The sequence below is a fragment of the Lathamus discolor genome, chromosome 5 (genome assembly GCF_037157495.1).
Source record: "Lathamus discolor isolate bLatDis1 chromosome 5, bLatDis1.hap1, whole genome shotgun sequence".
Taxonomy (NCBI): domain Eukaryota; kingdom Metazoa; phylum Chordata; class Aves; order Psittaciformes; family Psittacidae; genus Lathamus; species Lathamus discolor.
Genome location: NC_088888.1, coordinates 95,599,106 through 95,729,113, shown reverse-complemented (window position 1 = coordinate 95,729,113; position 130,008 = coordinate 95,599,106). Strand labels below are relative to the sequence as shown.

General features: G+C 39.7%; 1 protein-coding gene across 1 annotated transcript; it reads left to right on the top strand.

The window, feature by feature from the left end:
* The first annotated feature begins 33,179 nt into the window (after positions 1-33,179).
* On the top strand, positions 33,180-127,876 carry MBOAT2 (membrane bound O-acyltransferase domain containing 2). The gene is made up of 13 exons (XM_065681585.1): positions 33,180-33,385; positions 50,358-50,503; positions 54,228-54,305; positions 88,102-88,197; positions 91,900-91,955; positions 102,862-102,916; positions 103,735-103,918; positions 110,467-110,659; positions 112,987-113,090; positions 113,418-113,482; positions 117,870-118,002; positions 120,932-121,083; positions 121,645-127,876. The coding sequence occupies exons 1-13, from the start codon at positions 33,314-33,316 to the stop codon at positions 121,865-121,867; spliced, it is 1,557 nt and encodes a 518-aa protein (XP_065537657.1). The 5' UTR covers positions 33,180-33,313; the 3' UTR covers positions 121,868-127,876.
* Positions 127,877-130,008: the final 2,132 nt, after the last annotated feature.

Genomic DNA, 130,008 nt, shown 5'->3' with positions numbered 1-130,008 from the left:
CAAAACACCAAACCTCAAAATGAGGCTTTTCTGATCTCTGCAAAGGTTGAACACATCAGATACGTTCTTCATGAGTTATTCTGGTTTATTAGTTTCTCTGATCATCCGGTTTAAGGCAAAGTTAGGTTATATAAACTCTAAGTAGTCCTCCATCTAACATTTCTTCATTATGTATATTTTTCCTTTCAATTGTCAATCCTCATGTTTATGTCAGCCAGGTTACAGCTGAGTTTTGCTCATCAGCAGCTTCCAGTAGCAGAGAATAGTTAGTTACACTGCTTTGGTTTCTTGCTTTAATACTTCTTTTTTTTAATCTGAGCATTTGATCCCTTACTCATGCTGACAGTCAAGGCTGGTTTGAGTCATGCTCTTGTGAGAATCTTTCTTGAAGATTTGAGTATTACTGCAAGATCTGTCACAGTGTGAAACATAGCGTATCGTGTTCCTGTCTAGAAATGACTTCCCAGAAAGCTGTGACCCTGTTCCTGCATATACAAACACACATGAGGATTTTGGTACTTGAATAACCCCCTAACCCACTGTAAATATCTCAAGCATAAAGCTATCTATGTAAGCATATGTTTGTAAGTTGATGACTACTGCAGACACATGTACTAAGATGATTGTAATACAACTGAATGCATAATTTAATACAATCTGTCTTTGGTTTAATAAGGTGAAAACAAATAGATGAACAAGGTTATTTTATTCATGACCTCTTGAAAACTCTCTTCAGCATGTACAAATCAGTACATGGAGCACTTGGCCCAAGTATTTTATAGATGGGAAAGAGAAGTGAAGTACAAAAAACCAGGAGTGAAGTGCATCAGAACAATGAAACTGACAGGAACAGAGACAAAATTTTTCTTCCTTCCCCAAATACAAAAAATAGCCTGAACTGAATGGAAAAAACACAGATGCTTGTCACAATCTTATCCCAAGTCAAAGAATAGATTAAATACCTAGAATACGTAAAGTGATCAAGGAAACAGTAAATAATTGGTCTATGAATCCTACTTCTGTTATGTTGGTAGACAGATAGATAAAAATTATCTAAAAGAATAAAACTAATAACCTTCAAGACTTTAATAATTGCTGGGGCTACAGTTTCTCGATCTACTTTATGGAGAAATATAGTCAGAGGCTACATCTGGCTGTTAAGGACTGCAAATTGCAGAGCCATGCTTTTGACAGAGATCTATTTTGCCAGGTGGTAATCAGTGAAGTTGGAGGTTGGCTGGTTTGGACAATTTTTCTTTCAGTAGCAAGCTGTATGTATCAAGTCTTTGGGCTTAATATTTCTAAATAAATCACTGCATTTAAGCTTACAGGAACAATCAAGTGTGGTGAAATATTACTTATTTTTGAAACTTCAGGAATTGATTTTTTTAATTACTCTACTGAGGAAAATGAAAAACATTAATTCCAATACTGAATTTCACTTCCTTAGACTAAATAAATGTAGGTTTCTATGAAGTCATAAGAAAACAGAGATTTGAAATCCATTCTGGTTCATGTCCGTGAGTCTATGAACTGTTTCACCTTCTTCTGACCAAAGTCCAATCACTTACCTTCAGTTAGCTTGTGCCAAGAATGATACAAGCCAAGCATCACCATGTGATCACCAAGCATCACCAAGTGAAACAGAAAAAGAAGAAAGTGAGGAAAGGGGACTCTCTGCATGAGAAAATACAACACTGAGATTGTAGTGGCCTGAAAGTGCAAGTTTCAGTTGATGAAACCTCAGCCAGTGACCTGGAGCTCATCCTGATGAACTTCAGGCAGGGAAAACATGACTCCTCTATAGCTCTAAGCAGTGTTGCATGGCAGGGTGCTGATGTTTTGCTCTTAAGGAGCACCATCCTGGGCTTTCCTAAGCAGAGCATCCTGCTAGCAGAGGTGCTGACGGAGCTGAATAATGCTTCCTTCTTCCAGCTCCTCGCAGGCATCATCTCAGCTCTTGCAGGCAGCGGCCTTGTCGCCACCTGGCCGCACCTGGGCTCCCTTTAAGGCAATGCTACCTGATTTCCTTATTCACACAGCTTCCCACTGAAGTTTCACAGAGATATATCTGTCATCTGTCACAAGAGTTTCACTTACTGAGATGCATGAAGAGCAAAATCCAAGTGACGCTTCTGCTTTTGTGCACTTGCCCATTCTTTCTCTCTTGCCTGTGCAAGCACACGCCTTGAGCAGCTTTCTCAAACCCCTTCCCAAAGGTGACAAGCTATATCTCTATGAATCCAGAAATGCTACTGTGCACTGTTGACCTCTGTCCCAGCAGCATTATGATGAATACAGCAATTTGTTTCCTTGGCACAGTTTCTTTGTGATTCAGTAGATGAATTTAATCAATCAAACGAACAATTCACCCATCCCAAATGGGTAATAAAAAACCGTAAAAACTGATGTATTGAATCAGGACAGAGGTCCACCTAGTTCATTAGTTTTTCTGGGAAAGTGGCTGACACCAGATGCTTGGGAAGCAGTGGATGAACAAGGAAAGCATGTGGTCACTCTTTTCCAGTCCACTACCTATCCTTCAGTGACCTGCAACTAACTGACTTGCTGAGAGGCAAAATTTTTCTGTTCCAGAGCACTTGAAGTGTTTTTCTTCCATGAATCTAATTGCTTCCTGGACATGTATAAAATTTCACTATGTATAACATCCTCTGGAAGTGTTGCACAGATTTTTGCTCTGGAGGTTTGCTTGATTTCCATTTTTCCCCTTAACTTTATTAGCCTTGTTTTCTTAACGGTACCCTGGTGGTTTTGTTACTACTTTCTGACTAGTGAGTTGATAAATCAAAGTCAGGGTGTGGAATTTAAGGAGGGTAAAGAGGGTACTGAGGGATTTAACAAGCAAATAACTATTAGAAAAGGTGTAAACACCCACAATGCTGAAAAAAATATTTGTTCAGTAGTAAGAAGAGACGTGAAGGGAGGAAACTGAGGAGGACTCTGTTTTGACTGTGAAGGAAACTATTTTCCAGCGGTGAAATGTATTTCCATCTGAAGTATTTAGTAAGATATTGGTTATGTCTAAAAATGGACTGGACCAGAACCCTTAGGAAAAAGGGTAAGGATACTTTGTCATTGGCATTAGGTAGCTACTAGATGCTCGCTGTCTCTCTCTCTGAAGGGAGCTCCTTTACATTCTTCCATGGATTGGAACCAAAATGTATACCTCATATTTGTGTCACTGCTCTTTGTGCCTTGGTATCTGACGTAGTTTGGATTTTGCTCCATCAGTTTCAGATCAGGGTTATAAATGGTTCATACAATGTTTTTATCTAATCATCATTATACGTTAGAGGAGGAAGTTATAAATCCATTTATTTGCTCATCCATCCAGGATGTTTAGGAAACAGTAGGAGTACAATTCTCTGGTCAATAGCTGGAAACCATTAGCTCAATCTGCTCTGGATGCCTCTCGTCACAGGCGGGAAATTGTCCTTCCTTGTGTTGCCTGGTCCTTCTAGCACCTGGAAGTGCACATGGCAGTGGTATGGAAGTAATTTGTGCAGAGCTTCCTGTGTGGTAGGATTTTGCATCTCCTCCATCCTCTCCAAGAACAGAGAGATAAATGTGAGAGAAAATAGTCAGGCTTTGCATTTGTGTGGATTTACTGCTCATTGAAAAACAGCATTTCTGGAGCTCAGATGCCCAGGGTGAAAATCTAAGTAAGTTGGTAAAAATAAACAGGGCAGACAGAACTCAGTGTATTAGGTCTAATCCTGACGATAGCATGGCATGGCCTCATTTAAAACTGGGAACTGGCAGAGGTAGCAGATAAGGAGAGAGTGGTGACAGATGCCAGTTGGCACCAGATGAGGAAGCTTGGGGTTATAACCCACACTGTGAGTTAATAATGACTACAAAAGAGGACACACAAACCAAATTGTATGCACTGATGAAAAAGCTTCTTAAAAGTCAGTCCTGACAAATGAAAGCTGGGGTTTTGTGTGCTCCAGAGCAATGACCCTGCTGAATAGAATACGTGTGCCACTGTAGAGGTAATTGCCAAAAACCTTTTTCAAGGTTTCTTTAAACTTTCTCTTAAAAAAGTCACATAAAATAGAGCCAGAAAAAAAAATACAAAAAGGAAAACTGAACTTTCTGAATGACTGTGGCTTATGAGCGCAACTTTTCAAGCCTTCATTATGACAAAGAGTGGTAACCCAGAAAACTGGGTTGGATTCAGCAGCAGCAGACTGTCTTTTTTAAATTATTTAACCTCTAAGTGCATCACTTTATATTTGCTCTGAGAAGTGGTGTGCTTACAAAGAACTGACTGAGAGAAATTCAATGTCAACACACATCTGTTGCTTTGGGGATTTTTCCCTGGTTTATCAGAGTAAACAGGGACAAATTCAAAGTTTTCATTACTTTGCAGAGCATGTGGTGCCCTGGGGGCAGATTGCTTCGCTGCTGTTGCTGTGTCTGTCTCCCTCTGGAGTAAGTTGTCTGGTGGGCAGAACTCTAGCATGAAGTTTACTTGGGAGTAAATGCTTGAAAGTGAGATGTGGGGCACAGTTAGCATGTGGAACTAACTGCAAGAAGATATTAATGAAAGGAATACATTAGTAGGATTTTTATAGATATAAAATCATATATAAATCATTTAGGGTGAGATGCTGAGCAAATTGTTTCATTGTCTTATGATGGTTCAAAATGAGGATAATTATACTTACCCTATTGAGTAAACTAATTAGAAATCCAAACATAGAAAGCACAGTATGTTCCTAATGTGATTTTCCTCAGCTCAAGGAAGGGAGCATAGCAGAGAGATAACAGGAAAGGAAAGCAAAGGGAATGTCAGCTCTTGCTCTGGTGCCAGAGTGGCAAAAATGCTCTCATGGCATTTAGATGAGGAGTGCATCAGGCACCTTCAGAGCTCTCTTTCTCCTTCATCAGCATGGACTTTTATGTCAGTGGTTGTTTAGGTGTCAGTCAACTCAATAGGAATGGCGTCTTTTTCATTTTGCCCCCCCACCAGGGTAGGCTGAGAATCTTCATCTTCTTTCTTTATCTTCTGTGCTGGACAGTATATGCTGCTGTGAAGACACATTTTATCACTGACATCAGTTACAATATGGGAGGGGGATATTTGATATATATGATACCAGGAATAAGTCCAAGGACTCTGGGAAGAAAGCTGAAGATGACGTTCATGGTTTGTTCATTTTTTGAAAGGCCTTCAAAATACAATATGATATCAGTAAAGACTCTGTGTTAAATCAATCTATCTTTTGATACCTAGCTGCTTCCTACACTTGACACTGATCAGGTTTCCTACAGGAACAGCACCCTTCAGATACTGAATACAGCCCAGTAAGACCTCACAGTAGAGCTTTAATAGAAAAGCAGGGATCAAAGGAAAAACAAACCCTTTTGCAAAAACAGGCTTAAACACAATGCCCTCCATGTTACTCTGTTTCATTGCTGTACCCTGAAACAGAGTTAACAGTCTTTATTATTTCTCCATGCAGTCTGCAGCATACTCATCTCAAAAACTCTAAAAAGGAGAGTAGCTTCTCATAACCTCCTGATTTGGCTCTAACTGGCCTAATCATTAAATTCCTTTTCTAACATACTACATTTAGGTGAGAAACACTGAAGTTAAGGTCTTGGAAGGCATTACAATACAGCAGTGCTAGTAACCCCTATCAGTAGAGTGGTAAGTACCTGGCTTATGCAAATAAAATTCTTTTTATTAACATGGCAGAATTTCAGCTCTCCTCATAGTTTTAGTGAAATAAGTGATTTGGGCATTTCTGTATTGTATAACTGCATCTACACCCAAGTCCTTAGTCAGTACAAATTTATCTGCTGCTATTCGTATCATCACTTCGGTCTAGCAAAATTCTGACAGTGATATAGGGGTTGGCTCACGTAAACTGGGCTCCATCCCACCAGCTCCTAGCTGTTAATACCCTTTCTTTGCACCGCCTCTGCAGCCAAACCTCCATGAAAGGAGATTGTCTCCATGGCTGTTCACTCCTCAAAAGGACACCTTGAGGTCAGTTCCCTAATGATTCATGTTCTTTGTCAGAATACACAGAAAGGGGTCCTAACATTAAACCATAGCTTGAATAATTTTTCTGTTCCAGGATAAAAATCACCATGCGATGTGTTATGAGAAATAAATACAGTATCTGAGCAGATTTTTCCAAGTGGTGATAAATGTCCTCAGACTACTAAATGCAAGACTGACCTATTTTCTTTCTGTTATTTTCTTTTGTTTCAACAAGGTGGACAGGAGGTTTGTTTTCAGAGGTTTCTTGATAGCTGAAATACCTGGCTTTTTATTTTATGTTTTATTAAAGGCATGCAAAAATCCCTCTACAATGCACTGCCTGTCATGTTCAATCACTTAATTGAGTTACTGTGGTGAACTCATTAAGACTATAACAGTTTAAATCTATTATCCATAGCCAGGCCAACATTAGCAAAAAAATGTTAGTATCTTATGGAGCATATAGAGTCTGGGTGTTACCTTTCTGCTAGAGGGCAGAAATAGTACAGTGACCATGTAAATTAAAATGTTGGCTCCTTTCTACAGCCCAGAGTCAGTCTCCTCTCAGTGCCCATGTACATATGTCCTCGCTTAACTGTGGGAGCAGTGTCCAAACCCAAAAAGGCCCTAAGATCTGCTATCTTCCATGTTCATCACATCAGACTCTCTGCCCTGTGGATTGGGGATTCTGTCAATAAGCTGCAGCTGTTGTTTAGTAGTGAGAGCGGCTTTGTGATGACAAAAAGAATACTCAGCATTTGGGTGGACTTTACATACATTTAAGATCCTTCTTTAAATTAAGACAAATAGCAGCCCATATAGGTAGACATTCCAATTAATAAATCAGCTCTAACAAGTTAGTTAGATGACATATAATGTCTGGACAGCTTTTTGTGTTTCTTGTTTTACCACAAAACTTCTTGTGCTTAATATAAGGATTTTCACAGCTACAATAGTTATTTAATTAGTTTAGAGTCTCTTTGAATTAAGAGGGTATGAGTCCCAACTATAACAAAATACTTCCTGAATGTTTTGAGAAAGCGTAAAACAAATCTACAGTTTTCCATGTGGTACAGTAAGCTGCTGATTTTGTCTCTGTGCTGTTACATATTCTACTTTACTTGCTTCAGTTTGCGAGTATAATCATTTGAACTAAAAAAATCAAGTTGTTGTAACTGACAAGCCCATGCAGTTTTTCAAGCATGGAATCAGTGCCTTGGTTCTCTGGTACACACCAGCTGCTAGTCAACAGTTGTCCACTCATGTGAAGCACTGTAGAGAAAAAGAACCTACGTAACTGGAAATCATAGAATCATAGAATAGTTAGGGCTGGAAAGGACCTTAAGATCATCTAGTTCCAACCCCCCTGCCATGGGCAGGGACATCTCACACTAAATCATGTCACCTAAGGCTCTGTCCAGCCTGGCCTTGAACACCACCAGCAATGGAGCACTCACAACCTCCCTGGGCAACCCATTCCAGTGCCTCACCACCCTAACAGGAAAGAATTTCCTCCTTATATCCAATCTAAACTTCCCCTGTTTAAGTTTTAACCCATTACCCCTTGTCCTGTCACTACAGTCGCTAATGAAGAGTCCCTCCCCAGCATCCCTATAGGCCCCTTTCAGATACTGGAAGGCTTCTACGAGGTCTCGACACACCCTTCTCTTCTCCAGGCTGAACAGCCCCAACTTTCTCAGCCTGTCTTCATATGTGAGGTGCTCCAGCTCCCTGATCATCCTCGTGGCCCTTCTCTGGACTTGTTCCAACAGTTCCATGTGCTTTTTTCCATGTCCAGCGCACACTGCCAGCTCATGTTAATTTTCTCATCGACCAACACCCCCAAGTCCTTCTCTGCAGGCCTGTTCTGAATCTCTTCTCTGCCCAACCTGTAGCTGTGCCTGGGATTGCTCCGACCCAGGTGTAGGACCTTGCACTTGTTGAACTTCATAAGGTTGGCATCAGCCCACCTCACAAGCGTGTCAAGGTCCCTCTGGATGGCATCCCTTCCCTGCAGCGTATCAACCGGACCACACAGCTTGGTGTCATCGGCAAACTTGCTGAGGGCGCACTCAATCCCACTGTCCATGTCAGCGATGAAGATGTTAAACAAGACCGGTCCCAACACCGATCCCTGAGGGACACCACTCATTACCGGTCTCCAGCCGGACATTGAGCCATTGACCACAACTCTTTGTGTGCGGCCATCCAGCCAGTTCTTTATCCACCGAGTGGTCCACCTATCATATTGATGTCTCTCCAATTTAGAGACAAGTCTTATTTCAAAACCTAAAGATAAAATGCATTACATGGATGATTCGAATGTGATTGTAAAAGTATTTTAAAGATTAGATTACATTTAGCAGGGTCTCTGAGGCAAAGCAAACTTCTTTTTTTTTTTCAGTGGAGCTGCACAAGGGATGACTGACTGGTACCTTCTAGGCGGGACTGGGTCTGCCTTTATAAATAACTGTACTCAACACAGGGGAGAAACACCCCTCTGTGTTACATGCAAATGACACTGGTGCTAAATACAGTCTAACTATAAATAAGGGACAATTTTTTAACACTGAGAGCATTTAAAGGTTGCAGTTCCTTGCTTGTTTCCATCAACTTTGGCATCAAGACAGGTTATTTGTGCTCTGGTTACTCAAAAGCTAATGCTGGGCAGCCCTCTGGCACTTTATGCAGGAAGTCATACTACAATGACAAAATGGTTCTCTCTAGCCTTATGAACAAAGGTAAATGACAGATGTAGGGGTGCACAGAAAGAATGAGGCCAGCACTTCCTAGACATCCGAAACTAAGGGAACTGCTTTCCCTGTCTTCTCCCTGCAAAATGAAAGCCCAGTCTGAAGGATCTTCAGGTTCAATGCATTATGTATCAGGCACTGCTTATCACTGACCTTATCACTTCATTAAAAAAAAAAGGACAAGGAACCTATATACACAACATTTCTCTCCAAACATCAGTGTAAAGCTTTTACGGGCATAAAATACTGACTTGGCTAAATTTGAATAGATGTGGGGTAGAGAAAATACCCATCCTTATTACTCAGTTTGATGACTTCACTTCACTACAGAATTTAGGTTACTTAAGCAATTATATGTTAAACTAAATTTGTCTACAACATCTGAACACCCATGTTTTATTACTGTACCAGAAATAAAGAGCTTGTTTAATACATAATTCTAGAAGAGTTTTCACACAAACAGAAACACACAAACAAGTTTTCCTTATTTAGGAGACTAAGGTAGAAGCTTATTTACGTAGATGAATAGTTGCATTGAATTTGGAAAGATTCTTTATCTTGCATTTACCTAAACCCTAATCCTGCAAACACCCGGCGCTGCAGTGTTAAATGCCCACTGCCCAAGCTGCAGTTTGGCATTGCAGTATTGATAGCAAAGTTACAATATTAATCGCATTTATGTAACATCTGTTGCCTAAGTACCTCCAAGCACTTTACGAATGTTAACTAATGAGCAGCCTGCCCATGTTCTTTTTGAAGTCAGTGGCAGCATTCCAGTTGTTCTCAAAGAGAGCAGGCACAGGCTCTGAGCCTCTAAATAACGTAAAAGTAGGTTAAGGATCTCTGTGTTCACTGGAACAGGGAGGGATAATGGAGCTGAGGAACAGAACCCAAAAGGCTTTTCTTTAACTGTAGGACTGCCTTTCCCTGGAAGAAAAACTAATATAATTTACTGGTGAGACCACAAAATGAACCATAAAGAAGGAGCTGCTCACAAAGGCTTAAACTATTGTTGCCTTAGAATGTGACCTTTTTCTTATTCCAAAAACAACTGGAGACAAAGCTGGGTTTCCCAGGGTGTTCCTCTCTAGTGGGTGCAACTGCCCTACAAACAGCAGCTCCTTAGAAAGGGTTTGTTTTTTTTTTCCTCTCTGAGACTTTCTGTGTGAAGGTATGCAACATTTCTAGAAGTCTGGTTTCTTTGCCTCTAAGTGTTATGTGTCCATGACTGACATGTTTTCAAATCAATGCTCTTGGCTTATTGAGCCGTGGTAAGTAATCTTATGAGGAACAGAAGTCAAATATGTATTTGCACTTTCACTCTAAAGCACTTTCCTGGTAGCCACCCTCAGGACTGATTCCCATTTCAGTCAAATGCTCTGGCATCACATCTTCATTCAAATTCTCAGGGGCAGCCAGTGGTGCCTCTTTTGTATCATGTACCTCCATGCAGAGGTCCACATGGGGGCAAGAGGGTCACAGCTCTGTAGAAGCTGTAGGCTTAACTGTCCCCTGTGCAAAGATAAATAGCATTTAGTTAAATAGTTAAAGTGACTGGAACACAGCCATATAGAGGGTATTGTCAGAGAGAGTAAATGAAAGGAGAGGTTTTCATGGCCTATTTCAAAGTTGTTTCAAAATAAAAAAGCCCCAACAATGTATCCAAAAAGAAAGAACCAGAAAATAGCCTTCAATAATTTTCCTCTAGTGTGCCTATACTTCAGAAGATCGAAGTAATTTCTTGTGAATGGCGCCACCAGGGAGCCCACAGCCTGTTTCCAGGCAGCTGTCCATCAAACACCCATGGGACATAGGAAATGCACTGAAGGCACTGGGGGTCCCTGTGATGCCATGCGTGTCACACTGTGTGGTTCAGTGAGGAGAACTGTAGCAGTATGGATTAGATTATCTGAACTTTAGAGAAGACATCCACACAGAAACTTGTTCCTGGTCAGCAGTGCTGTGGAGGGAAGCAATGCTCCTCAATATGAAACACCATATGATGATTCATCTGCACAATGGGATTTAAATGGGCATTTTTTGTGGGTACAGATGGGCCCATCTTTCTGTCTTACCAGTCACATCACTCTTTCTTTTAATATAGTCTAAATGGCATCAGCCTTAGGATGTTAAAGTGTTACTTATCTCTGCAATATGAGATATGTGGAAATTTCTGGCCACATTTGCTGCCTGCCTCCCAGTTTGCATTCTGCTCACCATCCATCTTCATTGACTTTTCCCCCACACCAACGTGAGATTAGAACACCACGGGAAATTAAACACAGTGCACATAAATCATGTTTATTATTGCCTCAGATACAGAAAGATAACAAGAATCAGTAAGAAAGGCACGATGACTCACAGTTTTATTAGTATACTCAGTTTTTCATGAGCTGAGTCTTCATAAAGAAAATGGTTTAATTGGACCGCTGAGAGCTTGAAGAATTCATGTATTCCTGTTATTTATCTTCTGAAGCCTCAGTTTCTGATTTTCCATAGCACTTACAATCATGAGGGAAAGAACTTCTCTCAGAGAACCTTATAGATTTCTAAAAGCTAGAGAGGTTTTGTGAAGGCAGAATTCATCTCACCTGCAATACCTGAAGCAGAGAGGTGGTGCTCAGGTCTCTGAGCAGCCTGAACTGGTGAGGACGCAGACTGCCAAAGCAACAAACAGAACTGGTGATCCAGATGATGGAAGTGGTGTGCTTCCATCTTCTACCCTCACAAAGCATAAAACCCCCATCATTAATGGAACTGCAATTTCCCTCTGCCTAATTACAGATCAGTAGGTCTGAAGAACTTTATTTTGATCACTCCTCATGTTTATTGGTCTTTTATCACAGTCTTCCATGCCTTTATTCCTGTGAAAGATTCATTGTCTTATATAAATTTGTTGCTACTATTTTTCTGGAAAATGTTATTCAAATACATGTGCACATATCAGAATCTGAAGTCCATACAGTTATCCCTAATGAAGTCAGATACAAACATGTTGCCTTGCTTACAGCATAGTCCTTAACCATTGTTTTCTTCTGGCCACAAATGGGAGGATTTGTTTCCCTGGCTGCTTCATACCCTTTACCTCCTTTTGAGCTGTTCTTTTATTCACTTCCCAGAAATAATCCTTTGCTCTCCCCAGTGTTGTACAATAGCAGGCGTTTCTCCCTGGAACACTTAGTGATGCAAAGGCAAAGGCTAATCTCTAGCCTTGCTGTAAAAGACGTAATTTCTCTTTCAGCATTTCAGAAGGGCATCCCACAGACATTCAACAGTCCCTTAGGTTATGGCTAAACTCTTCTCATGGGCTAACAACTCTCATGAACTATGGAAGCAAAATCTCTCAAACTAAGAATAATCCACTAGCATTCCCAATAGCCTGAGGAGAAGATATTTTCTTCCTTGCTCATTTGGGCAAATGGGCCCATGTTTCCACACAACTTGTTACCAGGGATCTGTATATAGCATTCTCACTGGAGTACTGGGTCTGACTTCCAACAGAGCCCATCATGAGCTCCCTGCCCTGGATTTCCCAGTTCAGTGACATGCAAATGGTGCTGCAAACCTCTTCTGTACTGCCCTGGCAGTCCATGTATCCTGACTGAACTCCAGTGCTAACAGGAGCAGTCAGCAGTGACGGGTGTGAGCGCATGGGTCGTGCTGTCAGTGTGCCTTTCCACAGTGTTGGTCTGTCACTGCATTTCTCAACTTATTTCTGCAAAAATGGCTTATATCATGCAAACTTCCTGGTTGTCTCTTTCCTGCCTTATTCATTGCCTTTGCCCACTGACCACTGCAGGCTGGCTAACATTAAGAACTGATAATCAACAAGATAAAGATGCTCTAGGTATACTTTTTCCAGAAGTGACTCCTTCATTACCTTCCTCTGCTCCTTGTAGGAGCTTCAGGGACAGATATCTTTGTGGCCAGGGAACAAAATGAGGGCTCTTAATCCATAACTGATCACATTAACAAAGGCTAATGACTTTAAAAGCTGCCAAGTCAAACAAGTTTTGAAAAGAACATGTACTTTTCTTTGTACAAAACCAGCAGTCATTTCCTATCACCTGTATATGCCATGCTAGGACATAAAATCGTACAAAAAGAAAAAATAAAAAAAAATTATTATTTTCTGAATTTACAAATCAGTATTATGATTTGAATTCCTAATGGGGGTTCCCACTAGTTCTGCTGAAGAATCTAATTTTCATGACAACCAAGCTCATTAGCAATACAAAGAAGTAACATTCAAACATAGAATCACTCAGTAGCCAGTCTTAACTCACAGCTGGAGGCTTCCTTGTTCAATCCATGGTTTGTCCTTTTACCTGACATGAAAGGGGACTTATTATTATGCTGATCAAGAAAAAGGGACACTGGGAATGGGATGGCTCACAGCACTTATTCTGCACAATGCAGATGTCACTGGGAATGTAGAAGGCACCAAACCAGACATGAAAGGAACACACTGCCAGCTTCTGGAAAGCCTGCTGTCTGTGCTAAAACTGGTCCAAGCTATCAGGCAGTATTAGTCAACTGAAGCTGCAACGATGTCATTCAATGTCTATCTCAATAGGGCTTCTCAGCAGACATTTGATCGCAAACAATGACGATGATATCCCAGCAGTATGTAAGTTTAACACAAATTTATCTACAGAATGACTTTTGACTCAACATGAATGCTACAAGCTGCCAACTTCATGTGCTCATTAATGCTATTACATTGGACCTATTCCACAAACATAACCTTGTTTTCTAATAAGCTTTTCTTATTTTTCCACAACAAAGCTGAGTGACTGCAGCTAAAACCAATTTGTTACTAGATTAATTACTGATTTGCAGTGCATTCTATTCAGAACAATTTGTCATAACAGCCTAAGCAGGGGCCACCTAGCTGTGTGGTGCAAACGGTCAACCACACAACATGCACTCTTGCTTAATAAATACTAGAATAATGTCATTCTAATATTGGAGTTATCCTGGAAGGTGCCAATGGTGTAAAATATTAAAACATGTGAACTGCGTGAGGTGTGCATGGGAGTGTGTTAAGCTTAATACTTACCTGCCTTGTGGGATGGAGTCAATCACTGGCTGGACACAAGTTGTGATTCATGTCAGATAGCACTGGAAACCCTTGGCTTGTTTTTAAATCACATTTTATATTTGAATTTTAGCTCTACTTTGAATACAAAATCAATAAATGATTCCAAATGCAAGTGCCACTTTTTCTCCTAAAGAATAGCAGAGCTTAGCAGTAGATTCCCCTGGCTGGCCAACAGTCTTTGAAAACAGCTTAACATGGATTGAATGGCTGAAATGGCTTGAAATGTACAGCATTTATGTAATGCCAGCAGAGGAAGTGTACAGCTTTGTTAATTTGATCTCCATTCCTTTTGTTAACAATCTATAAACCTTGCCAATGAAACAGGAAAAAGTCCCATAATGCAGGGCAGGACAAGTGAATGCTGAATTCTGAGCTGTCCATCCAGTCCAGCATGCTGAGTGGCTACTTCAAAACAATGTAGAAACGTATGAATGGAAGAATCAAGGAAAACCTCTTCAACACACATAGCAAAGTGATAGCAAACGCAATTCGCTGTGGTAAAATGATTGCACTTAGGCCAAGTTACTTACACCAATAACTTTAGGGCACTGGCAATAAGAGAACAACACAAAGATGACTTAAAATGGCAGAACCAGCAAAAAATTACAGGTACTTTGTAAGGGCAGCTCCCAGTGCAGGACCATCACTGGGAATGGGACTTTAAAGTTAATTTTGATTTAAAGAAGCACATGAAGGGAAGTGGGCTCTTCAAATTAAAGCACACAGTGGGTATCAAGGTACCCAAGTTGATTTTTACTGACAGAACAACAAACTGGTGAGTTTCTGATAAAAATCCTCCAATGTGAGTTGTAAGGGCAAACAATGTAACAGTACTTAGAAATTGATTTGATTAATTTATAAAAGGAAATACATAAGATGTTTCCCAAATAAAGCCAGAGGCTGGCTTTGCTGAGGCAATACTTGCTGCTGCAACGTTCCTCATATGCTTTCTTCTTCAAGTTTCCCATCTCAAAGCAGATGCAGTTCTAACATGAACAGGTTGAGCCCAACCTGTTCAATGACACATTCAAAGTAACTTGTCCCTTTCTGTCATTTGACAGCCACAAAAAAGAAATAAAGTGGGGAAATAAATACCAGTTCAAGCTTTCTGGCTTATGTTTACAGTGTCCCGCCCTAGCAAACCCTTCTCAGCTGTACAATCCTTGCCCCTTGTCCTACATAGCCACTCCCCAGTTCTTTTAACCAGGTTTTGGTTACATAGTGAGTCAATGGGCTTAGTAACTCGTCATAAGCCATTACACACTTTTATTACAGACAAATATTACCAGATCTGTTTCATGCTGAGTACCCAAATCTAGAAAGACTGAGTCCATCAATATTTGTAAAGTGCTGTGTACTTGCTGAGTAAGAAGAACTGTACACATGCAACTAGTAGTAATTACTACTGCTTATCTTTAAATAAAAATTAGCATTGAGATCTGAACTCCTGGGTAGTCTTGTGTTCAATCTAGAGGTTTACATCAGAACACTAAAAAGAAGAGAAAAAATCATACCAAGGACGATGGTTTTATGCTAGTGTCAAAAGTACGTAATCAGATCATAAATTAAGAAATCTCAAGATTAAAATCCATGGGAAACAAGGGTGTAATCACATAGTGAAAGCACAAGGAAGAAGTTCTTTACTGTAAGGGTGGTGAGGCACTGGAACAGGTTGCCCAAAGGAGTGGCAAATGCTCCATCCCTGGCAGTCTTCAAGGCCAGGTTGGACAGAGCCTTGGGCGACATGATCTAGTGTGAGGCATCCTTGCCCATGGCAGGGGGTTGGAACTAGATGATCTTAAGGTCCTTTCCAACCCTAACTATTCTATGATCTATGTGCTGGGTGAATCAAGTTGAAGCAAGTACTTGGTTCCCCTCAGCCATCCATTTGCTAGTTGCCCTCTCAGCCATATCCTGGGAGAGGACCCAGACTGCTCCACCAACAGCCCACTCAGAATAGTGCCTCTCTTCCTGGGATACTGCAAGAGCCACACAAATAAAGAAAATGTGTGTTCAGTTTTGTTATGCTTAAAATCTTGCTTGCAGGCAAAAAAGAAGCATTCCTTACATATATAAGGAAAGGCAAGAATTTATTGTTAGTATAATGCAGTTCAATTCAGGAATCATCAACAGTCTAGATCTAATTATTACAGAAACCCAAAAAATAATAATGCAGGTAGGATATTTATATATGGAAAGTTACAGTAATAGTAGTCTTCCTTTCTTTCTTCTACTTAGGGTCATATATGTATGTTTGCTATCACACATTTACACCTTTGTCTTTCTTAATTGGTCTATAGGTCCAAGTAACATCCAGATTTATTATATATGGTCCCATTTAAATGTATTAGATACTATCTCTTTGTTATCTTTGTTACTCCTAAACCCATTTTTATCCAGCTCTAGGTCTTCAAGTTCTTTTAGCTGTTACAGAGTTGTTTACGGCTGTTGGGTCTCCAGTGCCAGCCTGTGCCCCACCACTTACCACCCACACCACCTGGTACATCTTTACCCCACATCCCATGTCTCCACTTCTCAACACCTCTGCCACTGTACCAGCCTTGCATTGCTCTACAGGACATCATTGTGTCAGAGTTATAAATGTTACTTTCTACCCAGAGCAACTGCTTGTTACTGTTGTCTATATTAAACTACTGGTCTACCACACAAAGATAAACACCTTAGATACAGACACCTGGTCAATGACAGAAATTGCTGTTACGGCTAATCCAAGTAAAATAAAGCTGCAGGCAAGTGAAGAACAGTGCAGGCAGAGCCTGAGGCCTTGCAGACTCAGGACAAAGATGATGGCTTGTTACTGGCCATGGTGAAGCTGTGCTGCAGTGCTGCATGGTCACAAATGTGCCTGACAGTGCTCCAGCAGCTCTGCAGGCACTGCCATGACAGGGTCTCCTCTAGCACACACTGGTAACTAGTTACCAATGTATGCTTGGGGGTGGGTTCTTGCTCCTGCTTCTATCCGGACCACCTGAGAAGCAGCCCTCCATGCTCCTATATTTGCTTTGTGGCATAACGGCAGCCTGATTCAGGGACTCACATTTCACTCCTACACCTGCTTCAGCTGCTGTTTCCTGGTCTTTTGCACCATGGCTGCAGAGGAACTACAAGCTGCTAGGATTTAAACTAGTCCATCCTCCACTCGGCATCCCCCAAATCTCCTGCTCTTCTGGCTTTCGTCAAACTTTCCCATTCTGCTGCTTTACTGGGGCAGTACTCTAGAACTCAGTGTTTGGCTTCCAGCCTCTCATCACTGTGGGCTGTCCCAGGCTGCCAGCCCAAGTCATACGTTCCTGACATAACAGCTGATGGGTAGGAAGAGTGCAGTCAAATCCCAGTCAGATCCCGGCAGGGACACAAAAGGCCTCATGAGCTCAGCTGATATATTAAGCACGTTGCAGCAATCCTGTCTTGTGGGAGGTGGCACATAGCAATCTGAGGAGAGCACCAGACTTATGATGCTAACTTCCTTAAAGGCAACAAGTCTGAGCCATGCCTGGACGTGCCCTGGCTTCCAAGTCTTTGCTATATAGAACCCAGTAAAGCACTTACATTGCCTTCAGCACTGAACTTTCTGCAATCCTATCTTTTTTCACAGGTCACTTTTTCAGAGGAGTAAAAAAGGAGGAGTAGAAGGGCATGCCATGAAGTTACCACAGCACAAACATGGCCAGTTGTCCCAACAGATGTGGAGCAACCTCCTTAACAAATGGTTCCCCCTGATGCTATAGAATTATCAGGGGACCCAGTGCGCTGGGAGAAATCCCACTGCTCCAAATGAGACCTCCAAAACAGCAAACACTGATTTTGATACTGTTTAAGGAAAACTTCTGTGCAACGGGGAGGAGATTTCTGGATAGAGGGCTACAGGGAGCCTTGCTGTTAGAAAGGGTTCTGTCCTTCTCACAGATTGACTAGGTTTGAACGACGGAAGAAAACACATAATGGGTTTATCTCTGATACTTGCATGAATGACTGCTAGCAGGAGGTGGGGTTTATATACATAAACCGAGGAATTGTATCACTTTGAATTGCCATAGTGGTTTGGGTTTTTTAAATTATGTAATAAAACATATCTCAGCAATCGCCACACAAAGGTTTTTGCATATTTTTAAATATGCAATTATGTGCATAAATATTCAAGTAGCAAAAAAAGGCAGGTCATGATTTCAGCACTTGCAGACAAATATGTGGCTGTCCCACCCCTGGCAGTGTTCAAGGCCAGTGATGCAGCTTTGAGCAGTGGAAGGTGCTCCTGCCCGTTGCAGAGGGTTGAAACTAGATAATGTCTAAGGTCCCTTCTAATCCAGACCACTGTCTGATTCGAGAAGTATGGTCAGCTCACATGTTGTATTACCTGGTTTGACTGCTGCCTCCAGCCAAGCATGGTACAGTAATCTGCAAAGGAAACAATGTAACCCAGTATTTTTCCCCTAAAAGATAGGGGATACTTGTTGCCTTGGATACTTGTTGGCCAGTTTCTTCACAGTGAGACATCTTTGATGGATCTGCCGTTTCAGAACCCATGAGAATGGCAGCTTTTCCCACACTGTCTCAGTGACCCAACCCAAAGTAATGTACCAGCACCAATGCTGCAGAACTGTTAAAGTCCATCATTTCCTTTACCTTCTTTCTCCTTGGTTAATTTATACTAATGATACTGTTTTCATGGAGGGTTGTCCCCTAAGTGAACACAGTTTGTATTGGGAAATTCTGCAACCTGTACTTCAGTAATAATAAACAATCATCATCATCACCATCATCATCTGCATAAGCACAATGCTTGTGAAGTAGTCTAAGGAAAAGTTTTAGCAAAGTTAAGCTGTGATTCAACTTTTCAATTGTGAGGCTGTGTTAGTGGGTGACATTTGTTAATGTAAAAAATCACCGGAGGTCTGTACCGCTGGTCTGGTTTGGGTGGAAGCCATCCCAGGCACTGCAGCAGCCAGTGCTTTTTGGCAAGGGTTTCTTGGAGCATTCACAGTTGTAGAGCTATATCGTGGGAGATTCTGGTGATAAACTGCATACCATTCACTTCTTCCTCTGCTGTGGCAGGTAAATGGTCCTTGAAAGGACAGTTGGGAAGGCTGGTTGACAGGTACATTCAAAAAGTAGCTACTTCAGATCAGGACCTTTCCAGACCCAGATACAAAGTAATAATTGACAATATTTAAGGGAGAAAGCATTTTAGGCAATGGATTTGGTCAATTAATAGTGCAGTTTGTATTTGAGCACTTGTAGTTAAGAATATTTCTCATTTTACTAACATTATGTGTTCATAAGGCTATTAAAAGACTTTGCCCAGCCTGAAGACAATGCTTAGGCCATGGTGCCCTTAGAGATTTCATGTTTTTCCCATTCACAATTTCTAAGGTATTTATATCACCAGTGGGTTGTCTGGGCTCTGAGAAAGTCAAACAGGCCCATGGCTGAGGCTCTAGTCATCTGTTTAGCCACATTAAGGCTGAGAGGTAAACCATTTTCAATTAGAAGTCAAGAAGCTTGTAAAAGTGCTTTAAACAAAGCAACAAATGAAAAACACCTTCTCACAATACGGTCTCTTGTCACCTTGACACATTTTAGCAGAAACCTCCGAGGACTGCTGAGCTCAAAGGCGAAATGACACAAAAGAAAATTAAACCTGCAAACTGCGATCCTGTAATGTAGAAGTAATTCAGTCCCACGCTGAAAATCCATGTCTTGTCTTGATAACCGAAGAAGAATTACTGAAGGGACTGGTTTTTGCCACAGCAGACACTGTAAATACAGGAGAATGAGCACAGGGTCACCATAGTGTGAGGCCAGGAGAAAATGCACCTTTATACCCAAATTAAGAGGAAAAAGTCATGGAACTTATTGCAGACATATGAGAATTGCAAACCTTGGCAGGGTTCTGGAAAGAGAAATACTATGGTGGAAGTAGACCAAAACCACTTTGAGCATTGGTTCAGTGATGAAGGTCCATAAACAAGCAGGAACAAGAAGAGCGTTTGCAAGTCCCAGTACTAGCACTTTTGCCAGGGCTCTGATAAACAGCTCCTACAGACATAGGGACACATGTTCTTGTTTCACAAGCTCCCCTGCAGGTTCAGAGGCAGGCATCCCAAACTCCTCTGAATCTTTGGTCTGTGGCTTCTCAGAGAATGAAAAAAGCAAAGACAAGGATTCAAGAGGTGCTTGTGTGACCTCACATAGTGGTCAGGCAGCCTCTTCAGTCCATACCAAACAAAGAAAAAGTGTAGGGGGAAAGAAAACCCTCAAGTGCAGAAAAAAAAATCACAACTCATGCTCCAGTCCTAACATTTCAGGAGTTGAATTCCGGTTTGTTTGCATGCATTCCCACAGAAAGTACCTTTTTCTTAGCAATCTGATGGGGCCTCTTAAATGGTTTCCTGTATACCTTGTGAATTTAGTAGGGTTTTCTGTTCAAACATGTCATATTGCTCCCCATAGTAATTAAATGCTTACCTAATGAAGTCCAAAAATTAATCCGTGACGAAACACAGCGGGCAGAACAGTCACCAGACACTAGAAGCTTAAGCAAATATAGATCATACGGCCTGCAAGAGATGAGGTTGTGTTGCAAGGTATTTTGCAACTTAATACTGTATATGGTTGCAGGCAATTACTTATGAAAGTACCTGTAACTATCAGGGAAGTAAACATGTTCAACATTAATTTCACTAGCCTCTCTTGGCCTAGGTCAACATTGCCTGCACGACTGCTTTATGACTGTGGAACTCTGCTGCCTTGAGCAACTAAGAATGAAATGTTCTGCATGTCCCATATTGTGTGAGGTTGCTTTCAGGCCATGTCAGGAGATGACAGGCTCAGTTCCCCCTAACTGTGACAGACAGCAGTAAGTGTAGCAGAAAGTTTTGGCTGTTCAAGGAGCCAAGTGCTCACTTGTTTCAGAACATGTTGAAGTGGAGCCTCCATCCATATGGGTGTTTATGAATGTTCCCCAACAAAACAATCCCCTAATCCTGCAGGACAAAGGAATACTACTTTTTGAGGTTAACTTGGATCTCTCAAATTGTGCATTGGACATTGTATTCTGTAACATCCTAAAAACTAGCTAATATTTTGGGTGTGTTCCTAATAACATGGTTTATCTATTGAGCCTTTAGTACTAATCTATTGAGTCAGTAGTTGACTTGCCAACACCAGCCCAGGGTCTACAGTCTCTACCATTTCTTATCTAAGACACTAGAGATTTGAGTCAAGTTCCTCAGGCAGAGGTTGCAGGAACACTGGTACTGTTCTGTCTGCTGGGAGAAGTATGAACAGTGTAGGCAACAAGAGTTATCCTGCTCTGAAAAGCCCTCTTTGTAGCCATGGATTAGATCTTCCACATCTGTACCACTTCCTTCCTTCCTGCCTTATCTGCTCCTTAGTGCTGTAATGACTCTGTACAATACGTCTGTGCATTGTTCCCCCAAAAGAAAACATGACTTGCAGATGTAAAGATCCATGTTTTTCTTTTTGTTATTCTCCACAGCAGAAAGCATGAAAGTCTGAGTCTAGATCAGTAAAGTGCAGACTTCAGAGGATTAAAATAGTCCCTAGCTTTGGGATAATAGAGAAACATAAATCACTTTCCCAAAGGAAAAGGCTGTTTTATTGGGTCCTGTAGGAAACTGGCAATGCTTCTTGAGGATGACACAGCCAGACAGCCAAGCAGCGCAGCATGCACATGGGTATTATGACCTCGCATAAGTTTCAGAAAGCAGCATGGGATTAAAAAAGCTTCTCAACTTGCAGGACAAACCCAAGTATACACGAACAAGAGGGAGAATGATGCAATTAAGCAGTTTAGACCTTGTGATCCCTTCAACACAAGCACATCTGTCAACAGGCTTTTTCATGTCAGGTATAAAATCCATAGCTATATGCTTTTATTTTATAGTGTTGCAGAATTTGATACATGACATTTTGCCTTTTTTTTCCGGATTTATGGGTGGAATTGTATACATGAGATAGTTATATATTGCAAAGATTGAGTTGATGAATACTTTCTATCTTATGTGATGCAGCTTTATCCTTGTAAAACTTACATAACTGTGTCAAGCCTTGATGATTTAACTGATTTCATGGCATTTTTCTCCTATTACTGTAAAACTTTAGAATCATGGAACCATGCCTTTTTATTAGTTTATGTAGAAACATCATGCTGGAGACCCTGCTAGTCCTCTTCCATAGCACAGTTTAGAGAGAGGTTGTCAAGGAAGCAGATGGCAGAGAAATACAGGTCCAGTCTTTATCTTTGTTCCCAAACACGCAAGCACCCATCTGTTACTGAAGAGAAAAGGGAAAGCCTTTGCAATTGTTCTGGACAGGCCAATTGCATGTGGGTCCAAAAGAGACTATTGGAGCATCTCATGAAAGAAAAGGGAAGTTGCTGAATCTCTGCTAAAGCCTGCAGAGCTGTAGATCCAGGAGAAATGTCTGAATTGTTGAAGAATGGCTGTAGAATCTCTCATTCAAGAAGAAACCGAAGCTTGCGTGTGGTGTGTCTCCCCATATGTGCTGTGCCATGCCCAAGGAAATGGGAGGGGAAATAAAGGACACAAAACAAAGAAAAAGGGAAGAGAACTTAATACAGAGTAGGTACAACTACAGCAAAGAATAAACTGCAGGAAAATGAGTGATTTACCTGAGTACCACACCTAGCACTATCCAAAACATGGCATCAGCCCAGGCAAATCCAGAAGCCAGAGAGTCAGAAAGTACACGAGCTACTAAACAAAGATTCAGTGAAGAATGGAGAGAAGCATCTTTATGCTATTTCGCCTTTGTTTAGTGACACTGTTGCACATATACATAAAAGCTAAAATTTTTTGCAGTTTCTTAGACTTGGTAATTTGAGTTCTTCAGACACTCATTAAAAATACCAGTCTGTGCATGGTTGAATCATAGGGTTTCCCAGCAGGTTCCTTGAATTAACAGATTTCAACAGAACTCAAAAAGGATTTTAAATTACTTTTTCATTCAGAGATTTCTCTACAACTGGGAATTCCAGTCTGGAGGACATCTATTAACAGCTTAGCATAGAGTGCCAAAAGGAACTGTTCAAGTCTGCTTTGCAGGCATTTGTCCATTTACATGCATTTCACTCCTAACATGCACAAATCTTATTTTCTTGAATAGAAACTCCGGGCTAACAATGTACCTCGAGGCTTTAACTGGCTCCTTATGCTCTTATCCTCCATTTGTAAATGATAGCATTTATCTTAACCCTTTCTAATTTGATAGAATCACAGAAAAGTAATAGTAGAGACATGAAGGGACCTCCCCAGATTGTCTAGTTCAGGCCCCACCCTGCTCAAAGATAGGTCAACTACAGCAGGCTGCTCAGCTCCTTATCCACTGGCGTTTCGAGGGTATCTAAGGCTGAAGACTCCACAACCCTTCTGGGAGATCTGTTTCAGTGTTTGGCCACTGTCACTGTAAAGAAATTACTTCATTTATGTAAGTGGAATTTCCTGTCTTTCAATTTGTGCCCTTTGCCGCTTGTCCTTTCTGAGCAGCAGTGAGAAGGTGCTGGTTCTGTTGTCTTTTACTACCTCCCTTTCAGTATTTACACACATCGATACGATCTCCCAAGCCTTCTTTCCTCTAGGCTAAACAATCCTAGCTCTCTCAGCCTCCACTTGTATGACACATGCTCCATTCTCTTAATCTTTATGATCCTTCACTGAACCTTCTCTACTATGTGCACATACCTCTTGTGCTGGGGAGCCCAGAACTGGCCACAGCACTCAAGCTGTGCTCTCACCAGTGCCTCACTAGAGAGGAAGAAACTTCCTCTGACCTGCTGGCAGTGCTCAGGATGCTGGCTTGTAGTCAACTCTTTGCCCACAAGGCACCCTGGGCTCTTTTCTGCAAAGCTGCTTTCCAGGCTTCAACGTGTACTAGTGCACAGGGTCAATCCTCACCCGCTGCATTGGCATTTGGACTTGCCATTTGCCTCTGTTGAACTTTATGAGGGTCATGAACAAGAGCTGGCCCATTTCTCGTTTTCATTTTCCCGCTTACATCATGCTGACAACTCCTGATCATCTTGTCCATGGTGCATCTGAAAGGAGCTTCCATGAGGATTTGTTCTATTACGCTCCCAGAGGTTGAAGTGAGGCTGACGGGCTTGCAGTTCCCTGGATTCTCCTTCTTGCCCTTCTGGAAGACAGGTAGGATTTTTGCTTTCTCATAGACTCCAGGAACCTCCTCCAGTTGCCATGACCTTCCAGATATAATTGAGAGCAGCCTGCACGCATGGATGAATCCCACCAAATCCTATGGGCTTATGTATGCTCTACTTGTTTAAGTGTTTCCTAACTTGATCCTTCTCTACTGAGGTTAAGTCTTCAGAGCTCCAGACTTTTCCACTGCTCTCTATGGGCTGGGATCCATGAAATCTTACAAGTAAAACTCAAGGCAAATATTTCAGTTCTGCAGTATAAATCATTCAGTTTTATTTAGCTGTACTATTTATTGTATCTTTATTAGAAGTAGCAAATGAATACAGTGACTGAGGGTTGCCTCTCAAGCAGCCTGCACCTGAACAAAATCTAAACCTAACGTTTCTCTTTGCAGGGAACTACATGTGGGTATCAAAAGATGAAAAACGGTTAGAAGCAGCTGAGGGCATGTTCCTGCAGAATCATATTGTGATATTTGCAACCTAAATCTAGCCTAGGGAAAGGAAGAAGTATGACAAATTTCTCACAAAACTGGAACAATATTTTAGCAATCATAGAAAAGGGAGATTCCTCCTTGTGAAAAGAATATGAAAAAAAGCAGTTTTTTTCAAACAAAATCCATAGCTTTTATAACTAAATACTAGAGATAATGCAAGAATGAAAGCAATCATCTTCATGCCTTCAAGAACTGAATTTTGAAGTTTCTGATCAAATTCCTGTTATTGTATTGTTAAGGAAGTGGCCTCGTTTGCTGAACTGAAGCAGTACTGGAAGAGCTTCCTGTTTAAAACAGCAGGAGTGCAGCCCTGAGAACATCAATCACACCATTCATGGTATTAACTCGACTGGAGTATTGCAGGAACATGGCTCTGTTCAGCTTCAAGGGTCCCCTGCAATGTTATATACTGCAGGATCCTGAAGTTAGTATTTCTTCACTGTGACACAGTAACTCTCTAATAGGAATGGGCATAGTTAAGAAGAGGTGGAATAACTTTACAGCACTAGGGAATCAGATCAGTGGTCTGGCGTCCTTTTTCTCTCTAGCATCTTTCAAAAAGGTACAGGACATCTGAGAAGTCACTTATATAATATTCTACACCTAAGTTTCTTCCACAGAACAGGTAACAATTCCTTAGCTAATTAAGTCCAAGGCTCAAATGTTTATGTCCCTTGTGATTTTAAACTATGTCTACCATTGCTCGTATTTCTAAAAGGACCTTTGAAATGAATTTTATTTCCTGGTAGTGATTTCCACAGAATAACTACGTACTTTAAAATTTGTTGTCTGTTCTATGTTCTTTCATGGAGTTTCACTTTAATGTGATACTTCTAGAAGAAAACCGGGAACAGTTATGCTTCTTCATTGTACTTTTGATTTTGTAGTAATTGTACTTCACATTTAAACAAGACAAAGTGATAGAGGCACTGCTCCTACAAAATCTTTAATACTCACAATTCCTGATTAAAAGCAAATGTGATTATAATTTGTCAATAAAAATGTCAAAACTAGGAGCAGGATGAAACAAACCAAGCAGTAATACCAAACGTTTGCTCTACAACAGAGACGTATGAACAAAATGTTATGAAATGAACTATTCTGACCTCCATAACAGAGTACAGCAAGGTGATGTTATGAACAGGCTTTGTTATATGCAGACATATATCCTAATCTTCATAGAAGTGCTGAAGGTGCTACTGACATAAAGCAAGAGATGAAATACTGCCTATTCGTTCAGGCTGTTAAATCTTTCAAGGCTCTAAATATCCCCCCCATTAAAGTATGTTTTAGAAACATGTTAAATTTACTGTCATCATAAATATAAATTTACAAAATTCTGCTTTTATATAGTTTAGGGGGTCAAAAGAATGAAGCACGGCATAAAATACAGTGGGATAAATGTACCTAATGTGATAACCATTTAACTGAACTGACAAGGAAAAACGAGTTTACCAATTACTATACTTAAGTTATTAAAATGTTTCTTCAGTTTCCTCGATATGTTTTCTGAAAAAGAAATTCATGTCCTAGAGCGTATCAGGTTCACAGAGTGCAAATTTAGAGAGACTGCTGCTTGAACAGCTCCTGGCTTTACTTATGCAAATAACACTGCTTACATAAATGGAACACATATCTGAGCTTGTATATGACTTGAAACAACAATCAGAAACATGAATGCTAATATGCAACTTTGGCTACTGTTCCCGGAACATTACTCATTGAAGCTTTGGGTGTGTTGTGACTACGTTATTATGAAATTATCTCACAAACCTGTGTTTGGACAATACCCACATGCTCACAGAGGGACACTTGGCAGACAGAAGGTCAAGCTAAAATGCAACTAACAAATTTAAATCTCAGTGAGGTATTTTTACAGTCAGTGGCTGAGTGTTGAGAGGCTCTAGGTCCATTTCCTCTTAGGTCTGTAGATCTCCAAGCTGAGCAAAGCTTCCCCTATGCTGCTGCTCTGAAAAGCAAAGGGAATGCTTACCCACCGGAACAGACAGCAACAGCCTCTTGCTTGTTGTGCAAAGCAAGAGAAAGGCATTGGGGAAGCAGGTGAGTCCTGGAAAAAATGCAGAAACACCCAGGCTCTGCCCCAGTGACAAGTTCAATTGCACTGGGCTGTTCCAGGCTGTGGCTGACAGGTCTAATGTCCCAAGTACCTGCTTCCCATTCATTACCTGACACCCCGATTCTGACACACACCACCAGTTTTGGCTGCTGAAGAGTCCAACAAGACCTACTGGCTGGCAAAGAGGAGGTACCTCAAGCTGTGCTGACAGACACTCCCAGAGTCAGAAGTAGCAAGGGAGGAATTTTAAGGGCAGGAGCCTCAATACTGTGTGTGGAGGAGGGGATAGTGGGAATGATGAGAGGGGTGGGAACAAAGTGTTCCGTAACCAACCCAATCCTTTCTAGTGTTGATGTGTGCAATTTTCATAAACAATTTAAAATGAATGGCAAACAATAAATCTAATAAGATGTGTGGACGCTGAAGACATCCTAGAACAAAAACTTACAAAATGTTCCAAAAATAGCAGGACAATTTAAGCCCCAATGAATGCACAAGGGCTAAGCCCAGAAACCCCTCAAGGAAAAAATCCTACTTCTTACTGAATGGAAATGCAAACAGGACTGAACATGATAATTCATAAGAACAGGGAGAACCACACCACACTAAGTAGCAATGACCGTAAGGACTGAAAAAGCTATTTAGGGTGAGCCAGTCCTGCGGGGACAGAAAAAGAAAGTTCCATTGTCCTCCCAAGTTAACTGTGAACCTGAAGCAACTGAAGCAACTGAACCTGAAGCAACTGAAAACTTATTTGATAAGCCTAATTTTAAATTGCATTTTTTTATTTACTTTGCACCCCCCCCTACACTTCAACCTTTGCTCTTAGAACAAACTCACTTCATGCTGGAAGCTTATCTTGGCATTAAAAGCAACTCTGGGATGAGTAAGTCATATTATTATTTCAGAAACAAGCCAAATAAAGAAGAGTATTAGTCCTATCTTGTTGCACCCACCTAGGGCAAGTGGGAGGAACCTTGGGAGCTGAGCTTCCTAATCAGCTCAGCTGCTTATGGAGCTCAAGCTTGATCCTTGATCAAGCAAGGATCTGTTTGAGAACCTGTAACATCAGATAGAAGGGAAAGTCAAGTCTCCCCTTTCAGCCAAGGAGACACAATACAAAGACAGCCCAGAGACTTGAGAAACTTGTTAAAAGCAGTTATTTCCTTGCCCTGCTATTACACTATGGCAGGAAATGAAACTAAATGATGTATTCACTGTACAATTATTCATGTGTTTAATATGAATGTGGGTTTTTTAATAGTTAAATCAATAATGCCCATAAAGTATATATCAATAATGAGAGTTCTTTACTACTGTTTTACAGTAGTAGGTTCCTTGCAAGGTTATCACCATTGTTTCCCCTTCACCACATTTCCCATAGTCTGGTAAATGCCTAATTAAGCTCAAAATAACTGAGCAACTCATAATTGAGTTGTTATGAGTTCTTAAACTTAGCTTTGAAGTTCAGTGCTTTTATTTCAATTCTGCAGAAAGGGCTTCTATTCCCCACTCATCAGAGTGACAACAATCCCCCAATTGCATGTGGCAGCAGTTATTACACTCTGAAACACTGTATGCTGTCAGTTTGTCCCTGTAAAGAATTTGAGAGTAGAATTTGCTTTAAAAAGGCAGCTCATTTATCAAAGTAACTTCTTGTTGAAGTCAGTTGGTTTGTCCTTGCCATGGAAGCAGGAAGTTCCTTTAGCAAGGAAATTATCATTTCTAGGATCTATACCCGAGTGTTGATATTTACAGCTGAACAGCAAAGATGAGCTTTCATTCATCTTCCTTTAGAAGCTCTGCCTGATTCTGTTACCAGGCTTCATGTTATAATTGAAAACCAAAATGTTCTGAGGTGAACGTAAGTCTATGTTTTTGGGAGACACCGATGTATTTCCCCATCACAGAATTTACACAACTTAAGCACTTGGAAAGAAAATTGGTCCAAACCAGTTTTAAGACAGAAACTGATTGCTGCATTAAAACCAGAGAAGCTTGCTCACTCACAGAGCAGCTCTAAGACCAAATTAAAAGAACAAGTTAAAAATCTAAAAGAGCCACAGGGAGATTTTAGTTGTCTTGTAGCTAAACTGCAGAAAGGTATTTATATTTTTCCTAATAAGTAAGAGCCTAACAAGTGTTACTTGAGCCTGCAATCAATGGTATCATCGTGAAGAATTCCTATGGGGCACTTAATTACTAATATAGCAAAACTGGTTAATTAAAGGTTATAGTAGTTCAGAAAACAGCTGATGCAGACGAGGTTTATTAGGCTGTACAGAATATTTGAAGGGATGGCAAAAGGCTGCTCTGGAGGAAGGGTAAAACCAAAGATACTTATGCCAAAATTTCAGTAATAGATCTTTTTTTATGAACAGCAATTCAGTTTGACTGGAATCAGCTTTTGCAGAAATGTTCTTTTTGTAATGAAGTCTCAAACATTTTAGGCTAAACAAAGCCAGATAGGTAAGGCTATGGAAGAGAGATCATCTCCCTGTACCTAATACTGAAACTCATTTTCCTTTTCATCTGCTTTGTTAAAAGGAGTTTCAATAGTTGTTCCTATTTTCCAACTGTGAATGTGTTTCCAGAGCAACCTTATCAAACAGAGGAACTAGAACTGTACACAGTGGTGCATCTAGTAGCTTTGTCCTGTCATCCCTTCCTGTCCACTGCCACAGCTCTTCTCTCTTTGCTCCTTACTGTGGAATGTCATATGGGGAAAATAGTACTGTAAACACCTGAATATCTTGTTAAATAAACACAGTTTACAGGAAACCTCTAGTGAGATGACATCATTCTGATTTAGTAACCAGAATTAAGTAACTCTTAATTGGTAATGAGATTAAGTAATCTCTGCAGGGCTGAGAGATATCTTTGTGATTATTTTTATACCTAAGAACTATGAGCACTTATGGGACCATAAAAACGTAATAGCAGAACATCAGAAGATCATCGTATGCCAAGATGCTCTCCAAGGATTATTTGAATCAACATGCCCTGCTTTTGACTGACAGCCTTTGATGGAAAGAACTTGGCTGTGGAAGTACCACTTCTTGTTCACTTACAAGCAGATATTTAAAACAGTAGGAAAGTAAGTAATGTTTATTGAAGACTGTCCCACTTAGGTAAAAGTTTCGCTCGCTTCTTGTATCCCTCAGCAGCCTTCCTTCTCCCAGCATCATTTAACTTTCAGGACTAGTTGCGCTGTTACTGCGTCAGTGTGATGCAGAATGCTACCTTATTGCCAACCAGTGCTTCATCTTCCCACACACAAGGTAGTAGTCTCACACAGGCAGGAAGTGCTCTGAAAACATGCGTAATGCATGCTTCTTTAATGAAAAAAGAAAAGCAGAAGACCTAGTTTTACTGCAGTGCCCACAAAAGCCCTTACCATACATTTTACAGCAGACATCAAAGACAAGCTACTTTTTCTTTGGCAGAAATTGCTTATTTTCCTGTTGCTTTCTTCTCAACCAGCATTTGTATGCTTTACTTTTAATTGCACTTTTTTACTAATTTTTTTACTAATTTACTTTTAATAGATTTTAAGCTCTGGAGGGCAGCAGGACCCCTGTTGTTCTTTCATGTAACCAATCTCCCCCATCAGCACTTTCTGCAGTGACTATTTTCAAGATGCATTTCTTTGACATTGCCTTTGACAGTGCACACCTTCCTAAGTAAGAGCACAAGAACTTCTTCCCAACACAATGCATTTTTCCCCTGGAAACTTGTGAAAGATGTAATTGTGTAACTTAGTGCCATAGGTGAAAACTATTTATAGTGAAGTTGTGGCTGCCCCATCCCTGGCAATGTTCAAGGTCAGGCTAGACGGGGCTTGGAGCAACTTGGTCTAGTAGAAGGTGTCCCTTCCCATGGCGGTGGGGTTGGAACTTTAAGGTCCCTTCCAACTCAAACCCTTCTGTGAGTCTATGATACTGTGATTTACAGTATAGGTAAATGTATCTTTTAAGTATGAACTCCCATGATCCTAGAAGTCATGCAGGGAAGCATATTATTGTATTTTCTAAGCATTCCAAGAACCATACATTGAAAAAAAAATTATAAAAATGACTAGAAAATGAAGGGTTGTGTGATAAAACCAACTGACATTGATACTGTGATATCATGAGCTTGTTCTTGGGTATTTTGTTAATTGACAGTAAGGAGCTCATTCAGTAGGTCAATTATTTGCTGTGATTATTTTGTGAAAGTCTCAGTAACACCACCTCCATGGATTTATATAGATGCACCAGAACCATTTCTTCTGACTAGACTATGATTCAGAATTAGTTATCAGCCTTTTCTAAAGCAGCTCTTTTGTGGCTTCATTTGAGAATGTTTAGGTTAAGATTTCCAAAGATTTGTGCGTAGGTATACATCCCCTTACTACAAGAAAATCATATAAAATGAGCTTAGTCTTTTTACACATATATACATATGTATAAAGTAAAGCAGACTGTACTGAACATAGTGGCACTGCACTCCTATGAAGTTACTTGTGTATATATAATTTGCAGGCTTAGATTTAAGGGACTCATTCAGAATTAATTGAGAAAAGGTTGGGTTTTGGGTTTTGTCCCCCCTTCCTGAAAGCAGCTCTCTTTGCTTTACTATAAAAACATCATGCTATTGCTTGTGAAACTGCAGATGCTACCACAACTGTAATTGCCTGTTATGCTGTGAAGAAATCTAATTAAACTCACTTATTTGTACCTATTAACCAGTCTCTTTAAATGCAGATAAAGGACCTTACCACAAGGTAAAACATGAGTACAGAGTGTGGTCTGCAATTCAGTAAGAGAAACAAGGGATATTTCAGGTAATTACACTTACCTCCATTTTCCTGCTACTGTCAATTAGCATTAATGGTGAATGTAAATGACTGTGTAAATCACTATACCTAGCCACCACTCCAGACACAATTCAGACTGTTTGCATGATATTGGACATGGCATTTCATCTTTCACATACTTAAAAACAGTGGATTTTTTTGTATTGAGGGTACATTACAGATCACAGCATGGTTTGGAGGTATAATATACAAGAATGATAAAACATTTGCTAAAGTGGAAGGAATAACTTGCAGGTTTCTCTTGAGAGCCAGGATTCTTGAGCAGTTTTATGGATAAGAGCAGCATATTCCTACACCACACGATTTAACACTTAAGGCTACAGTTGTTTCCTAAGAAAAAGATCTGTAGAAAGCTATAAAGCAAAAGAGGCAGGCAGGATGCTAATCCAGGATGATTTAGTGAGTGGTCTACTGCAAAAGTTCATCTGGTGGAATTTGCTGCACTACCTAACCTGGAGCCTTCACTCCACGCTTTCCTCTGTTTCACATCGGATAGTGTTGACTGAAGTGGCAGAAGAGTTGTGCTGCCTTACTATTGACATCACCACATCACTTCTTGCTTTCTTTGAGGGACCTGCGCTGCTAGGCTGAACCTGCTGACAAAGTACTCACGCTTACAATCATAAAATGGTTTGGGTTGGAAAGGACCTTATGATCATCTATGTCTCATGGGCACCACACACTGGGCCGTGTTGCCCAAGGCTCTGTCCAACCTGGCCTTGAAAACTGCCAGGGATGGCGCATTTACCACTTCTTTGGGTATAGCTTATACTATTTCAGGCGTATGTATTTAAGAATCAGGCTGTTGATAAGCTAAAAACTTGTGGCTCATAGCCATGATAGACACACTTCTGTAAGTCAGTGGGTGGCTGTAGGAAAAAAAGGGTTTCACCCATTTTTTGTGACCTCTTCAGGATGCCATGCCACCCTCACGCTTTGCGTGTATCCATCACTCATCCACCGCTGTGCACTCAGCTACTGAGTGCTGAGCTGCCTCTGTGCCCTTCCTGGTGAAGGGGAGATGGTTAGGAGCACAGTGGGGCCTGATCTCTCGTTACCTCAGCATAAACCTGTGCCCACATGGTTTTGTACAGCCCTCAGTGACAGGTACCTCCACAGCTGCCACCCCGCCTGCCCGACCTCCGCCTGGCACCGACCCCACTGGTGCGGCCAGCGGCCGCCTCCTTGGGGAGCTCCGCTGTGAGGCTGCCCTGGAAGGCGCCCTTTCCCCCCACGTGCCCCACTCCGCCGCCGCGCCCTCGACGCGGCCGCTCACACCTCGGCGCAGCTCAGCGCTCCGCACGCCGCGGAGGGGCGCGGCCGAGCCCCAGCCCCGCGCAGCCCCGCCTACCGCAGGGCGAGGCCGCCCTGGGCCCTGCGCGGTACCTGCGCGCATCGCGCAGCTTCTGCCCGCCCTCAGCTCGCAGCGGCGGCCGCGGAGCCGTCCCTGTCCCCGCGATTGACCCCACCGCCCCCCGCCGGGCACCATCTCCCCGCTCCCGCTCCCCAGGACGGGCCGTGCCCGCGGCCGCCGGAGGGGAGCCGCCTGGTCCCGCCCCCCCGCCGAGAGGCGGGCATTGGGCGAACCTGCCTGTCACTTCGCAGCGGCGCCGCGCCGGGTTGGCCGCTGGCGCTGCCAGTCAGCGGCGGGACCGCGCCGGCCCCTTGTTGTCACGGCGCCGTGCGGGGCTGGGGCTCTTCGCGCCGCCGCCGCCGCCGTTGTTGCTGCCGCCGCGGGTGCCCCGGCCTCATCGCCCGTTCTCCCGGCGCGGGAGGAGGCGGCCTCGCCATGGCCACCAGCACCACCGGCTCCACGCTGCTGCAGCCCCTCAGCAACGCCGTGCGGCTGCCCGTGGACCAGGTGAGGATGGGGAGGCGCCTGCTCCGCTGCTGCCTCCCGGGGGCTCGCCGGGGAGGGGCGACGCCGCTCGCCGTGCCGTGCTAGCGCCCCCCTCTTTGCGCCGTGCCGTCCCGTGCCGTCCCTCCCCATGCCCCCAGGGCCCCTCGGCCGAGCGCGGGGCCGTGCGGGGGGTGGCGGTTCCCCGCACGCACCCGCGGGGGAGCGGATCGGGGCGGCCGCGGCCCGCGGGGGGGCGCCGGGGCGGGGAGCGGCGCTCCGCGTGCAGGTGCGCTCGCGCCCCGCGCCCGCCGGCTCGGCAGCGCGGCCGCCCCCCGCTGTCGGAGCGCGCCCCCGGGGTCAGGCCGCGGGGCTGCGCCCGCGCCGCGCCGCGCCGGCGGGTTGGGGTCCCGCTGCGGGCAGATGTGGCTCCGCGGCTGGGCGCGGGGCCGGTGTTGGCTCGGCAGGGAGAAGGGTGGGCAGTAACGGCCGGCGCAGCGTGCTGTGCCTAGGTGCGCCTGCCGGTGATGTTTACGTGCTGCCTTAAACGATACCGTGTGTTGCACACAATGCTGTGGGGAATTTTGTGTGTACTTCGTAGGCAGAGCGCTTCTGTGGTGTCTTTTGTCCGAGTGACATAGAAATTCCTGAAGGCTGTTAATCCTGGCGTTTGCAGTGAGCATCAGAAGGTTACAAAGATGGGGAAACTCAGGTTTGCAGAGTTCAGTGACTGAAGTTGTACAAGGATGTTTGTTTGTGGGGAAAGTGGTTTAAATCTCCTAAATCTCCAGGATATGTGTTTGTGAGTGCGTAACTAAAGTAACCTTAAATTAATCCTATAAATGTTTTAGCATCATGAAATTACATGTGAGGAATTCTTACTAAAAATCACATTTTCATTGGTGTATGAATAAATGAAACACATAAAGGGAAACAGCCTGTGCTTATGTAGAGAGAATTTGGTGGCTTGGGTTTACAAAATATGCTTAACAAGTGAGAAAACTAACTGGAAACCTAAATACAGAGGAAGAAGCATTCTAGTGAATGAATTTTGGAAGTGACTGAATTATTCTTTCTGCCCTTCCATCTTCCTCAGCCATTTGTTTGAATGGAACCTTAGGTTAAACATGTCAGTTTTCCAGATCCTTTTTCATGGACAAAAGTGGGGCAAGCTGAAACTGAGCTCCCTGTGATGGAACAGATAGCGTGCACAATGTGCAGCGATACCTGTGTCTGGGATCAGTGGCACCATGTCTTGGTGCCTCAGGCATGCACGCTGTGAGTTGGTCTTGGTAGGTGCTGGGCACTTCTTCCTATAGAGTGTGTAGTTTTTGCAGGGTCCTGTAGAAGGTAAACCAAGAGATTACTGTCTTTATGGTGTGATGCTGGTGTCTTATAATTATATGTGTTCATCATAGTAGTCATAAATTTAATCACTTCATGACGTAGTGAAGCTTCTACCAAATCTATTTTAAATGTTGTGGATGTGATGTTTTGATGATAATAAAGTTATTTTTTATCAAAGCCTGGAAAGCTTCCCTGTATTGGATGTTTCACAGCAGATACTCCTGTAAAACCAAGAGGTTTTTCTGAAATACTAGTTGAGCTCTGTTGAAGCTTTTGGGGATAATCACAATGGAGGGTGGCTGAACCCATGGTCTAAAAGATTTGTTATAAGCAGTTAAAAATCATATGTACTTTTTGTTTTTAGACATTAGTGGACTGTACATAATGTGGGTCTGGTTGTGTATGAAGAGCACCGATTACGCCTGGAGTGTAAACTGGAGTTACAAAATTATGCTGCATTGAGGAGAATGCATCTATAACTGATTAAAGGACAGAAGGCAAAATTAGCTTTTTGAAACCTCTTAGTCTATCTTGATAGTAAGTTCGTAATACAGAAAGAATGTGAAATGTGTTCAGTGGAATCAAATCAAAGGCAGTGAAGGAGAGAATGAGGGCAGAGAAGGAAAATGCTGATACTCTTCGGTGTGTGTGCTCAAAGATTATGCATGGCATTTGGTGATACTACACGAATACTCTGTATGAAAATGTAGCAGTGCTTTGAAAACAAACCAAAAAAAAAAAGAGGTTTTCTGATTAGTAGTTTGTTTTTACTTGATCCTAATCTGTACAGTGACTACAGCCAGACCAGTACAGCAGGTACCTAAAATAGGCACTCCAGAATAACACCAGCACTCGAATAGATGGAGGTGAATGGGTTTTTTTTCTCCATTTCCATGTTTCAGTTTTGACCACAAGTAGATACTAATCTTTATACGCAAAGTGTTGAGATTGTGATTTATGTTTAAGCCATTACGGTCTAATTATCCTCCTACAAAGTTTTAGTGAAGGCAAAGACACATAGCTCTAGGAGGACAAATCCAGATAGCGTGTGTCAGTGTTACTCAACTGTTCAAACAAGTGGATGTCAGAACCTTGCCTCTTTGGCAGTGAATGGAAGTAGAAATTTCAGTTACAGGTGAAGCTGCTGTCTTTACCATTGAGCTAATTAGATCCATACGTGTGGATCGAGTGTAAGAAATTTATTACTTGTTGACTTGGTAGAACTGGAGGCACAGTTTTGCTTGAAAGTGGTGGTGGTGAGCTAGTTAGAGGTTAGTGTGAAAGGTGAAGGATGACATCTCCACCAGAGCCATTTGACACACCTGTAAGAGCAGCCTCCTCTATATGCCTGACTGCATTACAAGAGAAAAGCCTTGTTAGTTTAACAGATTGCCATTCCTAGACTTTTCTCTTTGGTACTAGGCTACCAGCTCACTAGAGGAATGGAGAAGAACTTGCTTTCTGCAGCTGTCTGTGGCCTGCAACAAGGTGGTATGTGATAATTTGTCACTATGTTAACCCTTCTTTTGGCTCTTATTTTGTCTGGCACCAGGTTAACTGAAATGGCTACTTGGAAAAGCTCCTTGGATAGGCTTCTTGTTCCAATTATTCTGTAGTTATTTTCAGTTGTTTGGTGCAAGGCAAGTTGTTTGGTGTGAACAAGAACCTACAACAAACTTGCGCATCTTTTGTGTTTTGTTGGGGCTGGGGGGGTGGGGTGGGGAGGGGATGGGGAATGAGTCTATGGGGGTGAAAATCCTCATAAGAACTATCTCTTTTCACTTCTTGGAGAGCCTAAGTTTGCTACTGTGCTGGTTTGAGTTAATTTTCTGCGTAGTAGCTAGTATGGGGCTGTTTTGGATTTGTGCTGGAAACAGTGTTGATAACACGGGGATGTTTTCATTACTGCTGAGCGGTGCTTACATAAAGTCAAGGCCTTTTCTGCTCCTCACCCCACCCCACCAGTGGGAAGCCTGTGGGTGCACAAAGAGTGGGGCAGGGACACAGCCAGGATGGCTGACCCAAGGGATATTCCATACCACATGATGTCATGCTCAGCATATAGAGCTGGGGAAAGGAGAAGGAAGGGGGGATGTTCAGAGTGATGGTGTTTTGTCTTCCCAAGTCACTGTTACATGTAATGGAGCCCTGCTTTCCTGGAGATGGCTGAACAACTGCCTCCAGTGGGAGGTAGTGGATGAATTTCTTATTTTGCTTTGCTTTACCTATTAAACTGCCTTTGTCTCAATCCCTGGGTTTTCTCACTTTTCCGATTCTCTTCCCCATCCCACCAGGGCAGAGTGAGCGGGTGGTTGCGTGGGGCTGAGTTGCTACTGTTGCTACAACAACTTCTAGGCAAAGGAAGCATGCTTTCGAAAACTGTGTCACCTTAGGTCCTTAAAGTTAAGGAATGAGTGAATGAATGCTAATGTTCCATAGTATTTCTTCTGTCTTTTTAGGAGATGGAGGGAATAAAAAATAGCTATGTCCTTCCCATCCCTGACAGCTAAAGGGAAGGATGGGAAGGGTTATCATAAAAATGTGTCTGCTAGAGAATCATGTGATGCATTCATTGAGGTTGTAATTTGCATTATTTTTTTATAGTTATATCTCTTGCCTAGCCTTCTGTTTCTTCCTATCTGTACTCATGTCATATTTGTGTGTCTGCTGCTTTCCTCTTTCTCTGAGGTGAAGCCTGACAAATGACCTTGGTCTATTTCTAGTTCTGGCGCTATCTTGCCGATTGTCTGTTGACAAATGATTTCTCCTGATGACATGTCAGCTTACCTGTCATTAAATTGGATCTACTTAAATTTGCTGTGAGATGAGAATGTTTGTTTCTAGGAGAGCGAAGGTTGCTTTTTGGCTTTAGGTCTCTGTGGGGTGAGTTCAGAGAATAATCTTTGTGTTCACTGCTTCCACCAGAGGGAGCAAAACTTATAAGGCTGAAGATGGGCAAAAATTACAAGGTTATTACTCCCCTTCATTTGCCGCAGAAGCAGATAACTGTAGCAGAGGAGCAGCTGAGCTGTGGGGAGATAGGAGACTGATTACAGCCACTTATGAGCATCAAATTTTTGCATGGGTTGTCGAAGATACTGATCTTGAGATCCTGAAATATGGTCTGAGCAACTGGATCAACTAAGCTAACTTCAGCGTTTATCTTCCAGATAAGAAGAGTATGGCTCCAACTCCTAGTGTTATAGCTGTGTGAAGATGTGCAGACTGAGCAGAACATCATGTTTGTGGTTATGCACTTCTATTAAAATACAGGATGTAAAGATAAGCAGTGTTTTTTCAACAAAAATAAATGAAAAATCCACGCTGTTTCTTCATTTTTCTCTTCCCCCAGTCTAATTTTAGCTTTTATTTGAATAAATTTGCTCATTTGTGTAGAATAAATATAATTTTCTACTTGAGTGTCATCAACCTTCTTTAATTAGAATAGGCATAAAATCCAAGCCCTCCTACACATGAACTGTATAAACTATGTGAACTTCCTTTAGTTAGTGATCACAGGTGTGTCTGCTGCATCTACATCTCTGCATAATTTTCTGTATATGCTTCCTTGTGCAGATGGTTACCTGGGTTCCTTTCAACATGCCCTAACACACTCAGTTCCACGTACATGCATTTATCATTGAGGTATTCTGAGCCTTTGTGCTTCATGTTGCACATGTGATAAGCAAGATGTACCTGCAATGTTTTTACTGTATTTTGATGCTTTTGAGATGGGCCACAGCTATAGTTTGGGTAAAAGGCCAGGCTTGGAGGTGCTGTAGGGAGTCATGTTGCTGAGAAGCAGTATGTGCCTGATTTGCCTGCAGGAAGCACTGGATGTGTCTCCTAGTTAGATCTCTTATTTCAAAGTTTTGGGCATTAGTGATGCCTCTGCCTCGCATGTTTTCAGCTAAGGCAATCTAATGTAGCCTCCTGAGGACTGAAGTGTTTTAATCTGATAAAAACCTTTTTGTCTAAACATGAAGTGGAAATCAAAAAGCTTGTCCAGTAAAGCTCTCCAGAATTTAGATGGCCTAATATTTATCTTAAGCATTATGAAACTATAAGAAAGAATTTAAGTTTTATTGTCTTTCACTATTGATTCTATACCCTTGTGTGTAGCTGTGAAATATGGAGCCGCATGTTATTGATTTTTTGGATGTGACCCGGGAAACTCAGGAGTAATGAAGTGAGTAAAAGTAGCATTGATGGGTGTGTGAAATCCAAACTTTGAAGATAAGGGAGTGGTAGGATAAAACACTTGTACCCCTTCTTTGCCCTGTATTTTCCTCATCTGCTGCTAGCAGCTGTCAGAAAAATGAAGGGTGGATAGCAAAGCATGATTTCCCATGACAACAGATGGAGACTCCAGTCATGAAAAGAAACTGGGAAGAGAGTCCTATTTTCCATTCTGTATGTGGTGTTCTTAATGAAAGAAGTTTTGAATTGTTTGGATTTACTAGTGAAGAGTTTATTGGTTTCTGAACTTCCCGTTGAACTAGTGAAAGGGCAGAAATATATCGTTAGAAGGGTCCTAGTCTTTTTGCAGTGACACCTTTCCCAGATTTTAGTATTAGTGTTTAGATGTTGACTAAACTCTCCAAGTACTGTTTGTTGAAATTACTCTGCAATGACAAATGTGTAGATAAGGGTGAAACTGTTGGAATAAGAAAAAAAATTGGCTAGAGAAAGTGACTGTCTTGAAGGAAGGAGTGGAAACTAATGAGCAGAGTTGGTAAAGAAAATAGATATCGATTGCAGAGCTGGAAAAGATGAGCTGTTTATTAAGTAGTAGAAAGATTTAATACAAGAAAGAAATACCTCTAATTCATGTTCATTAATATTGTTGTGTGGATGTAAAGTGTAGAGCTACTTCTATTCTTTAATTTTTAGGGAAGCAGCAGTGAATTTTCAGTCTGATATGTTATCACACACTTTCATACTGGGTATGTTTTCTCCAGGCTTTTGTGAAGCAGTGGAAAAACTCAAATATAATTACAGTGTTTCTACAGTAAGCATCTAAAATAGTCTTTACCCAAACAGAGTATGGCCACCTCCTTTGTTTTGTCAAATTATTTTTCGCATCCTTAGGCAATTTATTTAGGTGGCGAACATGTGAACACTTACTGACCTATGTTCTCTGTAGTACAAACCATTTCTGAATTCAGAATGTGGTTTAGGAATTGCTGCAGAAATACTGCAGTCTTGGGATGTTGAAAAGAAATGCTGGAGTGCCCAAAGAACAGGCTAATAAAAGAAAAAACAGTAAGGCATAAGGAGTCACTTCCTGAGTACATGGTTACCACTGTGTTGCTTTCTGTTCGAAGTGTTACTGTTGTAAATCTACTGCAGCTATGTAGACCTTTTACTTCTGTAGTCTTTTTCTTGAGTATGTGCTGGCTTAAACCAAGAGTTCTGAAAACTGATAAAACTGAAATGAATTGATTAGCCTTATCGTTCATTAGCCCTGGTATTTGCTGACTTTAGCTCCTGGTTACCTGTTCCTGTGTTGACCTAATGAAGCACTTGTGATACATCCTTTGCAGCCTGTTGTCTTCACATTTGCTGTTTTGACTGACTAAGGTGTGCTTTTCCTGAGTAACAGTTGCCCAGGCCTTTTTCCCTTGTTTTCCAAGCCTTTGAACAAGGAAGTCTAGATTGTGGGTGTTTACCTTCTGCTGGAAGGTGAGAAAACCAACACACACACCCAGGTGAAAGCCTGTTTCCTTAATGTGTGCATCTTTACAGTGTTTATTTTACAATGAACGTTGATGCAGTTCTTCAGTGTAGTAGGTATTTAATTTTCCTTCATTCCTTCGGAAAGTACTTTAAATTCAAGAGTAGTTCTCATTATTAGTCTTGTAGCACTTGCTCAAGTGAACAGAACTGTTTGGCAGTTTCAATTTGTCTGCAAATTTAGATAAATGCTAGTTATGCCTGCACATCTTAAGTGATGCTTTTGGCAGCTAAGCCACCTTTTGCGGAAGAAAACATCCATAGCTCTACCTTTTATTCTGGAATAACGTATCCAAAGATGAAGAGCTATTTTGGTTTGGCTGTAATGGTGTAATTTGCTGCAGTTGGGATTTCGGTGCTTCCTTTTATTTCTAGTCAAGGTGGCCTAAGAAGGTGGTACTCTTATTCTGAAACCTGGCTTGTAAGCACACTGGTAGTTTAACTACAGTGGTATAGTCTATACTGGTAATGCTATCTGTATAGATCATTTAATCTTTATCTGCCTTCTGGCTGGATAATGCTCTTGATTCTATTGCTTCCTGACAATCGTATATACACACATATATATGTGTGTGTGTGTATATATGTATATATAGAGAGAGATAATTCAGTGAAGACTAAGCATATCAGTCAGAGTGAACTGTTAGTCCAGACTACAATGAATGGGTTTTTATTCTTCATGGTGGCAAAAAACCTAGAAAGAAGTTGAGGCCACCATGAATCTACAGGAATTTATGAGAAGCCCAGTGATGGCTACAGATCTGTAGAAGCTCTTGCCTTATAACATGCTAACAAATGATTATCTGAATGTAAGAAGTTGGATAAAATCTTTTAATATGGAAGCATAATTCTAAATGTCAATAAACTCTTATAAAATAGAATTGAATTAATATGAAAAGCTGTAGCAGCTCAAACTGGTGTCTGTTACTTCTGCAGGTTACTGTGTATTGTAAATGTTTACAGGTGCTGCTTTTGTGGTGCTTGAAGACTTTGTAGGTGGCTGATTTCATGCTGATGATACTTGAATTGGGAAGAGCAGGAGGTTAATAGACACGGAGGAGTAAAGAGTATCTGAGTAGTTCATTCAAGGCAGAGCATGGTGAAGTCCTTTCTCTTCACTCCCCCTTTCCCTAAAACACTGAGAAGCTGACCATTTTAAAGATGGTGAATATTTGTTTTGCTTGCTAATTGAAGTGACTACTGCCCTTACTCAATTTCTTGCAAGCTGTATGGACCTGAGACTATGTTGCTTTCTGTTTTGTTTTGTTTTTGTTTTTCTTATTTTAAGGCGGATTTCAGTTTCCCACATACCAGCAGAATATAATAGAAGTGAGATATAATTTAATGGATATGGTGTCTGTTTCTGGTTGCATTTGAGAAGGATACCTCCTCAGATTATAGTTATTTTGTTTTATTTTTAAATGGCTGGGAAATTGTAATGTTTTTACTAAATTTCAGGCATTGTAGGGGTTCTCTGAGCGTTAAAATAAAAACTTGCCATTCAAATACATGTTTGAACATCCTGTATACCTCTGATACTCATGTGACAAAGAGTAGAGATTTTGAGGTTAATCACTATGTGAATGTGCAATAAAAGTCATGCTTCTGAGTTGGTCTTTGTTTTGGAACTGTGTTTTGCCAGTGTAATACCAGGCTGTTGTGTTCTGATATTGTAAACTCTTTTTTCCCTGGTAGTCTCAGTTCTGCAACCCTTAACTGGCCAAACCAGTTTTTCCTTAACAGAGCAAGTGTTTCAGGTCCTTATTGTTTCTGAGGAGAGAAGAAAACAAAACAAAAAAACACAAGCAAAACCCCCAAGCCAATATTCTTAAATCCAATTTCACCTTTGAACCAATCTTGCTTCCCAGATTTTGGCTATTCCTGTGGGTAATTAGCTATTACGTGTGACAGCTCAGTATCTAGAATGCTGAATCCTTAAGAGCCCATTAGAGAACATTTCTCAGTGGCGTCTTCCTATCCTATCATACAGTTTTTCCTTAGAATAATTCTGAGTAATGATTTAGAAAGCCCTGTTTGAAAAAGCTTATTGGATTTGATGCTCATTTATTGCACAAACCAGATTACTAGGGTGTACATCATTTTCTTCTTGATGTCCTTCACTCTCTCCAGAGTACTTAACGCTTACAAGCTAGAAACTGGAAATTAATGCTGGAAATAGAAATACTATTATTAATGTCATGACTGTGATGTTTTGGACTGAAATGAAATTGAATGTGTTTCCAATAAATGCTTTCTTGGAAAGAAAGCATTCAGAATCTGATGAAAAAGTCCTTGCAGCTGCCAGTAAATTAATGTGAAGATGAAGTATATTTGTTCAACATTAAAGAGCTTTTGCCAGTGTTGTAAAAGTTGAGTAATGCAAATGGTTAGAGTATGCACTTGAAGGAAGTGGCTGTTGTTAGAGGAGCTGTTTTTGGAAATCTCATCTGAAAATGAGTGTCCCTTCACACTGAGGGCTATATAAACATGCAGTAACGCAGTCTTTGCTACAAAGAACACACTGCCTTAACATAAACATCTGATTCTACCCCAAAACCCCCCCTGCTGCTTATCCTCCATTTCCTAGTATTTCATCCATGAAGTGAGGTTGAGACTTCAGAGAAGGAGTGTAAATTAGTTATGTTTTCATCATGTATAACACTGGTTATTATTTGACTGAAAAATGTATTTAAAGCATTGCCACAAGATCTATGATCTTTGAGTGGAAAGAAGAATACCTGTTTCTTCCTGTCAGTTAGGGAAGAAACAGTCTCTGAATTAGCTGAGGTATCCTTCAGCTTTATCAGATACTCTTGGGGCTCCTCACCAGGGACTGTAGCAATAGGACAAGGGGTAATGGGTATAAACTTCGAAAGGGGAAGTTCAGGATAAATATAAGGAAGAAGCTCTTTACAGTGAGGGTGGTGAGGCACTGGAATGGGTTGCCCAAAGAAGCGGTAAATGCTCCATCCTTGGCAGTGTTCAAGGCCAGGCTGGACAAAGCCTTGAGCAACAGGTCTAGGGTGAGGTGTCCCTTCCCATGGCAGGGGGGCTTGGAACTAGGTGATCCGAAGGCCCTTTCCAGCCCAAACCATTCTATGATTCTATACCTGTGCCAGTGTCTCTGGACTTCTCTTTCTGACATATCCCATTAAATTGAAGAAAATTACTAAACGCTTTGTTTCTTGGAATTGCTTTTTTCAGCTTCACTGTGGAATTTTTTTAAATATCTGTGCAGCAATTTTCAGGGAAGAGTTGGCAAGTTGATAATTGGTTTCAAATAATGATTGTTCTCACTCTTCAGTTCTTAGTGGTTTAGCAGTAGGCAATTATTGGACAATTGTGCAAGCTGTTTCATCCTTTTGTACTGGATGAAGATTAGGAATTGGACAGAGGAAGATCCATCTTCACTGCTCTCTGGTTGCTGTGGAGAAAGATCAGCTGTCCTGTGCTATAAGTAGCTTTTTGTGAACATCTGTAGTTGTTTTGAATTCCTCAACTGACTGTTTTGCTGGAAAAGAGAAATGGCCTAACTGGCAGCAAGAACCAAGAAAATCCTGACATTTGAGAAACAAGGTACAGCTGAGGCTTCATTCATTGTGATAAGGTTTGGCAATTGTTACAAGTATGTGCCAACAAATATGATGCTGGGAGGGGTTTGTGTTTAAAATCTTACTGCTAAAATAGCCCTATAACTCAGGAAAAAAGTCAAAGCCTCAGCTTCTCAGCTTGAAGATCAGTGCTTCTTGTTAAAGAAAATAAATGTACATTCTGTCTCGATCTCCTAGCTCTTGCAAGAGCTCTTTTCAAAGTGGGGTGGGTTTGGTTTGTTTTGGTTTGGGTTTTTTTTCAGTTCATGTTCTAAAATGGGGTTTTAAAATGTGCTTTTTCTCTAATAACTACAGTTGCTGAAAAGTAGGGCTAAAGGTGTATGAATAGGAATGCTACCCAATGCACCTTGTTTACTAACCTTGTCAGACAGAGCAGGAAACTTGTGTAATAACTTTGTTTTGTAACCAAAAAAAGGCTACAGAGTGGGAGACAAGTAATGCTGGCATCTTCCAGCTTAGAAAAACTGAATTCTGTGGAGGAAACATACTATGGTGTGGCAAAATGGGCAGAAAACCCTAAATCTCTGGCTGCAGAATCATTGTCTGCACAGGTTCTTGAGCGTTACCTAGGAAGCATCTTGCATTTTAAAACTGTTGGTTTAGGCTCTGTGTATAATCAGGTAGGCTTCAGTGCTTCTGCTTATGTTTGGGTCATCTTTTTCCAAAGCCTGTTCCAGCAGCAGTAAGAGCTAAACTGCTTTCTGAACAATAAAATCAAATAAAAAATGAAAAAAAAGGCTTTAAAAAGTCCCACAAATCAAACCAACCAAAAACCTCACAAACCCCAGCCAACCAACCAGCCAAAAGCTCCATGTCACCTTTAATTCGTCCAGTGTGTTTTATTGAGGCAACAGGCATTCACCGCAGTTTACAGGTTTGAATATTTTTGTTCTTTATGATCAGAGAAGACTCATTAAAAATGAGAAAATAAAGAAATGCAAAGCCAGGGTAACTTCCGAAGGGTTCATATGGGCCATAGACGTAAGAGACAGTAAAATGCCATGTTCCTGAATTACATTTTGTGCTCCACCCCTTAGACCACTGTTCTTCCTTTGAGGTACTTCACAGACAGTATTGTTGCTCTGAAGGCTTCTCCATGCCTTGCTAGAGCTAGTAAGCAAAACTTTATGCAGTTATGTTGCTGCTTCTCAGTGGATTGTAGGCTGTGTGGGCCTGTATGATTAATTTGTGCCATCTAGTTAGGAATTATTTATATCAATAAAATTCCCTCACTGCTTTGGCTGCTTGTCTGAATGAGGCAAATGCCTTCTGTGCTGTGAAGTAGAAGGATTCTATTGCTTGGTTGCAATGATTGGCTTTTGACATTAAAGTATAGCTCATATGAAGAGGAAGCTTAACGTAAAATCTGAATTAGTGCATAAAAATTCTGCATACTAAAAATTGGTTTCATAGGAGAAATAATCTTTTCTATATTTCTTTTTAGCATGGGCTTTAATAAACCATTAAAGGAATTTTTTAAGATGCTGTGTATGTTGGAAGATTTCTAGCTGTTCAAATAAAATGTTTTGCCAAAACTTCTTGATACTGAAAATCCTTGTAGCAGTCAGTGACCTTTTTAGACTTTTCTTTTGCTTTACATAAAGAATTGATGCCTCAATCACATTTTTTCCTAAGAAATAACTTTGTTTTTACAAATGCATGGCATAAATTACATTTAAGTTTTTTAAGAGACTAGCATAAATGTCTTTAAAAGTTTTATTATGAACTTTCTATTGACTTTTGCAAAGGTCGTGCAAATGGAAAACTTATGTAGATAGCTTAATGTGGTTAATGATATAACGGATTTGCATTTTATGTAGCTATTCCCAACTCTGAAACTGTGAATTTGTGCTCTTGTTTTAGTGTTACATTTGGCACAAAGTGTGCCTGGGAACTGCACTGGCTGTATGACTGATTTTGCACTAAAATAGTGGACTGAACTTTTAAATTGCTAGGCTACATACAGCAGGTTTTGTAGTAGCTTGATGTGTCAAAGTGGTATTTAACCCACACCTACATTAATCATTGCTGAATAACTAGTGATGATCATTTTATCACTGTAAAATTTTTATTCTTATGTGCACTGAACTTTGCATTACACACCCTTCTCTATATGTAACTTTGAGGTGTTACTCTCATAAGCTATTGTTATGACCTGTACCTGAGGACAGGTAAAAAACTGTGTTTGTTTTCTTGTACACGTGCTAAATTATGACTGCTCAGGATGAAACTGGTCATTCCATGCCTTTCGGATTTTGTTTTCCACTAGAAAGTCTCAGCTCCAAGTGGATCAGTTTTTTTTTGGATCTTTCTTGCTGTTTGTTTGTATTTTTAATTTTGGCTATAAAACTGGAGCTGCTTATTTGAACAGGTTTTATGGCTCTGGAGAGGCATGTTACACTTTGTTTTGAGGAATGAATCCTGTGTCTTTGGGGAATGTGTAGTCTTTGTGGGTGTTCTGCTCACATCTGACCAAGTTACGAGGTGTTTAAAAGTTGTATTTGCCCATACTCACAATGTTTTAAGAGCTTAAGTTTTCCAAGGGCATGCAAGTATACCACTCCCAGAAGTGAGGACAGCTGGCAGGTTTGCTTCGGAAGCCCTCTCCTAATCTGAACTAAACCACCATGTAGATGTATGCGTTGTCTGGCTGCTGGAGTTGGAAGTGCCTGGGACGGAATTTGGGAGCCCACAGAGCCTGTTCCTCTTTCTACCACTACAGTATTGGCATGGGGTTAAATTTACTTCTGTGTGGAAGTGAGTATATTTTTCAAATAGCTGAAGTGGCAGAAATCTGTGCTTTGGACTGCAAATCACAGGTTAACTGCAGACTGGTAAGTTTTGACGTCATGGTGGAAATGCTGTGGGTTTCATTTCTTTCTAAAATGTAAGAAATCAGATATTCAAAATGTTTACCGAGTGAATATATCGCCTGGGATAGCAGATGCTCAAAAGTCAGTGTCAGAGAGAGATTACCTCTGTGACTGTAACATGGCCCAGTAGTAGTCGCAAACTCTTCCGCATGAGCTCCTTCCCTTATTCAGAATATAAATCACTAGTAAACCAGATCTGGAGTGACCTGGAGAAACAATATAATGAAAATATGTCCTAGTGATGATAAATTTGCTTTCCTTTTGAGATACCTTGGGCCTGATTTATAGCCATGCTGGATATTTAGAATAGCAGCTGAAGTTGCAAAGAACAGTCCAAGTTAAAGTTGTATTGAAAGTACTGACTGAAAAACTAGGCACTAAAGTGTCTGAGATTTGGCATCCAAAGTTAGTGGGTATTTATTTTACCCTTTGGACTTTCATCATTGTGTGCCAGCCACCCACCTTTAGAACAGGAATGGGAATACTGATCTTGCGAAGTTGACACTTATTGTATGTTGTCTTCCCACGCTATGGACAGATCTGCATAAACATGTCTATGGGGAAATGTAAGGGTTTTGTGTTCAGTGTAGGATGCAGATGGTAAGTATTTAATGGGTCATAGGGTGAGAGTAAAAACTGGGCAATTGTCCATTTGCTGAATGAATCAGAAATCCTGCTGGGGGAAATGGAATAAAGCAGCAGAAAGAATATTAGCAGAAGTAGGTATGTATAAAGGCTAAAATAAAGTTGCATGTCTTTCACATCTGAAGTGCTGCATAGCTTGGTTTTACATAGCTGTATTTAAAGCTTTGTGAGGATTTGATGTGATACAAGTCTGCAAAACCATTGGTGCTTTGTAATCCACATTGCAGTGCGCTGTGAGGCAAGTAGAAGGATTGCATTGGTACGAGTAGAGAAGGAATGCAAGGGTGGTGTGTGAGCATTGTGGTGATGTCTTTTATGTTTCCAATTACACATATGTTTGTGCAGTTTTTGGGAGGAGCAGTTTAAAAATACCCACTGGTGGTTTGGAGTCACTTACAAGGAAGGCTTTCAGAACAAGATTGTGCTGCTTCAGTCATTTAGTTGTGTGTTCAAAACACTGACATCATGAATTGATGTCTCTGGAAGTTTTGCTTGGGCTGGTCTAAAGCTATCCTCTTTGTATGTTTTGTATGAGGATTTTCCACGTTCCTAAGCCTGCAGGCTCATCCTGAATTTCGGAATTCAAGGCTTGTTGTTTTGCTTGTGTCTGCTCCTGTAAAGATGATGATACAGATCAGAGGTGCCAAGTGCTTCTACCCTTTGCTCGGTAGGACCGAGGTGATGAGTTTTCTTCTTCCCTGGGTCTTGCTAGTTTGCTTTGAGGGCTCATGGAAAAGGACATCATGAGACATCAATTGGTAAATAGGCTGTAATGCAGCCAAAGAAGTGATGTCTGGACATTGCTGGTTTTACTGAACGCTAACTTGTCTGCTTATGGACAGGTCTTCATGCCCATTTCTGCCCTCTGTCTCTTAACCTCAGCTTTACTGCGTAGCTGTCCCAGTTTTTAACCTTGGTTTCCCTCCCCCTTCTAGTCTGTCTAGGGTGTGAGTTCCTTGGGTCAGAAACATGCTCTGTGGTATACATAGCATAATTTCTGTAACAACTATCCAAAACAAATGTTGATACAGAATGCACAGTTAATTATTTTGGCTTTCACTTTTTCTTTCTTGACCTCTTTTTAAAAAAACGTTATTAGTTATTTTCCGTTTCAGTGGTTCATTAAACTTGACTGCTTCATATGAGACTTTCCCACTGAATCCACTCAAGTTACAAACCTTGCTCTGTTTCATTTGCATCATTGCTCATAAAGGAGAGAAAACAGGTCAAGTTATGCCCTGAAAGAATATCGCCTCATTTGTTTAGGATTTTTCAAACACAGTTAAAAGCATAATGGAAATGTGGGAGTAAGAGAATGGATAGCTAAGTGTATGGTTTAGTTTAGGGAACTGATCCTGTTGAAAAGCACAGCCCTGCCTTCTGAGCCTCCTCTTTCCCTGGTAGCAACTTAATGCTTGTGTAACTTGGCCTTATGGAAGGTTTTAGGGTGGTTCAGAACAAGGAAAACTATCCTTTGATTTGCAAATGGGGAATCTATGCTGTGATTACAAATATGAGACTTCTGTAGGTGGTTGGTATTATTTAGCTTCTACTTTAAATATAACCATGTTTGCATACTCTCACCTTTAAACCTTACTTGTTGTTGCCTGAAGCTTGGCTGAAAAATGATGAAGGAATGGACTAGCCGAGTTATAGTACTGGAGGTGTGCACCATGTTGCCGCAACCATTCATATTGTCTGCTGTCATGAGCATGTCAGTATTGCCATTGTACCCTGTGGTACTAAGATTAAGTATATGTTGCAGCTAAGTGACATCAAACAGGCATAAGTGCTGTTGTGCTAAGAGCTAGTCAAGCATGTGCAAGCTTCTTATACTGAAGTGCTTATGACCTGAAGCAGTGGTCCACAAGCTGTTACTTGTGATGACATGCGATGCTGCTATTAGACACAGAAATTTGTTAGACAGTTTTCTATGGAAGATAAAAATCCATGGAGGGGGGAGATTTTCCTTTCTAAATAAAGGAATTCATCTGGCTTTTTGTAGCTTAAGCCAGTTTAGATAGCGGTTGCTGTATTTGAGAAAATTATTTCTTTATCATGCCCTTCCTGTTAAATTTATTTTAGGCCACAGAGTGATTCTTTTTACTCACTGGTTGGGTTGGTTTCTAGTTTTAGTTCTACTTTTGCTTCCAGTGCCCTAATGTCTTTAAACATTTAGTATACAAGAGATTTTCTGTCTTCTAGAATAAATGGCCTGAAGGGAGGAGGAATTTCTGAAACTATCCTACTTGAATGTGCAAACAAGCTGTTTATCTGATTATGTACCACTGAAGCGCACTTCGTTGAGCCCTGCTTCTGCACAGGCCGCTGAAGTGATGTACCAGTGATTTGTGTAGCTGATAATGTATTTCAGAGTCATGCTCGCTTAAAAAAACAACCAAAGAAAGAATGGCAAACTACTAAATAAAAACCCATCTCAGATCTTCACATTACTGGGAGAGTAGAAACGATCCCATGGTTGGTAGAGTGGCTTGGTATATAGAAAATTTGTAGGAAAATACTTCCTTTGTTTCCATTGATTCATGCACAGATTGCCTCTACAGGTTTGAAGTATCATAGCTTCTTAGCTGCTCAGGGGAGCACACGTCTGTGCTTCAGGGGGGAAGGGATCCCAGGCGAAGCTCTTTGAGGCTGACATGCTGTGCTGTGGCAAGAGCCATGGCATAGGCAAAGGTTCTGCAGATTGTTGATAGTGTGCAGATATGTTTATTCAATTTTATACACAAGTGTGTGAGAAACATTTTTCTTTTCTCTCTTATGCAGGTCAACTTTGTAGTGTGCCAACTGTTTGCCTTGCTTGCGGCTGTTTGGTTTCGAACATACCTTCATTCAAGCAAAACTAGCCCATTTATAAGACATGTTGTTGCAACCCTCTTGGGCCTTTATCTTGCACTTTTTTGTTTTGGATGGTAAGTTGCAATTCAATTCCATTTTGAGAGACTTGTAAATTTTCATTTCTCATTTGCAGGGAAGCAGAGTTTTGTTATGAAGAACGTTATTTCCTAATTCTGTGGGGTTTAGCTGCTGCAAATGTACAGAAATTGGCTACAATTTTCTGATGTGGTGCACAAATAATGAAAGGTGTTCCATTTGCAAGCCGGTAACTAACATACTGTCTGCCTGTGGTTTTGGGAGGATGGAGTGGGTGCAGTCTGTTTAATTTGTACCGGTTTTTCTGTAAACTTGCTTGAGAAGTATTCTCTTGAGGCACAGGTGTGATGACTAAGATAATGTCTCTTAAATATTCACTGCATGAGACACACTCACCGTGTCTTTTTCTGAATACTGAATATAATCTGACTTGTGTAGGACGAGTTGCCAGAACTGCAGTACCTATGATGCTAGTGGTATAGAACACCTGGAAAGGAGCTGGCTGAGATTTGAGAGTTGTTTCTGTGTGGGTTTTTTCTTTCATGTTTTAAAGGGAGGGCGCGGTGGTTTTGTTGTGTTGGGGGTTTTTTTAAACACAAGTTTTCTGTTTTCACATCTTGATCTTTTCAGGGCGTAACAAGCCAGAATATTGGTAGGGCTAGTAAAAGGTCTGTGGTGAAGGGGATGCATTCAGTTTGGTGAACTTATTTTTTCCTTAAAAATTAGCTCACTAAACAGCTCTGATCTCCCCAAGATGGTTTAAGATTAATTGCCAGTTTTGTAAACAAAGTGCTTACTCAGCTTCAAGTGTACAGAAGACTTATTTATACTATTGTAGAGTATTACTGAGCTAGGGGGAATTAATCAAGCTGCTGTGCAGGTGGATTTATGTGTGCAATTTACTTGTTTATATAATTCCATTAACTCCCATGCATTTCTTAAACTTTTGGCTGTGGTATTCTGCTTTGAGAGAACAATCTGATGTCAAAGACTGCCAGTTTTAGCACCAAATGAGGAGGATGATATAGGAGATAGGTGCTACTGTGTGTGGTTTTGTGACAGCTGTGTAAACTGTAGAAGCACATTCTGTATCCATTGCTTTGGAAACAGAAATCATTAATTGTAACTTGGAAATGTTAACAATATATTCGTATCTGAAATTTGGGGATGGGAGACTTTGGAAAGAAAAAAACCTCCACCCCCAACAGATATAAATAAAGATTTGTAGAAGCCTCTCATTGGCAGAATGCCCTGGAAAAGAAATCGGGGAGATATTTTATGTCATAGTAGAAATCCGGATTATTCTAGTTTGCTTTGGATCATACTTAAAGCAATTATTTTTGCAATGAATTTCTATTTTACTAAAAGTTTGGATATTTTTCTTAGAATCATGGTACTAAAAACTTTTTAAAAATGTAGAGCAACATGATTTGAGATGTTAAAAGTACACATTCTCTAAAAAACTGATACAAGTGATACTTGCACTTGTGCCAACTCTTTTTTGTATTGCTTAAGTATGTATTCTACAAGCATGTTTTTGAGGGTTTTCTTTTGTTTGGTTCCCCTTACCCCTCCCCAAGTAGTCAAGTACACATACACGTTACAGTCCTGTGGTATACCTTAAGTTACTCTTCAGTTGTGTTATAACGTGTAAGTACAAGAGGGAAACTGTTACTGGTTTGTTTTATATAGTAAGAGTTTGTAGTAAAAGTAGATTTGTAGATCATGTCATCCAAATGTAGGTAATAGTTTGAAATCTGCACCCTTTTATTAGTCATTATGTTGTCTTCTTCAATTTCAGTAGTGTTGCTTTTCAGTCACCTTTGTAGTGCTTATGATGGTGGAACCAAAAAAGAAGGGATAGTTCATTGGGATAATAGCAAGTAGTATAAAAGGCCTAGAATACCCATTGTGTATAGCTAAAATTTACTATTTCATGTTGTTTCTATGCATCCCTTTTTTTGGTTTGGAGATCGATCATACTGCTACCATTAACAGCTCTGAAAGACAAGTATTTTCAGAGACTGTAAACTTGGTATGGTATTCCACATCAGCCCACACTTTTTCAGGCTTTGAAATATTATGTTCCTCCCTTCATTGAAGAAGCAAACCTCTTAAACTGAAATTTTTGCCATTTCACTAATGCCTGCCTTTGCCACGTAACGTTGCTAATACATGGCTGATATGAAAAGATAAATATTTTTTTAATTGGCAACTGCTTATATTAAATGTGCACTTGAATTTTAGGTAGTCATATCTTAGATGAGTCTAGCTAGTAGTGAAGCATGGGAGCATGTGCAGATTGGATCTTCCATTAAAAAGTAAAGATACTCAAGGTCAGTTAACGTCCAAGTGAACTGTTCTCCCTTGGTTCATTGTATGAAGACTTTGTAGGAGTTTAGCTGGATAGAGCTGGGTTTCTTGTTGAAAGTCTTTGAAGACATTTTCTTGTGAATAGGTGAGGACTAAAATCAGAAAATTGTCGATAAACTGAAAGAAAACATTATCAGTATAGCAAAATAGCAGTTGTTTTTTAGGCTGGTTATTACAGAAAAAGTACCAAAACTAGATCAGTGTGTTACTTGAGCATATTTAAGTATGCTACTGAGACAGTTAAAGTGCTAAAGTGAAAGAAAGTCATACTGAAGATCAGACACTGTTCCTCTATCACTGGTAGTGGTTTGCCACCAGTGCTCCCCAAGCTTACTGAATCATAGAATCATAGAATGTTTAAGGTTGGAAAGGACCTTAAGATCAAGTTCCATCCCCCCCGCCATAGTCAGGGATGCCTCATCGTAGACCATGTTGCCTAAGGCTCTGTCCCACCTGGCCTTGAACACTGCCAAGGATGGAGCATTAACCACTTCTTTGGGCAATCTATTCCAGTGCCTCACCACCCTCACAGTAAAGAACTTCTTCCTTATATCTAACCTGAACTTCCCCTATTTAAGTTTGAACCCATTATCTCTTGTCCTATCACTATAGGCCCTGATGAAGAGTCCCTCTCTGGTATCCTTGTAGGCCCCCTTCAGATACTGGAAGGCTGCTATGAGGTCTCCATGCAGCCTTCTCGTCTCCAGATTAAACATCCCCAACTTTCTTAGCCTGTTGGTAGCTATGGTGTTAAGCTATGGAAAACAAATAAGGAGATGAGGTTAGAGTACCTTTGTGAAATACATCGGTGGGTTGTTGGTGTTGTAGGGTTTTTTGTTTGTGTTTTCGAGACCATCATCGCCACCATCCTTTTATCGATTATTGAGAACTTGGGGCACAGAGGCTGGGTGGACAGAGTTACCATTCCTATTGACTAGGAAATCTTCCCATATGCTTATGCTGTGGATATGAAGATACTGTTTGCTCTGTCCAAGATACCTGTTGTTGCAAACTGGGAAAAAGATGAGTATGGGAATTGAACCACAAAATGCATGAAATAATACCAAGTGGAAGTTCTATCAGACATGAACTTTGCGATTTAAGGATTATCTGCATTTTCTATATTCTTGTTTATGAGCTGGATAAATCTAGCTAAACCTGTAATTTTTGTTCATTACTGCTGTTTCTGCTCTGCTAAAGATGGAAACCCTCAACAGAGGGAGGGCTGCAGGAAACATGTAGATCAGAAGGGGTTTTTGGAAACAGTGATGGAGTTAAAATTTGAACCTCTTTAATTTCACATTAAATAAATAAATGCATGCAGTTTATTTTCATTAATGAAAATGCTGAGAGGGTTTACTATTTGGTTGTTTTTTTTTCTTCTCCTAGGTATGCCTTACATTTTGTTATACAAAGTGGAATTTCCTACTATATCATGATCATAATAGGAGTGGAGAATATGCACAAGTAAGTTTCTGTTCTTAAAGTTTTTAATATGGTTTTACAGGAATGCTGCTGTTAAGGTTCTTTTTGTCACTGCGCACATACGCTGTATTTCCGGTTGTATCATAGTATTCTAGTATTTTAATTCTGCTAATCATGGTTGTATTTCCAGGACAGAAAATGACTTATTTGGGTACTTTTGTCAGCTTTTTCGAATATCCGAAGCTTGTTACAGTTGGTAATAGCCCACTGAGATTTCTTTTGTGTTCTCAGCATTCTGATTTGTTTTTTCATTACTTTATCATACCTGACTGTATGTCTCACAAATGAGTTGACTGTACAAATATACTCTGATAACAGCCAGTGCTGGTAGAAGGAAGATGTCTGAAGGAAACAGAATTCGAGATTATTTTTTTTTTTAGGTTCTGTTTGTAAAATTACATATGTAGGCCATTATTTTAGATATGCTTGAATGCATTATTAGGTTAGCTGTATCTGAATCCATGTAGAATTGCACTTGTTTCTTTTCTTCAGTCATTCTTAAAAGCAGGAAAGACATTTATCTTGTTACTGAATGCATATGCTTTATTATTCCACTAGTATAGAGCTCAGAACCAAATTAGGTTCCCACTGTGTTAATTCCTGCATAAATGTTTAGTAAAATAGCAAATCCGTGCTTGAATGGGTTCCTGCAGTATGTGAGCCTGTCAGGAAAGATGCTGATAAAAGCACCAAAAAGGAAAATTGCCTTGCACAGGAAGTGCAAAGCCAGGGTGGCCTTAGTTCATGATCCTGCCTATTAGAACATTCTGCTTGTTTATACTGTGTTACTGAATATAATTTTAGTGTCTTTTGAAGTATCCCATATTGGGCTCTTATTTCAGGGATTTTCTACAGAGCCTGAGGTATTCGAACTACTGCAGATGTGAGAACTTCATTGGGTTGTATGGCTGGTTTATATTCTAATTTCATTAGTTTTTCATTGTTTTAAGGAACTTTTTCTCATCAATTTCTCTTCAGATATGTAGCAGTGTAAGTTACAACTTATGTAGCTTAACATTTTAAAAGAAATTACCAATGTAGTTAAATGCTGAAAAGGGAGGTACCAGGCAGGAATACTTTGGGTTTTTGTCATAACAAATTACATAGGTTTTTAAAAGGAAATCTAGCAGTGATTTACTTCCCTAATAGCGAGAGTCAAGTAGGCATGTGGCTTTAATATTCCTGCGTTGGAGCAGGCGAACTCTGTAGTTCCTGATCCTCTCATTTCATGCCAGCTGGTTTAACTGCATGGCCTGACTGCATAAATGTTTGCTGTACTATGCACAACTGTGTGCGTATGTTCTCTGTTACTCTTAGTTACTGTGCAGTTGGGAGGGTGAAACCTAGATTTTGCTACTTGGCTTATGTTGCTTTATCACGGTATGAATTAACATACCATGGGATAACACTAGAAAGCTCTTTCAGTGGAGAATAAATTATGTAACAAATGGAGTAATTTGTTACTTCAGTTTGCGGACAATACTTGGATGCTGTGTGCAACGCTCCAGAAGCCATTTCTAATATGTGATACAGGCAGTACTGTACAAGGTTTGCTCCTTCCATTGCCACAGTATCCCAAAAGGGGTGATGCCTCTTGGTATCCCTTTATGCCTGTACTTTTTACTGAAGGACTGTCTGGATACAGTCCTGGGCAGCTGGATGTTAGTGGCCCTGCTTGAGCAGGACATTGGACCATACGATCTCCAGAGGTTCTTCCCAAGCTCAGCTGTTCCGTGGTTCCGTGGTTATTTTGTTGCAGTTACAATTCTTTGTGCTGTACCTATGGTCATGTTAAGTGAGCTGCTTGAACATGGTAATGTAAAGAGATTTGAATTTGAGTGAACAGACTTTGGTTGTAACTGGTCTGCCCCCTGTGGAAGTGCCTCCTGGTCATCCCTTTCCTTGGGATCTGGGAATTTTAGTCCTCACTAAGTTCCCTTCCCCTCTTAGCCGAAGTCAGGACAGCAATGCCTTGCTCCCTTGTCCTTTGTTTCTTGCTGTGGCTTTGATAAACAGTGGGAAATTTGGCAAAGGACAGGAAACTTGACGGTTTGAGTTTTGAAATCTTGGATTAAGAGACAAGTTAGTCTTGTTCATCAGAGTGAACTGATTAATTCAGCATGTTAATTGAGGCTCTTAATTTGTCAGTCAGGTGTTTAATAATGCTGAATGTCCTGACAGTTGATAGACAGGTTTGACTGCTATTTAGCCTACAGTTTAGATTGTTGTAAAAATTAGCTTAGATATTGTTTAAAAGTTATGTTTTCAGTGAAATACGAAATGGTAAAGGCAAGCTACTCTCATCCTGAGTTATTGGCAAGGTTTTGTAAGTGTCTTTGTTTCTTCAGAAATGAGAATATTCGTAAGCTGAAATGATTTTTGAAAATGGGAATTAGGCTGCTTTTTGAGCTTTTGGTTTTTCCAAAGGCCCTCGATCAAGGTAAATGTATGTTTGTTGTTTTGTTTTGGTCTTTCTTTTTCTCTTTTTTTATTGCTGTCTGCCTGCGAGTTGATCACAGATGTCTTGGTCTGTGGAGAGCATACGTGATGTGGATAAAGGGTTTTTTTTCTGTGCATAAGAGAATTTGAAGCAACAATCTAAAATTAGTCATCCTCAAATCACAAGACTGAAATAACAATATCTAACAATCTTCTTAGGGTTTGACTAAGAAATGCTATCAATTTCTAATAATAATTTTTAGCAAATCTAGGATTGGAAGCCTGCCACTAATTACAGTTCTTTGAAGACGTGAGGGCATCTGGACAGCTGTAAGCTGTCTGATCTAACTTCTCAGTTAGAAATTTGTCATTTATATCACTTGAATAAAAATGCCTGGTACATAGGTAGCTGCCAAAGGACAGTGGGCACAGCACTAAGAACACCTGGATTCAGAACTTGAAGTGTTAGTAGCTGCAAACTGTTCTGCATATGCAAACACAATTTTTCTGTGGTTTTGCTCTACAGTTAGTGTAAATAAGAAACTTATTTGAAGTTAAAGCAATTGAGAGATGAAAATTATTAAGGATGTTCTTATTCAGCCAAGGATAAATGCAAGATGGAGAAAGATGAGATCTATTGATTCTGTAGCCTTAACACAAAGACTGTGAAAAAAACAAGTAGCGTTCTAGTAGCCATATTTGTTGTCTTATCAGATCTATTTTAAATGAAAAAAAACCCCACCTCAACCTTTTAAAATTTTGCAAAGTTTTTGTATAGATGAAAATTGGATAGATTTTAAACATAATTTCTGCAATATGTATAGAAATCTTATCCTCCCTTTTTAAAAACAAGCACCAAGGCTAATGAGTGGCTGTATTTGGGAACATATTTCAGTAGTTATCAACTAACTGTTCCAGTAGCCAAGACTGGATTTAGGAATGCTTTGGAACTATTCTGTCTTGTGTGAAGAGCTATAGAAATGATTTGGGGAACTGAAACCAAGTATTGTCAAGAACCTTACTGGGTTCTTCTCAAGGAACTGCAAGACTGAACTATTTATACTGGAGATAAAAATGTGGAGAACTTCTATTTTAGCAGGCAAAGCATTACAAACTGTTAATAGTACTGAAAGAAGAATGCTGTTTTCCTTTAGATGGAAACTTTTTTCTGCTACCAGGAATACTATTGTGGCTCTATGCAGAAGGGTGTTTCACCTCTTGTTGAATTGGTTATTAAGTTGTTGCTCTGATTTTCTGTGGGGTTTTTTTGGGGGGGAGGATTTGGTCGGGTTTTTTTAATAGCAGAGCGTACGGTCTGGCTGCTAGATGGCCTTCCTAGTCAGTTAAAACCTTTGAGGTTTTGCCTGTGTAATAGGCTCTTCTTGTCTGTTTGCGGAGATGAACACTTTTTCTTCAAGAATGTAGCTTATTTTGTATGCGTATGTTAAAAAGGTAAGCACAGAGTTAAAATAGAGCTATCGCACATAAATAAACAAAGCTCATGATCTGAAATTGGCTCCATGTTTTCAGTAAAATTTTTCATGGCTCTTAATTTTGTCCTTAACTGCCAAGTTTCTTCTTTCTATGGTGAAATTGGATGATCTACTTGAAAATACCTTCACTTGAGTTGACTGAGCAGATGAGAGCTCTGCACAACTCAAATTCCTATAACCTGCTGCTGCTGCCTTAGTATTGTGGGGGAATGGGACTTGCATGGGGCATATCCTATAGTTCTTTGAAATTTAATAGCTGCCTCCCACATGCTCTTTGCATCAGTTCTACATGAAATTGCTCATCAAAACAACTCAGTTTAAAACTGACCTATCAAATTTAAAAAACAAACCCACAACAACAAAACCTTTCATATCCCTGTTTATTTTTGTGCAGCTTGGAAACTGTGTCTGATAGTGCTAGAGGTTCTGATTTTCTTCGGTTTTGTTTGGGTTTTCTTTTTCCTTGAGTGTGCTTTACAGACTTATTTATCTTCATTATTTGTTGTATGTTTGAGTCTTCTGATGCTTACCTAGAGATCACACTTTCATGTTCTGAAGAGTGTGCATGGCAACACTGACTAGCACCAGGCAGTGATTCACTGTATGCTGAAGATCTGACAAAAATAGCAATTCAAATAGATGGCTGTCTTCATTGGCTTGAAAAGTGAGCACTTGTTGAAGTAAACACCTGTGAAGGAATGTCCTAGTAATCCTTATGAATTTCTTTTGAAAGTATTTGCTTTAAATAGATATTTCAAGTTCGTCCACTTTAACTTCCTGTAACTCTTCTGGCCGTGCTTGGATAGAATGCAGTGCATTATTTGAAACAATAAAAGTTGAAAAATAATTTGATATATTAATCTTCCTTGCAACTGGAATGTTTGAATGCAAAGGACTTTGTCAATCATATTTTTTGTAATTACAGAAATGAAGTGAAAAGAGAACTAGGATTTTTTTTCTTTTTTTGCCTTATTTTTAAATAAGGATTGAATACATTTATTTAATCTTTGGTGTGTGTCCCCCATGTATATATTAGGGAGAAAGAAGGAAGGATGGGAATCATAAAGTGTCTGCAGCTTTAAGAAGGTTGATGCTTAAGTAGAAAGGCTGATAAAAGATAATTGACAACAATGCAAACTACGGCATTTCTGAAGTATTGTAGCCACTTTGGTTACTTTGGTACAAAAGGGGCATATGCTACCTTAATGCAACTAGAAAATATTCTGATTGTATATGCTGTATTTCCAGGGAAAAGGGTCTAAATTGGTCTGGGTTTAAAACCACCCTTCCCCCCCCCTTTTTTTTTTTAGTTTTCACATTGTTACTGGAGTTATTCAAAGAATGGAGTTCTCAGAAGAGGCATTTTAACAGTGTTATTAGCATATAAAACCTCTATGATCACATTTCAGAGAACTCAGATAAAAATTGCTGAACTTCTGTTCTAAGAAGTAGCTATGCATTATCGAGTATTGATGTTTATCTAAAAGAGGGTTCTCTTATTTCCCTGAACTTTAAATTGATAAGTGCTGTTTTTTTTTCCATAATGTAAGCATATAGAGGATAACCTTTTCTTGGAAGGAAGCAGTAGTGTAAAATGGCTGTGTGTCTTAGAAATCTGTCAGGACTGAGTCTGGTTTGCTTTTTTGGCTTGCGCAGATCTCATTTTTTTTATGATCTTTGTGCTCAAAGTGAAGCTGAGCACAATCAAGCAAAAGGAAATTGATAGAGTAAATGTTTCCTGGGCTGTGTTTGTTTGGTAATCTCTGAAAGCTGTAGCATCTATATAGATACATCTTCAAGGCACATTACTCTGCCTGTCATGCTGCCAAGCAACTTGACTGCTAGCAAATGAGCTCTGAGTCATGGTATCATTGCTGCATGGTTTATTACCTCAACAAACTATTGATGTCAAGTAAATCAGGCTCCCTGCAAAATGAAGTGGCAGAATAAACTGTACTTAGAATAGTTCAGTGAAAGCTGTGTTATTCTTCAGCTCCTGGCAAAGACTGCCACTAATAAGAGTTGATTAAGAATTCTGGTTTCATGATATTGACTGAATTCAACCGGTGGTGGTTGTGATAGACCAGATGCAAGGGTACTGTGTATTGTAGTCAACTCTCTTCCCTAAATGCATGTGTCTGCATAGCTTTTTTTATTCTTTGGTGAAATATCTTGTCTTTGAGACAAATTTCACGTGAGTAATTATGACAAGCTCAGCAAGTAATAATTTCGTTGTCCTTAATGGAGCTGTTGGCTGTGAATTATGCAAGTCAGTTTTGCCTGCAGAACTGCAAGTGGTGGTGTACGAAGTGTGTGGCTTGGAGCTGAAAAATGTTTGAATAAATCAATGATGATGACCCTTGTTATGAATGCAGAACAAAACACGCACACACACATGCACAAAATCTGTGTGTTTCCATTAAGGGAAGATGGATGTAAATAAAAAGTATCAATATTTAAAAATACAAACTTCTTCACTTTAAAATCCAGTATCTCAGTTCAACATGTTAGTAAGTTTCACATAACATTTAAAGCTGATAAGTTTTGCAGATCACATGCCTTTACTGATAGTCAAAGATGAGATCACAGAGTCATAGAATAGCTGAGGAGGGAAGCATTTCCAAGTCCAATCCCCCTGTTCAAAGCAGGACCAACTGAAGCAGGTTGCTCTGTGAAACCCAAGTCATCCTTACGAACATGATCCTGGATAGTGCCAGTTGTTGTAAGCATGCTAGCCATTTCCTTTTGGTGTCTTGCTTCAATGTCTATTATAGATGAAAATTTATTTGAGGTGACTTCATGGCTCTGTTTTCTGATATGATCTGGACTTAATACAAAAGCTTTTTTTGTTCTTTAGTTTTCCCCCACCCAATAGTTAAACATTCTTGTCAAATTTTAGGGTAATTGCACAGATTCATCATTGTTAAATCTGTTTAGGCTCATTTAAGTTTAAAGGGAAATAAACCAACTGCAATTGAGACAGTTATTTTGGTAGGAGGAGGCAATGTTAGGCAACAAGTAGTACTAGTAGCAGGCTGTCTTCCTTTTGTACAAGAGAGAGTATCAATAACGAAAAGGGGAATAAGGGTGAAACACACAACCCAAAGCTATGCAAAGAGAAAGTATGTAACTTGTATCTTTAAGTCAGTGCAAACAGGTGGAAGCCAGCCTGAGTAATAAAGAAATGTTGAAAGGAGCATTTGGTACCTCAAGTTCGGTTTTACTTCCAATTCGCTTTTCAGTTGCTTTTGAAAACAAATGTGTTTCCAGTACTCTAACAACGAATACATTCTTTTCTTCTGTGCTGTGAGAAGATATGCCAGGGATTTACTTAGAGTCTTTTCAGTATGGGTGAATTGCCTGGACATTTTAGGAGGGCTATGTGTAAGAAGTCCCATTTCCTTACGTATCAGTTGGCATAGTTTTTAGCTGGGAAGCTTCTGTTTTACGACAGCAGATTTCAAACTTTGCTGTTTAAAAGTTGTGCTTGATTATGTTGAAAGGGAAGTGGGTAAATAGAAAAAGATAATGTGAATGGGTTCATGATTCCTATCTTAAATCTCACTTAAGTGCTAGAGGAGCTTCTGGTGTTCTGTTTGCTGAGAAATATTACCAATATGGTACTGAAGGAGGTTGCCGTGTGTCTGCATCTGATAAGGTGGTGTAAGTACTTCGGACAATGAAGCATGTTAATCTTCAAAACTGTGGATGAAATAAGAAATTCTTAGTGTAGCCAAGTGCTAAGCAGTTTGCATAGTCATGACTAATCACAAGCACAACAAGAACTGTGAAGTCAGTAGGCTTGCAAAAGGAAGCTCTGGGTATTTCAGTGTGTGATTTCTTAGAGTGAATAATCTGGTTTATTAATAGATCATGTCACATGGGAATGCACAACGCATACAAGTAATGCACAATTTTAAACAACAGCCATATAGCTGGCTTTCTTATTCTTGGTATTCGGCTTTTTCTAGGAGTGTGATGTTTTAAATCCCAGTCTTAATCCTGGCTTTTCAGTTCATCGGGTGCTTCCTTTTCTGCTTCCCTCCCCCACGGTCTCCATTTGCAGTGCCACATCATACATTACATGTGATATCATCCATGTGTCTAATCACTGACTTCTAACTTTGATACCAAGTGCTAATTTTTTGTGGTTGGTATTACTGCTTCTGTAGAAAGATTCTTATCTTTAAAGAGCCCACAATCTATTGAAAGCTTTAAGGGCATCTTGTGAGGTATGAATGAAGTGGTGTGCATATACTGAGAACTAGTAAGATTCTGACAATTGCTCATGTAAGGTGTACGGATAGCAGCTAAAACTTGGTAAATATATTGTAATAAATCAAACGAAAAACCTGTAGAGACATTTCTTTGTTGGTTTTTGGGGTTTTATTGGGGTTGTTTTGTGGTTTTTTTCTTCTTGCACGATGGAGGTAGGGCCCATTGATCAGCAGTATTCATTTTTTGTCTCCAATTGTAGTAAAACTAAGTCCAGGCTCCTCTGGCTCTCTTTCTCTGTGTGACCATGGTGCTCTGGAAGGCTGACCAGTAAACGCTGTAGGCACATTCTTTGACAGACAGAGGACAGTCATGTAAAATTGTGGTCTTGAGGGCACTGTTTTTCAGCTGTTCTGACTGTAGAAGGTTTGCTTTAGAAATGAGCGTAAACATTGTGATTTTGGTTTCTGAAGACTTGTCCTCACGGTAACTTCTTACCACTTTATATGGTAACAAAATTCGAATCTGTCTGTGTGAATGTGATGCAGAATGTTATATTCCTGAGCCTGAGGGAACTTTCCAGGAGAACGAGGGGGCCTTGCTACCAAGCTGCTGTGAGAGCTGCAGTCAGAAGTCAGTAGCTTCTTCATCATTCCTAGCTGCTGGAGAGCAGAATAACAGGTTTTGCTGTGTCTTGTAGAAATGTCTGAAGTAACAACATCCATATCCAGGTAGGGTATCTCCAAAGGCTTTCTAAATATTTCAAAAGGCTGTGAAAGCAAAACTTGGTTCATTAGTGGCTTCTGATAAGTGGGTTGCAATAAGGCTTTATTCTGATGCTGGCTTGGTATAAAGTATGTGGCTTTGGAAGCTGTTGAGTTTCTCTGGCATTTTTCCACACTTCATGTTTGAGCAATTAGTGTGTGTGACACAATCTGTATAAACAGTAGAAGGGCCTAAATAAAGGAGCCTAAGGCACCTAGGAGCAGATTGAGTTTGGTTTGTTGTGCCAGCTATGCTTTGCTATTCATATAACTACTCAGTGCATTTTTCAAAGGTTCTGTAGAGGTATTCCCTTGGCAGTGCAGGAGTGCACGTACCTCAAGCCTATGAAATTATTTCAGCTCCTAAACACTGTCCTCTTATGAATGAAGTTTGAAATACAAAGTACAACATAAACCATCCAAAACACACAAAAATTGGATGCAGTCCTTGTTCAGCTCTTACTTGTACTAGAGATTCCTTTGCTGAAAGTAGTAAATACCCTGTATTTTAGCAGTTAATAATAGCGCACTGGGTTATGAGGAAACTGATGCTTCCTAACGCTGGTAAAATGGGAAATGGTGGAAGGAATGTCAGCGTTGGCTTGATACATCCATTCCTCGCAGGCATGTGGGAAGCAGAATCGACAAGTAAAATAATTCTTTATCTTTTGAATCTTCTCATATAGGTGTTAACTGATATAGAAATGTCTGTTATCATATTTATTGGAAAAATCTTCAGATCAGCACTGGGACCAGTTGTTTAAAGTATCTTTTATGAGAATAGTAATGACCTGCTGTGTACTTGTGGTCTTCATGAAATTAAACTGTTATCTGATAATCCACAGTATATTTCTTCTGTGCTTCATAATCACATATTGGATTTTCTTCCTTTACTTTCTCATAGTAAATGAAAATATGTGAACATTCAGCAGATAGTTTCTGTGTCATAATTGTTCTTTTTTCTTCTTCACCGCCTGCAAACCCAGGAACATTGTGGCTGACGTCTGGTTTGTTTTGGATAGACTGCCTCAGTTCCCGTGTCACAGGACATTAACAGTGATGACATATGTTTGAAATGGCATTCAGTCAAGTCACTGACCAACCCATATAGGTCACTTTCCTTGCTCTCCTTGGCAGTGAGAATTCTTGCCGTGTTGCTGTTCCTGTGTGCAGCTGTGATGAAGAATTGTAGGTAGTGATTAACAGGTAACTCCTGCAACTTCTGCTTCATTTGGCAGTTGAGTGAAGATGGGGAAAAAAGAAACCAAACAACCCAAACAAAATAAAAAGTAGTTGTATTATGGACTTTGTGTATTTATTTTTGTCCTGACCTGTTGGTCTTTTTGTGTAAACAGGCTTTGTCATTGGGTAACTTCAGCAGACAATTCTTGAACTATCAGTGTGGTCAGTTAAGAATTCTCTGTCAAAGGGAGTCTTTTGCAAGTGGAAATATTGATTAGTTGTGCTAGAGAAGCTCAAAGTACCTCATCTCTTAGAGAGAGCTGAAGGATTCCAGAATGGGACTCCTGCCAGATGGATGCTGAATGCTTTAGATGCCAGGAGTTCTGAGGAAGCAGAGGGAGAAAATGGATGGTAGCCTTACCATAAACCAGGCAGTTCTCATTGAAGGCTCAACAGTGAGCCTTCCCCTGCAGCAACTGGCTGCTTTGTCTGCTCTGCCAGCATCTTTTTTTCTGGTGGCAAAGTTTTAGGCTTGGGGATCCAGGATTGACTCATACAGGACCAAGTCCTAGTTTTCTAATGCTTAGCTGAAATAATCTGTTTTATTAATTATATTAGGCTGAAAAGTCTTTGCAGATTCAGAGGGTGGTTGAGGTCGGAAGGAACCTCTGGGCTTTTCACCCTCCTGCTCAAGCAGGGCCACCTAAAGCTAGTTGTCCAAGACCATGTCCAGTTGGCTTTTATCTCTAAGGAGAGAGAGAGACTCCGCAATGTCCTTGGGTAATGTGTGCCAGTGCTTGGTCACCCTCACAGTAAAAACGTGTTTCCTGCTGTTGGAACAGCACCTTCTGTGTTTTAGTTTGTGCCCGCTGCCTCTGGTCCTGTCACTGCACACCACTCCAGGAGCCTAGCTCCATTCCCTTAAGAAAACCTGTTAAGATATCTAAGTCTGCCAGCTTCAAAACAATCCCATCTTGCATTTGCACAACTTCTTAGCCGCATTATTTGACTCTTTGTCGTGTCTGAGCCACAGTGGTTATCTTAGTGCATGTTCAGTTTTGCTTTGTTAGTTTTTCATTTTTTAACTTAATACCTTAAGACACTTGCAGATTTCCAAAGATCAGGTCCTCCTTTTAGTATTAATGAGATTAATTGTTCCTTCACAGTTCAATCGCTTTCTGGTCCTCTTTCTTAAGAATGAAGTGTGAGACAGGCTTTGTGTGGGTTGTGTTGTTTTGTTTTTTCATTTTTCCTTCCCTTCAGTTTCTTGGTGAAAGGAAGCTAATGCTATGCTTGTGCCCTTGAAATTGGACAACTTGTCCATCCTTTTGTACATGTTTCCCTTCTGCAGCTGGACCACTCTGAGAACCTGGTAATGGCTGCATTCCTGTTTTCCTTCCACCTACTGCCTGCCTCTCCTGTCTTTCTGTAGAGCACTGTGGCACCTTGACCTTTTGTTTGTGCACTGCCGTGCCTTCCATACTCTCCAGTTAGAGTGGCACATTAATTTTTCTTCAATTTGAACTGGTGGTACTTATCTGACTGGTATGCATTTAGTGCTCTTGTGTTTACCTATATCCATGTTATATGGATATAACATCTTATAAATGCTTTCTACAGGTCAGACTCTGACCTAAGTTTAGGCAGAGAAAGACCCTTTTGGCTTCTGGCAGTAAAGAAGTTGTTGCATGACTTTTACAGGCTTTTGTATTAATAAGTATTGGACAGTATCAGAGAGCCAAGTACTTCCAAATTATTGTAATGCTGCTGTTCTTTTTGAAGGGATTAACTACTCTCCCAAATACATGATGTTGTTACAGAGTCTTACTTCCTCTAGGGTTCTTTTAAAAGACCATTTGGAGATAATCCTGCTTGCTTGGGTGCCCTAGTTGTAAAATAACCCAGGCAAACAAACAAATCCCAACCCCCTGAAAACCAAACTGGAACCTGCCAACCCCACTCCCAGTCCCCCACTGCAAAACCTAACCAAAAACTTCGCAAAACAAACAATAACGAAACCCCACACCCCACAGATCCTTGTGTCATTGCTTGCTGTCATTTTGTAGTCAGGCATGTTCTGTATAGCAAAAGCTAAGAGGGAAGTACAGTGGGAGAGGTGAGTATGAAGCAGGTCTTCTGGCTTTACCATTCATTGGTAGCTGTTATTTTAATTCTACAAATACAATTATTATTATTTAAAAAAAAATAAAGTCTTTATATCATGCTTTCCATCTGACCCTTGGGGAGGGGGAGACAGTTTCTAAAAGGAGAATAGCAGCTTTACTCTTTAAATGTCATAGGCTATTTTGGAGATTGTTTGGCTGTAGTATTGAAAGATACTATCTTCCTGATACTTGAATTAGATAGATACAAAGAAATGTGATTTCCAGAGACTGTATAAAGAGAGGTCCAAATCCATCGGACACATTCCTAAATAGTAAGTGAGCATTTCTGGACTTCCTCAGCAACCTAGAAGTCATTTCAGACACCTGCCTGGCCTATTCCCAGGTATTCCGCTGTGATACAAAGCTGTCAAAAATACAGATTGCAGAAGGTCTACTGACCAGCTACTAGCGTGGAGGTCACCATTTAAATGAAGCAAGTATAAACATTCCTTTTAGATGAGCTCAGAATTTTAGAAAGAGATGGATTCTTGATGATTTGTCACTATTAAAGTGTTGATTGAAAACTGAAGGCTTATTCAGAGCTCAAGAGTATTGCGAGTACTTTCAATTTAGGGCTTATTCTGTTCTTTCTTAAATGTAGAAGCTTTCTTTGCTTTTAAGTGCATTACTTTGGTTTTGATGCTTATGCCCTTTGGCAGACTGGATAGACTATGAAGAGATAGCAGGAGTAGACCAGAAACAATATTCCGTTTCTTCCTATGCTGTCTTCTTCCAGTTGCAGTAAAGGAAAAAAACAGTAGGACTTGTGTCAACAGATCAACACTCTCGGAAGTGCCTTTTTGAAGAAAGAAGCCTTCATCTTTCTTCATGCTTCTCTGCCTGTTTCTTTCTTATTCTGCTGATCAGGGCATGTCTTTTTGAGAATCAGTGTGTGGGTGCAGTTCTGCTGCAGAGTCCAAGATCACTGCTCGAGGAGGAGGAGCAAAGCTTTTGATGAAATATAACTTTCAGGTTTTTAATCCCCAATGTCTTTACATCTGTTCCTCAGGTAAATATGTGTATTTGGGGGTTTTATGAAAGTTAGGGGAATAACGTGCCTCACTGAGGGCTATTGTCAATGTTGCTTCAGCCACAAACTTTATATTCTCGTTTAGGATACATTTAGAACTCAAATGTCATAGTCCTATTACTAGATTTGCAACTGGCTCAATATTTTCTTTCCTTTTTATGGAAAGTAGGGAATCCAGTATTCTAAGCATAGAATTTGGATTTCCGAATTTCTTCAGAGATTCTGTCCTCTTTCTTACAATCCCTGCTTTCCCAAAGGTATTAACAAGAGATGTTCTGTCTGACTTTTCCAGGAGAAGAGCATGTGGAGTAATTGAGATACATGTAGAAAGAAAAAAAGTGTGAGAACTTCAGCTCAGTTCAATTTTCTATGCTGCTTGCATTTTATTTTTGCATTTAATGATGTTTTCAGTGGCTTATTGCAAAGAAACTCGATACATGAAGTATCTGAACAATTTGTGAATAAGAACATAGAAAAAAGATGTGGGATACCTCCCTCTTACAAACAGATGTTTCTGAAATGACTGGTGCTAAAAACTCATTCTCACTCAAAAAATGTTTGCATTGATCAAGGGACAGGAGAGGTGCCCACCCTCACAGCAAAGCTGAACTGAATTGAGCGATGTTTAGTGTATGGAATATGCGTTCAAAACCAGCTACATGAGTATATAATGAAGAAAAAGAAAGGAAATCTCAGCAGTGAGCATAACCTTGGTTTGACAAGGTTGGAAGCATTTAAAAGAAAGCTGAGTAGTACAAAAATGTTACGACACACAAACAGCTCCCACGGGTGTGCCTCTTTCATTCCTGGTCTTGAGTTTGTCTTGCCAGATCATCAGCATTTTGACTGGCTCCCACGGCTGTTTTATCTCACCATTGCATCTGAGCTCTTAACAGGCTCTAAATTATGAATACTTTAAATACATATGTCTCTTCATCTACACACAGGACAGCTTTTAAGGCAGATTCCTTTTCTTTCATTTCTAAAAATGTGTACTTGGGAAACAAAACCTGGTAGCAGAATTACGAAAAATGAGGCTGGAAGGGACGTTAGAGGTCATCTACTCAAAGGCAGTCTGAGATCTTTCAGACATATTACTTAAAGTATCAAAAATAATAATTAAAAAACCACAAAGAGCTTTCAGTCTTGTTAGGCACTCTGTACAGGCGCTTAACTATGCTTGTGGTTAGATTGTCCTAGGAATTAGCTTAAGCTTAGCCTAAATCTTCTGTACTTTGAGCCCCTTCATCTGTATAGGAAAATGTATTCTCTCGCCATTTGCAGCAATCTTCTATTTATATTGTCTCCTTTCAGTCCTGTAAAGCCTGGACAAGTCTGTTTGAATCTCTCCTCAGTCTGTGTTTTCAAGGTCTTTCTCCATTCCTGTGTAGCTGCTTTTGGACTTCTTCCAGTTGTTCTGTGTCATTTGGAGATGTGCTTTGCAAAACACATTGAGGTGTTTGTAATGCTAAGCAGGGTAAAAAGCTTTTTCTGTCTGCTTTGCAATGCTGTGGCTTTCCGCAGATTCTTTTCTGCTTTAATACTACCTAATAGTTGGTTTCTATTGCACATTTGTATGGTTGTTTATTTACAGTGAAAATTGTGCTTTTGCACACAATTTAATTCAGCCCTATCTGATGCTTTTAAGTCTGTTAATTTTTTTCTGAAGTAACTTGGTTTTGTGATTGACTATTTGCAGTTTTTATGATGTCCACCTGCAGATATAGTTACTGTACTTACTGTTACCAAATACTTAAATGTTTCTTATTGTTGTGATATGTTTGAGTTAACAGAACAATACCTGATACATCCTTATTGATGAAACACCATCAAATGCTGTATGCTTGCCTGTACCTCACACTGGCTATGCTAATAGGGTAGCTTTGGTCATGACAGCTATGAGGCTTTGGGTGTGCATGGTATGGCTCATACTGCATTCTAAAGAACCTTAGCCCTTTTTTCCAAGATTTGAGAAAATGCTACCCAAGCTAAATTTTTCTCAGTGGGTAACTATTAAATATGACTAAGCTGCAATTAGCTTAATATCTTTTAGATTTAACTTTGATTTGTCAAGTCTTATTTCTTCACATTGTTTGAGTCATAGAATTTGTTTTCTGAAATTGGCAATATGGCCTTTATGATTTACAGGCTATTCAGTTTGCATGTTTTTGAACATATTGTAACTGTTGGAAGAAAAGATGAATTGAAAGCAGCTTCATATGACTTACTCTTAAGTATTAAGTGTTAGAGGCAAAGGACTGCTGTCTATTAAGTATCATCAATAAGGAGAAGCTAGTAGAGATAGACTTCTGGGTAAAAGTTTAGCAATCCTATGACTGAAATAGCTGTATTAATGATATGGAAAAAAAAACCCAACATTAAAAAAATCAGAATAGTTGATGTTAGAAGGGACCTCTGGAGGTGATCTGGTGTAACCCCCTGTGCTGAAGCAGGACCAACCACAGCATGTTGCCCAAATCTATGTCCAAATGGCTTTTGTGTATTTCCAAGGATGGAAACCCCACAACCTTTGTGGGCAACTTGTGCCAGTGCTCAGGCACTCTCAAAGTAACAGAGTGCTTCATGTTATTCAGACAGGACCTTCTGTGCCCTTTGCCTCTGCAAAGAGCCTTGCTCCATCTTGTTTGTACCTTCCCTTCACATATATGTATGCATTGGTGAGATCCTCCTGGGCCTTCTCCAGGCTGAACATTCATAGAATCATAGAATAGTTAGGGTTGAAAAGGACCTTAAAATCATCTAGTTCCAACTCCCCTGCCATGGGCAGGGACACCATGCACTAAACCTGTTTCAGCCTGCTCTTATTTTCCTTGGGAGCCCTTCATGGGACTTAAGTATGTCCACATCTCCCTTGTGCTGAGGAGCCCAGACTGGGTGCACTACCCCATTGTGACTTCACCAGCAGAGGGGATGGATCACTTCTCTTGACCAGCTGGCAACACTTTGCCTAATTCGCTGAACAGTTGCTGGTAATACTGTTTTCTCCAGACAAAGAAAGACTTTGGGAACTTCAGAACTAATGGAAGACAATAAATGGACAAAAAATGACAGGCTTAGTTCACTGAAAACTGAATTCACTTAGTGCACTGAAGAAGCAAACAATGCTTATTTGAGCTGAGGCTGTTCAACTGTGCATACAATATAGTCAGCTTGAAATTAGGAATGGGATCTATATATAATGGAAGGACCTCCAAGAGAACTTCATGAAGCAAGCCTGTGTGGAGAATAATAGAGAAGGCATAAGTGTCCTTACATTAATAGGGAATATGGTGTCATAGAGAGCCCACTGTCAAGGACTTCATTTCACATGGAGTACTGCACAATTACTGAGGATCTGGAGAATGTTAGAGAAAACCAAGAGGCTCGGAAAACTCCAAGGAGAAATTGAAGACATTTGAGTTGGTAATCTTGAGAAAGAAGTTAATTAGAAGAGATGTAAGACCGGAACCCTGCCTAAAGCTGTTTGTCTGCATAGGCGAAATTGCACTTCTGTTGTAGGGCAGTGGGGAGGAGACTGGGAAGGGTTCTGAGATGGAAAGCTGGATTCGATGTTTTGTTGTTGCTGAGAAAGTACAAGAAGCAGGAATTAGGTCTGACCTGTCCAATAGGGATAGCCATTCCTAAAAATAGTATTTTTGTTCCTGGCAATCTGTTGCCCTGGACAAGTATCTGCTTTTAATGATATACCTAGTTTGGGTATGCATAGAGATGTATATGGACAGGATACGAAAGGCAGCTTGTTAACTTCTCTCATGAAGAATGTAAAACCAAATAGCTTTTAAAATTCTGCTTCCAAAAGATGCAAGGGTTTGCTTCTATCTCAGTTCATAGTTGAAATCTAGATTTTTATTTTCTAGGGTTTTCCTGGGGCCAGGACCATAGGAAAGTGCCAAGAAGGGCTTCAGTATCCCTCCCAGAGAGAAAGGATTCTGAGAGCTTTATAAATGCTAGGCATCAAAATCTAAAATGGTTTCCAGCTGTAAGGAATTAAGATAAAGCCTTCATGAGGTAAACTTTTAAAGGGAGATTTTTAAATTCATCTTACCTAGCTTCCGATACAGCACAGACATAGTATTCCCCACAGTTAAACCAATAACTTGTTTAATTAAATGTATTCCAAAATCAAGAGTGGGTGATTTTGTTGAAGATTGAGAGTCATAAAATGTTTTCCGTTAAAAGCTGACTCCTGTAATCACTTTTATTGATTCTCATCTGAATGTTTTGAGCTATATTCCTGGTATTATTTCTTGTATGCTTGCCTGTTTTTTTGCCTTCTTAATATTTCTTCTAATGGACCTCCCATACTTTCACTATGAAAGTAATGTCTGTCTTCTAACCAGGGTTTTTCTAGTCTGAGCTATCGTGCTATGTGGTTCTCACATCCACTTCTGATTTATCTGCTCCTGACAAGGATACTGAGTTAAGTGTGCCTAAGAAATACCAAAAGAAATTGCAGTGTACAAAATGCATCATGACTTGCTTCTTCCTTTTAAGACAAGGATAGGTGGATCTCTTGTATGAAGGGGGAAATTGCCTTTTCCTGTGAGTAGATTAGGGACTAAGAGACAGAAACTGCTGGTGGCAAAAGGAGAGTTGCAGAGGGAGCTGCTGATGCTCATGGCTTATCTAGAGGTTGTAAGGCTTCAGTGAGGGGTCAGGAGCGGATGGCCGAGTCTCGGAGGGGAGAGGGAGAGCATCCGAGGGACTGGGGTAATTGAGCAGAATCTGTCATTGTTCAGAAAATAGTAGAATTGGCTGGAAGTGTGGGCCTGTCTGCCAAGGACACAATGAAAAGAGGAAGGGATGTGCTTTTTGTTCTCCCTGCCCTACTTGCTCTCAGATTTTTCTGTTTAAAATGTAAGCTTCTAGTTCTTGTTCTAATAATGCATGTGTATGTGGTTTTGTTATGTGTCCACCTGTCTGTGTCCCGTCCCCTGTCCTTCCCTCCACCCCATAAAATAAAGCCTGTATAACACTTCCGGAAAGCTTTCTGTAAGGGATGGGGGGAGGGTGCAGAATCCAGACACTTAGTCAAAGAAGGACAGAGCTATGCAAAGCACTGAGTTAGCCACAGTTTTAAAACTAAGTGTTTTGGGGCAGGTACATGTGGAGGCTTCTTTAATGGTGTTTTCCCACAGCAAATCAGAGTGTCTGGTGGGACATATGGTTATTAAATTAAGGAATCTTTTTGAGTCTTTTCTTCTCTGATGCTCCCCTGTCATTTCCCAAATTAATTCTGTCAAAGTATCTTTACAAGTATTTGTCATCTTTATTAAAACTGCATTTTTCTACAGTCTGTCCGCTATACTGAAGGTTGAGATGAAACCTTTGCTTTCATAGTTACAGACTTCTGCAATTTAAAAATGGATATTTGAGAGTAAATATCTGGACCAGTAAGACAAATCTGAGGTTTAACTGTCATGCTTACAGTGCAATAGAATCTTCTATTTAAATTCACATTTTAAAACTTTACAAGTTTCTAAAGAGGTACATGTTTATACTATCGCATTAAAATATTGGGATTTTAAATCTTGGTGCTTCTGGCACAATTCCATAAATACAACTGTTTTATAATTTATATGGTGACATTATATATATTTTTATATATATATATATATAAAAAATATACATATATATATTTATGATATATATAGGTGAAACTATGTGCAGACCTATTGTTGTTGCATTTATCCCATGTGGCAATATCTCAGCTGTGCTCCAGTATTGATCACTGTGATGTAACTTCTTTCAGTAAGGTCTGCTTCACCCTGCACCGTATGGGACTCTTGCACAACTCCTCACTCACAAGTGCGAGGAAGGATTTTGATTATTTGAGGAAAATTAACTTGCTTGGGGGCAAAAAGCTGTTAGGCATTATTTATTATTTTATGATTGGAATACAGCCATGTACTATTTGTTGTCAAACTTTAGTAGAAGAAAGTTGCTTGTTTCCCTTACCACATTTTATCTTAGAAAATCAACAGTTATATACACTGTTAAATTAACAGTTAAATAAACTGAACAAACTCATAGAATAAGAAGTTTTAGGTGGCAGGGACCTAAAGAAGTTTCTGATCCAGCCACATGCTCAAAGCAGTGTCAGCAATGGGGTCAGGTGAGGTTACTCAGGACTTCAACCTGTTGGGTCTGGATAACTGTCACCATCCAACGCTGTTTGTCTTTCAAGCTGATAATCGGACAGGAGTAGATGTATAAAAGATGAAAGTGGACTTACAGAAGAAAAACCTCCCCTACGTCTCATTGTCCACATTGAATTAAAATTGGCTGTGGTTAATATATTCTGTTACCACTTCATAAAACATACCTCGGGCTAACAAAGTGCAGAGCTCTGGGCTTCTAATAGCAGTTCTGATAATCAAAGGTTTCACTCTCTTCCTTGCCAGTCTGTTCTCATGGTTTTTGCAGTGGTCCAGTATGGTTTGGGCAGTGATGAATAGCTACTCCTTTGGATTACTATCTTTGTCCCTTTAATCCTGCAGTCATAGATTTCAGAAGAGACATATGGACGTATTTTTTTCCATATTGCTGCATTCACAGGTTTCATTGCTTGCTTCACTGTTGAAATAATGTAAGCAATTTGAGAATTAAACTGAGTCATTGCAGAGGTGTAGCATGTCTGTAGTGGCAGTAATGAGTTTAGGCTAGAGGTGTGCTAATATGTTTATGATGTAGAAATACCTTCTCTGGCAAAGGTACAAATAACTTAAGGGAATACTGTTAATTTTTTGGCAGTGTCACTGATCTTAATTTATTGGTAGCTGAAGGCTGCTTTCAGCTGTAATAGAAATATCTAATCCATGTGATAGATCCTTCATGAAGGCATGATAGAGCCTTCATATAGACTGAAAATACTTCAGTAAACCAACCTGAGAAGTTTACTACTATTCTCTTTAGCTATTAAGTAATTCATTTACTGTGAATTGTGACAAGACTGAAGCTCCCTTTGGTAGGCGTCATTTACAGTTGATGCTGCTCGAAGTAGATTGCTTTTTCTCGTGATGACTTCTGTTGATGCTTTTTCCCCGTCGTTTTTCAGTCTACACTTCTCTTGTTATCTTTGCATCTCCGGAGATGAAGTATGACATGGTTCTGGCATTCAGCTAAACTCACCGAAGCAAAACATGAGTATTGCAATCTGTTTGCTTGTATTTAATTATGTGCTTTTCTCACAAGACCGCCACCAACTTTTTTCTTCCTCTTGCTTCTTGTTTGAATGTGTGTGCTGACATAAGACTCTGTGAAATGGTGTTACAGCAAACAGTAGTTGTCCCTAACACCTAGCAGAAGTTTGAAAAGCATTCCAGCTTGACTTTTTTTTCAAACTAATGATTTGAATTTTCCAAGTGACAAAAAGGCCTAAACAGAATTTGTTTTCAGACTAATACTGTCTTTACAGAATGCCGTCTCAACCATTCCAACATTGCAAGGTACGAGACTGATTACTAGCAGAGCAAGAGCATTATAAATGGTTGCAGAGCTAGGAGTGAGTACTGAATAGTAATTGAAATTTAGCTCTGGCTGATGGAATACCTGGTGGTCTTAAGATCAAGCAATGAGACTTATTCACATTCTGAAAACATAACTGTTAAACAAGTAACTAAGGCAAAAACTAGGCATATAAAAACAGTATGTTTTGTTCCAGATGAACAGAATACAGCTGATTCAAACCCCTCATGGGGGAGTTCTCGCTACTCTGTGACTGTAGAGATACCTACGGATTTCAGTGGCCAAACCAGTATGAAATTGTCTTTGCTTAAAAAGATACAGTCCACTTCCCCTCACATTCTTGAGTCACTAATAAGTGTCATAAACCCCAAACAGGTTAAACTGTTTTTTCCTATGCACATTTAGCTAAAATTTTTCTTCAGATTTGGTTTTAATGGAGACACAAAAGGAATCTTAACGGCAGTGTCAGTGCCAGGCATCACAGTAATGAATAATCGGAGAGTGTGCACTGTGTGCTTGTGTTACAGATGAGTTTGTCTTGACTGTTATAATATGTTATTTTTCAGAGTCTTGACATTCCTGGCAAGTGCAGCATAGGAGCTTCTGGATGCACGCTAAGTTTCTGGCTGACTGGCAATCACACTATTTTTAGGCTTGAAGGCTTGATGTGGATATGCTTTGAGTGGAATTAAAAGTTCTGTCTGAAAAGTAGTGATTTTACTTAGCTTGAACAGAATTTATACGTATGTTGGGTGCTTTCTAACAAAACTTGGTTTGGAGAGTAGACAAGTTTAGTATTTGGTTGTTCCTGTAGTCTTTAATGCACTTACTTATTAAATGCTCCTGTGAAGTAGGTAAGGGTTTCTATTCATGTTTCATAGATGGGGCAGTTGAAGAGATTTAAATAGCTCTTTAAGTGTAGCTTCTAATTGTCAAGGTTCTGTGAATTCATGCAATGGGAATTAGAATGCCTAAAAAACACCTATATGATAGGAATACTTGTATGTGTAAACCTTGATTTAAGTCACCCATTTGTAATTGTACAATGAGTCTGTGATGGGTCTCCTAGGCTGCTGGTGTTCAGATCTTTTCCTTGATTATTTTGCCTGTTTGTGGTGGCTGCTTAGCAGTGTGAACTATCTAATGTGCAGTGGGACCTTTGTCACTGCAATAGCAGTAATCTGCTTCTGTATATGTGTAATGTATTTCTTGCTGTGAACAGATAGGTATAAATCATTTTATGTAATTACTTTCTTAAGTGTTGCTCTAAGTTTAACAAACATCTAAGTGATAATATTGACTGTTAATAGTCTACCTACAGAGTGTTTCACTGCATAATGTCTAGAATTATGATTAAAAAGAAATTCGAGTGTATTTCCTAATTCAGACTAGTACTAGTCATGAGAAATACGAATCTGAGATAAAATATCAGTCTTTTTTTTTGTAGCTAAGGTTTAAAATTCATAAATGCTTCTGCACAATTCTCTTGTAATTTTCATATTACCTGTGGATGAAGGAATTTAAATAATGGAAATTTTCGGAAAGGAAGCTTTGAGCTAGCAAAATGATTGTGGATGTCTTCCTTGTATGTAATTTGTAGCCTCCAGGCAGTCCTGCTAGCAGCAGCAGATGTTGTTCATTGATAAGTCAGTGTTATAAAAGATTCAGGAGAAAAAGTTCATTTGCTTGGATGCCCTGTTTGTAACGAGTTAAAAAAGCTGGTCTTAGCTCACATAAAGAATGGCTCCTTGTGTTTGGTCACATCCTACTTGTAGAAAACAGAATAAACCGGTAGTATGAGGAAATTTCCGGGTTGTCAGTATGACAAGTGTTTGAATGATGGGACAAAGATATTGTTGAAGTAAGACTGATTATTAGTTATTTCCCTGCTGGAGATTTAAATGACTTTTCTCAGTGACTGAAAAGCTGAGGTCTGTAGTGAATGCTAGGAAATGAGAGAAAATAATTCAGGAAGGTAATGGAACACCTCAGTGGGGACTGGTAGGCAAATAGCAGTAATATGGGGTGTACATACGGGTGAATAATTCCTGATTTTGATTTCGTATCTCAAAGGATAATTGAATGACCTGACATTCGTTATCTGTCATAGCACTGACAAGAAAACTGCATTTGTACAGAAATGTAGCCTCTTCCACTAGTATATATAGTATATATTGTGATTAAATCTACACCAGTTTCTGCTAGTTGATTTTATAAAGTATGTTGTTAGGGACGGGTCTCATGATTCTTTTGTGTGAAACAAACTGAGCAGTTCTGATTTTCTTTAAATTTATTTTTTTTTTATTTTTAGTTAATTGTGGGATAATTCGATTGCTCTGGGCATTAGAGGGAAGATTTTGAAGCCATTAAAAGATCACAGACACAAGTGGTTTTGTACACCTAAACTGAAGAACAGGGAGATTACAAAGCAGAGTTCAAGCATTTCAGTGACTAGCGTAGGCTGAAAATGCAGTGAACTTCAAACATGTATGGAGATAGGATCAAGACAGTATCCAAGTAAATAAAAACTAAAAAACAAAGCATAGTTTATATAATCATAAACTTGTGTAATATATAAATTAATATTCTGAGAATACGGTTGCTTAGAGATCATAAATGTAGCTGTGAATAATTATTGTTTGCCTGGGGTTAATGCATGACACTCCCATGAGTGATCGTGCCATGACTTGGACTGTCATTGAGTAATTAAGTTTCTTTTTTTGGCTTCCCATTGTTAACTGGAAGGAGAAAAATGTTCCAAAGATAAATGCAAAGCTTTTCTCATACTGGGTTCCTTGTGTGCTTGCGTGCAACAATCTACAGGTACTGATTCTTCCTAGCCACCAGTCTGAGGTATTTCTTTATGCGTGTACAGTAGGACTACAAATAACCATTGCGCGCAGAGTTCACTTCTGCTTTGGATTCGTGTCTTGCCATGTCATTTCTATTGCATATCACACTCTTTGTGGAGTATCTCAAATTCATCCCTGGAATTAGTCAATAGTGTTTCTGTCATGTGGGAGAAGAGAAATCTGCATGAAAATAGAAGTTGCCATCCTGTAACTGGTGTCAGGCTTCACCATAGAGCAAAGAAAAGGGACCCACTCACAGGTTTTCTCCTGGCTGGGAGCAGGAGACAGCTGACTTTGATCTCTGCATGTGATTGTGCAGGAACATATGACAACTACTGTGACAGTGATGAAGTTGATGCATCATGTGAATGTTACATGCATGGCCATGCATTGACTAAAGGATGGAGAAGATAGAAAACTGTTGTGTGATTGCGGTACTTAACTTAGCTGAGAGGAGGGGGGGCAGAAAATTAGACAGAAATGAGCCAAGTCACCCGAAAGGATTGCTCTTTCCATATTTCCAGGTTAAACGAATGTTAAGTGTTGGAGCAAAGCAGACATTTCATGTAAGTTATGTTTTAAGACAATGAGATTTTTCAGAAAGCTTTTATTCCAGCTATTGTACTGCTTGAGATAGGTGTCTGAGTGCAAGATGATGCAGATAGCTTGGCAAGGAATAGGGCTGCAGCTCTGGTGCAGGTCAGACTGGCTGTGGAGCTTGCAGTCGACTCAGTGGCCTGTTGAAATCAAAGAACTGTTTGATTCCTTCCTGAAGGCAAAGCGAGAAATAAGGTGGGAAACAGAGTACCATCACCCCTTCTGATACAGTTCCTCTGTAGAAGAGGGTGTTTTGTTTTCAGAATTGTTTTAAAAGGAAATGCAGCTGTGTTAGGTTGTTAACACAAACTCCTGGCTTTCCTTTCGTAGTGGAATAATTCACATATTCTGTTCCTGTAACTAAATTTGATTCCTGTGGCCTTTCACTTTGCATACTCCACCTTGCAGGGATTTGAGTTGTGTATTAATCCGCTCGCAGCCCCACGCACTGATTCTGGCTGCACAACTACCTTCTCAGCAAATCATACGCCGTATGCTTCCCAGCTGCTGCCATCCTTAACACATGCAGAAAATGTCTCCTGGCTGGCTGAACGCAAATTCCAGCTGGCATCACCTCATGAGTGAGCAAAGCTTCCCCCTCTCTCCCGGCGCTGTTGCAGTTGCGCCGTTTCTTTGTCGGGTGGTGTGTCTCCAGGCAAGGAGGTGGTGTTGCAGCAGAGCTTTGGGGGGCTGAAGCAGCTGGGAGTCAGCTTTGCAGCTGAGAAGGAGCAATAGCTGCAGCACGTGGGGGTGTGCATGGGGTACAAGGGGGGTATGTGGCTAGAGCAGGGTGGTGAGTGGGTGAATGGCAGTAACAGCTCCCTCTTATCTTTATCCAAGATGATACTTGCCAAGTACCTAGCTGACGGCAGAAACGGGTTTAATGATTGACTTCCCTAAGGTTTTGCCAGCAGAGAGCTTGTTCTGTTCTACTGGCTGTTAGTTCTTGTATGAAGCTGTATGGTCCACTGAAATGAAATGATTTAGTGTTGAAAAATTTTTGTATTAGTTTATGTTTACACTTGCTAAACTATTATGCCTAGTCGGGCTGTACTTCAGAGCTTACAATAGTCCTATTATTGTCAATGTTCTGTAATAACATCTTTATTTCCTTAAAAATATTCTACAAGTTGAGTTGCTTCCTAGCTCCTAGAGACCTAACTCTGACTATTTCTGCCTATGTGCTTTGAGTTTCTGCTTGTTTACAGAAGTAAAGATACTGCACATGGTTCTGAGGTGTAAAAGAAGGTTACTTCAGTGTCACACGGAAGAAAGAGGAAGGATAAAATCAGTTACATGCTGTGATGCTGAAACATCATGTAGTTAGGCAAATATTACATAGAAAAATGGGTGAACAGATGAAAATTCACAGCAGCAGTATAGAAGTGTTTGCGGAACTTAGAAATAAAATAACTGCCATGAGTACTCATCTTCGTCAGGAGTCTCCTCCTTTCATCTGGGGTTTGTAAGGCAAATTCCAGCACCAGGGGGTTCTGCCTTTGCACATTTTGTGCTGTGAAGCTGTTAGGCTTTCTTCTTTGGTTTGGACCTTTAAGTGCTATGTGCTATTGGCAACTTTTTAAACTATAAAAGGTCAGATCTAGTGCTCTTATCTGCATTGTTTACTGTTACACTTTCAAGGGATTGCAGAAATAGGGGTTGATAAGACACTGTTTTTTCAAGTGAAAGAGAACTTAAGTGACCTCTTGTGTCTCATCTCCATTTAACATTAAGGTTTTGGACAGGGTCAGCTTCAGCTCTTAGCTTTGAGTCTGATAAGGGATAAAATCACTTTTTCTATTCCGACTCTTCCTGATCTATGTTCCTTTGGAGACTTACAGTAAAAATGAAGTGCACAACATATTTATTCCATCCCAGCGAAGACATGGAAACACCCTCTGTCCTCTTCTCTCCCACCATTTAGTTGTAGATGATGTTTCTCCCTTGTACATGAGCCTAAATCTGATCTCCTTGTCCTTAAGATGTTCCATATTTGGAGGGAGTCGGGTGAGAGGCTGGAAAGTGAGACAATGTAAATTTAGGGAGCATGTGGAAAATATGAAGTTCTAGTACTCATTTTTGACAAGAATATTTGTGTTGTATTTGTCATATATTAATGTTGCATTTGGGATATGGCCTGTAGTTATAAATGGAATGATTGTGTAATTTAGCTTGATTCAGGATCTACTTTACTAAGCCATTATGTTGCCATTATGTAGCAGAGCATCAAAATACATTAGGGGAGTGATAACCTCTACAGCAAATCTGTAGTAAATAAAACCAGCAAAAACATTGCAAATGCTTCAGCAGCAATGGAGCTAATGAAAACTTACATCCCGGGGCTTTGTGCGTCTGATTCTATGCAGGAAACTGATGGACCTGGATAGCTTTTCCTCTACTGGCTGAGCAAAACCCAGTGTAGACACACGTGATCCAGAGGTGTGGGCCTAACGCATGGCCAGTACATGGTGTCCAGCTAGCAAGCCACTGTGCCACAGCAATAGGCAGGCCAAGCAAGTGGCATCAGAGGCCACATGCAGCCCTTGTGCCGTATGTTGTGTAGGACTGTTGGCCGTAGAATGGTTTGGTATGGAAGGGACACTAAAGCTTATCTAGTTCCAACCCCCCTGTTATGGGCAGGGACACCTTCCGTTAGACCAGGTTGCGCAAAGCCTCATGCAACCTGGCCTTGAACGCTGCCAGGGGCATCCACAGCTTCTCTGGGCAACCTGTGCCAGTGCCTCACCACCCTCATAGTGAAGAATTCTTTCTTCATATCTCATCTAAATTTAGCCTCTTTGGGTGTCAAGCCATTCCCTCTTGTTCTATCACTACACGCCCTTGTTGCATCTAAGTGTTGGAAAACAGTCCACTTGTTAAACTTGCTTTAAAGTGGCTCTGAGACCCAAAAATCTTCCACCGAGGGTTGCAGAGGGGTGGGATAGCTGGTACTGCTTGTTGCCAAAGCAGGATGATGTGAACGCTTCCTTCTCTGGAAATGGGCTCACAGGCAGTCTGCTTTTATATTTTGGTTTGTTTGCTTGTTCAGTGCATTTTGGATCTCTGCTTTGAAGTAATCGAAAAGGACAAACTAGACTGTGTGGATCAGAAGGCATCCAACTGGCTCTAAAGGGTTAATACTGCTCACATTTTAGAGTGGTTTCTCGAGTTACAGGGAGGACTGGGACTTGGTTAAGACCACACACTGTGAGTCTGTTACTGGCTACTTCATAAAACCAGTCAATTTTCTGAGTAACACCAATGTATGTCAGTGGTGCATCCATAATTTGAACAGGAATTGTGTATAGGAGTCTCTTCTTGGTGTATCAACAGCAGGTTGGGGCAGGTTAGCTTGCCTTGTGATTCTTAGTCAAAACTTGGCTAATTCCAATCGTATTTATATTGGCTTATAAGTGATAATTACAGAATTAGATAGATGTTTAGCTTTGGCTTTTTGGACCTTTTTGCTTGATGTGTGTTTTCCCCTCTGAAGTTTTGCAAACAAATACTGCATGTTCTAGCTGCACAGAGTTGAGTTTCTCTGTGTGAAGAGTGAAAGCTAATTCTGCTCATGAGAATTAAAACGATGTAGCTGCATTGTGGTAAAAATTCAGTTCTGACATTAGGGACAATTTAATTTTTAATGTTTTTTACGTTGCCACAGCAGTAGGAAAACCAAACAAACCAACACAGGCAGCAGATTTCAGCACAGGACATGGGAAAACTTAGAGGCTATTGTATCACCTTTCCCAAAAATCAAAGCAGTCTAATGTTACATGGTGGACAGGGCTGCCTTCTGAAACTGAATAATTACATACTTAAAAAAGGTGTCATTTACTAGCATAATGGAGGAGTAGATCTTGACATGAAACCTTCATTTCAAGGCTAAATCTGTGTGTGCCAGCTAACTGGTGAAAAGGTGCCCTGTGTTGATGGATTTACTTAACTTTCTTCCAGCAAAATAGCATTCCCTGGTGGTGTCCTTGCACTGCATGGGAAGAGCCTAAAATAACAGAAGTTGCTATGACATCTCCCAAAGCATGCCTTTGTCAAGGTCACAGTTCTATTTTTGATGCATTTTGTGCAAATGGAGATAGGTATGGTAGGTGCTTGACAAAATATTTTTATAACTAAGATGCTGAGTGCCCCAAAAGGGTAAAATTGAACAAAACTGCAACTCCCTCACCTGCTTATGTAAATACAATCAGCTAATGGCTGTTATGGTTTGCCTGAGCCTGTGTGCAGCCTGGCTTGCCCATCAGCATATACTTAAGCTCTAAAATTAACCTGCTTTCTCTTTCTTAGCTTGCAACCCGAAGTTTCTGAGGGGCATGGGTAAAAGCTGGAGGTTCTGCTTTTAAACCACAGAATATAAAGCTGTGACACCTTTATACAAGCAGGTTCTGCTGGCTCATTCTGTGCTATCAAATTTGTACATAGCTATGCTGAAAATACAGAAATTAACAGATCTTTCCCAAGTGTATTTGGAGCAAGAAAGGGTGATAGAGATGTGTGCTTTGGAGCACATTTGATAGAGGTGTAGTATGCTGAGGGTTATTACATGCATGGTTGCCATATTTGAATTCAGCTCTTCCAAGGTGCTGATGGTTTGAGTCTGGGAGAGTGTTGGGAAGTAGTTTCTGTGCTCATCAGCTTTCTTGGGCATCTGTGTTTTAGCTGCTTCTTTGGGGAGGACACAGTCCTGAATCCTGGGCTAGATGGAGGCTTCCCTGACCTAGTACTGCCCCTTGTGTGGGGCCTTTATGTCCTTATCTGTTATAGATGATGTGGTGGGCAGGATGGTAGGTGTATCATGTGGAATAAATTTATAATGCAACATTGGATAAAAAGACTTTGCCTGTAGGAAAAAATTAATCAGCTGTGCAAACAAAATCAGACTGTTTTGCACTGAAGTAGATGAGCAGTGCTGGTGTGGATGTTCTGTTGACTGCTAAGCTTATAAGAGTGACAAACAAGAAGGATAGCACAAGGATGAGGCTGAGGTTTTCTGAAAGGTATTTCAGAAATCTAACGTAGCTACTCCTGTTTAGCAGTAGAAAGTATGATAGAAAATGTATGTTAAGCTGGAAACTGAAAGAAAGTTCATGTAATGTGAAGAAACTGAAACCTGTGTATCTGTATATATGTGTGTGTATATATATATACATACAGATATAAGGAATCCTTTTGGCTTTATATATACAGGTAAGAAAGCCCTATTTCTGTTGATTAATGTTATTTGACAAGATGACTGGACAAGAAATAATAATACAGAGTTATGTATTTTCTTTGCTAATAGAAGGTTCTTTTTTTAATAGAATTCTCTTGATGTGCACCTTCTGTAGAGTACTACTTGGAGAGGCTGCCCACTTAGTATTTTCTATGTATTGTGTGTATGTAGTATAAGTTATAATTGATGTATAATATATCAGAATATACTTTTTAAACTAGTTTACTTGGTATGTTTCTTTTAAAGGAATGGTAGAATTTTATGGATAGAACATACTAAATACATTATTCACTAAGTAGCAGGTGTAGAGTAACTTTGACTTCTAAGACCAATTGCTTTTCTGGCTCACATGGTTGGAAGATAGTTAAAATTCACAGTTGTTGCCATGTTTTATTCACCAAACACAAGTTTCACTGCTCTGTGGAAAGGCATACTGGTTTAGATTGTGCAGTGAAATCTGGAATCTCAGTGAGGAGCTTAAGTTGCCTTTTATTTTTCCTCCATTTCTGTGCTACAGCTTCAGCATGGATATTAACTGAATTGTGAAAAATTACCCCATGTCAGTCATGATGGCTAATGTCTATTTCCAGGAAATCTGGAAGTACTCATGTGGCTGACATTTTGGTCAGCATACTCCAAAACCAGAGAAATGTTGTATAATCATGAAGGCAAGAAAGGATGTGTTAATTTTCTCACTGTTCTTACTAACTGGACTTTTCATAGTAAAGTTAGGTTTTGATTTGGAAGAGGGTATTGTGAAAGGATAGCAGATGCTAGATCTGACAGATGTTTCTGGCTTCCTCGAGGCAAGGTGCCAGCTGGGCTCCTGCTCAAGTGTCATAGCAAATGATGTGGGGTATTTTTTGAAAGATTTTGGGAAAGCTCTGTACGTCCCTCTTGCTTTCTTGACTGCAAGGATGCGTTGCTGCCTCGTGTTCAGCTTGGTGACCACAAGGACCTGCAGGTCCTTTTCTGCCAAGCTGCTTTCCAGCTGGGTGGCTACCAGCATTTATTGGTCCCTAGTGTTGTTCTTCCCCAGGTGCAGGACTTTGCACTTCCCCTTGTTGACTGTCACGAGATTCTTGTCAGTTCATTTCTCCAACCTGCCAAGGTTCCTTTGGATGGTAGCGAGGTCTTCTGGTGTATTGGCCACTTGTCACACTTTGGTGTCATTATCAAATTTGCTGAGACTGCGCTCTGCCCCATCATCCAAATCATAAATGAAGATATTAGAGGATCAGACCCAGTATTGACCCCTGGGGTATGCAGGTAGTTACTGCCCTCCAATTCAGCTTTGTGCCACTGATTACCACATTCTAGACCCAGCCGCTCAACCTGTTTTCAATCCACTTGACTGTCTGCCCAACCAGCCCCGTATATCATCAGCTTGACCATGAGAGTATCAAGCATCAAAAGCTTTTCTGAAGTCAATAGACGATATCCACTGCTCTCCCCTCATGTTCCAAGCCAGTCATTTCATTGCAGAAAGTTAACGTGCTGTAGAAGCTGGAAGGCATTTAAGCCACAGGAACCTGCAGATGAAGAAGTAACCTTTAACTGCCCTGGACATTTGACTGTTCTGTAATTGGGTAGCATTGCTGCATCAGTCTGTTCCTAAGTGCAGGGCACTACAATGTGATTTAAACTACTTCTGTTAGCTGCAAATATAATCAATCCTTCAGCTTTCATGGGATGCTCGGGAACAGATTTGTGTATGTGTGACTGAAATGTGCTGGTGATGTCCTTTCTGTCAAGTTTATAACAGATAAGTTTGCCCAGTAATTGACCTTGCATCTCCCCAGTTTGGTATTCAGACCCATGTCATCTCTCTGTTTCTCAATTTCCTCATATATGTAGAACTGGGGTAACATTGAGTATCACAAAATTCATTTTAAAGAGGAATGCAGTTTTTATGAAACACTTGTATGCATGGAGAATAACTGAGGAAATGCTCATGGGGAAATCCCAGTCTTCTCAAGCGCAGCATGTGGAAGGTATGCAATAAGTAAAATGACCGAATGTATCTTAAACTTGAATGCCAAGCTTTTAAAAGATGTCAGGAATAATGACGTATTTCTTCAGCGAGACAGGAATTTGCAGTTACACGTTCACCTAGGATTGTATCATAATAACTATATAGGAAAGAAACTAAGGTTTCCTGACTTCTCAGTGCTTTATTAATGAATAGGATATTCACTAGTTTTATTTCAGTTGTACTTACCAGCATAGCCTTCCTGCTTGCAAAAGGAAGTCTTTGTAATGTCTTGTTTAAATACAGCATAAATGTTTTAAAGCATGAATTATATGAGGTAGAAACTGCTGTCTGTTTTCTTCCATCTGAGGGTCTGGACCTAATAGCACAGGGTGTTTCCCATCCTAACAAAGTAGGTATTGCTGCTATGGATAGCACTTTATGAAAGCTGTATTTAGATACTTTTGCAATTCTGTTTATTTTAGACCTATTGCAATATACTGTGAATAGACTGCTGTTAATGAATACATGATCTTGTCAGTAGGGATAAAATGAGATGCTCTTCAAGAGAACTGCAGTGCGTTGTTTATTTTCTTGGCCGCTTAGGGTGGTATCTGTGGCTGAGCATGTAGTTATATCTGTACATAACAAGTTACTTTTAATCTGGGACTGTTGAGCATGTAAATCAAGAGGTTGGTAAGGCTGAAAATCATACTCAATTTTTAGTGAATGGAAGAACTGGGACTGCTTGTAGTGTGGGCAAGTAGAACCCACATACTCCTCCTCCGTGTGAAACCTGGGTTTTGTTTGTTGGGATTTGGGAGGTGGTGGGGTGGGTAGTTTGTCTTAAAATATCTGAGAAAAATCTTAATTCCCAAAATTTTAGAGTTCTACATCGTGCCCCGTTCCTGATACCTGCAGTCCTCGATGTACCATTTTGTTGTGTTCAGTTGTTTCTCTTGCTGAAATAATTTAGTATAATTATAAGCCAATTATTTTGTAATTTTGGTGGATTTTTATTATACTTCTGTACCAATTAGCCACCCAATATAATACTGTTTCTGGGTTATTAATTTTGATGAAAACAGAAAAGAATCTGTTGCTAAAACAAGCACCCTAAATATGTTTGATTTGTTTTATTTTGGGGCATTTTCCCCCCAAAAGAAAGAAGTGTGGTTTAACGTAGCTACTGATATATAAGGTAATCTGTAATTTGGAGGTTGGATGTTTTAACATATTACATGATTTATATCTAGCACAACTCCTAATTAAACTTCAAGTGTTCTGTACGGCAACTTTCAGATTAAAGAATAATTTCTAAGACTTTAGAATTATTTAATACTTTTTTGGCAAAAAATACTCACTAAGAAAAGGAAGGAAAAGCATGTTCCAAGGTCTTCCTGTAGTGTCCCTCACTGTCTCACCCTAGTCCTATTCATGATTTTCCATTTGGTGTATGAATTCTGAATGTGTAATATGGTCTGCTGTAGGGGTTGCACATTAGTCTTGTGAACATGATGACACAAGTGGTTGATTACATTACCATGAATTGTTTCCCAAGTTATGTGGAAATCTTCAAGACTGCGAAGTTCATACAGAAAGTCCTAAGGGATTAGTTAAGTTGCTGCTGGCATTCTCCATTCTTTTTAACTGAGAACAATATCTGGCAGGTTTTGTGAGGTGTACTGGCAAATCGGTTCTCACTAGTGTGCAGATGTACATGTTAATAAGGCAGGGGAATCCCAACCCTGACCTGAAAAAATTACATGTGAAATTAAATGTATAATACTGGTGTAAGGTGGTTCTTAATTTGCTGAGGATCAGCTTCCACAGGAGGCATGAAAGCATCCTCTTCCTTTTTCACTTGGATGTCATTTAATATTTGTACTTGAAAATTGCCTTTTCCAGTTCCTTTGGAAACAGCAGCAGTGGGATTTGTGGTGCTGAATTTTGAATATATAGAAATACATTTAATTGAAATTGTTTGATGTGTAATTCGTCACATTTTTATGCTCAGAGAAAAATTAACTTTGAACTAAAAACCCCCAAATTTACAGATTAGTTTTCTCTTTATAGGACTTCCAGTTTTTACAGTGGTACTTGAAAATATAAATCCCGTGTTTTATTATGGACATAAATATTTTGGCTAATGACAATAGAATTTGCGAGTACTGTACATAGTATTATTAAAAATAAATTGATGTGCTTGCGTAGAATAAATACTGCCAAAAACCCCCAACCAGAATGAAGGTGTAATTGCACACTCCAATTATGTAAACTGAAATGGTAGTTTGTTCAATGGAGAAATGTTTATGGTTTTTAACTGAAAAGCTTATTTTTCCATTTTCCAGGTATTGCTTTGTTTTTGCTTTGGGATACCTCACTGTGTGCCAAATTACTAGAGTCTATATCTTTGATTATGGACAGTACTCCGCTGATTTTTCCGGGTAAGGAGAAAAATAATCTTTCCATCTTGTCTTCCTGATTGCTGCTGTACCTGGGTTTTTTCCAAGTGTGTCAACCATTTAACCTTTGTGAGAAAGCTGGGTGTGTGCTTATGTCTTTATACACATGCAAATATATAAGTAGCTATGCTTTAATCATGCAAATCGAGAATCTGGGGAGCAGTTGTGTCTTGTCAGAGCCATTGATGCCTTGTCTGTTGCCTGCTGTTCCTGTCTGAAGGGCGTAAAGGATTTGGTGCATAATTTTTTTGCTTTTGCTTTTTTCCCCTAAAACTGTTGCCACCCATGACAACATGATGAAACTTGAATTGTACCTCATGTACTCGTGTGCCTGCCACAGTCTGATACCACCTTGTGAGGAAAATCTGAATGTTTATGGAATTTAGCTTCTTTCTTTTTTGGTTTTGTTTTATGTTCCAGAAGGAGAAAGCTAAGGAAAGAGGCACCTGTGTGGTAGAACAGTCACACAGCCCTTGGAAACAGAAATCTTTGTCTATATGTGCTCTGATTTTATATCATGAATTTAAACCTGTGTTTGACTTGAGCAGTAATTAGGAGCAGAACAGAATTAAACAGGGAAAGTAAAACAACAACATTGGTGATTCTTTCTTACTTCAGATACAAGGAACCGGAGCACATTTCCTATGAATGTTTGCCACTGTGATCGTGCTTTTGGTGACTTAAAGGAGAGAGTGTATTTTTGGGGGGGAAAAAAAAAGAGATGGGGAGTGTTTGTTAGTCTGCTTAAAACAGTGCAGTAAATACTTTTCAGGAATACTATGAATGTCAGTGGTCTTTGTAGTTTGGTGTTATCTGTATTGTGTAGTAGAGTTGTGCTTAGTAGCCTTGGTAGCCTTGTTGCTTTTCAGCCTTCATCGGTAACAAGTATGTAGTCCAGAAACTTAACTTGTAGGCTGAATCCAAAAGCTTTATGGTTAAGTTTGTCTTTTCTGTCATGTTTAGCTGGGCCTTGCCTTCCGAAACATCTTTCTACGTTTACCCCTATATCCAAGTGTCTACCTTCAAGCCACATATCCGAGTTCCCACTGTAGTCACTGGAGATCTGACTGATGTAGACAATAGAGCCTGAAGGGCATTTCAGCTGCCCTACCACTAAGTTCTACCTTAGTGTGAACTGGGTCACTTGCCAAGTGCCTCTGACTGTTCCTACATCTCCACTGGCTATAATGGGAGCTTGCAACATAGACATGTGTAAAGGCACTTTAAAATTAGGTTCACTGATTAGGGTTGAATTAAACCTTCACCATTACAAGTGAAACTGTAATCCGAATGCTGTCCCTTCCAGTTCACTGTAGGGCCAAAATGTGTAACCTTGGCAGTGATCAAAGCTCTGAGCTGACTCCAGAAATGGTATAATTGCACTTGTTTGTTGCTGCTCTCAAAACTATCACTAGAGCTTGAGCGCATCATTGCTCAAATGTGACTCTTGGTTTGGTGTTGGCTCAGAGATTTCTGCTAGGTCTGAACACATTCAAAGATTTAAGAGATCTGTGCTCTGGATAGAACTGTTCTGAAGCCTAGATCCCACTCTCTGATTGTATGTTTGAGCTGCCTGATTTAAACCATCTTTTTATGCACTAGTTTGGGAGCTTGATGTATGCATCTGCCATATACTGAACTGCTCCCTTGAGGCCTGAGACAGAGATTACTTCCAAAACAGGGGGAGAAAGAAGATGAACTGAAGGGGCTATTTTCTGCCAGTGTTCTCTAGTTCTAGGAGAAGAGAAGTTAGCTCAAGTAAATGACAAAAGTTGCCTAATCAGCAGTTGAACCCAAGCATCAGCAAGTTCTTCCGAAGATGTTGGCATGCATTTGCTTAGTAGTTAGTCCCAGAAGAGCTTTGAATGGCTGTTTACCTAGATGTTTCTCCTAGCATGCCATACCCACCTGAGGTGTCCCAGAGAATCTGCAAAAAGTTTGAAGGAAGGTATCGATGCACTGACAGTGGAAACAGTGGAGGAGAACTCATGCTGGAGGTGCAATTGCTTGTGTAGGGCTGAGTGGTCCTGGCTGCAGTACTAACAGATCCCAGCTGCCAGTGAGCCTTCCACTGCCGCCTTGCCTTTCTGCCAGCACCTAAACCGGATCATTAAAATTCTGGTTCCCAGCCTTCCTGTTCCAGGAAGGACTCTTCCTCTTTGAGTGTCTAGATTGCTGCTCCTCAGCCAAATCCTCGATGATACTGGAATAGCCACTTGAGAAGCGAAAGAACACTGGGGTCTGCTATGATAACAATGACAGATGCATCAGTGAGACAGCTAGAATTAATGCGAGGTCTGACAGAACTCCTCCTGGGCTCCATCCTTCCACCAGGCAGGATCCATGCTGTCACATGTCCACTTACAGAAGGACCACCCATTATGTTCAGAATCAATTGGTGATTTCTGCCAGCACCAGGCAAGTCTACAGCTTAAATGGTAGAAAGAGATATGAGGGATTTCCACACTTGTCTGTTTTTGTTTAGTGTTTCTTTCCTTGCTGACCCTTGCTTGTCTCTCTAGTCTTAGTGTCAGGATTTTGGGGCGCTGATAATACAGTCGGGAAATCCCTTTTTCCCTGATCGCATTTGGAGGACTGAAAGTATTGTGTGTTTTGAAATAGCCATAACATTAAAAAAACTTCATTTGTCAGACCGAGCCATCTGGCAAAACACTGGCATTTCCCTGTCAGTGAAGGAGAACTTGATGGCTGTTGGATTTGTTTTTCTGTGCCAACTTTAGTATGTTCTAAAAAGGCTAAGTGCAGTCAAAAGACTTGAACAAAACTATGTGCTCATCCTACAGTATCATTGTTTTGTTGTGGTGGGGGTTTGTTTGGTCTCCAGTTCAGAAGCTATGAGGTAAATATGGAGTCCCTGATGCATTTTTGAGATCTGATTCCAAAGCTAAATCTTGAAATGCTAATAATTTACTTCATGCTCTCCCCCATCCTCCCCTTGCCTCCAGTTAAGGGGTTCTCAGTGCTGGGATTTGCATCAGTCAAGAGCTCTTAAGTACTGCGAAGATTGTATAATTTCTCAATATAAAGCTGACTTGTTTAGCTAGGGAAGAATGTATCTTGGACAGTTTAAGATCTGCACAAGTGTACCAAACTCACAACAAACTGAACTCTTTTATGTTGGCTCCAACATAAATTGTACTGGGGTTTTGTTTTGCCAGATATGTGTACTTGAAGCAAATAGTAATTCTAGGTGGACGAATTAAGCATAGGACCAAGTGTTAGTAGAAACAGTGGAAGTGGTCTGAATATCTAAATAATTTATGGTATTCCTCAACTTTGGTATATTTTTATTGTCCTTTCCTTAGTGCTGCTGTAATTTACAATGTACTTAATTGCTCTGATTGCCCTTTTTTCTTTACTCTTCCCACTGTAAAAAAAAATAAACTACGTTAGTGGAAAATAGATCTGAAACACTGACTATGTTTGTGGAAGCTAGTGCAATGATAAAAGGCAGAGGTTATCAAATACTCTATCTAAGGATTAAATTGGTATCATTGCATTGAAAAATCTGAAATGGTTTGAGCTCCAGAGACTAATCACTTTATCCTTGCATTGAAAATCTTCCAGTTGAGAGTAACTAACCTAATATACACTTTCCCTGATGTTTACCTGTGAAAGAAAGCTGAACTTTTTCCTAACTGATTCTTTCTTCTCTTAAAACAGTCCAATGATGATAATTACGCAGAAGATCACTAGTTTGGCATTTGAGATTCATGATGGTAAGATTTCTTTGAACTGTTTTTAATTATCTATAGCAAATACATTTTAGGAAAGTTAGTCATGAGTCAGTGGGTTACTTTAGTCCAGTGTGTGTGTTAGGACAAAATATGTTTGTGTCTCAGTTGATTCTTTAGGTGCTTGCTAATGAAGTACCAGGAAAGGTTGCTCAGATGCTTCAAAAGCTGTGAAAATGCTGACATTGTGCAGAAGATACTATTTACCAGAAGACCAATGGCACTTCTGGGGCCAGTGACAAAAGATCGCCGACATTATTTTGGGCTGGCGTATTGATCCTGAGAATTGGCTGAATAAATCTGGAGATCATTGTTGCTGATAGATTGCTAGGAAAAGTGCATGTCACTTCAGTCACTGAGCACCTCTTAGAAGTCTAATATGCGCCATGTATGCTGATTTTCATCATGTGCTTCATTTTGTTCATTATCATAATTACACTTGCTACTAACCTGTCAGTGTGAACAGGGAGATTCTCGAACTATGTTTCTGTCTTTTCTCCTCTCGGATTTATACATCAGATAAGTGGTCTCTAGTTATGACAAAAATGAATCCTACTGTGGGCTTTCCTGGGTAGGGTATCTAAATGTTTAGTTACCTTTAAATTCAAAGGGGTAATTTTCATTTTAAAGTTTGATGATACTATCCAATAAATCTTGCTAATTAGCTTGAATCACTTGGAGCTCCAGCTGCTGGTTGAAGGTTTGGGAGTGTAGCCCCAGCCACCTGGATCAAGCCACCTGTTCTTCTGAAATGTCTGACAGTAACATTATGTGTGGAGTTTAATATGTTTTTGTCTCGTATACATCCTAGCTTTAGTGCTGTTGGTGTTCCGGTTTTTTTCTGTTCTTGTCAACGCTGTCTAGAGAAGCCTGTAGGAAACAACACTGATGAATATGAAAAGTGGGGAAAACACCTTTTGTAAGAATTCTTGTAGGAATCAAAATAAATAATGCTGGGTGGGCATATCTGGTTGATGTTTCACTTCCAGAGGAAATTATTCAGAAGTATTTGTCTTGCAAACTATAATCAAATGGACTACAGAGTACACAAGCTAGATGGAACAGCTTATTATGAGGAAGTAATAATTCTAGTATCAAAGATAAATGCTTTCTCTCACTGTTATTTTGCTTGGGGAAGGAGCTGTTCTCAATTTGCTGACATCATACGCAGATAGTGGAGTTGTGGTATGGGAAAAGCATGTGAGCGTTCCTGGTAATCTTGAAACAAATGTTTCATTTAATTAGATGTGTTCTTAACTTCTTTCACAAACCAGTCTATTCTTTTTTCCCCTACTTACATTAATTCAGATAATTTCTGTTTTCCTTGTAAGCCCAATTTACTTTCTGTCTAAATTTCTTGTAGATGTAATTGAGTTCTGAACATAAACCTTGAAATTTTGTTCCTTGCTGACCGTGTATCAGAGATCCTTGTGAGTCTTTGCCAGCCCGTGGGGAGTAGCTGATATTATATTGGAAAACTTTCTGGTTGCAATTGTCCTTGAGTTGGATGATGACCATTGCTGGCAGCACAGTGTGAATGTGACTTTCAAAAGTTGGTGTGACCAATGTGAATTCAGGAGCAACTCCTGGTTTGGTGTCAGGAGATGCAAAGAAAAGATGTACGCGGGACATGGAGGTTATACTGAAGCAATGATTTTTAACCATAGACAAAAGGGGTCCATCATGAGAAATCATTGAAGACAAGCCTGCTGTCAGTGGGGTTTTGTTCACTGTATGAAGGTCCATGCTTCCACTGGAAAATACTTTGACATATACCGATGGGCAGGGAGAAAATGTTGAATATCAGTAAAAGTGATTAATGGTACTCTGAGCCTGTAGTCATATCAGCTTGGCTATATTAATTACAGATTACTTTATTTTACCCTCGCCCTGTTTATTATGCATGTGCAAGGAGAGGTAACATAAGTAAAGAGCTGAAAGAAGGGTGTTTGTGTGCTGGAAGATCTTGGTAAGCTTCAAAACTCTGGTTGTAGTTAGGTTGGCTTTGTGGTAAAGAGACATCTGAACTTGATCTTTTCCTGGCAGCCTGTTCGTTGTGTTCAGCTGGTTTCAGTGTTAGATTTGAAAGTCCTGAAGAGAACTGGATGTAACAACGAAGACCGCTCACTCATGCTGCATATTAGTCTGTCTAGCTAATTCCAAGTTGAACACCAGTATGGAATCCCATAAATAAATAAATAGCAGCTATCACTATAACTGTTACATCCCTATGCACTTACTGTGCAGGAGGGAGTTTAAGCAGGAAAATCCTATGCAAGTTACATAGATTGTTTTAAGCTTGCTGTGTAATGCTGACTTCAGAAGGTTGCATGGATCACAGGTTTACACATGAGTAAGTTTGGAGTACGTCTTTGGGGTACTCTGACATTTGGAACTGAAGCCCTTGATCGTTCTTGCCTTCTTAAGAGTTTCCTGTTACTCTAATGAATGCTGCCAAAAATGAGCAGTCAATATATTAAAATTTGCTTTGCATTTCTTGTTGGTTATATTCAGCATTACACATGCATATATTCGAAAGCCAGAAAGGTTTTCGCATTATTTGGAGACTGCTTGTGTCAGTGTTCATACTTTATGGCAATACTTAGATTTATTTATGCAACACTTTCAGCTAATGGCAGAGTTAAGGGAGAAGAACTTTTTTGTACTTCAGATCCTATATTCAGAATTGGCATAAAATTTAAGACTAGCATATTTTGGAGAGCAAAGTTGCATTGCAGTTACTCTAGAAGTAAGGGCCTTATCTACAGGTGCAGGTTAGAAGGGTTATAAATTGGAGGATTATACTTGCACAAGAAATTTCTAGCTAGGAGATGGTGGCGAGTAGAGAAGCTTTTGCAATTTTAAGGTACTAGAAGTTAAGCAGGGGAGAAGAGAGATACTGTCACTGCCTAACTCTGCATCTTGCCATGAGTTCATACAGCATTTTCTCTTTTTCTTTTTTCTTTTTCTCTACTCATCCCACAGAGCCTCACTCATTTTACTGCAATTCTACATGAGATGACGGATCTTTACAGGAAAAGGCCCATATCCAAATCTAACCTCTCTAATCTCTATGCGCTTTGGCAGCTTGTTTTCAATTCTAGTGCTTAATGAATCTTAAACAAAGAGTCTCTTCAAATGTTTATATTCATAACCCATTGAAGTTCTGAAGTTTGCAATGTATTTATTTTTGAATCTCCAAGCAATTCAGCCCACATAAATAGGGAATGGTAGACTTGATATTTGATATTTAAAAGGGAAAAAAGTCTTCTCACAGCTTCCTCCAAACTTTTTCGTATTTATTTAATTAAGCTAAATAATACATAAAACTTTGAAGGCAAATTCAGTCCTGCTCTACAAAACACAAAATCTAATTATTCCAAAGCATTTTTTCATATTACTGTGTTGCAGTTTTCCGTAAATGTGTGTGGCTAGATACAGGTAAGAAACCAGAACCATAACACTCTTCTCTTCTGTCAGCTGCTTCTTGGTTCCCAGCGGCTGCTCATATGCTTTCCAACCACAAAAAGAAATAAACTCTTTGTTCCTGTGTGTCCTCTTCTCCCATCCCATACGCCCCTGGGTTTCAGCTCTGTAGTTGCTAATTTCTTTAATGTGTTTTTCCTGGAGTACTGCTTGCTGATTTTTCCCTATGTAATTATTATTTCCTCCTATGTATCTGGTGCTCTCCGTTTTTATAAGCATCGGAGTAGATACTGATTTAGTAAGGCACTGCATTTACTGTGAGAACTGAAAGGAGAGAAAGTACAGGGAATATAGAATCATAGAATAGTTAGGGTTGGAAAGGACCTCAAGATCATCTAGTTCCAACACCCCTGCCATGGGCAGGGACACCTCTCACTAAACCATCCCACACAAGGCTTCATCCAACCTGGCCTTGAACACCGACAGGGATGGAGCACTCACAACCTCCCTGGGCAACCCATTCCAGGGTCTCACCACCCTAACAGGAAAGAACTTCCTCCTTATATCCAATCTAAACTTCCCCTGTTAAAGTTTTAACCTGTTCCCCTTGTCCTGTCACTACAGTCCCTGATGAAGAGTCCCTCCCCAGCATCCCTATAGCCCCTGTTCAGATACTGGAAGGCTGCTATGAGGTCTCCATGCAGCCTTCTCTTCTCCAGGCTGAACAGCCCCAACTTCCTCAGCCTGTCTTCACACGGAAGGTGCTCCAGTCCCCTGACCATCCTCATGGCCCTCCTCTGGACTTGTTCCAGCAGTTCCATGTCCTTTTTATGTTGAGGACACCAGAACTGCACACAATGCTCCAGGTGAGGTCTCACAAGAGCAGAGTAGAGGGGCAGGATCACCTCCTTCGACCTGCTGGTCACGCTCCTTTTGATGCAGCCCAGGATACGGTTGGCTTTCTGGGCTGTGAGCGCACACTGAAGCCGGCTCATGTTCATTTTCTCATCGATCAACACCCCCAAGTCCTTCTCCGCAGGGCTGCTCTGAATCTCTTCTCTGCCCAACCTGTAGCTGTGCCTGGGATTGCTCCGACCCAGGTGTAGGACCTTGCACTTGTCGTAGCTAAACTTCATGAGGTTGGCATCAGCCCACCTCACAAGCATGTTGAGGTCCCTCTGGATGGCATCCCTTCCCTCCAGCATATCAACCGGACCACATAGCTCGGTGTCATCGGCAAACTTGCTGAGAGCGCACTCAATCCCACTGTCCATGTCAGCAACAAAGATGTTGAACAAGACCAGTCCCAACACCGATCCCTGAGGGACACCACTCGTTACCGGTCTCCAGGCGGACAATAAGCCATTGACCACAACTCTTTGTGTGCGGCCATCCAGCCAGTTCTTTATCCACTGAGTGGTCCATCCATCAAATCGATGTCTCTGCAATTTAGAGAGAAGGATGTCGTGTGGGACAGTGTCAAACGCTTTGCACAAGTCCAGGTAGATGACATCAACTGCTCTACCCCTGTCCATCAATTCTGTAGCCCCATCATAGAAGGCCACCAAATTGGTCAGGCAGGACTTCCCCTTAGTGAAGCCATGCTGGCTGTCACCAAACACCTTGATGTTTTTCATGTGCCTTAGCATGCCTTCCAGGAGAATGTGCTCCAAGATTTTACCAGGCACAGAGGTGAGACTGACTGGTCTGTAATTCCCTGGGTCTTCCATTTTCCCCTTCTTGAAAATGGGGGTTATATTTCCCTTTTTCCAGTCATCAGGAACTTCACCTGACTGCCATGATTTTTCAAATATGATGGCCAGTGGCTTAGCAACTTCATTCGCCAGCTCCTTCAGGACCCGCGGATGGATTTCATCAGGTCTCACGGACTTGTGCCAGATTTTTAAGATGGTCTCGAACCAGATCCTCTCCTACAGTGGGCCCAAGGTCTTCATTCTCACAGTCCCTGCGTTTGCCTTCCAAGACTTGGGTGGTGCAGTCAGAGCCTTTGCCAGTGAAGACCGAGGCAAAGAAGTCATTCAGAACCTCAGCCTTCTCCAAACCCAGGGTAGCCAGTTCTCCCGAAAGCTTCCTCAGGGGGCCTGCATTGTCCCTAGTCTGTTTTTTATTTGCAACTCAAATGACTTTTTTTACCTCTGCAGTTTAGTTTGAATGATAATTGGTGAAATGCAGTTAAAGTTGAGTCTTACACCAGTATTTTAGGTCTCGTTTACTTTGCTCCAACATCAAGCTATTAGGCCAATGTCTGGATTATTTTATGCTGTTTTTTCTCATATTGCTATTCTACTATTAGAAAGCTGTAAGATTTCCAAATAGGCTATTAAGGCCTATTACTCCCTGCAAAATAATTAAAGCATAGCCTCTGTCTAGTATGGCCCCTGAGGAGAGAGATTTCAATGGACAGATGAAATACATGGAAAATGGGAAGGAGAAAAGGAAAAAAGAAGTGAACATAATGTTAGAGGAACTCATGCGCAAGCACTGTGTTAGTTGGGATGCTACACCATGCACCTGGGAGGTTTTTCAGATTTTTTTTTTTTGTTATTATGTAAAATAGAAAGCAAGTTTCTTGCTGGTTTGCAGCTAATGAGCAGTCCCAACCAGCGTGCAGTACCTGCTATTACATTAGAAGAGGAGACTGAGGGGTGACCTCATCAATGTTTACAAATATGTGAAGGGTAGGTGTCAGGATGATGGAGCTAGGCTTTTTTCAGTGATATCCAGTGATAGGACAAGGGGCAATGGGTGTAAACTGGAGCATAGGAAGTTCCACGTTAACATCAGGAAGAACTTCTTTACTGTAAGAGTGACAGAGCACTGGAACAGGTTGCCCAGGGGGGTTGTGGAGTCTCCTACACTGGAGATATTCAAGGCCCGCCTGGACAAGTTCCTGTGTGATGTACTGTAGGTTACCCTGCTCTTGCGGGGGGGGTTGGACTAGATGATCTTTTGAGGTCCCTTCCAACCCTTGGGATTCTGTGATTCTGTAATAGTAGTGGTATTCTTAGCTGTTCCTGAACAATGCAATAGTGTCAGAAATACTGAAGAATGTTTCTTGATTGAGTTGATATAAATATTTCTCCTTTATTTTCAGTTAACTCAATTGTTTCATTTTTATCAGAGGCAAATAGTTCCCATATTCAACAGAAAGACACTGCATTACTCTAAAGGCTTGCAGACAGCTTTAGTATTTGTCTGCTCTGGCTCAAAGGCAGGAAATATGGATGTACTGAAGCACTGATCAGCTTATGTATTTTGTTACATGAGATGTGATATTTCAAATTTATTTTAAATAAATACCTACAAAACCAAAACAGGATTACCAGGCTGAATTGCTGACTGTCACAACATGACCCTGTGGTAAAAAGGAACATACCGTGTTCTGGCCAGCTTCTGTGGTTAAGTGGGGATTCTTTGTTGTAGTGAGAGGTGGTCAGTTAATATTCTTATCTTTATGGAAGTGTCTCATAAACTATTAATGCACTTTTCTGATTTCAAATAGGCTTTTATTATCGTTATTATTATTGTTATTATTATTATGATTATTATTATTTCTTTTAAAAAGTGTATTTGGGAAGTTATGAGGAAGAGAAAAAATGCATGACTCTTGAGACAGAGGCATGCATTTAATGTATGTAGAACTAGATACACATATGGATTTTTGATAGGTGACCATGACCCAGTTCCACTTAGTAAATGCTGGTATTATAGCAAGAAAGTTGCAGCTGTTTAACCAAGAATGTTTTTCTCTAATTTGTCTGTTAATTATGTCAGTGAAACTGCCATGATGTGTGGATCTGTATTTTTGGTAACTTGATGATTTCTTCTTCTGTCCAGGAGTTTCTTCTGATGCTCTCTCCACTTGTCTCTTGATCTATTTTCTTAGGTGCTCCCACTTGTGTTAGCGACAGCATAGTCCTTATTGTTTCAGTATCTGTTACCAAATAACTTAGATTGCAGTGCCATGTACATTAGTGTTTAAAAGAATTGTATTGTATTTCTCCCCTCCGAGCTCTTCAAGTGTTGTTCTGGACCAATGTTTGCTTGCATGGCTCTCTAGATATCAAGACTTCTTATTTTGCATGCTTTTTGTAGTTGCTTTGCATTTTTACTCAACTGACATCTTTATCTGTTTGCTTTTGTTGCTGCTGATGTACTAGTAACAGTTAAAACTGTTATTGTCTGCCTGTCTTCAGGTCTGAAACTATTTTAATAACGGCATGCGTTTGTGCTCAGCTGGTGATCCATTTCACAACCTCAAAACTGACTGTAATTACAAAAGAGCCTGTGATATGATCTCCATGTTTAAGATTATTTTAGTAATAGAGGCTTATAGCTAAGCAATATTAATAACTGATTAGCCAGATTGCATGCAAAAACAAAGGTGGATATATTCAAACAGATCTACAGCAAAGCTAGAGTGGTGCTATAATGCAATTATAAATATTGTATTATTGTAGCGAGAGCATGATAGTAGTCATAATATGCCTTAATAAAGTCTGTGTGGCAGGATATTGGTGTGTACCTTTGGGATATGATCTCTTGAGGAGGAATGAAAAGATGCAACTTCCTCATGATCTAGACAGCTGGGGATAAATTTTGCTACCGATGATTTACAAAGTTCTTTTACCAAGGAAAGAGCATAGGAGTATTTCCTGCTTTACAGATGAGAAGATCAAGTTATGGTTCCTGAGTGACCAAATGACTTCACCTCTCTAACAGATGTTCGATAAAACCCATTTTGTGTAATCCCCCCTGTGAGCTGGTAGCAACTAAAAGCTGCAGCTATTGTAGTAGTCCTGTTTTAGGGCAGGAGAAAACAATAGTCATAATCCCCAGAGAAAGGTTACAAAACTTCATGAGCTCCCTAGCAGTGGTGTACTGTTAAAGTGGGGTTTTTTCATCTCCAGTCTGAAGTAGGTAAGGAAGAGCTATGATTAGTGAGGCCTCTGTTCCCATGGGCAGATACACTGCCTGGGAAATATTGAATGGGTATATATTAATTCATCTCTCATTAGATAAGTGTCAGTGTAAGAGCACCTTTTCCATATGTATTTTCTATGTGTTAAAAAAATCTTACCAGTAGCTTCCTGAAAGCTTTCAAGAGTACGACAGAGGCAGAGATCAATCGTTTCCTTGTTCTTGCATGCTGCGCGGAGGTGATAAATGGGCCTTCAAGCCACTGAGAAGACATTTAAATGAAAGAAGCCTGCAACAAACTAATTCAGGGAAAGTCACTGAAGTGACCTCAAAGAAATTGCTGGCTGGAGGGAGATCTTAGTGAGATAGGGAAATGAAAAATTGATGGAGGCTTACTTGTTCGTGGTATGTTTGAGACAACAATTGTGTTGCTCACCAGGTTATTTAGGCCTTAGCGACTTATTATATATGTATCTAACTGGAACCCAGTTCAAATATGCCACTTCTTTCTTCCTCGCCTCTCTTTTATTTGTCTAATTACCTTTATACGGTGGTTAGTCTAGCTTTATGCAAGTTGACTTGAACACACTTAGTGACTGCATCCACTTTCTGACTAAAGGGTGTGAATACTCATGTGGAGCATAACAGTGGAAGATGATTCTGCTCGAGTCAATTTGCATTGTATATGCTGTGAGAGACTGAAGGCTGTGTACAGGCTACTTCCCTACAGCAGTCGTGTCATGCGATCTACATTAATCTATAGGAGTTTTTGTATTAAATTCAAAGATTCACTACTGAGAACTGTAACCTTATGACCTTGAAGGTGAAAGGGCCTTTCAAAATGCTTCTCCTACAAGGAGATGATGTGAAATGTAATGATGAGGAAGAGAAGCTGCCTGCATGAAGTTGGGGGTGATGCTTTGGCTTTAATTTCTTGCCTTGAACGCAGGTGAATAGGGGTCACTTTGCACTGTGAAGGAGCAGGACTGAGGCAGGTATTTTCCCAGGTCATATTACACTAGAGGAGATGGCAAGTTGCTAACCCGTCCATATTCTCAGCTACTTTTAAGATTAGAAGTGCAGTTTTAAAGTTGTAAATGCGTGTAAGTCATGGTTCGTGGAGTCATATGAAGACAAGTGTTACCGTCTTTTTGGTTAACAAGTATTTCCATGAGTCATAGGAATAAATGAGATTTGGCTTCCCCTCTACACCCCCCCCCCCATCTATTTTTGTCTTAAGTTTGAGTGATTTTGAGATCTAAAAAATAAAAAGAAAAAAAATGGCTCCAGTTAAAATGCTCCTAATGTCCTACAATTGTCCTGTTCTCTCAAATAGAAGGGCTCCCCTCTGGATTTACTGGCATCAAGTGGTGGGGCTGAAGGCAAGTTTTCTGTGACTAGAGAAGGATTTTCTGTCGAATCACCTGTTCATCAAACTTGGTTAGAAATTGTTTGTTGAGTTTAGACCCTGCTAGGGAGGAAGATAATTCACATGGGGTTCCATAACTTCCCTTTGGGAAAACTGTGCTCATAAAAATAAATTTCTTATTGCTTGTGATGGCAAAGGAAACTTGCAAATGTGAATGGCAGGGAATGGACGTGTGTGCTAATGTCTGAACCAGTGGAGGGGCTGCAGAAGGAGCTGAAGCAGTCAGTCATTTTGGCAAGCAGTGCTGGCAGCATAAACCAGGACTTGTTTGAAGGCAAGAGCTCTGCTTCGTCCCTACCCCTGAGTTAGTGGTTAATAATAATTTTAAGTGCTGAAGGTCATATTTTTCACTTTTTTACGGGAGTACAGATTTTGAAGCCCGTCTTTCAGGGGTAACCACCAGCATTTCAGAAAGTGGTCCCTATGGCAAGAAGGTAAATTCAGTCTTGCTGCTGAATTTAGACTTGGCCTGCCCGCTTCTGCTAGCAGGGGTGAGGGCTTCTCCTTGCTACTGGTGAAAGACTTGAGCACCTTTTGATGTTCCCACTGGACCTTGTTTGTAGTCTTTAGCTGCGGCATGAAGGTGCTCTTGAGGTCTGCCTTAACTTTTGAGTTGTTGAAATCCATCTTGGACTGTGTTCATACTGTACAGTGTACAGTCTGAGTCAGTCATTAGTGAGGTGTCCCTGGGTTACTGCAATGTTGAAAGAGGCTTGGGGCTTGTCCAATTTCCAGGACTGGGAATAAGGGGGTTTAAAACTTGCAGACTTTGAGAACTTAACCAATGTAGAGGAATTATTTGTCAACACCTACTACAAGCCATCTTAATGCTTTCCTGAGATCCATGTGATTTCAAGTGTAGGTGCTGTTGGGTGTAACTGAGGATATGAGAGTTTGTAATTTTGTCCACAGTAAGAATTGTTTGATCCAATTCCAGCAAAAATTTTACGTGATGTAGTACCTCCGAAACTGCTTGAGGACTTAAGAAATTACATTGCAGCGTGCGGCTTGCTCTAGTGAGTACAGAAACTGCTAATTCATGCGTGGGGGTTTAGCTTTTCTTTTATTTTTCCTTTTCCCTGTCCTTTTCCCTAGGAATGTTTCGGAAAAATGAAGATTTGACTCCATCTCAGAGGTGCTTGGCTGTAAGGTAGGCTTTCAGTCATCTCTGTGAGTCTAGTTTTGGGGTGGAAAGAAGCTGGTGTTTTGTGTGCTGCCTTAATGCTCTGTGGAACTGCTACAGTTTACATTCAAGATAGAGAGTTTACCCATGTAAGACGGATCCGTGCTTTTTACGTTTGTAGCTTAATTCATACGTCTGTTCTGGAAAATATCGCTAGAAGTTTTTATTCTTGGTAAAGAAAAACATTCTAAACTCTGTGCAGTCTGTGCAAGTTAATGCCGTATCAGGCAGGAGACTAGTTAACATTCAGTACACATTTAAAGTAGCTGGTGAAGGAACATGCTTGTTTAATTCTGGTATTTAGTATTTAACTTGCATTTTTCCCTTTCCCTATTCAGGAGACTTGAAAGTATCATATTGTGCTGGGCAAAACAGGCTTGACTTGAGGCATTTTCCTTAATTGAAATTATTGCCAGTTAACACAAACCTTTGTGTACCAATTCAGTTACTGAAGGGAAAACAAGAAAGGCTGGAGTTGAACAAACGCATAGGGAAACACCCTTCGTACTCCTTCCCCAGGCTCAGCTTCAGACGTCTCTGCTGTGCGAGGAGAAAGTCACCAGAGTTCAGGAGATCTGTCTGAAAATGCTCAGTACAGATTGGAAAGAAATTGTATGTGTAGAATGTTTTAAGTTGTGATTACCAGAGACACACAAACTGCTTTTCTGCTTGTGGGTTTTACTGCAGTTAGAGTAAGCAATGACATGGAGTATGACTTTTCCTGCTGTGGAAATTCTGTAGAACTACACATTCCATCTCACGAGTTGCTTGTCTTTGAATTACAGACGCATGCCAAGTCTACTGGAGTATTTAAGTTACAACTGTAATTTCATGGGTATCCTGGCAGGCCCGTTATGCTCTTACAAAGACTATATTACTTTCATTGAAGGCAGATCATACCAACTGCAACAGTCTGAAGCAAATGGGAAGGAAGATACCAAATACGAACAAACGGATCCTTCCCCAAATGTAAGATGTATGACTCTTGCAGCGCTGATGCTTATGTAATCATTGCATGGAAAGCTTGGTTTGCACTGTTTGTTTACAGGCATAACTTCTGAGCTGTATCTGGAGTTCATTCATCAACAGTATAGCTCCCTGCTCATAAAGTTCAATACTTACTCTTTTCTAAGGCAGGTTTTCTCCGTGGTTTCCAGTCTGGACCTTGTGGATAAAAGCAGATTAAACTGAAGCTTCCTAACAAGCTTATATGGTAAAAAGCTGTCTTTAAATTAAAACAGTTCATGCATGTTTCTTCCAAAGCATATACTGTCCATGACGAAAAGTCCTGGTAAGGATGAAATGCACATTTTGTCATTTGAAAGCTGAGCTTTAAAAGTTCCAGTATATTCCCATGAGCATTCACAAATTCTATTTCTTTTTAATCACAGAATCACAGAATCACAGAATCCCAAGGGTTGGAAGGGACCTAAAAAGATCATCTAGTCCAACCCCCCTGCAAGAGCAGGGTAACCTACAGTACATCACACAGGAACTTGTCCAGGCGGGCCTTGAATATCTCCAGTGTAGGAGACTCCACAACCCCCCTGGGCAACCTGTTCCAGTGCTCTGTCACTCTTACAGTAAAGAAGTTCTTCCTGATGTTAACGTCTTCTTGCAGCAAATAGAAAACACTCTATGTAACAAAGTGAAAAACAGTCATAGAAGAGTTTAATTTTTCTTGCTTTCATTCATGTAGAGAGAAGTGTTAAAGATGGATTTTGATCTGAAGGTGTAGTAAAAGATGGAATATCCAGAACACTGTGGCTAGTAATCTGTACATTTCTTTTTTCTCTTTGTTCTATTGTTAGAAAAGCGGCCAAATACATACAGAAGTCCGGTTGATCATGCCTTACAGGAGAGATTGTATGGCCTGTTAGCTTGTCACTTCTTAAATTTAAGGGTACCAAATACTGCCTTTTCATTCTTTTCCTGTTCTCTTAAATAGGAGTATATCAGACTTTTAAATTTGTGTCTGCCTAAGACATAATATTACCTGACTTAAAAAGCAGAATTATCATGGAAATCTTCAGATAGATGAATGGCTTTCATTATTCCAGCACCAGTTTCCTGCTTTCTGCTTATCTTACGGACGACCAACTGCCATTCCGACCATCTAGAGGTTACCATCCCCACAGCTGGGGTAACACTGAGTGCCTTCCAATTGATTGTGTCATCTGCTTTGAATGCAGATGAGGGCTCTTTGCACATTCCATACTACCTGTCCTTTGTAGTTGTAGTAACTTGGACCAAATGGATCTAAACTGGTGGCTAGAGGATGATAACCCTTTAAACTGCTCCACATGGTGACAGAGCACCTAAACTCATAGAAATGCTGTGGAGCAAGTAGGTGGGAAGGGTAAAAGACACAGGAAAATTCCTTGCATAGGTTGGCACCTCATAGTCTACAGTCTGCATTGATGTGTTGTCTTGGCAAAGTTGCAGACACATCTTTTTGTTTTTAACCACTGTTTGGCTCAGTTGAGGCATCACGTCTTATGTGCATAAAATGCTGTTTCTGCAGAAAAACATGTAGCAAAATTACTGCAAATAAATGGGACTAATCTGGCAGTATCAGTACTTCTGGGCATGCATCCCCTGGTAGCCCAATAGGACGACCTAGCTTTTTACCGCATAATCTTGCTAGTAGTCTGAAGAAAGTCAATAGAAATTAATGTAAACCTGTGATGGATTCCTCTTTCAGGTAAGTGGTTTTCCTTTAAAATAAATTGCTCTTGAGATGCTTGAAGTTTTTTGCAATTTATGCTGCATTAGCTTCGACATAAAGAGAAGCTGTCTGTGCTGTTATTTCATCTCCCCACTGGTGTTAGAGAAATCTGTCTGCGTTTTATAACACCAGTGAGTATTGTGTGCTTTTGGAGAAGTATGGGTAATATTATTTTACTGCATTTGCTGCATCAATTAAAATATTAATTGTCTTGTTCTAGAAGAATATTTAAATACCATTAACTTCATATTAATACTTTAAATTTGTTCCTTGATTCTCATGTTATTTTAAGAATAATAAATTGTTAGGAACTCAAAAAAAAAAAAAGGAATGTAATGGGGATCAGCAAATGTTAAAGTAGTAAATGGAAAACAAAAAGCCCTTCAGCTGACTTACAGTAAGTTTCATTTCTTGTTAAATATAATTACATAACCCAAGTAGTTCATGGCAGCCTCCTCCTCTATACTGTGTGTTGACTGCATGATGTTAACTCGGTTTAGTATTACTGCTGTGTTCATTGCATGTTAAATGAATCAAGTCAGCGTATTAAAACTTATTTCTTATATCCCTCCTATTGTGCCTTTTTGCAAGCTATCAATTGTTGGTGCTCAAAGTGGTGTCAACTCTCAGAAATTAATATGTCTTTGTAAGTTTCTTTTTATTATGGCTACCCTTAAAATACAAGATTCCTGTCAGCAGATATCTGCTTTCTTGCTTATTGTGCAGGCTCTTCCTACAGGTTATAAAGCTCTTGCTTAGTTACCTACAATTTTTACCTGAGGTGCTAACCTCCACAGAATAATATGCTTTAATACAGTTCAATAGTATATTGAGCTCCTTATTGATTCTTTATCAATCAAGAACAAGTTCATTCAAATAAAAGATTTAAGAGCCTTTTCTACTTTTTTGTATAATTTAAATCAATCATAGATGTTTATACAGTAATATATTTACAAAATCTCTGAGCTCAATGACTCTCGCATTTATTGCTTCAATTAGAAAGCTGTTCCTGAGCTGCTTTCTCTGACTAGACATCTAGCCTTCAACCTAATTATATTCCGGTCTAATTTGGTTTCGTGCTGGCACTGTCTTGTAGCTTAAATACCAATTTTCTTTCCCAGCCTTGATCATAATTCAGTATTTTTAATATAGATTATGCCCAGTTTTCATCAAAACCAAACAAGCCTGGCCTTTCTGCCTTTTTTTTGTTGTAAAATAAGGTGCATGTTCTACTTTATTTGAGGTCAGAGTTATCCTACAGCTTATAGTCTTTTAATGACTTAATGGAACAGTTATTTTCATATTTGAAAATTTGAAAGAAATTTAAAGTTTAAACTTTTAAATCAGTTATTTAATCTTTGTAAAAACTGACCAACTCTCTTATGTGATCCAGTGATTACCTGTTTACAGCAGAGAAGTTTAGATCGCTTCCCTAGTTAATTCAGCAATAGGAAGTGAATTAACATTTTACCTAATGCATTTATATTGGTGATTGAACTATACATTATTTTGTCAGGTGGGGGCTTTTATTTGTATGTAAATGTGTTAAAAACTTGAGCGCTATAAACAAGCCTAAGGCTACAATTTAATGAACTATTTAGGCCAACCAAAGTGTAACCTCTTGCTGAATATGCTGTGTCCTTGGGGTAGGGTCCATGCAAGGTAAGGACCTTTGCTTATCCAAGCAGTGCTAACATGCTTTGCACTGTGCTGTGGTCTGATTCAGATAATTTGATCCAGCCTTAAATGAAGTTGTCATTTAAAAAACAAACCAAGAGAAAACAAAAAGCAAAACCTCTGCAACAACAAAACCAAACAGCGCAACACCCTCCACCGAATAAAACAACCCCGAAATGAAACAAAAGCTAAAACCCAAGCCCAAACTCTGTTTTTCTGCCTGACTTGTTTCTCTAATCTGACTCACTAGAAGGAAAAGACAAAAAAACTTGCACTGAAGGTGAGGAGACAGGAACTGCATCTCACAGTCTTTGTAGAGGCAGATCTCCATCAGTGTTTGCTAAGGACACTAATATACCTGATACTGATCCCTGTAAGTGGTATCAGCTTGACTGAGGGGCTGAGATTTATAATTATGATTAAAGTAGTGCTTGTCCCTGCACTGAAATGTTGCTGCTACATTGCGGAAATACAGCATTTAAATACTAAACGAATGAATTAAAAAACCTGGTTTCTCAGTATTTTTTCTTACAAGTACAGACTGAAAACTACTGAGATAATTTTGTTAAACATGCAGTTGATGGCAGAACCCTGCTTGAATTTAGTTTTTCTGAATGTGAGTTTTGTTGAAACTGATGCTTCCCTGTAAAAGGGCTTTCACCTCCACAGTATAATTAAAAATCCTCTAACAGCTACTAAGCTTATTTTGGGTTGAATATGCAGAGGAAGTTGGGGCTTTTCAGCCTGGAGAAGAGAAGGCTGCATGGAGACCTAATAGCAGCCTTCCAGTACCTGAAGGGGGCCTATAGGGATGCTGGGGAGGGACTCTTTGTCAGGGGCTGTAGTGACAGGACAAGGGGTAATGGGTTCAAACTTAAACAGGGGAAGTTTAGATTGGATATAAGGAGGAAATTCTTTCCTGTTAGGGTGGTGAGGCACTGGAATGGGTTGCCCAGGGAGGTTGTGAGTGCTCCATCCCTGTCGGTGTTCAAGGCCAGGTTGGATGAAACCTTGTGTGGGATGGTTTAGTGAGAGGTGTCCCTGCCCATGGCAGGGGGGTTGGAACTAGATGATCTTGAGGTCCTTTCCAACCCTAACTATTCTATGATTCTATGATTGATGATTTCTATTTACCAACAGAAAAACTGGTAAATAGTGGCAGTGGCAAAAGCAGGCCTTTAAACAGAGAAAACTTTACTTATAATTTGACAAAACTCTGAGACTTTGTAGAGATCTTCAGATGGAAAACATCTATTTTATATAGTTATAAGTTGTGTATTAATGTTAGCAGCCTATAAATACTGTTTCTCATGCTCAATTGAACATGACTTTTAATTATGGCTTAGACTTTTTGAAGTTAAATTCTTGCAACTGTCTCCAGAGCTTTGGGGTGATGCCTTCTGGTATTTACAAATATCTAACTTTTGTATGTATCAGATGCTGTGTACCAAAGTTAAGATTCACAACAACTAAAACATCACTGTGTTATCAGCATTTTTCTCAGACTAAATCCAAAACAGAGGCCTGTACCAGCTACTAGGAAGAAAATAAACTCTGTCCCAGCCAAAACCAGGGCAGAAAGTCAATGCCCTTTACTTTGAGGTCTTGTAATAGAGTAAAATAGTGAAATCAAATTTATTAGAAAGCAAGTGGAAAAAAAAATAAACACCAGTTTTAGCTGTTAGTAGGCACTTGCCCCTTGAATTAACCAGCTGGTTTGTTTAATTACCTGGGTTTTCTGATCCTCTCTGAAATACCTTCTGAGAATGAGGCACGTGAGAGCTATGCATTATCCACAGTTGCATCGCTCACTGTTTTACAGCTTTTCCAAGTCTAATTTTTTATCAGGTTGCACCACCGCTTACGTCTCATGACTGGGTCTCGCAGAAATCTGTGTTTTCAGTTGGGCACTTAATGCTCCGTTCTGTATCATGGAACAGAATCACTCCTTATTGTGAAATCAGACATGTTAAGCTGCACTCTAATTGAAGCAGGATGTTATCTTTGAAAGTCTGGGCAAGTGTACTGGAAGCCGGAGGGACAGAAAAAGGATTCTTGGTATCTTTTTGTTCTGATGCTTCAAAGACAAATAGCTGGATTGTTTTCTTGACAAGTTCAGTGTCTGTAACATTGAAATGTAAATGAAAACTGTAATATTTAAATATTGATACCACTTACAGTCAAAACTTGAAAATTACATTTAAATGAACTAGCTCTCAAGCTGCTCTTTTCTGGCTGCTCCGTTAGTGTGCTACTTTAGAGGTTTGCATGGAACATGGTATCTGCCCTTGGGATGTGGATCAGACTAGTGATTGAAAGCAGTCAATGCCGTGCATTATTGCTCTCTGTATTTTTATAATAGAACCTTACAAATGTTTTCCGAAAGACTATATATTCTTGAGTGTGGCGGTTGTAGTGAAATGGTATTTTGAGAAAATCTGAGTTCGGGTCCTGCCTAAACAATGTATTTTTACATGTCTGTGAGCATATTATTTTGTCTCCTTACAGCTTGAACACTCTAGTTGGGAAAACAGGTCTGTATAGAACTGAGGTGTTCTGGCTGAAAATTCATAAACTGTCAGTGTTTTAGTTGGTTTAGAATTCATATATTGTAATAATCTAATAGAGATGATTGATACATTGGGTTGGACAGGAACTGAACACCTGCATTACGCCAAAGACTACCAAAAATGAACTGAAGCTTTGCCATTATTTTGGGGATCTCTGCAATAATTGTACTCCTCTTGTCCTATATCATATACTTTGTGTTGTGAAGTCTTAAAAACTTACTTGCTTCAATAATTTGACAATGAAAAAAGAAAAAAATTGGAGTTGCAAAGAGTGTTCCCAGTATTGACAGGGTTTATAGAGGCTCAATGCAGTGAGGTTGGATTTGCTGTGGTGTTTACCAGAAGTAGTGCTCCTGACTCCAGATAACTACTCCTTGAGCCTCTATAAAATATTATCAACTATTTTAAAGTTGGTAGTGTACATTGCTGAAAAACTGACATGTATATACATCTGTTTAAGGAAGGAGGATTATAATCTGCCTTTGTTTCTGGAAGATTAACAAAAACGAAGCTTACAAAGTCTCCCATCTTAAACTTTTCAGATAGCTGTGGCACAGAAGCTCTTAATCTGTGGACTGTCCTTACTCTTCCACATGACAATTACAGAGACTTTGCCTGTGGAATACAACATTGATGACAACTTCAGAGCTACAGCATCATGGCCTGTAAGGTTTTTCTACCTGTACGTGTCTCTTATGGCTGCCAGACCCAAGTATTATTTTGCATGGACTTTAGGTAAGTGTGTATATACTAAACAAATAAAGTGTATGTATTGAGTTTTATCTGAGATGCAGCACGCTCAGCATGTATTAAAAAGTGACAGTGCCCTCTTGAGGCCTTAGGAGAACATGAGTACCTATAAATATTATGAAGTATTGTCAAAGTATATTGAATGGTGTCTCTTTGTGAGAAACAAAATGTGCCGTAAATCTAAGCACAGTGTTGCAAATGGGATCATGGTCTCCTGAAGAAATCTGAGTGAAACATAAGGAGTTTTGGGTGTTTTTTTTTTTTTTTGGAGAATAATAATTTTATAATTAGCAATGATTTTTTTGTTTGATTTTTGAAAAGATTGTGAATCTGTTCTGAGGTACAAGCCCTGGTTTGGTTCGTTTTGGTTTGGGTTTTTATACCTTCATTTTGGCATATCTGAGAGGTTATTTTAAGCCTCTTTCTGTGGTTGTCAGTAACTTGCTTGATGTTATTCAGGCATGAAAGAAAACCAAATGTATTGAGATTCAGATGTATTACTGTGCTGTTAATAGTAGATGGCATTTCCGTGGTATTTTCAGAATTTGATGGTTGCAATTTCAGTTTTAGTCTTTGTTCATTAAAAGTTTTAATGACTGACAGGATGACACCCATAGTCACTGATTTAAGACTCTGAATAGATGATACAGTTTAAAGGATGTTTTGATTTTCAGGTCATGTTACTTGAAAAATGAAACTTCAACACATACAACAGCAAAATGCTGTATTTTTGTAAACTGACATCTTGAAAGTGGCTCACAAACCAGATTTCATCAGCTTCCTCCTCCTCTCCAGTTTTACATATTTGTTTCATAACTCTTTTGAGAGAGAATCTGTGGGAAACAATACAATAAAGAAAGCTTTAGTGTAGCAGAGCAGCATGACTCATTTACAGCTGCTGGTTTCATTCCTGGTCAATGAATGAAGTGCTTTCAGCTTGTCTGGATATAGTAGTTCTGGGGCTTGTTGTGGAATGAAATAATTTTGCATATTGGGCTCTTATGCACCAGTAGCATCATCTGTAAAGTGTAGGAGTCATCTGAAAAATGAATAATCTTTGGGTTTTTTTTAATCTGTAACACTTGAGATGAATTTTCTCCTTATGCAGTTACTAGCAGTGCAGAGCCAGCATTCCTTTGGTAAAATGCTAAAGAAAATAAACTATATCAACTCTGTACCATTAGTTTGCTAAATAGTGCTTTTTTTTTTTCCCTTCTTCCTTCCACTTCACCTCATCTAAACTTCTAATGGTATGAGTAGAATATGAGGGGCCATAACAGTTCTGCTGCATGTTATGCTTTGGAATTGTACATTACTGTTCTTTACATTGAAGAAAAGAAATCTGTTCATGAAACTAATTAATTAAAATGAATACTTACTAAAATGCAGGTTAATGAAATGAGTACTTTAGTTGTAGTCTTCACTCTAGCTAGCAAGAGATTGTGAAGTTCATGTCTTCAGCTGTTTCTAATTGAGCATAAAACCATTGTCCAGTATTTGAGTCAACATCAGTGATACCAGATGAATGGCAGCAAGTTCTGTTGCTTTCAAAAGTGGGTTTTAAAATTGTTTTCCATGAGGAAATAACAATATTATAAATTATCCTCTAATAAATCAAATGTCACAAAGCCCTCCTCCAGACTAGTAGGTAACTGGAGAAACGGAACTTCAGGAAAGGAACTGTCTGACTGTTTGAGTCAATTGTTTCTTTTACTTTCCAAATACACGGGATTAATACCTTGGGAAAGTTGTTGAGAAGAAAGGAAAATGGAAAATAACCCCCCAAATTTCTTACAAGTCACTATTGTGTAAAGTAAGTTCTTTTAATATGGTAATACAAACTGAGTGATTTCTCTTTCCTTGCTGGTTGTAATTTAAAAGGTGTGACCATCAAATTGCAGTGCTTTTGGTCATTTCCGAGCTAACAGAGTGTGGCTGTGTAGTGATGACCAAGGACACACATCTGAGTGTTGATCTGCTGTCTCAAATCATTACAACCAGCCAGTGTTTCATAGCCTTGATGCATGTCATTGAGTTTGTTTTTCTGTATAGTTGATCAAGTAAGTCTAAGTAGGTGGTATGAGAGAGAAGGGACATCTGCACTGTGAAGTGCATAGAGCTACCTTCCATTCTTTGTTTTTTTAATTGAAAGCCAGTGTGTTCCTTGGATTATTTTCTGATACAGTGATTTCAGTATTTTAAGAAAACAGCCTTTAAAATGTGATACGTCTTTTGAGCAAACTACATGTAGGATGCATGATTTGTAACACAAGCAATTTATAATTAATCTGTTTCTTTTTGTTTCATTACAGCAGATGCAATTAATAATGCAGCAGGGTTTGGTTTTAGAGGCTATGATAAAAATGGAGCGACACGCTGGGATCTAATATCAAATCTGAGAATCCAGCAAATAGAGGTTGGTTTCTGGCTCTTTTACATGAAATACGTGCCCGTGTAGGTAGTTGCTTGTAATTTCAGTAACTTTTCCTACGCGTTTTGTTCCTCAGGATAGTGAGTATGTTCTAAGTCAGAAATGACGTGTTCACATGCTTAGGAAAGGATCAAAAATAGTCTGTTTTGAATATATTCTGCTTGACAGTTGACTTCCAAAATACTTTGTGGTTATAAGTAGTTGAGCGAGTACCTTATTGAACCCATCAGAGTCGGGAGGTTTTTTTATGTTTTATACATCAGAATTTTTGTAACTTTACAATCACAGAAATAATTTGTTTTTATTTTACAGTTTTCCACAAGTTTCAAGATGTTTCTTGATAACTGGAATATCCAAACAGCTCTTTGGCTTAAAAGGTATTTGTTAAAAGAAAGCTTTTCTTCACTGCAGTTTCTTAGATATTTCTTTGAAGATACTTTAACATTTAAAGCCGAACTTTACAAAACACCAGTTGTTTAGCAACTGCACGGGACATTCTTCTTGTAATACTTGAATTAAAGCTTCTGAATTTAGGGCTTCTCTTTTAGAGTAAGTTTCTATCAGGTTGTGATAGAAACTGTTTTTCTTCACTGGTCAAAGGGAATCTAAGACTGCTTATCTGTGGAGGCATCTCTCGTTTTGCTGTCTCTTAGCATTGAAAGCAGTGCATGTCGCTGCGAGCAGCAGGCAAAATGTACATCTTTAGCCTCTGGAAGCTCTGCAGTGTTTTAGCCACACAGTGATACAGGAACTTCATACATTCTGTGAGACAACTTTCTGTGCTCCCTCCATAGGGAGTGCATGGCAAATATCAAACCCTACAATGTGCTGGCAACAAAAACTGCAAATTAATATCCCTCAGAGGCACTTTTTCCCTTGTCTGGGAAACAGGTATAGTGAGTACCCAGTGAACTACATCATTCTGCTTTTACTACTACTTTGTGGTAAAGAAAAAGCAAAAAAGTGTTCTTGAGTAGCACACAGGTGTGGTTTCCCTTCTCCAAGTCTCTGTTCAGTTGATCTTTTATCAATAGGCACAAGTTTAACTAAGACCCCTGTCTTGAGATTACTCAGAGGACTTTATCTTTTCTCTAGCATGACTGGCAACAGAAAGAAATCTGGTGGAAGAAACATTCTAGTGTATCCGGTGTTCCTTTTTCTTCTGTAATTTCTTTCCTAAATATTTTTGTGACCCAATTAAAAACAGAAGCTGAATTTTATGTGATTATTCTATTTGACTCAATAGGCAGTAGACTATTGCTGGGACAGCCAGCTAGGAAGAGTTGCATGCTTTCAGGTATTGAAATGGATAATTTAATAAAGCAAGTAAGCTGTTTAGGTATTTTAAAATGCATTTTAATTTAGTTAGAGAACAGAAGTTTATCAGTATTAAAACTTAATAGGAAAAGGTTGTGTTTCAAAAAACCTGTCGAATCTCCTAAATGAAATTATTCTAAATGAAACTCCTTTTAGGGCTGAAGGAGTTCATTCTTTTTTTCTAAAGAAAGTGCCTAATTCCATTTGTCTTTGGTCTGCAAAACCTTTGTGGTTCTTGTTGCTCTCTTCTGGCATCTGTCATAGAATCATAGAATAGTTAGGGTTGGAAAGGACCTCAAGATCATCTAGTTCCAACCCCCCTGCCATAGGCAGGGACACCTCACACTAAACCGTCCCACCCAAGGCTTCATCCAACCTGGCCTTGAACACCACCAGGGATGGAGCACTCACAACCTCCCTGGGCAACCGATTCCAGTATCTCACCACCCTAACAGGAAAGAATTTCCTCCTTATATCCAATCTAAACTTCCCCTGTTTAAGTTTGAACCCGTTACCCCTTGTCCTGTCACTACAGTCCCTGACGAAGAGACCCTCCCCAGCATCCCTATAGGCCCCCTTCAGGTACTGGAAGGCTGTCCAAGCTTCCTGTCTTCTTACAGTGGATGTAGTACTTCTGCTACAACTTCCGAGGTCTTTCCCTGGCTTGTTACTGGCAGAGTTGAATGATCTAAGTGGATTCATTGCCTATATTGTCTTTAGATAACACTTTAATACATCACAGTATTACATCTTTTTTGCAGCAGCAACGTACTGTTGATTCATGCTCAGCTGATACTTAGTGTTTCATACTGTTGATTTGCATTTGGCTACATTCTTTAGGAATGGGTACTCGTTTATATCTTCTACTTTTCTTGTTAGATGGTCTATACTTTGGACTTCATCGAGATAATTTTGGATTCTAGTGCTCTGTCTGCTAAGAAAACAATGTCAGTCTTGTCCAAACTACCTTCCACCCCAAAAAGGAAAGGCAGACGAAGTGGAAACATACACTACTCAGTCTACCACCCAAGCTAGTAATGACAGTATAGAGCCAGACCAAAGGCAGTGCCTTCCTGAACTGTCGATGCTCTTTCCACTTCTGGAGCAAATTATGGATATGTTCACCTGAATCACCTGTATTTGAATAGATTTTCTCAGCCTGTTGTGATGACCATTGTTTCCTTGGCTTGCTTTTAGGAATGTCAGGTGAAGCATTTCAACACTACTTGTTATTGACTAATTCATGGAGTTGTTTAGGCTTACTTTTTACTCTTTGAAATTGAAGCCTAGAGTATATCTTATCTGACTTTTGCTAGTTAAACTCCTGGATGTTTTGCAGGGGACAATTTGCATGAAGTAGTTAAACAAAAACAGATTGAAGCCATTTATCAATGTTTTTAATGAGACAATTAACCACCAGTCAGTGAAATATACATTCAGAGTTATTATCAGTGCTAGAAGTCATAACAATGTATGTGTTCAGTGTTCTGGTTCAATAAACATTTCTTAACACTCCTCTGTAACTAATCCCAAGGAGTTTAAAAACTTGTACACGCACAGTTACATGCAAACTGCGCCTCCAGTTTCAAGGACATATGAGATAAAAAAACATCCCTCTTTCCGGAATTGTGGGCCCCTGCTTGTGTGCACTGCCTGTGTGAGATTCAAGTTCTCCAGCTCTATGCGAACCTTGGATTCATGTGCCTTTTAGACAAGCATACCACAAATTCATTCACATGTACATAGCTGATAGGGATAAGACATTGCTCCCTGTGTACTGCAAACTGCAATGATGGGCCCCTGGCTGGATCTAGTCCACTTGGTATCTGCCAGGGAGGATGCTCTGCATTGACCAAGACAGAGGTCATGATGTTGGTGGGGCAACTTCTGTCGGTGTCAGACCAAGTTTTCATGACTAGTATTTTGCTCCAAGATGTCTCCCTGGCTTGTTAAGAGTATTCCTAATGCTTTTGTACTTTCTAGGCTGAGGGATTCTTTGTGTGAAAAGTCTCTTCCAAATTCCCTGGTTACTGTTTAGTCTAGCCCATGTTACTTTGCTGTCTGAGTTGGTCTGTTTTGGGCAAATGTCCTCAGATAGCTTTGTCTATTATGCATGTATGCACCTGCACCCTGCTTAACCCCATGTTCTCATCTTAATGGCTATTGTTAGTGAAGCCCCTTAGCAGTGAGAAGAGGGTTGAGCTGGTACCCTGCACTGAAGACCTTATAGAATAAAACTTATCAGATGCACTTGACTGGAATATACTAAATCAGCAAAATACACTTTTGATCTTCCCCTATTCAGATCCTGTCTTTTTACCTTCTCCTCTTTAACATTAACTGTTTCCTTTGGGTTGGCAATCTCTTGTGTATGTGGAAGTTGTAGTAAAGTAGTTACATTAGCAGTGAAAGTTTTGTCCTTGCATATCATCTTCTATTAGCTTGTCATCTTTGAATAGTAGCCATACATTCTTTTCCTCTGTTACTTGGTGTGTGCTTATAGAAACCTTTTTACATACTTGTGTCTATGGCCATTTCAGTTAAAACTCATTTTTGTGCATTAGCTTTAGATTTGTGTTCATGCATGCCTGTGCTGTTTATTTTTGCTTCATGTTAGTGTGTATCTGTTTCCATATTTCCTATTGCTTTTTGGTTTTCAGATTATTAAAGAAATCTTGATGAAGCCATCCATATCAGGACCTTACCATGTTTCCTATCATTCTTCCACATCATGATGGTTTGTCATTGTGTCATTTAATGTCTTCTAGGAACTACCTGTGTTGGATTCCTTTTTTTGCTCTTCCTTCTAGAATTCCTTACTGTAGGACCTTGTCTAACAACACAGAGTCTCAAATTTTAAGTAGCAGAGTTCAGCATTCTCCTTATTTGATATTCTCACATCCTTAGAGTCATTAATTATAATTTCATCATCATGCTCACCTAATTGCCATACACAGACACATTACCCACTGTAGTCTCTCTGTTACACAAAAATGAAGGTAGCTGTTATTTTCCCCTTCTCCTATAAAATGCTTTCATTTTATGAAAAATATACATCTGACTCATCACAAAAATTTGTGGGGTGCTCTCTGCCTAACAGTGTGGCTTTTCCAACAATGTTCTTGGATGGCCCAAGATCCCTTATTAACACTGTCACCTGTCTTTGGATGCTTGTGTATCACTTCATTATAAATAAGTACTGTATGTGATGGCACTGAGAATAAGTTAGCACTGAGGGATTAAATTGGGAGCTGTGAATAGCTTTAAGTATTTTCTGTAAGTCATAACATAGTGGCAACATTGGTATATAATTGTAAACTCCAGTCGCGTTGAAAATGTTGTGTTGGAGAAGAAACTACTGAAAGTACAAGTGTATAACTGATAACTGGGAAGACTGTTGGTGGTTTGTCTCATGTTATTTGTCTTGAATTGTCTTTGACTTGCCAGAGTGTGCTATGAGCGTGCTGCCTTCAGCCCAACGATCCAGACCTTCATCCTTTCTGCCATTTGGCACGGGGTTTACCCAGGATATTACTTAACGTTCTTAACAGGAGTACTAATGACGCTAGCAGCACGAGCTGTAAGTACCAACCAAGTATCTTCTTAAATAATAGTAACTTTTGCAAAAGGAAATTGATCATGTTCTGTAGTCCAATAACGCGCTTTGCAGTTGATATATAGAATCATAGAATCATAGAATAGTTAGGGTTGGAAAGGACCTCAAGATCATCTAGGTCCAACCCCCCCCGCCATGGGTAGGGACAACTCACACTAAACCATCCTACCCAAGGCTTCATCCAGCTTGGCCTTGAACACCGCCAGGGATGGAGCATTCACAACCTCCCTGGGCAACCCATTCCAGTGCCTCACCACCCTAACAGGAAAGAATTTCTTCCTTATATCCAATCTAAACTTCCCCTGTTTAAGTTTTAACCCGTTACCCCTTGTCCTGTCACTACAGTCCCTAATGAAGAGTCCCTCCCCAGCATCCCTATAGGCCCCCTTCAGATACTGGAAGACTGCTATGAGGTCTCCATGCAGCCTTCTCTTCTCCAGGCTCAACAGGCCCAACTTTCTCAGCCTCTCTTCATACTGGAGGTGCTCCAGTCCCCTGATCATCCTCGTGGCCCTCCTCTGGACTTGTTCCAGCAGTTCCATGTCCTTTTTATGTTGAGGACACCAGAACTGCACACAGTACTCCAGGTGAGGTCTCACAAGAGCAGAGTAGAGGGGCAGGATCACCCCCTTTGACCTGCTGGTCACACTCCTTTTGATGCAGCCCAGGATACGGTTGGCTTTCTGGGCTGCGAGCACACACTGAAGCCGGCTCATGTTCATTTTCTCATCGATCAACACCCCCAAGTCCTTCTCTGCAGTGCTGCTCTGAATCTCTTCTTTGCCCAACCTGTAGCAGTGCCTGCGATTGCTCCGACCCAGGTGTAGGACCTCGCACTTGTCATGGTTGAACTTCATGAGGTTGGCATCAGCCCACCTCACAAGCGTGTCAGGGTCCCTCTGGATGGCATCCCTTCCCTCCAGCGTATCAACCAGACCACACAGCTTGGTGTCATCGGCAAACTTGCTGAGGGCGCACTCAATCCCACTGTCCATGTCAGCGATGAAGATGTTAAACAAGACCGGTCCCAACACTGATCCCTGAGGGACACCACTCCTTACTGGTCTCCAGCCGGACATTAAGCCATTGATGACAACTCTTTGCGTGAGGCCATCCAGCCGGTTTTTTATCCACCGAGTGGTCCATCCATCAAACTGATATGCTCTGTTTGGTAGTGGTGTTTACTTTTCTTAGATATGAGAGCAGTGGCAATGAGTAATTATGGGAAGGGGTTGATCAGTGAAAACAAGCAAGACTGTATACAGCCTATAAAGTCTTTGTGTCATATCTTTTGTGGTAGCTCTTCCTCTGGATTAACTGACCATGTGTTGTTATGCCACGCTGAAAAAGAATCATGTTATCCAAGACCATTTTGAAAAAAAATTCTGATTATGGAAGAAAACATCACTGATAAGTAACTTGAAATTTGGGAGCCAGTGCTATGCATTGACAAAGTCCATTCCCTCCCTAATTTCCATCCAGTACCTTGTAAAGATAACTAAAGAATGCTCCCCCTCAACCAGCAGATAAAAATCTCATGTGCAGTTGCTATTCAAAACTGGCTAGCCAGCAGTGCAGTCATATTAACGAGCTTTTGAAGCCCTTATTCAGAACTACATGGAACCAGCAAATCTTCCAAGAAATCTCTCATAGTTCTGCCTGAGAAAGCTGCTAAGAGCAGAGGCAGGTTTATCATTCTCATTGGGAAAGAGGAACAAACAAATCACATCGGCTCAGAGCAGCATAACAGACCACTTTTCTGTTAAAAGAACTAGGAGAATAAGAAATGAAGCAGGCTGTTCTTTGTTGCTGTAATAGCTAGGGGAAGGTGGTACTTCACATTTCAAAGTGTCATTGCATGTGACAATAGGAGAAAACTGCAGGGAGATGGCAGGATGAAGGGAATGTTGCTACAATTACTTCTACAGGTGAATTTGGGTAAGAAGGACAAGAAGGATGAAAAAGGTTTTTAATGTAAAGAATTAAATCAGCAGGAGCTAGCCTTGGATATGTTCTTCTGAACAAGGAGTTTTAAAGAAACTGAAGATTGGAGAATCTAAACTGTATACTTTGGTGTGCAACTCTCCAGAATGCAGGTGACTGGAAGCTGGCAGCGGCACAGAAGGTCGAGTAAGAGTGTCAGAAAATAAAAGTGTGAGCAAGGATGACAGTTCAGTTGAAGGAAGGAGGGATGAGTATCTACTAGTGCCTTTCTAATTATGGACTTAAAACTGAACCCAAACCTGTGTGGGTTTTGGATTTTTTTAATACTTTTGTTATTCCATTGTTTGCACAGAATTTTACGAACAAAAAACTCAGCATAGAAAACTGAGTAATTTTATAATAACCTTTTAATTTTATAATAACCTTTTAACTTTTTAATTTTATAACCTTGGTACTGGTTGTTATCAAGACTCCTGAAATGTCACTAGACCTGATATTTTGTATATTCTGATTAAACCCTGCTCATCCTAAAATACATCTTATTCTCAAGTATGTGAAAAAGGCTTATCGTTTACAAGCTTTCAACAGAAGCACTCTGGCTTTCATTTACTCCAACACTATTTACAGAATGGCTTGATGAGATGCAATGTCTGCCTCATTCAGACAAGCAGTCCAAAGTAGCATTGGATTTAGGGGGCATTAACTTAAGTTCTTCTTAAATTCATAAATACTTAAATTCCTGTGCTGGATGCAGCATGCTATCCTAAAAGGCAGGGAATCTGAACTGGCTCCTGTTAAAGTTGATGGGCATTTTGGATAGTTCAGAGATGATTAACCAAGCTGTAGCATTTAAATTCATTCTATGAGTTTTGTAGAAGTGCAGCAAACTCTGTACAGTAAGATAGCTCTCCAAGTTATTCCTAAGCTAATTTACTATTTGCTTTTTCAGATAAGAAACAATATCAGACATTATTTTGTTGACTCTCCTGCTGTTAAACTATGTTATGATATTGTAACGTGGATGGCAACTCAAGTAGCAATAAGTTACACAGTCGTGCCATTTGTACTGCTCTCTGTAAAACCCTCTATCACCTTTTACAGGTAAGCACATTCTACCTGTTTCCTTTTTCTTTGTATTTTCTATGGCATCAGATTTCTGAAGTTTTTTTAGTGATAATTATAATTGATCTGTTAGCTGACCAAATTGTATTTCTGTTCTAGTGGTCAAACATAGTTTGTGTTGTGAGAAATCAGGAAGTGCTCTCGTTTTCCTGTTATAATGGACTTCTGTTTCCTGGGGTTGGGGGAGAGTGGGGAGGGGAAACAATAGGCAAGAAAAAAACCCAAGAGTACCTTTGGGATTATTGTGTGCCCTGGAATGGTTTTACAGCAAGACGAGATAATGACTTCCCAAAAGTAACTTGTAAAAAAAAAAAAGTTGAAAGCAGACTTGTATTCACTTTAAATCTCTGCTACAGCACCAAGTACTATGAGGGAAGACTTAATTTCTGATTTCCCCTTTATTACTTTTCTTAAAGGAAATATTAATATCTTCCCGTTTTATGTGCAAATAATGCAAGTAGGTTTTGACAGTGTATTCCTTAAACATCCTGTGAGAGCGGTTCAAGTTTTACTGAATTGTTGTTTTTGTTTGTGTTTTAGCTCCTGCTATTTCTGTCTTCATATTGCCAGCATCCTGGTGTTGTTGGTATTTCCACTGAAAAGAACTCAAAAAGGAAGTAAAAGGCATGAAAGCGTCCAGCCCATATGGTCCAAAAAACTAGAAGAAGAAAATCTTTTGCAAAAGAACAGTTATTCCACAACAAATAATAGTTTCAGTCAGAAGCAAGAAATAACCTGCAGATATCAAGCATTGAAACAGTGATTGAGGAAATACTATGATGAATATATTTTATATGTTTTCAGAAACCCATTTTTAGCACCTTTTAAAGGGGTTTGTATTTGTTTGCAAAGATGTTTAGTAAGAAAAGAATGCATTACCTACCTAGGAAAATCACATACAATAGCAAGACTGGAAACAAAACAAATTAACCCCTCCCATGCCATGTCCCTGTGGGTCACGCCTTATATGAAGATATTACCATTATTTCAATGGGCACTCAGGACTTGCAACGTATGTCCATAGGGTCATATGTGTGCCCTTTGCTGAATGTACGTTGTATCCCAAGGCACTGATGGGGTGGAATAAAATTGTGTCAATCTAGGATTAACAAATGGAAATGGATTTTTCCAAATGAATGACTTGCCTTAAACCCTCTATTTACTGAAATATTGTTTCTAAGTGGGTATTTTCAAGTTTGATTTTATGTGAAAAGCATATTTCAAATATATAATACTATATGCTATAAAGAAGATAAAAATAGAAAATGCAAAGTCATTAGAAGGCTTTTGAATCTTTAAAAGGGAATTGCAATAAGCATCTCAGTATTTGGAGGGTTTTCTTAAAGTATCTCAAACTATTACAGTACATTACAGAACTGTAAACATTACTGATGCCAAATTATAGTTAGGTTTCTTTGATAAACAGTATAATTACACATAGCCCTTCTGAATCGATTAACAAAATATAAACCACCTAAAGGTTCACCTTTTCTAGGGCTTAGTGGCCCTAATTTAGGTTTCTTTTACTTTGAAGCACCTAAACCCAATAAAACACTGCCAGGTGGGCTTTGCTGCTAGAGAAGGCAGATGTAGGACACAGAACCCAACGTGCAAGCACCAGGATTTCAATGAAAGTGTGTTTTTATTCTTAAATACCAGAAATACTTGTTCTAGAATAGAACTGTTTTACGAAACATGATTTTTAATACTTATTTTCAATTTTCTGGCATACAACAGTTATTTGATACTTTCTGTATAACGCAGTGAAATTACCTTGAGCCCTAGTGCAAACGTGGTCAAACATGAAATTGCTATAATAACCAGTTTCTCTATGCTTTGATAATTGATGGCCCTTTATCCAAAGAAGTATATGAATTTGAGGAAAAGCTTTTCCTTCAGATTAGAATTTTAGACGCAAAGTTCACATCTCATTTGTCAGTGACATAACGAAAGAAAGAAATCCTTTAGAATAGCTGATTTACTGAATTATGACAGTGTGTCAAGGAAATAATATGTCTATTCCAGACCATTTATTGTGATGGTGGTCCCTGCTAGAGTACTACTGTTAAAGGGCTACATTTTAATTCCTTATATTCTGTATTTTCATATAATTTTTTTTTAAGCAAACACAAACTGTTTATCTACATGGGTTTTTTCTTTTAGCTTTAAAACTGACACAAAATACTACCAGATAATTCAGCTCGTTGGTTAATAACCTACAAATGAACAAGGAGAAAAATTTTATCATAATATTTTGAACCTTTAAGTTTTCATCAAGTATCTGGCACTAGTGGGGTCAATATTCTTAGTACCAGAAGTGCAATGATGGTCCTCAAATTTGGGGATATCACCATGCAAAAAGAGTCGCAGTACTTGTGGCTTACTCTCTCAAGAACCAGATCCGAAGTCAGGTCAGAGTTATTTTCTTGTGCTAGTTCTTTGTCTGGCCTTTGGCCTAAAACTCCAGGAGGATAACATACTTTTTCCGTAAGTATAGGTTAACTCTAATTAACCTACACAATTAGAAAGGGCGAACTAAACTCGAGAGTGGATGAGTCTGTTCAGATGAGTAGGGATGTTTGTTGTTTCAGTGACAGCTGTGTTGTTGCTAAAATAAAATAATCTGACTCCTAAACCCTTACTTTCCCTATCCAAGTAGACCTCCCCTTACATGGGGTTTTTACATGCCTCTTTGACATGGGGTTATGGGTTGGGGGCTTTTTTTGTTGGTTATCAGTAAGGGCACACTAATTTATGTTTGATTATCCTTAATTAGATACAGAATGAGGAAAGAGATTTTTCCCCTTTCTGTTCCTGAAGGAAACCCAGGGCAGACTTTTACATAAAATGAGAAATCTGAATTGCACATTTCTGAGGGGGTGAATAAAATTGAGTTGATTCTTTCAGTATTTGTTGCTGTTTATCTAAAATTTGTTTTCTGGTGCAGCCTATGTATCAAACAAGCACTTTCAAATGCCAGTACATCATCTAACGTGCCATTAATTTCCCATTAATGTTCTGGTACTCTTGCTTTGGCATGTGTGCCCATGTGTGTGGCGGAGGCTTACTAATCCTTCATTATGAAATACGAACATAGTTGTAAGCGCTCCCAGAAAATAGGCAGGTTTAGGATAGCAAAGGCTTGTACTTCAGTGTGAGTGGATTCACAGGAACAGTTTTATTCAGAACTTTTGTATGTGGGGAATTTAAACCAACTAAGAAAATAAGTACGTTATTTAGTCAGGCACAAGTGGTAAGATATATGGGTTTCAAAATTGGATGTGACATTTTTCTTCATTATTTGAACCCCTTGAATAGCTGCAACACAAGAAAATTATGGCAGTTAATTAGTTCTGCACAAAATTTATTTTCAAGTGTAGTGTCCTAGACTTTACATAGCATTGCTGAATATAAAAGTACTTTGAACCAAAACCTACTCTTCATGGAAATCTTCATGCAAGTCTCTTGGGGACTATGGAAAGAGGGTTTTTTGTTCCAATGGCAGCAGTATGATATCAGTCAAACTGGGATTTTGTTATTGCTCTCCCTCTGCTTTACTAGTTTTCTGCCTTGCTATCACACTGGATCTTTTTGTCCATTCAGTCAAAGTCAAAAGCAGCTGCCCCCAAGCTTTAGATAATTTTTAGGTTTTACACACATTTTATAATACTGAATTTGAAGGGATGGTGGTGATTTATTATTACTCTTGCTGAGAAAAACAGGAAAAAGTAAATTTCCTAGAAAAGTTTTGGGCATGAAGGAAACCTGGTTTTAAGTGTTCTTTTGCTTATTAGCTAATGTATATCCAAAAAGTAAAAGTGTTTTCTGTATTGCAGGTCAGCACACTATGAGAAGTAAATACAACATATCATTCATAATTTTATGGTGCTTTGCAGATATTTGCCTATTGTGAGCAATTCATTCAGGCACTTAATGAGTTAATGTTAGTAAATGTAGTCACCCTGATAGTAACTATTTGCTTGCTTAACCTTTTTCAACCTTTATGATTCTGTATTAATGAAAGAGTTATATATTTAAATACGACTGTCAGTGGTGCCTACTACTGTTGTTACTGGGAAGGCTTTGTTAGCTTTACAGTTACAGGTATGCCCTTATTCGGGAAACTTATTCTTCCATGGCCATTCCTTAAGTTGACATGTAGACAAGGTTTCAGTAATAGGTGACATTTTAAAATATATTACCGTGTAAAAATATTGGTATGCATTTCAATATGCTCTTGATAAGAATTCATATTAGTGAGAAGACTTTATAAAGAGGTATTTGTACATTCCCTGCTCTACGCTGACTTGTGGTATGAGTTTTACCAGTATAGTATATTATTTATTAGAAAAATTTTACACTGAAATAACTTGTTGTTTCCCCTGTGGGAAAAAGTCATATGAGTATAACTGCTACACTTGTATGACAGGATGCACGGTAGGTAGTTGTACCTCTTTTGATGGCATTGATTTGATTAGTGTTAAGATGTCCTCTGATGCAGAGGAGACCCTTATGAGCTCTTCACATCCTGTCAAGTTCATATCAAAAGTAATTTTAACAGAGTCTGAATTTTTCTCTCTGAACCTTTGCAAGCAAATTGTTGACAATTTGTTTAAATACATGGTCAAATGTGTCCTCACATTCACCTGCAAATGTGTCACAGTTGCTTACATGTAAACTTTCACGTGTTCAACTTTATAAGTTGGCCTTAAATGAGAAATTTAAAAGCACAAGTTATTAATTTTGGCTTTCATTTCCCCTGTCCTTAAATCTTTTGCTTTGTAAATCTCATTGAATTCTGAAATCAGGGTTGAGTTTTTTCATTTTCAATGACAATTTGGAAATACTGGCATTTGTGTGGAAAAGTGATCAGCGTTAGAAAAACATATGGAAATAAATTTAAGGATTTTGACATGAAGCAGACTCTGAAGTATAAAACATGTATAATGGTTCTGTGCTGATTCGTCACAGTGTTTCACTACATGACTAGCCTTTATGTGTGTATTTAGCTCCAGTAATACTTTGAACAGCACCTGGAAGTATTTTTAAATTTCCTGGTAAAAAAATCAATTGGCTATGTGTATTTAAAGTTGAACAAGTATTTAAATACTATGCTGAATAAGTATCTAAGCAGATGCTCATGTGAATTGAGCCTACTCTCATTAGATTACCAAGTGAATTGAGCTGGCTTTCATTAGATTACCAGATCTAATATATATATATATAATATCTAAGCTAGTTTGCACTGTTGGTCTTGATCATATTCATAGTCATGGTGGAAGAGCTGGCTGTGAAGAAGCCTCTGCTAGGAAACATTCATCAGTGGCTGGATGGATTTGCCACAGCATTTCTGGGGGGAGCTAACCATATCTGTTGAGCTTGACAGAGGATCTGCTTGCTTGTCACCCAGGCTGCAGCAACTCTATATTACACCTCCCTAGATTTTTTGATGTGTTTGCCATTTCAATCAAGACATTTGGCAAACACCATGAAATCCAGGCATCCACAGACACCCTGCCATGTTACAACTGCAAATACTGCAACAGTTGATTGTTATGGTCAAAACGAAATAAAAAAATCTTAACTTGTTTTGAGATCAGCTTTGTCTATATTTTTTACAAAATCTAATGATCAGCTGTATCAATTTTCATCCCATTAAGTATTTAAAAGATATTTTTGCTAATTTTGGGTATCCAAATGTGCAAAAGCAAATTTTGGCACTTCATCTGTGCATTAGCTGTGTGTCCAGTGACTTAGGCCTGGTTTTGGTTTTAGACATTTTTAGAATTTTTTAAATCCATGTATATGTCCATATAAACATTGTGTAAACTTTATGAATTAACAGACTGAAGTTGCATATAGTGTGCATAAGTACACTTAAAGTAGTAGGCCATGTCGGTATCTACATGAGGCTAGTGTTGAGTCCTCTGGTTCTGTAGTGCATCTGCTGAAGGCTATTGGGCTCTGCTCTCAGAGTACTAACCTTCCTGCTTCCTACAGTGAAATTAGAATCTGTTGGTTACACTGTAAGTGGAAAGTAAAGGGCTTCTTTTACTCTGTTGCAAAACCAACCCTTACAGGATATTCTGCTGCAGGCTGTGAATACAAAACTTGACTTCAGATACATGACTGAAATGTTAGAGCTGCTTTCAGAGGTAACTATATTAAAAGTGACTCAGTTAAGCACCTCATTCCAGGTGAACGTCTTGGCAGAAGAGACATCTGTACAGTCTTTCTTCCTTTTGTTCTCTAAGGGAGAAATGCCCCAAGCTGTATTTTAATTTAGGTTTCATTACGCTGTCATATGAACAGATGGCTGTGATCCATGCTCTAGTCCGATTAGGCTTCCAAACCGTGACGATGTAATCTGAAACAAAGAGAAACAGCGCCCAAAGACCAGTAATTAGCATAGTGCAACACTACATGTTAAAGGTGCAACAATCTTTTGTCACGATAAGTTAAGGAGTATTTGCCTATGCATATTTTGCCTTTCTATGTGTTGAGTTCTCTTTACATCTTTTCTTTGTACCTTCTTTTGTCCGGTGGTGTTGACTACTCCTATGAAGAATCTTCCGACATGTCTTACTGTGACAAAGGCATCAAAATGATACAATAGTAATTAGGTAGTGTTCTTAAGTCCCGGACCTCAGATGTGTTCTAGATCAGTTAGAGAACGTTCAAAATATGTTGAAAGAAAAATCGTGTAAGATGGGTAAATATAGTATTATTCAAAGTCGTTGTACTAAGTTATTAAATTTAAGCATTTAAAATATGGAAGTTGTTTCTCTCCTGCCTTGGTTACAGATTGAAGGGAATAGTTTTACCTCAATGCAGAAGTAGTTATGCCTCCAACCACCCATATGTTAAGGTGAGATAATACCCCTCAAAGTGGATAGCTACAGTACTCCCAAATTTGCCTTTCCTGGTTCAGATTATAATGCATTGTCAGTGAATTTCATTTTTATTATTCCAAAATATATATTTTTTAAAAAGTGTTATTTTTCAACAGATCCATAAACTAAGTGTTGGTGTATGGTAAAATTAAAATACCACTGTTAGTTACACTGTGATTGTGATATTTTAATAATTACTTATTTCTAATTTGTCTCAGCAGTGCTGCAGAAGCAGCATGCTGTTATGTTTTAAAGGTGTTTTTAACTTGCCTATAAATGTTTTTTTCTAATTTGTGTCTTTAAATCTGATTAAACTGTAGTTTAAAAAAAAAAAAAAACAACTTGTTTTTCTGATTTCTTTGGTGTCTGTCTTTAATGGGTGCTAAAGAACAGAAGTATTTTAATGTGGTTTCCCCTTTTAGGTTATTAAACATTACGATGCATGCATTTACATGCACGTACACTGTTGTTTGGAGTGTTCTATTTTAAAATTGCTTTTTTAATTTGTTTTTTAGAACTTATGTATAGATAGATGTATCTAATTATTTTCCAGTAGAGCTGATAAATAGAATTTCACAGCTGGTCTCTTGTTACTTGAGAAAGTTACTTATTCAACTTTAAACCCTCCATCTCAAAGCATATTATCTCACGTGCACTACTTCTGAATATGACAACTTGGGTGTTTTTAGCTTGAGAGATGGAAACTACATAACTAACAAGTCAAAATCAGTGTTTTGAACAAGCTGGTGCCTTAATTGGTGATTCCAAAGAAACAGGACTAAATGCATACCATACATATGCATTTTCTTGCTTTTGGAAACTTTACTAGGACTCCACTGTGATGATTTCTGTTGGCTGGTGACAGTATGTTAAGGCAGGCGGAGACTGCTTTACCTACAGGTTCTTTACAATGTGTGTTTAGACTGTTACAGAAAAGAAGGGATATTATATGTCACTACTAAACAAGGGCTGTTTCCATCACTTCCTGTCTCATAGTGAGTAATTTTCTCTCTTCTCTTGATCTGGTATTAATTCAGCTTCACTACACACCTTGTAAAGCCAATGTAAGTTTGTGAATGCATCCTTACGAAGATCTGTTTCTGCAAGCACAGAGGAATGGATGAAAAGTATCTTTAAGAACTAAACATTTATTTCTGCATTTAATGAAAAAATAATTTGAACAGATTAAGGTAAAACACATCTTTCTGCTACTCCTTCAGGATTATAAAATACTGGTGAATGTGATTATTCTTATGATGGACATTTTTATCTCTGCTTTTTAGGTATTGAATAGAAAGAGTCCTGATTAAGAATATCCCAGAGCCAGCAGGTATTTTCTTTTGCCTATAATTAACTAAATTCCATCTGAGTAACTTCCTGGTAATATTCAGGATGTTTCTGTTACGGAATACAAAAGTAGTTCTAGGGGAATATGTCTTCAGCCTTCTTACAAAATTGTTGGAGTTGGAGATCTGTGCCCTCAGAAAGGTCTGTCAGTACATCTTAGAGATATTCCTGTGGGTGGTCATATAGAGTAGCAAAAGAGTGGTTTCTCTCTGTGTGTTACTCGTTATCTTTCCAAAGTAAGTAAGCTATGACAGTAAAAGGACTTTCCACATTTTCATTCTGGTTATTCTGCTGTCATAAAAATAACATTTAAATACAAATCAAGCACGAGATAAAAACCCAAAACAAAACACTCCTGTATTACACATGCGTAAAGCAGTATTTTCCTAGGGATTTCCTGATGGGATACCTGAATGACTTGACTGGTGATTAGTAATTATTTTTCATGAGGGAGAATTCCATGCCAGCTTCCCTTTTGTTTGAAATTGGTGGTCTTTGTGTCAAATTTTCCTGGTTTGCCCTCCATTGCCTGCTTTACCATTTGGGTTTTTACACAGTAACATGGCTGCCCATGTACTCTACCCCATAACAGCCTCTTCCCATATTAACGCTTTTGTCTGATGGCAAAAATAGGAAAGTTACATGGCCATGATTTTGATCAATT

Coding starts and splice junctions, on each gene's coding strand:
- MBOAT2 (XM_065681585.1), top strand. CDS start 33,314: ATGGCCACCAGCACCACCGGCTCCACGCTGCTGCAGCCCCTCAGCAAC. Junction 103,919..110,466: donor AAACGGATCCTTCCCCAAAT/GTAAGATGTATG, acceptor TAAACTTTTCAG/ATAGCTGTGGCACAGAAGCT. Junction 110,660..112,986: donor TTATTTTGCATGGACTTTAG/GTAAGTGTGTAT, acceptor GTTTCATTACAG/CAGATGCAATTAATAATGCA.